Below are 121,896 nucleotides of genomic sequence, written 5' to 3'. Positions count from 1 at the left end.
GACCTCCATTGTAACACAAAGATGGATGGATTATTAGATGAAGAGTTTGCGTGCAGCAGGAAGAGGAAGGAGTAAAGGATAAGAGATTGAGAGGGAAGTAGATTGCAGATGAAGGGAGAGTAAAGAATATGTACCGTACTGTTTTGTATTTACCATATTTATGTCTATCCAGTAGCTGTAATGAAAAAAAAATACCTGAACATCAGCCTCCATTAGTATGAGCTCAATTTAAAGGGACAGTCCACCCAAAACTGTTCTGGTGTGAGTCGAGCAATGTCTATCTTCTCTCACACATAATAGAATTAAATGGTAATAATAACGATACCTTTTATTACATCTGATGTAATGATGGCTCAGATCCATGAAGTTTCCCCATAACAATGGCAGCAAACCAGCGCGCACAATACAACAGCTCCTGTGAGAGGAATGCAGCAGCCATTAATACACCTGTGAGTTTCTCACTACGACATGTCAAAATGTGTCCTGTGCAATCAGTCGAAAACAACCTCACCAAATTGGCAGGCATTGTTTGCATCATGGGGGGAGTCGTCCTCGCTCGGCAAGCTTATGAAAACCTGTCTGACATGACTCACAGAAACGTTCACAAGACGCGAGAGCTTCACGTTTTATCGACGTGAGGCTGAGATGCATTCACAGACTTCTGTGGGAAGTAAAAGGCAAAGAGAGGATGGGCGTTTGAGTACGGAACCAGGAGGGTACGACAGCTTTGCAGGACAGCTAATGTGGCTCATCTGCCCAAAGCTGGAATCTAGCAGCACCTCTACGGGGAACGTTACTGAGAGGGGGTCATGTGATCTCAGGCCGGTGAGGCATGAATAGAGAGCAGGAATGTGGGCCCATCTTTCACTCCATTGTTCTCCTCTGGTCTTTCCAATTCTGCAGCCCGACACGGATCTGTGAAGGAGGAGGACTATACAGGTGAAAGCTTTCCACCTGCACAACGAGCACAAGGCTGTCAGCAGTTGGAAGCTAGCGCCTGAATGTTATGTACACAACGCTGACATTTAGTATATGGCGGTATGGATGGCATCGCTGCGCTCTCTCGGTTCACCTCTTGGGTCCAAGTCCAGCTGCTGGCTAGTTTGCTAGTCGTGTGTAAATTTACATTCATGGTCCCCAGAGGATGAATCCTTCTGACTACCGACTAATGACAACCAGACTTCTCCTCGAGTGCTGCCGTCAAGCAAAACTCTTTGATCAGCATTAGCGGTACCTTATGCCTCATGCTATTTAGCAAATGTTAGCAGGTTAATATGGTTTAAAGCCCTTTTTACATCTAGATCTAGCAGCAGATTCTTCCTTAAGACGATCTTTGTCAAGTTTCACATTCTACATCGGCTTTGAACAGCGCAAGCTTAGCAACAAAAACAAACTAAAATGGACCAAACACGCATTTATCTTCCATGTCAGGGTTGATCTCATTCTTTGTTTTTACAGTAAGGAGTGCAAGGCGAGTATATATCGCTTCCCCAGTTTGAAGACATCATTGCTTGATTTTCTTCTTTCGCTGCCAACTGCTAGAAGCTGTTTTTACATATCTTCTAGTTGTCAGCCGCTGACTTGAGTGCAAAAAAAAAGGAAAAGAAAAATCTAAAGTAAAAAGTTTCACGTTTAAAAAGTTAACTTCAGGTCAAGAACGTTGCAAATACAGTTCAAACCGACCCTTTAGCATCCACAAGGAAAACAAAAGTGTAAATATAATCTGCTTGGAGAAAACAAATTCCATGAACCAAGCAGATGACTGGAAAGTCCAGATGCAGCGTTCCAGCTTCGTCGAGGTCCCGGGGGCAAATAAAACAAGGCGGCGATAGTTCACTTAACATCGACCTCTCTCCAAGGTCAGCGCGAGGCAGCACGAACAGCAGAGGTCAAGCGCCCGCCAGCCTCCCAACAAAAACAGCTCATGTTCCCAACAATCCGAGGCTTGTCAATGCCCTCATGACAGCGCGAGAAGAGGGTGAAATATTATCCTCCTCTCCGCCTCTCTCGCCCCGTATCGCTCCGTCTCAGGCATCAAAGGTTGTCAAGACCACGGCTGCTCCATCATCGCTTTTCTGCACGAGAGGAATGTGTAATCCTCGGCTTGGAGGAACAGGAAACAAACGTTCTGAGGCTAATTGTGCTGGTTTGATGATTTCTAAATGATTTCCCAACAGGTGTCTCCTATCTTAGTGATAAAATTAACAACTTCCCTGCTGCCGAATTGAAGCCAATGCAAAGACACAACTGAAGCTCAAACTGTGGAAGTTGTTTACAAGAACAAAACCTTTGATAATAACTGAATAATAAATGAAGACTTTGTTTCTTTCGGGGGGGAATCCCTGCGCTCTCCGTTGCTGCCACAGAAGGATTACAGACAATTCAACAGAAAATATCAGCCAAGTATAAATCATTGCCTCCTTCTTCCTTGACAAATTACTTAAATGGTTATTATCCAAGGATTTTGATGCTGCTGAATGAGTAATCAAAACATCGACAATAGTGGTTCATTCATGGATTATATCATTTAATCCCAAATCCTACAATTTGACAGAAATGATCTGCTGCCTGTTCTATCCTTCGATAATTCACACCCTCAAACAGACGACCTAACAGAGCACCGAAGCATCGCCCCAGTTTGCCTGACTTTACCGTTTATACCAGATAAAGATGATACGGTTCACCCTGATGCTTTAAAGGCAGGCATAATCCCCCTCAGCTATTCAAAGTGCTTTACCTGCATCCATCTCCTCCTCTCCTCCTCTCTTCAGCAGCTCATTACACCTTTAATTCAAAGGGCTTGACAGGACTCCTTTAGCAGAGCGCGCCCTCAGGGCTCTACCGTCACTGGAGGAGAGGGAGTGGTCGCCATCGGTAACACGTACAGGTCACAGGAAGTAACCCCTCTCTGAACCAGGGAGATTTAATCGTCAGCGCAGGACACACCCATCCCCACGACACCTATTCAGTTTATGTCATTAAGAAGAGGTAGAATCTACTCAACTATACTTCTGAGATTTAAATTGTGAATAGACATTTTACACCTTATAATTCTAGACTGTTTCAATACTTAATTAGAAAACACTCAAAGGTGCAATTCTACTTGAAATGCAATTGTATTCTAAACACAATGTAATGAAAATACTTCTGGAATATTAAAGAGTAAATCATGCATCCTCCTCCTACATTGCAATATTGAGGATTCAGCTGAGGAACAGTCTCAGCACTGCTGGCTCTTCTCTTTTTTTTTTTTTTTTACATACACAGATTCACATTTAAGAAGAGTGTCTCGGGGAAATGATGATGACCGTCACATAAAAACCCTTGAACAAACATTTATAGGTTTGGTTTATCTATGATGACTACAAACAAAAAAAATGAAAGTAATTTTCTTTTCTAAAAATACAACACCTCTGTCCTCGCTCACCTGAAATAGAATACAAAAAAAAAAACGACGAGGAGCCACAGAAACACAAAACTGCAAAGCTAGACGTAACGGAAACAAAATGTAAACAAAATAAGAAATTACTTATTTGTTAAATTACCTTAACGTGTTTGTACTTTTTTGCATATTTTGCACATACATACTCGTAGGCGTTCTGATTCATTTTAAGCTGTTCTGATTATTTTAATGTACAATAAGTACCATTGAATAGACACCTAAATGCGCATGGATAAACAAATAAGCACAGAAGATTCAATTTTCAAATTTTTGACATTGTTGTTGGACCAAGGTTCCTTCAAACAGCTCAAGTGCGCCGTCCAATGGTCGGTAGCGGTTAATACAGCAATAAGGACAAATACGACAGCCATTGTGATTTAGTGACGCCTAGTGGATTCCTTCTGACATTGCAATCCTGGTCACCATAATTTCGATAAAACCTATTATTAATATTTGATTATTAATTAAGATTATTAATGACTTTTGAGCCCATGGTTAACCAAGCAACATCATTTAATAAATGACTTTGCAAATACAAAACATCTGTGCAAAAAATGTTGAGACAAAATACAAAGACAAGGCCTCTCTCGGTCAAAAGGACAAACATGTAAACCTTCTGTAATGGGTACACTGTTACTGACATAGAAATTTGCTTGTCTTTAGATGGATCTTGAATACAACAAAAAAAGGCACATTAATTTTTGGGGGGCGAAATACAAAAATACCTAAACTTGATTAAGATTCACAGTCTAGTGTACAAGTGGTTTTTACACTACTATTATAATGCGCATAAATCCTGGAGGCCACATGAACGCAGTTGAATGCCAGAAGAACAAAACGAAGTACACAGACAAAAGGCAGCGGTGAAGTAAAAACTCAAATACTGGATGCGTTTTGACGTTTCCCTTCATTTCTCTCCGGCAGGCGATCCTGCCTCCGTTGACGATATTTGGTTAAAAAGCACAGTCTCAATTTATTCCTCAGCGATTTGGAGCGCTCGCCATGATCTGAAGGGTTTAAGGGCAAAATGAACAAAACATCTACATTCCACAAATATAAATTTTACAAATACTTTTTTTTTTTTTTAATAATGCACTTTGCTTTCTGCTCTGCACGCAGGGAAACTCTAATCAACATTTTTTTTTGCATCGCTCTGGTTGACGATTGTGTGTAAACAGAAGCAGAAGACGGTGCGCTACCGACACTTTTAATGGCCATTTAAAAGCGATGATTGTCATCATGTGTGTGACAGGACTGAGACCAAACACACAAACTTCTTCATATCACAAAAGGACACTTGAGAAAGTGCATCCTGCACGAACTGCTACATGACATGGGACATAGGAATTTAGAAGCGTCTGTGATTAACAGATACAGAACTGAAATAAGACAAATGTCCCTTAAAAAGGATCTGCAGAATCGAAAGCACATCAAACATATTGAGAGGAGTTTTTATGTACATTATGGAGGCCGTAGAAAACACACACCGAGGCAAATGTTTTGCAGTGTGACCATTATTTTACCATGAGCCTCGTGCACTTTAACTGTCTCTGACTTTATCCCTCCATGTCTTATTTTAGTACAAGACAGATACTGAAAAACAAGCAAAGGAAAGAACAAAGACACGACGAGAAAAAAAACCAAACCCTGTGAATGAAATCTTCCTTCAAAATTAAAATACTGAAAAACTCCCATAAAAAATAAAACACCATATCCAATTTACAATAAAAACATTCTTTCGTGAGGGCGAAGCTCGGCTTAGACGGCTGGCGGTAAACCGACCCGAGCCCTTCATGCGGTGTATGAAGTGTTTGCCCTGAGTCCGGTCCAGTTTCGGAGGATATGAGCACCATGCGATTTCATTTGTAGATCCATAGGGAGCGTTCTGGCAGCCAGTTTTCAAATTAAATGCCATGTCTTCTTGGAGGGCGGTGAGAAAGGAGTAAAAGGAAAAGAAGGGCCAAATGATAAAAAAAAAAAATTAACCTGGCTGGAAACCATCGAGCCGAGTTTACAGGAAGGCGAGGAGGTGCATGTCTGTGTTACAAAAGCGTTAAGAGTCTCACGTCGAGGCTGCACAAAACACATTCAGGTGTCATTTCCGAAAGCGATCTCGTGTCAAGGCGATACTGCTGGGCCTCATTTCCTGCTGGAAGAGGATCCGTAGGCGTCGTACCTGCAACCGCCCCTGCTTTGACTGGGAGCAAGTTAGCTGCCTGGCTACAATGTGTGAGGAAGCCACAAAACCTCCACCACGTAGGAGGTCGACGGCGGCTTTCTTCAACTTCCTGCTTGTTCACTCGGCCGTTTCTGTGCTGCGCGGCACGGTTCGGCCCGGAAGCAAGCGGGCCACGCCCCCTGCTGAAAGGCCTCTGGACAGTCACGAATGTCGAGCGTTTCCTTCACGTCTTTGACCGGGGTTGTCGACTCAGGAACCGGAACACAAACCATTTCCCGGGACATGGGTTGGACTCGCTACCTTTTTCGCCTTTAATTTCCCCACCCTCTTAATAAAAACGTTCTTCTGAATATATATCTTTGCATTTCATTCATCGATGCAGGACTTATGTACCGTATTTACACAGAGGTTAAAATAACAACACGACATTCTCAAACCGTGGCAGGAGAATGTGCGTGCGGGCCAGTTTGCTTTGGGTGTCCGTGTGACCCGGGTGGGCTGGTTGGACTGGGTCAGAGGTGAAACGTCTCAGATTAGGATCCCCAGCAGAAAGACTGTGAGCGTCCATCCGTCTCTACAGGTCAGCGGCGATGACCACGTCGTTATACATCAGTATGTTGGGATCGGCGGCGAGCAGCGCCGACGTTTGCGATGGGTGCTCCAGCTGACCCACCCCCTTCAGGGAAACTTGTCCGTACATCTGAGCTGGCCCTCCTCCGCTCCCCGGCATGATGCAGTGGGAGAGCAGCGGCGTGTTAGCATCATGGTTGGAGCCCGTGGTGGAGGGCACGCCGCTCACGTGACCTGTGCTGGTGGAGCCGCTGGCGCTACTGGGCGAGCGGCTTTTCGGAGGGGGCAGGTGGTGCTGAATGACCCTGGTCGGTGGGACCGGGGGAGGGAAGTGGGCCGGAAAAGCTGCGTATCCCGGCGGGATGGGGTATCCATTGACGGGGATGAAGCGCTGGTGGGTTTGGGGCACGGACATGGGTGTCCAGGCTGCAATCGGCGCCATCTGGCCCGCGGAGGGGATCGCCTGGGCTGGATAGAGGTACCCCGCGGCAGTGGCGTAGCGCGGGTTGCTGAGGTTGCTGATGGGGCTGGCGCTGAGCGAGGTGGTCTGGGTGGTGGCGTTGCCTCCGCCACCAGAGGGAGTGCTGGAGCTGGCGTGGGAAGACATGCCTTCCCAGGCTCGCAGGCGGGCATGGAGGTCTTTGAAGCGCGGCCGACGTGCCGCTCCTTCCTGCCAGCATTCAGTCATCAAGCCATAAAACCTGGGACACAGAGTTAGAAAGTAGTTTCCTGTTTCCTGTCCTCGCGGATGAGGATAAAGATAGCTCAGGCAGCACACAGATGACCGTTCATTCGTAACATTAGCCGTACCTGGGGGGGCAGTCCTCAGGGCAGGGCAGGAGCTGCCTTTTCCGCACCATCTCCATCACTTCCTGGTTGGAGAAACCATAATACGGCTGCAGACCGTAGCTGAAGATCTCCCACAGCACCACCCCAAACGACCAGATGTCGGAGTCTGTGGTGAACTTGCCGTAAACGATGGACTCGGGGGGCATCCAGCGGATGGGCAGCAGCGTTTTGGGCTGAAGGCAGTAGTAGTCGGACGAGTAGATCTCTCTGGAGAGGCCCAGGTCGGAGATCTTGACGTGGAGCTGTTCGCCCACGAGGACATTCCGAGCCGCGAGGTCTTTGTGGACGTAACAGTGGCTGGCCAGGTACTCCATTCCCGCAGTCACCTGGATTGAGCGGAAAGATAGCGATTGTGTGAGTAAGTAGCAGCAAGGTGGATGGAGAAACGGGCAAATGAAGGAAGGAGTTCTTCTTCCGGCGTTAGAGACAGGCTGAAATTCTCTCGGTCCACACCTGCATTGCCATATGAAGGAAGTCTCCATGATCCAGGCTGGACTTCACGGTGCCGTCCTCATCGCTGCTGCAGCCGACGTCAGAGTGTGGCGAGCGCATGATGAGGAACTCGTGGAGGTCGCCCTGGGGCAGGAACTCAAACAGCATGCAGACGGGCTGCTCCTGGGTCACCACGCCCAGCAGACACACCACATTGGTGTGCTGCAGCTCGGTCAACACGGCAGCCTCCTGCGACGGGAAACGAGAGCTTGAGGGCTTCGCATACAAGAAGACAGATGTTGCTTTGCGATGCGACTCTTTCCCGGCTGGAGGGTCAGGTCTTCCTCCGCACCCACAGGTGGAAAGGGAGGGATTCGTTTCAGACCAGTCGTCTATTTCAATCCTGTTTAACGTCTCAATGTATCCCGCCGGTAGCTGCAGTTTATTTTCGGAGCTATTTCAGTGCATTAATCTGCTGTTTGGTGCTTTTTAAGCGTGCACAGTCTGCCGTGGTTCCTTTCTGTGCAAATAAACCAAGCTCATGCTTCTTGTGGGAAAACAGTGAATTTAAAGACGTGGAAGCAGAGATCCCAAGTGCACCTGCTGGAATTCAGTCCACTGCTGGCCGTTGGAGACGTCCTTCACGGTCTTTATGGCCACCAGCTGGGCCTGGTCCATCCCCGGCAGGTACAGGTGACCCTTGTAGATCTTCCCCAGAGAGCATTCCCCGAGCTCCTCCATGAAACGGACAGCCGACAGGGGAAGCTCTTTGGCTTTGCTCTGCAGAAAGAATCCAAGATGGAAAAGTTCAGTTACATCATTATTTAGCCGTAATCTTTCCTGAACCTTCAGCCTTATATGGGAAAACCGAAACGCTGACGCAGAGCTCTGACGGAGGCGAGCCGGCCTGATATAACATTTAAGACGCGTTTGAATTGAACACAAAGATGAAAGCGCAGCCCGCAGAGTCGCTAATTGTCCTAATCACGCTGCGGTCCATTCCATCGACTCCTAACGACGGCGTTTGGAACGCGATGTGAGGGAACTGCCAAGTCAGGCAACGCAATCACGGCTTTAAACGTCTCTGAACTGGCGGCTAAACGGCTTTTAGAACAATAAAATTAATTCTCTTGCCAGAAAAAAATGATAGAATGGGCTGCAGAAATAACATAACAAGCATGACCGGTCTTTGTGAGGGGAGAAGCAGCCTTTTTTTTTAGCCCTTTATGGGGGGAGGCAAAGACTGAAGGCTTGTCTGTACTAAACCAGCTCTACTGTTGTGTGGTAAGTTTTTATAATCACTTTAATTCAAAGTCAACAAACAACGTCAGCCCCAGGAAGCTGATTAGTACTGAATTAATGCTGCATTTCTGTCTCTTATAATGGATGCTTTAAACTGGCAATTTAGTCTAATCCTTTTAAAAGAGTGGATTTAATTAAACTTAGTTACATTAAAATGCTAAATTATGAAAGGAAAATAGTGAAAAGATGTTTAACGCAATCACAGGAAAAAACATCCTCACTGTGATTAAAATGTAAATATAGTCCTTCGGTGGAAAAAAACTAACTTGAGAGCGATGCAAACCACAGAAAACATTCCAGTTATATTATTCTTTGAAAACACCAACAAGAGATTAGTGGCAAACTGTGTGTGTGTGTGTGTGTGTGTGTGTGTGTGTGTGCGTACGTGTGCGTGCGTGTGCGTGTGAAGCCAAGGTCGCAAAAAAAAAAGTGAGGAGAGGTTGGCAGAGATTAAGAGATTCCAGGAACTCAGAGATGAATAATGAAATTTCTCTGTGAACACGAGAGTCCGAAATGATCTCTGAGGGGGGTGGTGTGTGTGTGTGTGTGCGTGTGTGTGTGTGTGTGTGTGTGTGTGTAGCGAGTGTGTGGGAGCCGGCTGATGTTATGAGAGACACAGATGTTTTTAGTTATACGTCCTTCTTTTCTCCCCACATCCAAACCCTCAGATCCTCCTCTCACACACAGCAGGTTGAACGTGTGTGTTTGTGTGTGTGTCTAAATGGGTTGTCATAGGCAACCCACGGCCTCTGGGTGACCCCCTACAGCAAAGCCTGCTGGGTAAGGAGCCTGACGCACAGTTGAGGACAAGATGGGGCCGGGAAAGAATGTCACAAATGTACTTAAATGACTCTAATTTAAGGTTCCAATGCTCATCAAAGGGGTTTAAAAAGGTTCAAATGACGTGCAAATGTTCATTTAGGGTAACGGTCTTGGATGTAATTTAGCTACCAGGACAGATTAACAGATTACAGCTCTGCACGTCTCCGCTCCATCTTCAGGAATCTCAGAACGGATGCTTTTATGGTCTGGACCACATTTAACTTGTTGTGCCGTTTACAAGCATTCATCCTGCAGAGCTGCACGCTCGCCACTGGGAAACTTCCTTTGATCTCCTGGGACTTCTGTGGGACAGTCGTCCCGCGGCGAGGAGAGAAATGATTTCCAATCGCAAATAAAAAAAACCCGAACCACGGGTATAAATGACTTCTGACATGGAAGTGTTGTCAGTAATTATATACGGTACCTTAAAGCATCCGCTTTGTGAGCAGACACAGTGTTCTAGATAAGCCCCGCCCCCAACCATCCGCCCCATCAAAAAGATAAACAGACATGATATGACGGACTGAGAGGCCTTGAAAGAAACACGATACGGATCCTAACGCGAGCTATGCGTTGGCTGTCGGAGCGGGGGATTCGGTGATCTGTATTACAAAGAGGTCCTGTGAGGAGGGGGGGGGGGGGCGACGGATGAAAAAGAAATCCAGAGGTACGGGGATGGAGGGATAGACAGAATAAGAACAACAAAGGAAGAGATGGATGAAGTGAGAGCAGGAGGGCCGGGAGGAGTGTGAGAGGAGAAGAAGCAGAGGGGGGGGGTTCCAGCCGAACATTCCTGGAGCTGCTGAGCCCTGATGATAGAGATCTGAAGCTCCGTCTGAGACGGGTTGTTTCCACAAGCGCACAAACTCCAGCCAGGAAGCCCGGCATGCTCCGACGCATCCCGACCGACACCTCGTGTTTTCACTGATTCCTCTGCGCGCTGTTATGATTTAATAAACGGGACAGAGAGCACGGAGACCCGGTCCGGATGGGTGCAGCCATCATTCCGGTTTAACGCGAAGACGCGAGAAGCCTCCATCGTTTACGCCCCCCCGCCCGCTCCGCCCTCTACCTTCGGCTTGTACGCGGTCGCCAGCATGGACATCTCCACGTTTTGTCCTCGGACCGGTTTGGGCTGGCGGGGGGGCGGAGGGCTGGAGGACTTCTGGTTGTTTCGGCACACGCAAATGAAGAAGAAGAGCAAGGCGATGGCCAGCGGGATGGCCACGCTGGGAACCAGGATGTACAAGATCTCCATGTTGCCGCCGCCAGACTGGTCTTTATGGTCTGCAGGGACAGAGAGAGGGAAAACATTGGGACGTAGATCCCTAAGCTCCGCCCTTTCAGACAATGACTCTGCCACGGCGTGGAATTTTTAGAACACGGTTTGCAGGAGTTACAAATCAGCGTCGCTCGCCAAGAACCCCACGAGTGACTGAAAGTCCTCACCACAGACGGGGATGTCGCAGAGCTCCATGCGGACCCCCTCGTCCAGCGTGAAGCACCAGGGGGCCTCGTGCTTGTTGCCGGGGTTGCGGCAGTAGGAGTGGCCTCCGTTCAGCTCCAGGTAGCGCACGGCGAGGTAGCTGTGGCTGTGGGGGTACTGGGAGTTCCACGGCTGACACTGGCGCCCCGACTTGGTGACGCTGACCGTCCCCCTGTAGTCGGCCCCGCTGTTGTTGTAGCACTTGTGATCTGAAGGAGAGGAAGGTGGGGGTAATCCATTAAGGGGGGGGGGCTTATATTTGTCTTTTTTCTGCCATTGTCGGTCATAATTTCCAGCATTTTCTCATCACAACCACATCCCAACATCTCACAGAACGCCCTGCAGCTTAAACGACAATGACTAACTCCCATTTCTGCTGTTGAAGCGCATTTAAAAATGAAGATTTAAAGGTGGCCTCACTCTTGTTTATGGGCTCCGCCATGGGGATGCCGATCCTCAGGCAGTTGGCGGCCTCCGGGCTGTCGGAGGCGGCCAGGTCCTCGCAGTTCGGCAGCTTCAGTCTCTTCAGGATGATGGGGTTTGAGCGGGCGATGATGTACTCCGTCTTGCACAAGTCGTTCTCGAGGATCTCGCACTCGTCCTTGCACAAGTCCCGAGGTTTGTCGGTGCCGGAGCTGCGGTCGCACGTCGGAAACGCGAAGTGGCAGAGAGAGGGGATGGCGAACTGGGAGCAGCGATCGGACAGGTGGTTGGACGTCCCGATCATGGTGAACGCCGCTGGAAGGAGATGATTTCAATTCACAAATGTGGCACCTAACTCGAGACTTCTGACAACGTTTGATACGGCAGACCTTCATTCGGATGAGACACGAAGAAGACCAATAGAAAGGACGGAGGCACGACTCGATGTCGGACAGGCACAGCTCTGCGCTCGGGATCATTAGTTCAGCTGCTCGGTGGCGGGTGGGAAGACGAGCCATTATGAAGCCGATAACAGAGGCTGGCAGCGGCCCAAACACTTTTACAAGCACATACTGCTTGAATAAAGTCCCATTAAAGATCAGTGAGAGTAACATCACATTTAAGATGGTGAATAACTACCGTATGTGGAATATCTGGGTATGAAATCTATGATTTACAGTCCTGCTGCAGGACTATTACGACCCCGTGGCATCGTAAATCTAAATTATTACTTGTCCTTGATGTCTCACATTCGAGTTTGAAGTTCACGGGCCCGTCGTTCCTGAACTGTCCGGGGGAGGGGCTGTCAGCGGCGTGGACGTAATCGATAACATGCGTGCTAAAGTAGCCTCCGAGGACGCATGCACGCAAGAAAAAACAGAGCAGCAGACGCGCAGACCGGGATTAAATGTCAAACAGCCTGTGGGCCAATTGTGGTGAAGACCGGCGACCCCTCTGAACTTCCTTTAAACTCCACGAATGGCATCCTGTTTACTTCCTACTGCATATTAGTTCGGGTTTACGGAATAAACGGAGCTCGCTCGCAGCTGGCTTTCATTGATTTAGCGTATGCAGCTCCATCGGTCCCGGCGGCTGAAGACAAAAGCGCTCAACGAGAGAGCGGGAGCGTTAAATGGATTGCTGAACTGGTGTAAGCAGGCTGTCGGACGTGAAACCCCCAAAGAGGGAACAAGGAGTTTCTCCTTAAAAGCAATGTCTGGCTTTAAAGAGCCGGCGTCATTCTATACAGATGTGCAACCTGCCAACCGAATGCATGCATCCAACGTAAATATGGGGATGTTTAATCTGCGTATTTCTGAATGAAACAGAGACAATGAAGTACGGCAGTTACAAAAAAGAGCGGGTGAAAGGCATTCGCTCCTCACCTGTGATCTGGGTCTCGATCTCGCCCTGCATCTGCAACGAGTCGACGAAGATGCTGCGGTTGCCGATGAAACGGGCGCAAGCTATTCCTCTGTAAGGCTGGCAGAATCCCTCTTCATCGAAATCCTCCCTAAGACATGCAGGAAAAAAAAGAATTTCACCAGGGAGAAGTTGAAATTAGGCGTTAGGCGCTCGGGATTAATAACTGGAAGCCACAGATGCACAAACGCGGCGCAATGTATTACAAATCCACTAGAGGGCAGTCTATAATTAATAATGACGCGAATCTAACAAGCTGCTGGAGTTTAACGAACCAGTCGAAAGTTTACACTCTTTATTTTGCGGAGTAAAACAAAAACAGAAATGGATTATTCATTTTTCCTTATTATAAATCTTTCTTTGGGGGTTCTTTTTACATCCACTCTCACCCTTCCTCTCCTTCCATCCACCTCCCTCCCATCCTCTGCCTCTTTCTGCTCGTTCAAATTGCTCATCTATGCGCGCACACGCACACAAACCACACGCTAACCAGCTCAGTGTTAGATCACTCTGTCATGCGCTTTAAACCGTGCCATATGGGGACTTTAAAAACCAGGCGTAACCACAATTTATAGTGGGGAGCGCACGATGCCGCTGTGCGCGCGCGCGCACACACCCACACCCACACCCACACACACACACGAGCCACATTGCAGCGATTGGCTGATTGAAAGCACGTCCTCGTGCATTAGATGCTGCTCTGGAGTAATGGCAAACAGGATCTCTCCATTTGAAGCTGACCGTGCAGCGAAACCTTTGGAAGAAGCTTCTTTGGGTGAATGGATGCCCGGATGGAGTTAGTTGTGCAGCTCTGATTGGCTGAGCAAGGACGAGGTGGAGACGACATGCAAAACGCGCATACAGGTTCAGCGACGCAATGGGTGCGTCAGTCCAGTTTGAGTCTGGGGGCATGACCCCCCCCCCCCCCCCCCCCAATGGATGACTTTAAACTGACTTAAGGGTGAAGGTCAACTCCCTCTTCTTATCTCGCTGCACATCTAAATGGACTTTTCACACACACACGCACGCACACACACACACACACACAGCAGTGTTTGCGTAAAGTCCATTCCAATGAGGTACAGTACAACTAAATGAATATCCTAATACAAGTTTAAGCAGATTTTATCCTCAGACTATGTCATGTCCTAATACATGTGGACATTGTTAATAACGGATCCCTGTCGCGGTGCGTCTGCAGATGGCTTAGCGGCCCTTCATCAAGCCACAAACTCTCACATTACTTCATATTCCGATAAGTTTCCTTTGGTGAGGAGCTTCATCTGCCGTTGAAATGCTGCAGCCACTGTTAATGCTGATGGAATGCTTTGAGGGATCGTTGATGGGTTGAATATAACGAAAAATAGTGGCAGGAGTATAAAAAAAGGCACCCGAGGACTATGAAAACACACAAACTCACACACACACATGATTAGAGTGAGAGCTGGAACGTTCCCAGCGCGCACAGAGGTTAGTTTGGCTGTGCGTCACAGAGAATGATGGACACGCACTCCACACTAACATGGAGCCACACACAGACACGCAAATGACAAGGGAGAACCAGCGATCCGCCGCAAGGCAAATTACAACTCTGGCAGTCCGACCAGCCTCACCCGAACCGGCTCAGCCCAGATCACAAGTCGCCCCTCGGCGCTCTTTACTTTTTAATTTATTTCATTATTTTCCAGAGCGGATTTTAAATTGAAAGCTTGTCCGTGAGGCATAATAAAGCAAGGACTCTGCGTCCCGGCCAGCGCAGCGGAAAAGACTTCGGACATGCGCAAAGAGAGAGACGCGTCGGGGATCTCCTCATCCCTGCGCAACACCAGCGCGCTTCTGTTCCGTGCGCTTCTCCGCGCTATTCCAGGCCGACAGAGCCAAGCGTGGTCGCTGTTTGTGTAAACAGTGCACGGCTTTCCAGGCCTTGCGTTTTACGCACCAACGCCACGAAGCCTCTGCGTGATGTTCTACAAGGGTAAATTACAAGGAGAGGCTTTTCCCTCCGAGCCCCGATCCATAATTCAGATCCAAACAGAAAGGCGCGCCTCGCCGCAGAACCCAAACAAAAGCATTAAGAATACTGATTCATTGTCCAATTAAATGTTTTCCAACCTCTTTATTTATTCAGGGAAGCCCCCCCCCCCCCCCCCCCCCCAGCAGAGCACAGCCCTGATTCACATCCACGCAGTTCAGTTACATGATGCGTTACGCTCCCGCGCAATGACACCCAGACTCCTGGTTTTTGGGGTCTCATTCACGCCTCCTGATTGGTCCGCGACGAGTTTCATTTTCTAAAATGGTGCGCACACACATGCTGAGTTTGCGCAATCAAGCCAAGGGAGACGAAGCCGGCAGGAAAAGTAAAATTAAACTATTCCAAGAGAGGAAGTAGGAGGTAATTAAGTGGTGCTATTCATCCCACCGGTGAGACGCATGAGTAGAAGATCAAGGAAAGTTCCCTTCGACTAACGGCCGTGTTGACAGAGAACAGTCAAAAGTTTGGCGCAAACACTCTAAACCTGCACATGGGAGAGTCCTTAGCTGGAGGCAGTTGTCTGAACTCCATTTGTGTATTTTCTTATGTATATTGCTGTGCGCACACACACACACACATGTGCAATTAGAGGAGGCGGAGGTGGTAAACTGTTAACAACAAACTGATGACAAGGTGGATTCTTATTCCGAGTGAGACAAAGATGATGCGTGACGTTTTGTGCAGCGTTCCCTTCAAAGACATAAAAAAAAACAATCATTCCAAAAGTAAACAATGAGCTCTGAAAACGCACTTTCATTTTGATTTGATCTCGGAACAAATCTTTACACTTCCAGCACACGGACGTGGCTTTTTCTCACCGGGAACCTGCGGCCTAGACCGGGTTGTGACGGGGTTTTGTGGTTAAGGAGACGTGAAACTCGATGCCCTTTGTTGGAAAGGAGCTCGGAAAGATGGGATTTGAGGGTGAGGATGAGAGGGGGGGGGGGGGGGGGGCGGATCCCGACGACATTTTAGATTTCAGGGTTTCGTTTCCAGGAGTCGGCTGTGGGTGCCGAGTGAAGGGGAGATGAGCTGCCGGCCGCAGGAGGTCACAGCTGTTGCATCCCGAGACGTTCCTGCTCCCGACTTGGTTTTAAATGTTCTTTTAACACAGAATTCTAAACTGAGGTGAATTTTGAAGTGGCAATAAACCAGAGGAGAGACTTTGGGAGTGAGTGAAGTATTAAAGTGTTTCTCCTCCATCTCTTGAAACCCTTTATAAAAGGTGCTGCGTTGTCCATGAAGCACCGTGCAACACCGCAGTGTGCCGCTGGATTCGGTAAATAAATGAAAGGTCAGAAAAGCAGCGATCCTTCGGACCATAAAACACTTCATTTTTGGCCGGGGCGGCCCTTTTGCCGTCCAAGAGACGATCTCTCTTGACGCGGCCTATCGGACGGCGAGAGTGAAAATCTGTGTTTGCAAATGCGATTGGCAGCAGCGGCGTGGACGTTACGCTTCAGGTCAGGGACCACGAGAGAAAAAAGAAAACACATTCCAGGATGTCCAGCACGACCAAGACATGCATGACTTTTAAGACTTTGCTCTGATCGCAAATTAATAACCGACAACCGCACAAGAGAGAGTCTCGTGGCTCTGTGAAGCTTTCATCTTTACAAAGCGGCGCAGGATTGTGAGCCAACACCCCCCCCCCCCCCATGCATGACACATTTAAAGCATGACAACCCTGATTTTTTTCCCCACCCCACCCTCCTACGTTGGCACCCCGCTGTGAAGCTTGACTGGTTTCATTCAATCATCGGGCTGTGTTTTTACATGCAGGACTATAGAGCTGGCCTGAACATGGTTATCTGCTCACGCTAAATTACGCAGTCCGTGTATTTATCCCAAACAGGCGATAATTTCTGCCGCCTGAAATTTAAAATGCTTTTCTTTTCCAGAGAGTCTGAAGACGTCTCTGAGAACAGACGCAGCCGCCACCGGACTGCAGCTTAGAAACACTTCATTTGAGAACAAAACTAACCAAGTGTTGACATTTCAAACAAATGCAACCTGAGAGCTGATGTCATCTGAAACAGCCGACAGAGTGACTCCGAGCAGAATGCCACTTGTTTGATGTCGGCTGCTGAAGTATTTGCTGTGAGGCCAGCGTCGGCCCACACAGGCTGGAAGTCACGACTGCGGATGGAGCAATGGAGTCTTAATAACAGGGCTGACACGTACATTCAGGAAAGGACCTGAAACCCAGCCCCGTCACTCCTCACCACGCTCCTGATCCGGTGACATCACTTCCCCCTCGGGTCGGTAGGGGGGGAGGGCCTGGGAAGCGAGGGTGTCAATCAGCCTGTCAATTAGCAGGACAGGAGGGCAACGTGTCTCCTAAACCCTAACATAAACCCAGTGGTGTTTAGGCAGACACAGACACACACAAGCAAAGGGAACACAGTCGAATCCATTACTAGGACCCAGGAAAACGAGACGAGGGAGGGGGGGGGGAGGTTTGTTTGACTAATCACTGACCCGGCGGCTGTAGAGATCCCTGAAAACGACTAAGATGAATAGATAGGGAAGTCCAGAGGCAAGGGAAAGTTAAATTGTGGGACGGAAGAGAGGATGAGAAACACTCACTCACAGAGAAAAGAGATGGAAGAGAAGGAGGAGGAGAAGACGGAAGAGCTTGTGTCTGACCGGGACCGTTATTCCAAAAACACCTATTTATTTTACTTTAATGGAACCCAACAGTGACACGGATACCTCAGCAATAACTGGGATTACCCAATCAGAACGCTCCGACACCACAGCAGAAATGTAGAGTGTGTCCATACATCATCTGTTCTTCCTCCTGGATTCATATTCCAGTCTCCAGCCTTCCATTTTTGTTGCTGTAAAACGTCCTCCCTTTATTTTTCCTTGATAAGGGTAGGTAGGAAGAGTAAGAAAGGAAGAATAGCTGAGAGCAAACTACTTCAGTGATTTCAACAGCATGTAACCCCCACCCCCTCCCCGATGCATGCGTGCACGCACACACACACACACACACACACACACACAGACACACTTTTCTGCATGATTTACGACGGCTTACGGTCTACATCAGAGATCCTGATCTGAACACAAAAAGGCAGGCATTTAAATAAAGACAGGAGGACACATGTTTTGGTGGACGGAACAAGTATGAACACAAGCGTGGCCTTCGGCGGAAAGTGGAATAACCTTTGATGAGAGCGATTAAGAGCGTGTATCGTGGAGAAGGAAAACACTGTCGCTGCGTGGAGCCCATAAATAATCCCTCTTTACACACGTTGCTGTCAAAAGGTGTCTGCGGGACATAAAGCAAACAGAAAGCGGATTATTCCTGATTATAACACATTCAGTCACACGAAGTCGTCCGATGCAGCTGCACGACTAATGACGACCTAACCACTAGTTAGTCCAGCTCTAGATCGGAAAAGAGTTTCCCTTTCCACGTGGATCACTACAGTTATTGTATTCTCTGCTTACACGTGGAACCCACTTCCGACATGCAGAAACTCCAGGCGGGAGGTTTGTGGGTGTCGGGGAGAAACACAGTAAGGACATTGCTTGATGAAGGTGCAACAAGGGATACCTTCAGAGCTGTACCGTCGCCAAAAATCACAGGACAGACACACACCTTGACATTCATAAACAAATGGATAAAATAAGGTCCAGGCCACACACCCGCTGCAAAGACACACAATCTTACAGCAGAAGGTCCCGCTTGTTCCAATAGATGATAATTTACAGGCTCCTACGCTCGTAAAAACAAAGGGAACTAACCAGCACATTATTCAGGCACTTCAAGGGCCAGACTTACACATTCTCAGAGTTCTCAGCCATATTTACAACTCTGTCTGTGTGTGTGTGTGTGTGTGTGCGCGCGCACGCGTGCATGTGCGCTTTCTGCCTGGAGACATTTCAGAGCAGAAAATTCTGCCCATTGAGGGAAGAATAAAGAATCCAGATCAGGGAATCAGGGATGGTGATGCAAATTTCAAACAAAGTCTTATCATCCCATCAGCCAGACGTTGAACCGACAAAAACACTCCTGTGACCTTCATTTAGCAGATTTACAGATTGTTATCCCGTAAAAATGGAGGAAAAGTTCAACAAAATCAATAAAAAAATAAAGAAATCAGTCAGATACAACATAAATACAAATACAACCAACCCCTTTGTGTCAACACCTTTTGCCATCGACTGATCCGTCTGGTTTACTGGACACCCTCAAGGGACCATTCTGGTTAAAGCCGATCACGGACGACTGATCATTTGCATATGAAATGATTAGATCTATTTAAAAATTCACGTGGGAGGAGAAATATGGACTTTCCATTTGCTATCTTCGGCCTGAGCTCAAATCACCCGTCTATCACGATGCAACAAAATGGCCTGGTCTCCAGAAAGGGTTTACATACCAGAGCATGTCTCGGTGAAACAATAGCCAGCAGGTGTGGTTCCCATGGGGTACGAATTCTTTTGGGGATTAGTTCCCGTGGGAGTTGCCATGGTAGCGAATGCCAAGAGTTAAGTAATAAGAATCAAATCAAGGACAACCTCTGTCTTTATTTGGCTGAAACACAAAACCGAATGTCTTCCTTTTTCTATTAGCGAGAAGAGATCTGAGCTGACTTTATGCTTCATCACAAACCAAAAATGTTCCACGGCCATACGTGTGCGCCACTGAGCGGGCGACGGGCTCAGTAAATACCAAACCGGCAGATAACACGCCTCCAACTGAAAGGACACAGTTTATTAAAACTCTACACGGAGCTGCATTGATCCCGTTGAGCTCTATAAACGACTCGATATCCCCGGCTCATGCTCTCCGGTCGCCGCTCCAAACAAAAGCCTCTATTTATACCTAGAAATATTCAAGGTAAAACTGTGCCTCCCTCTGTCTGCCCCCGCTCTCTGCAACACCACCGGTAAGGGCAAAGAAAGAACACTTTCTCTGCTTACCAGCACGTGTGTGTGTTCATGGAAGGCTTAGGGCAAAGTTCAGGGAAGCCCCACATGCCCCATTCTCGTGCTTGTAACCCTCAGGGAGAAGCCGTGATTCAGACACACACACACAAACACACGCATGTTCCTTAAACCAAAGACTTCACCAGACCTGACCTTGACCAGACCTGCCAACAGGATTACCAACAGACAGACACGTGGGATACTGGGAAACAGGGAAGTGGGGCCTGTCCAAGCGGGTGTAGAAAGCTGTGTCACAGTGAAACTCGTGGTGTGTGGCGAAGCGTGCAAAGAGAGACTCGCATCCGTTCTAATTAAGAATAATTGTGAATTGCTTTAATGGCGGGGCCGGTTTTAATGCTTTAAAGCCGGCTGCACATTATGACAGTCCCCACGTGTGCGTTCACATTCGTCCGTCTGGATGCGAATGAAGTTCCCCTGACCTGGGCAGCGTTTAGCAGAGAGGCATCCAGGCTTGTGGGAAGGGGGGGGGGGGGGGGGGGGGCGAGCACGGCGAGCTCTGGTTTCAAACGGTGTCGGAGCCCTGGACTAGGGCCATGTCAAAGGGCCAGTCCCCAATGAGCCATATTAGGGCCCCGATCCCCAATCAATCAGCACTCTGCTAAAAAGAATCCACAACAAGATGGCGATTAAGCCCCGCTGAGGACTTGGCTAAACACGTGTTGAGATAGGGTTTGTTGGAGGAACGGTGTGTGCAGCTCTTCTGTTTTGTGGGACCGAGTGTGGGTAAAAAAAACTTTTGAGACAGAAGGAAAGAAAAAGACAAGTCTACTGTACAAAGAAATAGAGGACACGAGTTATGAAAGTCACCGTTGGATGTAGTGCATCCAGAGCATGAGAGCGCCTGTCATCCGTCAAATCCATGCCGCCCACACTATTCCACGGTCTGTTAAAAAACAGCCTGGATTGAGTCCCGAATCCTGCAGAGTGAGAGGAGAGGCTGGTTTCTCTTTCAGATGCTGCCCGTGCAGCGTGAGCGGCGCGTTATTTAAGCAGCAGCTGGTGTTCAGGAAAGAGCATCCCTCACAGCTTTCTGCTACCTGCAGCTGATTGGATTACGGACTCCCCAGTGGGACTAAATTTTGTGGAAAAATATGTATGTAGTTAGGAGACAATGACTGTTTTGATCCTATTTGAATTGTGCCATGAATTATACAGCTTAGGCCAGGCTAAGCTGAGCAAACTAGGCCTTGGCTTAGCATGCAGATATTGAAAGAGACATCTCATCTAACTCCTGGCCAGGAGTGAACAGGCACGCTTCCCAAAATGTGGAAGTATTTCTTTAAGCTAGAATCAATGGGGATATTAAATAACTTTACTAAGGCACCTTTTAGGTCCGAATGGCATAGCAGTAAAAAAACATGGGCATCCCAAACTCTCGTAGGGAGGTTAAAAATAAATAAATAAATAATCAATATAAAATAGTATAGGGGAGAACCCAGAGATCATGTCAAGGTGCCGTGATGAATTTCAAAGCATGAATCTTTTAGAATTACTCGACATGCATATCTTTGTTAGCACGAACTGAGCAAGTCTGAGCCGGCATCAACAGCACCCTCAAGCAATTAGACACTCTGGAAGTGACTTCCTTTAACTAATTTGTCAATCAACAGGGGCGGCGCCGTCAGGAGACACAAGCTGCCGTTGTGTCTATGCAGAGTCGAATCACTGCCTTGTTTTTAACTATTTAATGCTTCCACTGTATAACTGCATAGCCGCCGGGCAGATGTCAGCGGGGGCCTCGTTGCAGCAGCTCTACAGTAGGCAGCCGGTTTAATTTGGTGTGTGCACAGTTGGCTAATTATAGAGCCATACATCTTGTGTTGGTTGGACTCCTGACATACACACACACACACACACACACACACTCATAGAATATACAAACACAAGCAGGAAATGTCATACTGTATGTTTGCGTTACAGTGAAACACACCTGAATGGAGTCCTCACGTTCCACCCAAACATGATGAAATGAATTACAGGCTTACTGAAAGTCAAAGAAAAGAGCACGAGCGTAGTCGTGCTTCTGATTCAACTCTGCACATAGAGACATTTAAGAAATAAAAATGAAATCGTGGCCAAAGCAGACATGTGGAATTGTTGAATTTATTGCCAAAGGTGGTTCAGATTGATGCACGAGATTAAAAACGTCTTTCTGTATCTAAAGCAGAATGATTAAGAGCAGCGGGACACGTCTTCCACCAAATACTGCAAAACAACACACACACACACACACACACACACACACACACACACCAAAAAAGGCTGACTCAAGTTACAGGAAGAATAAAGGTCGGAGGAGAGACAAAAATAAAAAATAAAAACAAACCAGGCTTGAGAATCTGGTCTTTGTTAAATCCTGACTCTTTATTCTGCAGCGCAGACTGGATGGAGGAGAAAGTAGGGAGGCACAGGGAGGGAGGGAGGGAGGGAGGGAAAAGAAAAAAGAAGGAAAGAAAGCAGCTATTTTTGTAATTTCTCCTTCTTTTTTTGCCAGTGCCGGGAGAAAAAGTGGTGGGGAAAGTTTTGAGAACTTTAAACAGCCTTGACATCCAGGATGTAGTGGTATTAATCTTTTCAAACAGGCAGAAAACCCCTCCATTATAAACACAGACAGCGACTCTGAGATCAGCTGCCGTGTTGCATGAAGTCTGTTTATCCCTGCTGTCAGCTTCAAAAAGGAAAATTTAAATAGAAAGGTACTGCATCATTGCTTGCGTCTCTTTTTCTTTGCCTGCTTGCGTTACATTTAGCGCTGAGATAGCAACGCTGGCGTTCATTTGGCGCCGCCTATCATTCAATGCTCACTCGGCGCCACCAACTCCAATCTGCTAAATGCTCAACTGTGTCCACCAGATGGTTGCTAACGGACGCTGCCATTCGCTTCATGTGAGGGTATCCGGCGCTCCGAGTGTGGACAGAGAGGAGCTATTAGAGCCGCCGCCTGCATAATCACACCTTCACATCTGACATTGCAGATCCCGAGGAATCAAAGGACAACATGCAGCCCCCCCCCCCCCCCCGTGTTAATGGTACCATCCTCCCCCTACTCGGACACTGTTTTTCTTTCACTCCCATCAGTCTTCCGTCGCTCTCTTTTCCTGCAAAAAGTAGTGTAGAGGAAGAGAGTTGGGGGTCTAACTTTGGCAGGCAAAACTCTTCTTTGGCTCTATAAAAACAGAGTGGATGGAAGGGCATGGGGGGGGGCATGGAGCGAGTAGCACTGTGATAAACAGTGGCAAACGGATGAAGCCAGGATGTCTGAGCCGTAGATGTTCCGAGTCCTGGTCAGACTGGATATAAAGGAATAGCTATGCTGCTCCTGCTTTAGCGCTGAGAATGTAATAATACTCCCTTATCCTTTCACATCACTGTGAGACACTGTTCTTTTAAAATAACCCCCCCCCCCCCCCCCCCCCCCAATTTTTTATTTTTTGGGGGAGGGGGCATTTTAACTCTTTATTGGATCACACCCAAGATTGATGGTAGGATTTGAAGAGAAATGTCCAACTAAGGCTCCCAGACTCACGCGAAACAAGGATAGCATCGTTGGGTGGGAGGGCGGACAGTGGTGGGGCTTCTCGCCCTCGAGGTGCTGCTAGATGGATTTACCGTCGAGCTTCAGGCTACCCTTTTCCACCGTCTGCAGGTTTTATCCTTTTTATTCCGAGGTATCCCAGAGGAACACAGTCATTCACTCCAGATTTTTCCTGGAATGTTTTTGCTTTAAAAAGCCAGAATCCTGACCTTTGGATTTTGCACAAAATCGTGGAACAATAAATAAAGACATGGCCAAGCAACTTGCATATTAAGTTATTAAAGCCTCCATCTAATCAAGACATGGAGGCAAATTGCCGCTGTTATTTTATTTCTAAGGTGTAACTTAGGACACTTAAAAACTTGAAATAAGCTCATGAAAACGTTTGACTTGAGCCGATGCTCGCCTTCGTGACAAAGTTGAGAACCGTCGTATTAAAGAAAAAGTCTTGAATTAAGCCAAACTGAAAAACACTGGCTTGGAAAGGAATGATGGGAAACCTAAAGATGTCGGCGCTTAAGGAAAAGGTCGTGCGTCAATCTTTTCTTCCCTCCTCCTTCCTGCTCTTCTCCCTGAAAGCGAGTCATTTGAGTCACGCCTGAAACCGCCGTCCTGTCAGGTTTTAGTTTGCATGCGGCTACTCATGCAAACGACCCAACTATGAGGGCACACACACACACACACAGACACACACACACCACAAACTGTGTGCTGAGCATAGATGGGATGGAAATCAGAGCACAGGCCGATGCAAAGAAAACGCTGAGGACCTGCGTTCAAGTTCCACGGGGTGGGTGGTCAGAAATTTCCCCTCAAATTTGTTCGTAATACTAGAGGCTAAGAAAGCGGAAGTCACTCTGCACTCTCTGACGCGCTTTACTTAATACAACGATCACGGGACGCAGAAAAAAAAACATGCAAATAAACATTTGAATGAAACCGACAGGCGGTGGATCAGACGTCTCCCCAGCAGGTTTTGACACGTGAACAGCTGCGGTCTGAGGTAAGTGGTTGCACGTCATTTGAAGTCATCATTAGTTGACCCCGTCTTCTTGACGGCCTGCCAACCTTCTTTGCAGCTATTAAGCCGTGGCACTAATGATGAGCAGCAGTGACGAGCGGCTCGCCGCCGCCGCAGCCCCGCCGCTGTCAAAGGAAGGCCCTGTCCATTCAAATGAAGCCCGCAATGACCGTAATGTGCATTAACATCGCTCGCTACTCCTCAGTTGAGTGCAACGCTTTTCCTTCGCGAGTTGGCAAGGGGGGTGGGACGGGGGGGGGGGGGGGGGGGGGGCAGGCGATTTGAACTCGCATAATTTAAAATGTAATAGTGTCTGGTGTGTTCAGGCTTAGATGCTTGGTTTCAGCGAGATGAGCAATTCCTCATTTTCCAGCAGACGGTCTGCAGGCACATCGCCTAATGCTCTTTAATCTATTTAGTCAACTGCAGTTTTCAAGCGACACCATTCCTGACTGGTGCCACGTGTTGTATGCCGGGAAGCAACGATGCACACTGACAGAGGGGGGAAAAAATGCATGGAGGAAAAGCGACTTACGTTGGCCTTCCTGGCAGAGGTGTAGGGAGTGGATCTGGAAAAGAAGACAAGGGGATTTTCTTTACAACAGGATAGACAATATTACTCCCAGACTTTCTCTCCACTCTCCACAAACTGCTCGCTATAGGCAAAAAACCAACTTGAAGTGAGTGCTGCTAAAAGGAACCAGAGCGGGACATCTTTAGTTGGGTGCATGCCACCATCACCGCCGACGCGCCTTACCGAATTTGACGAACAGCACGCCAGTTGTGGACACGGTGCCCTGGGAGTTGGTAGCCACGCACTGGAAGTAGCCGGTGTCCGTGGTGTCCAGGTTGCGGATGCGGAGGCGCGAGCCGTAAGGCGTCGATCGGTACGAGATCCTTCGCGGCTCCTGCACCACCGGCGCGTCGTTCTTCAGCCAGCGTACGGTGGGCGTCGGGTCGCCGGACACGCGACAGAACAGCTCAGCTGTGTGGCCCAGAGAGGTGGTGATGTTGTTCATAGGGGCTTCGAGATGGATGAAGGGGGAATCTGGACGAGACAGAGGCATGTGGAGATTTAAAAAAATAAATAAAAAAGGAGAAAGTCCATATTAAGAAAGGAAGACATGAAACGTCCGGTTTCAGGTTATTTAGAGACAAAAAGACAAAAGGAGAGGGGAAAATGTTGGATTACGCAAAGCCAAGAAACAAGACATAAATCAAGCAACACTTACTGAACTACATCTCAGCCAGATAAATAAAAACAATATGCCGACGACTAAAAAATAGTCGGAAAGCAACATTTTTTATCACCGTTTTCCACAGCTTTTGTTTGAGCTTATGGGGCAACATCACCTGCGATCTGACTCAGGCTTTAAAGCCGAAAAGACAGCAGGCTGAAGGCGCGAGCCCGATCCCTCGTCATTACACCGATTATTTCAGGAGTTGGGAAAGACAAAGATACATTTTCTTTGCATGAACCACGTTTTCCTTCAGGTGGTCAGAAAAAAAACTATCTGAAGGGCCACCTAAGAGTTTAATGTGCAGGAAAAACATCGGTGTTAATGTCAAGGAAAACCTCTGGAAACTTTCCTCAACCCCAAAAACCCATCTTAGGTATGCAGAAATGCTCCTGGTTGCAGAAACCGCCCAAAACAAACAAAGGAGGAAAAACATGTACGGGGGAATCACAAATACCAGACGGACAAGCTTCAATTTGTCTGAACAGAGGTCTCGGAGTAAAAACACAGAAACGCATTATATATGCAAGGACACCGGCGCATTAAAATCTTGAACAGAGCTGGAAAATCCATTTGTCAGGGCATCTATGCATGAGACAACATAACTGCAAGTTAAAATACATAGATTTGTGATGTGGGAGCGGATTTATGTCACATGACCTTCCAGGGAAGATTGTAGCTGCCAGGTCATGCTTTCCTCACCAGGACGCTTTCTGAAACGGCTCTCCCTCTCCTGACATGTGTGTTCATAAAGAACGCAGCACACTTACATGATAATGTTATAGAAGAAAATACCCGAGTCAGCAGGAAAAACATGCCTCTGCAAGACAGTTCATTAGGTGATTAAATAATCTTTTCTTTCCATCTACCATGGAGAACATTTACCGAGCAGGGCTTTAACAAGCCTTGAAAATGGGTTACCAAGTCCAATCTGGTAATAGAATGCAATTTACGTCGCTGACGAGTTTGAGTGTGTCAGAGACTAAATAATGAAAATAGAGAGCAGCAGCTTCAGCAGCTCATTTATTACCCGAGATTCTTTTCAGAACTTGTTTACTCAGCCATTTGCTTTGTGTTTTGCTTTAGTTTTCTACTTAAAAGTGTTGCGCCTGATTGGATTACCGTCTCTGATCACTTTAAATGTCGCGAGACAAGACATTTTTGTCTGTTAACTTTTTGCTGGATCACATATTTAGTAGACGGTCTTGGGACATCTTTTGTGTCCTGTTCCTCTCCTCTATGAACAATACCGGTGACAAATAAGGTTCCGCCTCCAGGAAGGAAGAATCCTCCAGTAAAAGCAGACTTGGCAGTCAGGTGATGAGCACCTGCTGTCCAGATGTAAGCTCGAGTGTCGGACAAGCTCCGAAAACACTCCCCTTAGTCACGTGTCATCACCTCCACGCAAAATAAAGCACCACGCTAAATATGCAATGTTGAAGCCAAAACAGAGAATAGATCAGAATGGAGGTGTCACGAGGGACCCACTGGGAATCTATCCAAACACTTCCATGAGCGGCGAGAACTGGATCCGGCTCACGCGATGAGGAAACACGTCACCACCTCGACGCGTCTGCTAATTCTGACCGTGTTATCGAAACACAGAATGTACTTTATGTATAAAATGAGAATCAACTCTCTTTTAAAAAGATGTGTGTGCAAGTAGGTCAACATCTCACGAGCCGAATTGATGCGAGGGGGGGGCTTTAGTCTTTGACCAAATAAAGGAGGGGTAGGAGAAACAGATGATGAGGTGAAGAAGAGAGAAAGAAGAGAAGTATGTCCTGCCAAATGTCTGTAACAAAGCCACTCTCTATGTTATTGTCTTGTGGCGAGTGTTGCGGTGTTTTGCAGCAGGGGGGGGGCTGTGAAACTCAAACCATTGCTGCGGACTGTCCCTTTAATGTGGCGGTCGTAGTCTAAACGGTGCCCTGTCATCAGCCTGAATTGTCCCGCAGTGGTTTTGCACAATCAAACACACACATATGCACACACACACACACAAACTACGCATGTTCCAAACTAGACGGGTTACACTATACCTTTCCACTTCCTGAGCAACACCGTGTGGGAATACAAGTGTGAAAGCTGTGCTGGTCAGAATGCTCTTAGCAAGGCCTCGGATGCAGAAACCCGAGCAGCTACGCAGCTAACCAAACACACCGAGGAAGCGGGACCGCAGCACTGCCAGCTGAGGCTGAAGGTACATTTCATTAAAGCTTGGTCGCGGGGAAACTGGGAGAAGAAAGGAACTAAGGGAAGTGAAATGAATCAAAAACAACTAAAGAAAAGAGAGGAGGACGCCTCAGGGAGGCCGGGCTCAGTAAACTATCATCGCCCCTAATTTCAGCCCAATAATGGGTTTTTTTTTCAGCAGGATAACTTCCTGCTACTGATGCATGCTGATAGAGCCACGCTACCTGAATGCTGTCTGCTTGGGCAATCAAAACCAGTCCCTGCCTGCAGACAAAACAAGTGGTGCAATCACCATCAATGCATCAGATAAGGAACAGATGTTAGGCACGGGGCGGCGCTCAAAACGACACACGGATCCATTTCTCGGCCACGTTGGGGCGCGCACATCTTGAAAGTTGATCATATTCCACGTCACCGTGGGAAGAACACGACTTTCTGAACAGCGAGAGTCGACCAAACTGTTCCACGGCACCCAGAGACAACCGTCTTCCTTCTTGTGTGCGCTGAACGTGATGCGTTTTTGTGGGACAGATGTTGTGGGATACTCGGCTTTGCTACGAGATGAGTTAAACAAGCCAGACGAAAATGGGAGAGTGAAAAGATCAGGTTGAATTAAGGAGCCATCTTCCACATCAGCAGGTCAGGTCTGCAACGGCAGGGGAAACTAAGGAGAGGGGTCGAGATTTGACTGATAACTTGGAACAACAGTGTCATGATAACATCCAGAAAACTTTATGAATCCGGTTCAATTGTTGCTTCCTGTCAGCAGCAGGACGGCAGTTTTAAATTCCTCCTCCGGCGTGATCTGCTGATCTAAACCGGAGCGGCTCCTGGAGACTTGACCATCCTGACCACAAATGTTTGTTTTTTTAAATAACCGAGCAAGAATTCTTTCTGAGAAAGGAACAGAAGGACAAAGCGAGCAGCCTTTCGGGTGTCGTCGTCCCCTTATGGGGCCGAACGATGTTGGAAAAAAAACCTCACAAACTGTGAAGGACCTGCAGCGGATTCAAGAGCCAGAGAAACCGATTGGTTGTCCGGACCCTTGGTTGAAATCAAACCTTTCTTTCCAAGAGATACGCTACAAATCAAAACATAACTAGGGATTGGATACGAGATGATTTCACCGCCACAGAATAAAGTCACTTTCTACCTACAGTCAAAAAGCAAAAGCGCACACCTCGGATGAAACATCTGCCCGACGATCTGCTGCTGCAGCACATCTGCAAACAACTCTTGATTTCTATTTACCTCATCAAACTGTGTACTTCCCCTATACGTCCCAAATGGGATGGAGATAGCTGGCAGGGTTTGAAACAAGCTGAAAGCTTGTTGAAGAAAGATGAAATCATCGGGTCAGCATAGAGGTCGGAGCAGGAGATCCGCCAACAAATAGAGAGAGGAAGGCATAGGAGACGTAGCCACAGCATTTTGAAGCGCCACTGAAGAAAATAAAAGTAGGTCAATGGAAAATGAGGAAATGTGTAATTCATTCCATCAATTATCCTTTATAGAAATGATACTGCGACAACGTGTGCCGTCTGGTTGTCTGAAGGTGAAGGCTCGCTGACGCGGCTTGTTGAAGATGTCCTGAAAGTCTGCTTTTCATGTGTGTTTATGTGTGTGCGTTTACCATCGCTAGAGCCGTTCCATGCAGTGGCAGCTAGCACACTGGGGTCTCGGGGAAGCTCAGACCCTGCAAACAGAGGAAATGGGGAAGACTATTAGCATGCAGGAATTAGCATTGGGATTGGGATATAATAAGATTGAGTGGGAAAGAGGACTTGTCTTGAAAATAGACTCCATCGGTTTAAATGTGACAAAATATCGAAGTACTTGACAAGAACTCTACTGGCTTTCTGATCATCAAGCCGGTTTCCGTGTTCGACTTGCATTTACATGTGAAACTTAAACAGTTTTCTACCTTGAATGCAAAAATATAGATGAAAACAGTCTGAATTTGCTTGTGCAGATCAAAGGCTTTATTGAATGACAGGGAGCCGAACAGCGAGCCGTGCGGACCTCGTTCTGCATTATTACTAGCTGATGACAGAAGCCCTCTGCTTCTCATTACAGGGGAGAGGAGACAGAAAAATGGGCTTCAGTGTTCAGGTGAATCCTATAACCTAGCAAACCTAGCCCACTTTATCAGCAATATAAATATATATTACCATTTAAAAATCTATTATTCATCCGTATAAGAATAGGCAATGTCACACACTGCATGCGTGGCGTGCAGTGCTACAGTCTAGAAGAGAGAGGAGAGAACGTCTGCAGCCAAACGGGGCCAGGCGCCCGGCCGAGGGTCATGTTAATTGGGTGATAATGTGTTGTTTCACACACGCTGTGTCAGGATGGTAACAACTATGTGGCTGTGCTTGTGAAATAAAGCTGTTAATGAGCAGAGCTTTGGGCCCTTGCACCTGCTAGCGACGGGTCTAGAGGCTCGGCGAAAGGATCCCAACAGCCGGCTGGCAGCTTTATGAGCTGCGCCGAAGACCGCTACAGATCCGTAGACGGGCCGGTGTTGTTTTCTGAGAACTGAAATGCATTCATCCGGTACTTTCATGTGACTGAGTTGTGCTATGTTGGGTTGTTCCTGAAGGCTCCCAGCATGACAGTGTATGAGAGAGAGGTTTGGCCCCCAAGGTGAGACTAAATCCCCTCCATGTTCCGGGTGGATGGGCTTAAAGAAACACGGCGCTCTGTGGTTTACAAAGGACAGAGGAGAGGGGACGTCGCAGCTCACCAGCTTCACTAACAGAAAGCCGGCCAAGTGCAACCAGGTGAGAGTTCAATAGACGGGCTGCACATGGGAATAGGAGGACAGGAGGAGGAGGGGAGGGGGGAAAGGTGCACAATGAGGGTAATATGGGTTCAGCATAGCTGCAAGAAACACTTTTTATTCGAGTTTTAGCCCAGCCCACCCTAAGAAAACGAGATATTCAGAGTTTATTTTGTTAAATATGATGCATATTGAGCAGCTGCTGATCCTAAAGTAGGAGAACAGTTTAGAGGAGAAGAAGAATATGTTCTGTCAGATCTTGCTGTAATAATCCCTCAGCAGTCAATAGTTTCCACATGTCCTCTTCTAACCACGACCACAGCCATACCCAAACAGTTCCAAGAGTCTCAACTTGACCGAAACTTAAAATACAGAGGTGGCAGATCAGAAAATTGCCACATGAATTGTTTTTGTAAGAGTAATCTGGGCTGTTTATAATGACGAACCATTGACTTTGACTGCAGGGTATGAGCATTTTTTTGGAGAACGGGTGAGAAGGCACTCCCTCCATTTGGAAGGAAAAGACAATTTTGTAACACTTAAAATGCAAAATACCCAAATTGTGACATGAATCATTCAGATTGACTTTGGAACGTTCTGCAGATAGACCCATGCACGCATTTCAAGCTACTCATTCTTCCGATACATTCCTATGTCTCACCATTTTCCAGAGAAATTGGCTTCATACCGTCTCTTCAACCAGCTAATCTTTCATTTATCATTTATAGATCATTTTTCACTCCTTTCCTTTTTAGCTAACCACAACTTGGCTCAGAAGCATCGATGGAATCTCAGCCGACTGGCTTCTTATTAAAATGATAACCTTGGCCGCCCAAACCCCAACTTTACAGTAATTTCCATTAAAGTACTTTCAATCACATCCAACAGAAAGTGGACCACATATTTCTGGGAGCATGTCAGCAGTGACGCCTTCAGATATTTGGTATGAGACCAAACATCCATCCAAAAGTATCACCCTTTCCTCTGAACTGCAAAATGCATTATTATTGTAAAGGTTTAGGAAGGTCATTATTGTTGTTGTTGTTTTTAACTTGCAGAGCTCTGAGAATCATCATGGCAGGATATGAGAAGCGTCAAGGCCTGGGATGGGGGGGGGGGGGTGATGGGTAAAAGAAGGGTGATGGATAAAGTGAGAGAGACTGTCGGATAGTAAGGACAGAAATGATCAATTTGAGCGGATATGCTTTGCACATAATATGCTGTTTGTCTGGGTGGGTGGGTATGGGGGGGGGGGTTCTGCATTTGAAACCAGGCGGGTTGGTGCGGTGAGTAAAACTGATGTATGAGCTGTCCCACTCTGTTATTAGGTCCTTTCCCAAGGTCCTCTTCCTTCCCCATTAGCGGGAAATCTGCCCTAATTCTAGGGTTATCTGGAAGCAAAACCGCCGACTTCACAATAAAGCAATGTCATATTCCTGCCTTAAAGAGGTGATGGAGAGATTTGCATGGATGTGAATGGAACGGCGATTTCTCTTTGGATCTCTTTCCATCCAGCAACCTCTTCTCCTGTTGTGTCTTTATTTTTTATTCTTCTCTCTGCAAAGTATTTGTCTTACATACCAATCTGCAGCGTTACAGACGAAGATAAGGTGAAAAAAGCAGCTAATGGCAGAGGGTGGCACCATATGGGAGGGGGGGGGGGCTCAAGGTACCTTCATGACTTATTAGTGCAATTAGGCTTACAGTTGGAAAGCAAGCAGGAAGTTGCAGTCTTGGCAAACAGACAGGGGATTTCAAGAAAATAAAGATTTTCCATGCCAAGTTTGAAATAAAAAAAAAAAGGCGGCGGGAAGATAGTTGAAGATGAATGGAGGGAAGGAGGCTTCTGAGGGGAGGACTATGTGAGGGCTTTTAAGAAATGGGCCATCCCACCAGGCGGGGAGCCGGTTTGTGTTGCAATGGTCACACATGAACATCAGAGAGAGAAGGAAATAAGTCGTAGCCAATCAGAACCGAGCCTTCACTCACAGTGCGGCATAAATATCTTGTAAACACAGACAGAACCTGCAACTCTGTGTATGTGTGTGTGTGCTCTCTCAACTGGTGCATGAAGGGGAATAAAAGCAAGCCCAGTTCACATATTCACCTGAGGACATTATGGACCAAAGAACAAACACTCACTCTCACACACACACACACACACAAGTGGGGAGGCCATTTCATTCGACTTCTACTGCACGTTTTGAGAAGCCAGACTGTGTTGAAATTACAGATTGGCTTGACCGCAAACTCTCGATACATGTCGGAGGAAGTTTTGGGCTCTGGCTCAAACGCGGCTAAAGTACCTGCATTTTTGTTTTTTTATACTCCGAAACAAGATGGCGACGACTCCGTACGCGCTGACGCTGCAGAACTTTTATTCTGAATTTAAACAGACTCACTTGAAATGGATTTACACTCTGCATTCTGATTTGAATACGCAGCTGTAAATCCATCACACATTAAAGTCTGACCCCGCAACCGCTTCGGAGGTTTGAACACGGAGCGGAGCTGCTCGCCGGAAACCCGAGTCGGCCAAGAATAAGCTCGAAGCTGACACAGACCAACGGCTGCTCTAAACGGCAGCGTGTCAACTTTGCCGAAGACCATGTCAGTGTCAGGCTTGCACTGACAAACCGCCACGAGCCGCCGTTCATCGCTTCGCAGCCGAGTGCCGGCGAGGAGGTTAAGAAAGAGGCCGAATCCTGACAACTCCCGGAGACGCCGGTCGGCAGCGGACTCAAAATGTGATCTTCCATTAGGGAATTCATTTGGCTTTTCTTGTTGTAGTTCGCTCCACCTCTGCTCCATGTAACCACCATCCATCAAATGGAGGGGGGGGGGGGGGGGTACTGAAACTGTAGTAGCATTTCTCCCTCGTCCTCCCTAATAGTATAAACACCGGACACTGACCATATATTGACAGCCGCACTGCGAGGACGGCTGAGACACAACTTATCGTCATTTCTTTACTTTCCATCAACTCTCAGCAGAATTCTGGCACAAGAAAACAACTGGAGTCGCGTTTTCATGTCGACATTTGATACGGCATCAGTTTTCTACTTTCACGCGGAGCGCACGCATCTAACCGGTCAGATCCACCCACACATTTGTTTCCATGGGCAAATTAAAGTTTCACGTCCAGCAAACGACTTGCATGTCTTTAAAATATGTGCGGAAACCCGAGTAGCAAGGAGATCCACGCAAACACACATCATGTAAACCTGACACAGATGCTGCAGGGACAGGATGTCTGTGCAGCGAAGGCCGTTTCACTAATCTGCATTACAAGAGAGGGTGTATGTGGCTATGAATTTTCATGATGCTAACTTTGCACGCCCCACCCATCTCATGGAAACACAACTGATGTTTAAGGCCTGGTTAGCCCGTTTCGGGTGAGGCTCCCCTTGGCTCCGATTACCAACGGTGTAAGCAGACGATTGAGGAATGTGCGCAGGCATGTTACCACCTACTGCGGCGCGCATCTCTTTTCACCTGACAGCTCCAGCACAAGTGTGTGCGTGAAAATCCGATCGCTTCCCAGCCGATCGACTGAGCCCATGCAGTCCTGTGGAGAGTCATCGCTCCTGCATGTCTGCGTGACGCATCGATGCAGAGGACGCGCCACGCAGGCGCATTCTGCAGAACAAGCTGTAATGTATTTGACACACAAGCATCGCATTTACTGGCACAAACGTGCTGCACGTAGATGCCATGTCCGTGTCGAGTCATTTTTCAGGTGCGGAGAGCAAGATGTGAAATTTCTACCTAAAAGTTGTAAGTGACTTTCCTGCAAAATCGTGCATCATGTGTGCTCGTAGTGTGAATGAGACATACAACTTGTTGAATGCACGCCTGCGCTTGTGTGTTGGCGTGAGCTCAGGTGCAGCCGAGGACTCGCACGCGCTCCATAAGCTCACCGCCGGCATTCCAAGATTCCTCAAGGATGACAAATTCAAAAAGAAGAGCCCCCCCCCCAGCCAGGGGAATCTGGGAATGGCAGGATACATCTGCTGGTTTCCAAACGCTGCTCCGTTTTGGACATCATGAGACTAGTTGGGTGCCATGCCAAAAACCGTCTGCTGGCATTTCCTCGCTCACCCGGTTGAATTCTCACATCATCTGCAGGTTGTACATAACGAAGGAAAGGGCATCTCAAGTCAACGGGAGTATGTAGCCCGGACGCTGTTGATGAAGCCCAGAGCACAGCCGTGTGAAGGTTCGGATATTTCATCTTTATTTGAAATGACATCAGATGGTGTTGACATTAGCATTATTAGCCAGAATGCTGCCGGTCTGTCTTCCATCACGCCAACAGTTAGGGTTGGGAAATTAAAACACAAAAGTCATTGGGCATATTTCTTTGGAGCTCCAAATAAATTAAGGTGTGTATCATTAATCATAAAAATAATTTTTAGTGTTTTTAGGCTATGTAGATGTTTTCTGCCAGGAACTCAGTTTTGTGGTTCGTGCTTTTTCACGTTACGGCCTCTATTGAGCTGATTGGCCGCTGATTTCTGTCAGGATTCTGGGAAGTTGGGTGTGACATTTGGTCAGCTCAGTGCGATTGTCAGGATAGACTCGACCATGCACAAAAAAATCTGACTCCAGGCCAGAGAGAAAGTCAGACTTGGGAAAACGGAAGAAGTTGAAACGGACGCAAAAACACAGAACAAGCAGAGAAGGAGTTATACTAAGACAGAGAGATGAAAGCGAAAGCGAAACACCATGTGTGTAAAAAATAAAAAAATGCTTCCAGTAAAAACGTCCCGAGTTTTTCTTATTCTTCCTTGTCAACCACACCAACGCTCGACGGGAACCTCTCCTCATCCCAGGTTAGGAAAATAAGCACCAGCATTCCTCCAGCTGTGAGGAGGAAAATGGTGGCATGGAAGAGATGAGTAGAAAGGATGGGAGCGATGAGTAGCGGGAAGGAGGAGCCGAAGGAGGCTGAAACCAGAATATAACAGCAGTGCACATTTATCCTTGGTGATACTTCAATTTCAACGGATTCTTTTAACAGGAAGGTTTGATTTAAATTCTGTCTGTTCTAGTGAAATTAAATGTCTGCCTTTACAAGTGAGCAACTACGTGGCCCAACACACTAACGCTCTGATTCCCAGTTCCCCTTAAACCCATTGGTAATGTCAGAAAGAGGGAGGATAAAACATAAATAACAGAAAGACAATAAGGAAATAAACAAACAAAAAGAAAGAGACATAGTAGAAATAATCTTGTTTGTGGAAATAAAAAAAAAATTGTCTCCAAGGACAATTTAGCATGCTGATAATCAAAGATTCATGAGGCCTCACAGACGCTTCAAAACAGATAACCATGATCTCACTGTATTTGATGGATTAATGGGTTAAAACGACGGTGAAATCAATTGAATCCAGGTGATTGATGGGATTTTATGTGGAAACTTTGCGCTGCTGCTATCCTTGGCCAGACCTCCCTTATAAAAGATATTTGATCTCAATGGGACATACCTGGTTAAACAAAGGCTGAATGAAAGAGAAAGCTATTACATGTTATTATTATCTGCCCCCCCCCCCCCCCCCCCCCAAGTCATCATTGTGGACCGAAGTTGGAAAGCATTGAAGAAACAGAGGGGGTTGGAATTACAGGAGGATGTAGAACGTCTGGATTTTGTTTAAGGTGGGCAAAATACATAAAAGGAGGATGAACGCGATGTCGGCCGTGAGCAGAAACCACCGTCTCACCTCACCTCCCGTAAACCCCCGGCCCCTCAACCAGACCTTCATAGCTGATCCACCTCCACCTCAGATGATGGAAAGGAGGACAGGCAGATGAGACATGCTAAATGAGGAAGACAGTAACAAAGGCCCGTCTTGTATTACCTCATTCCCTTTTAAGAATTTCCAAGGTTGTACAGATGAAATCTGGAGGATCCCACATCCTGCTGTGCAGCTCCATATCATCTGACTCTTATCTGATGGCTGCAGCACACCTGGTTTGGCTTGTCCTTTTTACAGGCATGGAAACCTCGAGGTTTTGTGTTCCTTATTTCTATTTAATAAATTACAAGCGTGCAATGCGAACGGCGCGTGTCAGACAGCTTAATGGCATGAAAGATTTTAGGGGGTGCCTGCTTATTTATTTACTTTCAGATATTTATTGATTACTTATCGTCATCAGAGATCGGCAGACTGATTTTATAATCCAGCGTGTTTTCCTGCTGGTCATGGTGAATGATCATGACTAAAAAGATTACTGGCGTTACCGACATGTGGCCACGTCTATGCCATACGTGTGCATGTGTGTGTGTGAGAGAGAGAGAGTCATGCAAGCGCATTGTCTCTACGTGTCAGAATTGGCAGCAGGTTAGCGTACTCTGGCCTTGATTAGGCGACTCATTCCAGTCCACCGGAGTGGAGCAGTGAATTACACTCGGCGGTGTAATTGGGGACACATGCAGCCTTCAAACCCTCCTCCCTCAAGGCCTCCCTCCATCTTTAGGTCAAAGCAGTACTGAGATCAAATGCACTCCTCGGCGGAGCATTCCTTCATAAAACAACAAGCAGACAGCGCAGAAGGGGGAAGAGAGGCGAGGAGTGAGAAAAGGGAGAACCAGGGAGAATCAGATGTGATGGGGTAAGACAGGCAGAGGGAAGAAAAGAAGAGGACACGGGTGGAGACAGTGGGAGCATGTGGAAGACGTTTGCAGTCCATCGTTAGGGTCCAGATGTTATCGCATGGGTCCGAGCATCTTATCAAGTTACACGATCATCCGTCCTTTTTCTTTTTGCCTCGTCAGATTTTTTTTCTCTTCTGCAAAAGAGCAGCCAAACTCATGCACAGTTTTTTGCTTTATTACCTTTGCAAGAGCCGCCTTTTATGTGCAACCAGCAAACGCTGTGGCAGAATCGCTCCTCTGCAGACATTACGCAGCTTCATGAGGCCTTCTCACGGCAATGAAGCTACAACGGGCTGAAGCCCGCGTCACGCCAACATAAGCAATCCTCCCTCCTGCTCAAACGGCCAGACACAAGCCACCGGTTGAGGAACGGGAAGCCGGGACACTAAAAGTCCACTCGTTTGACGTCTTCAGTGACAAATGTGGATGGAGGAACAGTTCGGATCAAAGAGTCTGCCTCCTCCTTGAGAAAGCTAAGCCATTCGCCCTGAGCGTAGGCCGAAGATGAGGGAATAAACCCGGCCCCATCCAAGCCTTTGATGCTACAGTTAAGAGTGTAATGCCGCACACGGCCCGGCAACGTCAAAATGATTTCACAGATTTCATTGCCTTTTTTTTTTATATGAAAGGCATAAAACTGACGCCTACGTTGGAGGAAAGGGGATAAAATTAATCCTGGGGTTGGATATGAGGCCGATGGATTGACTGCAAGACGCAAAGATGCAAAAATAGACACATGGAAAGAGGAACTAATCTGAACTAATGACGCAGAGATTTCCTACCAGCCCTCCCGTGTGTGTGTGTGTGTGTGTGTGTGTGTACGAACGCTGCCTGCTAGTCAAGAGTGTGTATTGCATAGCTGCAGGCTGCAGACACTGGAGTGTGTCAAACTCTACATCTGGTGGATGGACTTTCTGTCTGCCTAATATTACACAGCATGGAGCCTTTGAACTGAGCCGTCACTGCTGACGATCGCCAGACTCCCTCCACACAGGGTCATTACCTGCTTTTAAAAAAGGAGATGGGTGCCGCTCTTCCTCTCTAAGTGTTTCTGGGCTGTAAAGAGGCAGCGCTGCGTGTTCGTTCTCCTTTAGTGCGCGGAAATGTGAAAGCAAGGCGGGCAGAGAGGGAAGAAACGGTTTTAAGAAACGGTAGCTTGGCTTCAAACTGCACTTTGGTGAACAAGACAGTGGAGGTGTTGGGTTGAGAACCAACGACCTGTAACACGGGTCTACGGGCTTCGACTACAATCGCGGCATCGCGCCGCAAACACCTGCAGACCAGCTGCACCGTCCTGCCATTCCTTAATGTAGACCTGTCATCACTTTGTATGGAATGGCCTTGATATATTGATGAAGTGCCTCGAGACATTCTTGATACACACAAGGCCTTCGCGAGCCTTTGACGAGGGAAAGCTAAATGCGGCATTTCGGTGCGTTTCTCTGGTTGCCGATGTGATGAATAATACAAAGACGTCGCGCTGCTCTGGACGTTTCTGCCTCGAGTCAGTTCAGCTTTTTTCAGCAATTACCGGTAGGCCTGTTATAAATTTAAGACCCACGAGGTATGATTTCAGAGAACTGCCTTTGGTATAGAAAGATAATTTGAGAGGGTGGATTTATTCCTTCTAAAACACAGTTAGAGCAGATTAAAAAAAAAAAAAGATTTTAAAGTATGCTTCCCTTGGAGCAACCAGTGGCTAAATGTGGTTCCATAATGTGGCCGTTCATATCTATGGCGTGAGATCTCCCTCTCGATCATCACGCATTGTAGCACACAAAGTAATGGTCCGCGGGCTGAGGGAGGACCATATAGGCTCAACAAATAAAATGCCTCGTTAGTTTTTCCTGTAATCCTGCCGACAGGCAAATTAACTAGACCAAGAACATATTCAAAATGGCAGAGAGAATTACAGATTAATTATAACATCTATGTTATACAGTTGAATGAATACTCCCCGGAACCGGCTCTAGAAGCGGCCGAGACGACGTCTTCTCCCTTGCCTGCCGCCTGGAATGCGTTACAGCAGACCTCAAAGCAGAAACCTGCAGCCGGGAAACCGATTTGGGCTGCTGGTCGGTTCTTTAACCGTAGAGCCCCCCCCCCCCCACACACAACCTGAAGCTCGCCAACTTCCCAAGTCAGGCATCAGGAAGGCGTCGCAACTTTTGCATTTTTTGCAGAAAGTCTTCAAATCACTCCTCGGAGATCAGTTTGGCCCTAGTAGGGGCAGTTGTCCTGGTCAACAGAGCCCCTAGGCATGCAAAAAAAAACACTGTTTATGCGTGCGTGTGTCTGTAATGCCCACATTGCACGTTTACGTTTAGCTGGAAAGACGATGTGAACTAGCAGGCGAAAGGCAAACCATTTAAATCCGGCAGCCGAGCAGACGGTGTTGCATCATAAATAAATCAAAGATAGATCAGCACGAAGCATATAATCTGTTTTAAGATATTTAAAGTAGGTGCGACTCGATCTGACATTAACCATTGACAGTTGACGCCCATTCAGTCAAGACGAGACACGAGTGCAGAAATTGAGCGCCAGGATTAACTCATTCAGCAGCAGCAGCAACGCAACCCGGTTAAATTAAAGCTCGACTGCAGCTTCTACATACAGCACACAAAAAAAGATTTTATTTCAGCAGTACGGTGGAATCATCCGTCAACACAGACACAAATATTTCAGCCTTCCAACAATTCGGTGCACGGATAGACGCGTCTGCTTTTTCTCTTTGCACGCTTAAAGCTTGATATTGGACCAAGCTCAAAATCAAATAAGCAGCTAACAAGATCTTAAGCTCATTTGCAAATGTGGCAAAATCACATTGCCTTTTCATCGCATAGCTAAACACAATTAAAATGAAATCGAATCCGTTTTTTTTTTTTTGGTCAGATTTTTGCAGACAAATTCTCAGACTGCTATTCATAACACTCAGAGTGCCATGCGAATTGATGTGATTGTTTTTCTTTGTGCGTTTTTGCAGAAACTACGCAACCAGATCGGAGAAAGCACATATTGTAATGAAATGCCTGTGAAACAATAAAAATGCAGACACGCACACACACGCAAGAGAGTCTTTATTTGTCAGCTTGCACAGCGATTGCCCTCGTGCATGCAGCGCGGTCAGCCCTCTGATTTAGATCACCCACAGCCACAGCGTTTCCCTGCTCTCAAAACGCCTTATTGCTCCTCCTCTGTTTGACTGGAGCGTGATTTGAGCTCAGGCCCTTTTTACACTCTTTCATGACTCTCCAGTCAACACAGGCTTGCCAGAGACACTCTGGAATCCACACTTGACTTGCTTTGATTGTTTTGGGGAGAACTCTCTATCCTGGCTGGCGTCCACCTCTCGGTGCGACATGGCTCGTGTCTGGGAGGCGGGACAAGCCGTCCTCGTGGTGGTCGACTTCGAGGTGTGCCCGTTTTTTGCCTGATGAGAACCTGCTCAGATTTTTGTGATGTTTGTATTTAAACTAAATTGAAGGGTTTCATGCCCCTCTAAAGGTTATACACTTCATAACCACTGGGCCTAATCGAATAAAAGACTGCTTGTTTTCAATGCCAGACATTCATGGTCTCCAGAGGGTACATCATGCTGACTTTAGCAGTCCCTTGACTCTTCTTCTAGCGCCAGCAGCAGGTTGGTTGTTTCACTTATCCTGAAGGGTATAAAATGTTGATTCAGAGGCGATGCATTCTCTGTGGCGACTGCCTCCTATTTTCTCCAGCTCCAACAAGAGATTCAAATTTGAGGTTTTGATTTGATCCATCCAAGTTCTCGTTGCATTAATACTGAGCAGTTTGACGAAAAGCATTCAACTCATCTTCCTTTACTCCTGGGTTAAGATAAGGCTTTTACAACAGGCTTGGAGCCCTCTGCCTTGACTTAGAATCCACTATTTTTCAAGGCCACTGCAAGGACACGCCATGACATATCAAGACCCTCTGTGTTCTGGTTTTGCTTCCAGCGCAGATGACAAAACAGCAGGAATAACAGTTGCCCCATGACGGAACAATAGCAGCGACTGTACCGTTTGGGATTGCCTGATCTTTCATTAGAGCCAGAGTGACAGTGAAGCAAGACAGCTGGGCAGAGAGGAGAAAATTAACAGTCAATCACGCTATGAAAAGACCTTTGTACGCGACTGTGGAGGAGAGGCAGGAGAGACGAGAATGAGGGATTCGATAAAAGTAAAAAACTGGAGGCAAGTAAGACAAAGAAAGAGGCGTGACAGCAGAACGGCTCCTCCGAATCTGACGGACCCGGCAAACTGGAAGCTTCGAGGCAGCCAACCCGCTGCCTAGAAAACAAAGCATGTGTTTTGTTTCGGCCGTGTCATTTAATTGCTTGCACATGAGGGCAGAAACAACAAAGTTGAAGCTGTGGAAACTAAAAGAACGAAGGGAAGCACGGGGATGTGGAGCGAGGCCACTCCGGGCCAACGTCTTTGATGCCCTCTGTGCGTTTGAAGATGTCCGACGGTCGGAGAGGATGGAGAATGCGCAGCTGCACGGCGACGCGACGAAAAGGACCAATAAGAAAAGGAATGTGTAGAGAGAAAATCGTAAAGATGGTAAAGTCCCACGGGACAGTGGGTCGTCTTTATTCACGAATCCATCTGTGATCTCTGCGCTCTTGGATCATAAAGTTTTTAAGACACTGTCACTGGTGAGATCATGACCTTGACCCCGAAGCGTCACAAGCCCAGTCCCACAATAACTCACTTCATTGTTAAAAAAGAAAAGAAAAAGAGGCCTCCTGCACCTCCGTGTAACCCCAGCCCTCGTTCTCCTGCCTATTAAACCTCCTAAGAAGCCCTTTCCAGCAGTTGGACACAGCAGAGCAGGGATCCAGCTCTCTTCCCTCTTTTCCTTCTCGACATAACGACTCCTGCTTCATGTTCTTGTTGGCTTTCCTCTCCTCGATCCGAAAGGACACCACGAGGGAAAATAAGAATAACAAACCAGGAAGACTGTCACGCTTATCATCAGGTCCATTTTTCCTTCTTCAAGTTTGTGTCATCGCGTATTTAAACTACGATTATCCTGGAGCGATTGCGGGCTGTTGCTTTTCACGGTGCTTTAAGACCTCTCTACATCTTAAACTCTGGGATTCCATAGGCAAGTTTCCACTTTTATTTTTAGATGTGTTCATTCATCGTGGTGAAAGACCCGCAGAGTCAATCCTGCATGCCCCCCCCCCCCCCCCCCAAACCTCAAACCCAAGGGGGACTGGGCCTTTTCTGTTTCACCCTTTGGTTGCAGAACGATCCTCCAGAGAAGATCAGGAAAGCTGACGTCATCTTTTAAGTCTTAAATTTTCACCATTTTCAACTGGATTTCTATTGATTTGATCAGTTTATTTAGTTTTACCGTTTGAATACTTTCATTTTATTACCCTAATGTGGACAAAAGGTGGTAAAAGTATTGCACATGCACTGTAAGCTTCTAAAAGAAAGGAACGGGTGAGAAATCGTCTACTGGAAAATGAGGCTGATACACAGCAGCAACTGGGAAAAATAACAAAACACGGCGGTTGCAACGAATCAGGATTTCCTCCAACAGCTTTCATATTTTTATATCGTCTCTACACTTCCTTCCCCCTCAGTAATCCACTTTCTTTGTTGTTATTCTTTCACTATATTGGACAATTCACTCCACATTTCAGCAAATCATCACCTTCCTTGAAATTACACAGAAGTAAAACACATTTTTCACGGTAGTCCAACATAAAGACAGGAGTCACTGCGCCGGATTCCGGGGAATGCAAAAGACTTACCACAACAGCTGAGGCTCAAGAACGAATATAATCTTCTCAGAAGCGTAAAATTCTCAAGCATTCAGCCCAAGCTTTCCACTGCGCACACACACACACACACACACATTATTAGATTTTATGAACATCGATGTCGATCAGTGCTGCCAAATCCAACTCTCTTGTTCTTCTTGGCTGTGCAGAGTGACGTGAATCCGGCCATCTCATAAGACAATCCTCCAGTGATTCCATTGATGCTTATAGCTTTCATTTTTATTTAAAAAAATTAATGTGCATGCCGAGAGCCGAAGATATTCGTAGAAAATAGAATTCTGCACAATTTTTGGCTTAAAGCGATTTACTTCCGTCCAGAGAACGCTAAATGAAAGCGACTGAAAACCCAAGTATACAATTCATCAGCAGATAAAGAGTAAAATACATTTTGACACATCACAAGACTGTCATTACATCATTTTGCAAGCACTTCTGATTGGATGGAATGACACATCAAAGACTTTCGTAATCAATCATGCAATAAAATCTTGCATCGCCCAATAAATGATTTTGATGAAAGACTGAGCGGGTTTTACGTCTCTTCTTGGTCGAATTGTTCCTAAGCCTGTGATTGCTCTCATCTTCGGTCCCGAATGATGGGAAACTCCCTTCTCTTGCAACGTTAGCCAACTCCAAACAGCCATCCAGAAGCCACACTAGGAAAGTGACCGAGGCTTTGATCAGCAGCCACAACACCAACCACTGCTGCAGATATTCATTTGGTGTCCTCGACTGCAAACCCTTATTGTTCCTATTACAGTGACCACCATTGTTCCATAAACTGCTGAAGCCAAACGCTCCAATCAGGAGGACACTGGCTTATTTGCTGCACAACAGAAGCATTGATCAAGAAGGACCGAAAGCAAAACAACGATGACGGAATTAGCTCAATCTGCTCATCCTGCACAAGGTTGCTTTTGTAGATACCCTGTGGTGCAAGGAGGGGTGTGTAGTTGGTTTTAACCTCATTACGAATCCTTCACTCTGCACCTTCATATAAGCCGTTCTGAGACGAGTTAAGAACGAGGAAGCCCTGCAAGACAAAAAAAAGAGCCCAGGACTTCTGGGAAAACACCCGGACAGCATTTAAATAATAGTGTGCTGGCTCCTCCTGTATGTACAGTATGAAAACACAATGATGGTGCTGCTGTAATCGACACCCGATCGTTAACCTGCCTGTAAGTCTTCATGCCGTAACAGTAGAAGACCTGCTCCGTTTAAAAGCGAAGCCCCAGTTTCATTATTTATGTATCTTTGTCACTGCCAGATGTTACGGGGTCCTAAAAATTGCTTGGGTTTCCTATATGCTGTTGGGTAATATGGATTTGTGGTGGCCAAACACATGCAGTTAGGCTATTAAAATACTCTAAACACCCGAGCCTGGGCCTGTGCAGCATATTGTGGGGCTGTTAATGTCGCTCCAAGGACCTTTCTATCCTTTTGCCCCCCCCCATTGATGACGCCCTGGGTATTTGCTCGCTCTCTTATTTGTATGCTTTGTTTTATCTGATGGCTACAGTGTATTCATTGCTATATGCATAAAACCCCTGAAGCCCCTCCAGGTTTGGTAACATCGGAACCTTTTGGTTTTCCTCGCGCAGAGGGATGTGACGGCCGCGTCCAACGAGGACAGTCCCGCTTCTCACCATGGCGTAATAAAGAAAGTCCTCTTAAACTTTTACAGGCTGACAACTGCCTGACTTCCACTAGCAGCCTAAACAGGAACAGGCTGCTGTAATTTCTACCAAACACAGCGACATAACAGTTTCCCACCATAACTTAAGCAGCCGTTTAGGACCAAATTGAATCTTAATAGCACGGAGAGCAGCAGAGCATGCCAACTGCTGCACAGTGCATTAGAGACGGGCGCAAGTGCTGCGCTCAGGGAAAAAAAAACGGATGTCGCTTTGGCAGAAAGCACCCAAAAATAACTTTTATAAAAATGGAGATGAAGGGTAAAAAAAAAAAAAAACTTGAAGTTCCAAACGCTGACTCATCCATTATTATATTTTGCAATGGTAAAAGCATTAGCAAACAGGATTGCGTCATATATTATATTCCGTAATGAGCATGAAAATCCATTAAATCTCCTTGCTAGTTTACTTAACTGTAACCGCGGTGACGACGTCTGCTCATCCATCAGTTGTTCTGTGGCTTTAAGTAGATTTCAGTGACAAATGTTATTTTAATCATGCTTTATTAATTGCGCTGCACCGACTGGAGCAACGCATCACACACATTTACTCGGACGCCGCCTCAGCTCCAGTCTCTCTTTCCACTTGAGCCCCTGCTGACTGGATCCAGTGATTGAAATGTTGCTTGGGAAGGAGCCGCTATAAAAAGCAGAGGCGCACTCGCCGGGTCTGAGCAGCTCTTGGAAAAGAACTTTGTTTCCCGTCTGATGGATTTGGCATTGCGCTCCATCCGTCTGCTCAGACGCAGCCTGGCGAATCCTGGGCAGCGAGGAGCCAGATCCGATTGCAGGGTTTATGCATGTTACTAACACTGTCATTATCCCCGGAGGCCTTCAGAAAATGCCCCGGCCTGGAATAACGGCAAACAATAAGCAGGAATAACTGAGAACCGCCGGCCATCCCTAAGGTGATTTATGAATGGTGGCTGACAGTCTGTGCCATCTGAGGGCGACTGTGCATCCATCTTCATGACGGTAGTTACCCGGCTGATCAGCGCAGTGGTAATCGAGGTCTTTCTCTATCTGGGGGGTAAAATCAACGTTTGAGGAGCTCTTTGATGGGAGCTTTTCGTGCTTGACAAAAGGTCCAGTTAAACTCCAAGTTGCACGCTGCAAAGTGAATCATCAGAGTTCAATGGCCTGTTGAAAGCGGGATCACAGAATGAAGCGGTTTCTGGAGCGGAGAGACGAGTGGAACACCGATGGAGGAGGCGGGGAGGAAAAGAAAGAAAAGGGATAGAACATATAAAAGATTGCTTGTGGAAAGCAAAGTCGGACAGAAGGGAAGGACACAAAGACCCGAGAGATGGAAACGGAAAAGAACGCTCGTAAAACCAGCAGACATCTCGAACTTTCACGGCCACGGTGACTTTTACAAGCTGGAAAGCGGATGAGTAAACGGGCCGGACCGAGGCCTCGGGCGCCCACATCACACTGCAGCATGTGACAGGGCGTGATGTCATCACCGGTAGGGCAGGCCCGTTCCTGCGCAGAAAGGTTCCAGAAGCAACACTGCAGGCCTGATGTCGAGTCTTTGTGTGCCAACGAGGTAAAGGAAATGAGAGCGAGGATGAAAGAGAGGTATTTGCAAATGGCTGTGTGCAGTTGTTGTTTTTCTAAGAAATAAAAATAAATTAAGGCCTGGCACTAAGAAACGTGCGTTTGTCTGCCGTGCTGCGGCGGCGTGCATGAATCTGGCGGCTGCTCTTTCTGGTGGGCATTGATGTCAAACACGATTCGGTAACAGCTGGAAAATTCACTTTTAACCACCCCCGTGCAACACTGCCTCGCTCTCTCACCCCATTCGCCCCCGGGGCAGTTTTTCTGGGCAATGTTCTGCCATCTGTCGGCTTTATACGATGTGCGTGCCGCACATCGTATTAGTATCTGGTTCTTAGCCGAACAGAACGTCTGGACCAGGCCAGATTACATTTCCCTTTAATAATCAGAATTAAATTAGTTTTAATGTACGTTCTTAACAGGCTGGTTGTATTTGCATTCAGGGAGGGCCACGATTAACAAAAGGCAACTTCTTACCCTGCCGACGGCATGAAACACCCTAAAAATGCAATGAACCCTTTAGTTTGTTTAAGCACACGATGAAACTAATTAACATCTATAATAATATGTCCATGGAGTAATTTTAAAATACCCCATCATCTTCAAACACAAGAGATTAAATCATCCTAATCCAAGATGCTCCTAATCGCTCGGCACGCAGCTGCCTTCAAATAAAGCTTCTGTCGTTCCCACCCCTCGCATGCACACACACACCTACACTGTGTGTGTATGTGCAGATGCAAGAGAAATGATTCATGCGTAAATTATCGACCCTCTTTACCCTCCTTGGCACAAATCATCCAATTATTGATCGTCAATCAGGGCTTTTCTTTTTGATTTTGCTGGAAAAAAGCATCAAAAAAACGAGATGATGCTTCCCATCTGGGAGGTCGAGGGTTATTCAGGAGGGGGGGGCACTGGTGGTGACAGCAGGTCTGGAGAGGATGTTGAGTTCTGTCCAAAAATCACAAATCCACTTTATGTGACGTCAAGTCAACCTGAATTAAGTTAAGCTCATGTCCAGCTAATGAATCACTGGATTCCGAGCAAATTGGCCTGTGGCGCCTCCCAACAATCAGTCCTTTAGTCCCTAAGCTACATTGTCTTTCTACAGATGTGTCCCCCGCCTGCATTAAATACCGATAGAGAGCATGCTCAGCTGTTTAAAGTCGGAGGAGGGATTCATCTAAGCTTTATTCCTGTTGTTGATTACGCCGCGTCGTTTTCTTACTTCCTGCCTTGGTCTACGAATCCAGAATACGACCCTAACATATTGACTGACACTCAACACTTTTTCTGGATATAATACTTGGCTCGGCTTTTCAACACGCCGTCCTTCCCAGTTCCACGCACAAACTCATCCAATCAAACTAAACGGGATATCTGCGGTCCACTTGCGTTTGCGAGGAGTCAGGAAAAGTCCGAATCCGATCCCGAGTTCTGTTTATTGAGCCTGCAAACTACATTTCCACTGTAAATAGTTGAAGCATCCAAAGAGGAGTCTACAGCCTATATTTCAGGGTCACAAGCTTCCTGCAGGGTACATGACAATGTTTAATTCTAGCGAACCCACCGATGCATGCACACTTGCACACACTAGACAAAAGGCCCATTGATCGCAGCACGGTAACGGCTCCTCATAATAAAGGCAAGCTGGGGCTGACTGAAAGAGAGAGCGCACAGCCGGGTCCAAAGTCCTCATGAAACCGGCCATCTGATAGCTCCTTTCGGGACGTTTGTGTGAGATTGTGACACCGATACCTTCGACTGCATCTTTGCGTCCTGCCAGTCGAAAAGGTCACACCCAATAGGTCAACGTCGGACAGGTAGGCATGGATGGAGACGGGCTATCAGTGTGCGTTTTGGAATTTGGACCCAGGAGACCGGGCTCCACCTCTCAACCCCACTAAAAGGCACAGATAGTAAAAGATCAAGTGAGAGAGGAGGATTCGTCCCCACCTCATCGAGGAGGCCATGCACGGCCGCTTTGATTGCTGTGGAAGAACATGGTAATGGAACCACAATGATGACAGGAGGAGCGGCGGCCTATCGGGCCGCAGACAGGCTTCATGTCAGGTTTCAGAGACAGCAATGGAACAGGTGGGACAGTCCAACACGTGATATGCTTTAGCTGGCTGCGTGGTGCCCTCCGCCTCGCTGCATCCTCCCCATTTAATCTCAGCGGAGCCCTTCAGGTTCGGGGGGGACGATTTGGTTTGGAGTGAAAAGAGCAAAATCACAAATCCAGAGAAATGGCACGTTTAAGGAGGGAAGGGGAGCGATAGAGGAAAGACAGACACGTGGGCATGGGAGTCCGGTTGAAGCAGAACCATTTGTCCCCGTCAGCTGCTCCCTTCTAGAAAGGACCCAATTAGACATGCATCAGTTCCGAAAGCAGCATATCATGCTTTATCTCCCATGTCATCCTGATCAAACGTATCTATGACAAACTGCTGACCCCAAAATACCGACCATGAAGACCTGGAGGGTTTTTAGGAGGACAGATAAGACCGAGCCTGCGCATATCAACAGACGCCAGGATCAGACGTGGAAGCGTTTGTATGTAATAAGCTGGACATGGTTGTGGAGAATCCAGGGGTCAGTGAGGTCTCCCCTCTCTGGTGGATTACGGTTAGGAAGCATCTGGTTGCAAGCAGCCGGAAAATCAAGCCCTCGGAGCATCGCGAATGCAGCAATGAAAGGTTAATCATCGCTGGATCCTTCTCTCCGTGGTGGGAGGGAGTCGGGTGAAAAGGAGCAAACAGCGTTAGGAGGGAGTAAAGACAAACGCGAAAGGACGGAGGAGCAATCCATCTCCACCTCCTCTTTTTTTCAGCATGTGTATAACTTTGAAGCGCGTAAAAAGTAATGACTCCATCATTCAGCGAGAGTCATGACATGTCTATCAAAGTCGTGACACAACAACTTTCATCACTCGGGCGGGAGCGGGAAGCGGGAACAAAGACGTGCAGACTCTGAACAAGCAGGAGAGATAAAGACGTTTGAAAGGCTTCATCCGTGCAGCGCCGTTATCTGTTCATCACGTCACGGCCCAGAGCCGCAGGACGGCTTCCATCACACACACTGGGCTCCTCTTCTCCGGCCTGCACGGACGCAGCATACCTGGGATTCCTGTGCACTCGCACATGTTGGACAGAGGAGATGAAAGGAAGCAAGAGATAGTGGGGAAGAATCAGAGAGGGAGGAGGTGAGAAGGATGGGTCCTCCTGCGGCTGCACAAATATCGGAGCTTTGGGCCCTAGAACGGTTTCATATCGTCCTGTTCACTGATTAGTTTGCACACTAATCTCCAATGTGTGTGTGTGTGTGCGTGTGGGGGGGGGGGGGGTCATGTGTGTTTGCCAGGAAGGGATATATGCAGAGACTTGTTTCACATCTCGGATGGCACCTCAGGGTCGGATAGATTTCTCACTACAAACACACACACACCTGCTCTCACAGTTTTCCCATATTATAAGGGAAGTATACATCCCCTCTAACCTCACCCCCCACCCCTGGGTCTTAAATAGGCAGGTAGCTCACGGCGTGATGGGGGGACACATAAGAGACATGTTTGGTAAGGGGCAAATATGACCTTGTTCTAGTTATTAGACCTTGCAGAGGTTCCTTATGTGGTTTAATGGAAAAAACATATCTGGTGTCCGTGGCAACGTATCAGAGTGTTCAGATCTGTGTGTGTGTGTGCGTGTGTGTCAGGAAATATTACAACAATAAAGATGGTTTTCAGCATGTTTTTTTCGGATAATTTTTGCTATTATTTTTGCAAAGAATAAAATTTTCAAAATAAAACCCATGTAAAAAAATGCATTTTATCCAGATGAACAAAGAAGCTGCAAACGTGTTTCACCCTCCTTCATTTCCAAACATAATTAGCACGCTGAAACCACATTAATCTATGTATCCATGTAACTGAATCGGTGAGCAAAATACAAACGGATTGTGTTTTCTGCTGCAGCGCTCCTGAGAAAGCGCGAGATGGAGAAATAAAGAGAAGGTAGAAAAGAGAGAGTGAGGGGGCAACGAGGGGGCACAGAGATGGAGGAGATTAATGAATGGCTGTTTTTTTGCTTGCAGTAAAGCCTTTCCAGGGTGCTTTTTTATTTTATATTTTTGCAGCAGCAGCAGCGGTGTAAGGTGTCCCGCTGTATAATCCGACAGCGGTGACGGACTGAGTGCAGCCGAATGTGCTTGATGCTCATTTGTCGCTGTGTTCCTACTTCCTACTGTATGTCTGATATGTTCCCATATGTATGCGTGATTTGACCGGCCATCATTACACTATAAAACTCCATCACACTGCAAAAACTTTTGCTTCAGATTTAATTTGTGCAGCTGATTTGTGACCATGTGGGGGGGAGGAGATGGCCAAAAGGAAAGACCTGAATCCTCCCGTCCCATCAAATATTCCAGTGCAGGTTCACCGGGGGAAGAAGAAAGAATTCAGCCGAGGGGACCTGAGGCATCTCCTCCACCCTCCGTCAGCTAAAGATGTTTGCAGGGTCGATCGGAAGCTGCCACAGAGAGTTTGTCCTGCCTTTACTTTGGCTCGAGGGGGGAACAGCACAGGTGTAAGCAGCCATTGTAAATCACTGATGTGTGTTTGTGTCAGACAAATAGAAAGACAGATAAAAAGAATCGGTCTTTGAACCCTGGATGGACGAGAGTCTTTGGTGCTACTGCAACATCCGAATAAGTTAAGTTTACTTCCGTATAAAATCTCATCTGTCATATCTCTGAGAGTTAGAAGAAGTGCATCATCAGGCTACGATCCTGGCTCAATTGAGTCATTTTTTGTGTGTGACTGGGATGAGGTGTTGTGCAGGAGGGGGGGGGGGGGGGGGCATCCATCACTGACATGAGCACAAAGGTCAGCAGCAGTTCACTGGTACAGGGGATTGAGCTGAAGGCAAGGAATTAAGAGAGGTGGAGAGGGAGCTCGAGGCAGAGCGATATGTGCAAAAAACCAACTTGGTAGGTGCAAAAATGAGCTGATTTTTGACTTCTAAAGACTCCAGTTACACAAAACCGATGAAACCCGGAGACCTTAAGCTTGAACGTTGCTTTCTCTTTAGAGTTCAGTGAAGCTCTGCTTCGACTAATGACTTATTTACTTGTTGACACCATCCAAAATGTACATTTAAATTAGTCACTTCTGTATGTGTGGAAAGTGGGACGTGACCTGCATTATAACACAATCTAAAAGGAGCAACGCCACAAAAACGAGCTGCTGGAGAGTTAATACCAGCCACGTGCATGAATTCTGGGTGCCTGCTAGGTCGGTTTGCTCTGAGTTATCTCCCCACTGAAGTTTATTTATTTGCTGGTTGGTTCCCAGAGTTCCTGTTTGCAGAGGTGAAGTTCTGCACGCAGCTCACAGAGCTGGACTGAGAATCTACTCACACACAGCCCGCTGTGATTTAAGGCAGGATAAGAGGATGGCGTCCCCTTGTTAGCGTAATTTACTACATGCACTCTCCTAATTTTCCAGAAACTAAATCGAGAGAGCAAAAAAAAAAAAAAGGTTTTTCCTCCTCACCACTTTTCACCTTGTTAAAATCTGAAAGCAAAGCCCCCCCTCTCTCTCTCCCTCTCTGCACAGTGAAGCTCGCTGGGGACAAGTTATGGACTTGAGAGGGGAAATTATACGCCGCATCAGCAGTCGTTTGCTGCCATTTTTCCTTTTACTGTACACTACACAAATAGTTCTTGGAGAAAAACCTCCTATATCAGGACCCCGGTTTTAAATTTTGCATCAGCTGGAAAGTTTCCGGCAACAGTCTGGCCACTGCGCTCGGGTAATCCTCCCCAGGGAGTATGTGACTGTTCTTGGATCAGCGGATGAAGTCGACTCCATGAGGCCAAATGAGTGGGCTACAAGTTAAGAGTGGCGCAGTGGGAATTCTCTGTACAGTCTGAAAAATGGCCGAGATAAATGAGTGGAGTCAGACACACACACTTAGGCCTGGACTATGCGCTGGTCTGTGTTGGATCAAATTAGTTTTATCAATATAAGAACCTTAGAATGTATGGCAGAAAACTCCGAGGTGCATTCATACATCATCCGTTCCAGATCGGAGGAGGTTTCCGCGTCGGAATGAGCCGATAAAGAGTTAAATGTTAGGGGAACTGCTTTATGCAAAACAAGGATTAGAGGGAAGATAATTTTAAGTGTTAAAGTGTTTACACTGATGCTTTGGTGCTTTTAGGTAAAGAAGAGACACGCAGTGGAATCCTTTGATTATAATTATTCATTTTTATATTTTCGTTATAAATAGGCGTTTTATCCGCATAAACACTTCAAAATAAAAGCACTTATCATGCACAATGACACGCGTTAGGCTACTTTATACTAAAACAGAGGTCCAGCACACAAGTTGCTCAAACTTGAAAACTCAAAGTGGTCAAATATAAACTGCAATTTAATTGCTGAGTCTCAACTGAATTCTTACTCTATACTCATTTCTAAAATATGAGAAACACCTGCTCTCTTTTCAGCGACATTTGCTGGCTGGAGCCTTGATGGATGGCCGCGTGAGAAAATGTGCGTCAAGCTGACACTCGCTTCAAACAATGGAGAAAAAGGGGAGCTCATATTTGATCTGGTGTGAATTAGGGAGGGGGTAAGGACAGTGGGTGTAGAGCGGGGGTGCTAAAAGCCAGCTGACCCCGCCTGAGGCTTTGGAGCCGGGATTGACGAGGGGAGCAGAGCGCCCCGGAGAACAGATTCTGGATGGCTACAGTGTGCCGGGGCTGTAAAAGAGCCATAAAGGAGGGTCAACCAGAGGGGACGCAAGAGAGGTCTGGGAAAACACACCCTGGCACACTCCGCATCCCTCTCTCCCTCCTCCGCTTCACTCATCACTGTCTGTCTCGCTCTTCTCCGTCCACTCCATCCATCATCTCACCAAACCCATTTGTTCTCCTTCCTTTTGTCCTGCGAGGGCCGAAGGCTGTGTAAGGTACTTGGATTGAAAGTTCAATGTCTCATCGGGTAAAATTAAATTCCAGCTTTTAAATTAAGAGCTGCTTTAACTACCTAATCCGGAATGAGCTAATAAGACAAACATTTCTTGTTCCAGCTTCTGAAATGTGAGGAGACTTCGAAGCTTTAGTCGGTTTTTACATAGATTTATTTATTTTTTTAACTTTTTGGTTTAATTAAAAAGAAAAAGCCGCTTTTCATGAGTCCCTTAATAGACCATTAAGAAAATGTAGGCTGACTGATAATGAAAGCTCCCACACATACATTACCTTAAATAAATCTCCTGAAGAAGAAACAAGGCAGCTTTGCTTTGGCTTGTTTAAGAGGAGAAAACCTCACTGGGAATGAACCCTGACCTCTGTGTTGCCTTGTTCACTCACCCATCCCATCAGACGGCCTCCCTCTCTCCGTAAATCCATCTCTCCATCCTTTCCTCCCTCCCTCCATCTCCCCTCTTCCCACGTGTAGATCCAGAGACTGATAAATGCCGCTACTCCATTATCCCCGACAGCCCTTTCTCCCCTCTTTTTTCCCCTTTTCATCCCTCCCTCCCTCCTGCATTCCTTTCCCACTCATCTTCAGTCTCTGTCTTGAGACCCGCTCTGATTACCCATAATCCACCGCATCCCATCGACTCTCCAGATGACATGTGCGCCGTCTTAGGTCCATTTTGACGGATGATGATTTGCCATCACATCATCATGACCGGGTACAAAGATGCCCAGGGAGGCGCCTGATTCAAACCCGATTTGTTGATAGTTCTTGGATGGCAATGATTTGCATGACAATTTCTCTCCATGTTCCAGACATATTTCTCTACAAATAAGCGATCTGGGCTTCTTTTCATTGCAGTTTTCTCTGCTGGCTCAACTTGACACTGAATCTTTGGTTTTACATTGCATTAAGGCAAGCTGCCAAAATCCTATGATCCCACATCTTTAATAAGCATTTACGATTGTATTCCCCTCTAGCAAACCGTGCTTCAAAGATATGGACTCAGAAGGACTTGCAGAACTGCATCTTTAATACAGACTTTGTTATTTTAATTCATTAATTTCATTCAATTCTGGCGCCTCTATGCTGTACCTTAGAATCTTAAAGTTCACACGTCGCTTTTGCTGCCAACGGTGAAATGAAAACCGTTATTTACTCTGCAGACTTAATTAATCCGCAAGTAATATGCACCAATTGAGGTATTTCACACGGTCGGATTTAAAACGGCCACTTGGAAGGCTTTGGCTTTGGCAAGACTTAATGGAGCCCCAACCCGGTCACCGAACCAGCGACTCCCAGCTGGCCTTGACAGAAACGAAGCATGCTTGGGAGAAGGCCTTCGTCTCACCACCTGCTCGAGGAATGTTCGATATGTGCAGCTGCGCAAGTATGGGCTTCTCTAATTGATCGGCATTAGCCCAGATTGGCTTGTTGGGAACTCAAGTGGAGCGGGCGACAGAGCTCCTTCGTCCCAAAGCTTTTCTGGCCCTGAACCCAGCAGGGCCAATTGATGGCAAATTATTACATTGCTCTAAGTAAAAGCAATGCAAATTCAAATTAGACTCACAATTGTTCAGAGCTGATGACCAAATTCACCCCAGTTAAATATATATAGTGAAACTCCCACCTCAAAAGTTGGCGCCCATTTAAAAAGGGGAAAAAATGACAAATGAAACATGAATTAAAATTGATCTATTTACTTAAGAATTGTAAGTCAAAGCTCATCGACGAGCGAGGTCGCGATGAGCCAACCAGCCACTTTACTCCATCTGTGAAATCACAGAGTAACATTCAGGCACACAAACGGATAACATCCCAGACGATGATTAAACTGCACAAAGCGCTTGACACAGCCTCTGACTTCATATCCGCATTCAGGGATTTCACAATATCCCACAGGATGCTTCCCATACGTTCGGCCGGCCCTTCAGCACAGGCGGCGCGACGGGAGAAGCAGATGCCAGATGCATTATAGCACGCTGCTATGTTAATGAACTCGAGGCTCGCTCGCGTGCATCATGAAGCGCTGCAGAGATGGCGATTTGTGCAAATGAGCCAACCAGCAAGGAATGCAAGTCACTCACACCGTTTCATCAACCCACTAAGAATCTCAGTCAACAACGTCTATTGGCTACTTAATGCGTGTGTGTGTGTGTGTAGTGGTAAGAAGTGGGCCAAGTTTCAAATGCATTATTTCTAAATGCCTCCATTTTGACTTAACTATATAGCCTAGCTTTCACTCGCCTCACCGACAGCCGGCTGCTCTGCGGCCCCCCGACGCTCCGCCGGATTTAGACACGTTAATGACAGGTGACGGGGGGCAGTAGAGAGAGGTGATAACAGGATGGATACGATGGAGGACCCGGTTTGAGTGACTTACAGACGCTCACCAAGTAAAATATCCATCCTGTCAAGAAGCCTGCCATCAATCCATTTTAAACAAAGCAGACAGACCATCCAATAATCTCATCGATTAACTTGTCTCCGGCGTTTTAAGTCGGGGAAGCTGGTACAATCGCGTCTGATGGAAAACGAGTGCTAATAGTCGACGAGCTAATTCCCACTGGGCCGGACGGGTTTCCTTTAGTTGGGGCTTGAGGGCAGGCAGCATACGGACGTTAAAGGTGCAGTGCAAAGAGGGACAGATGGCATGAATGGACACTTTGTGGAAGGTGAGCCCAGTAATGACGTGTAAACACAAGGTCCAGGCCACAAAATGAGAGGACAAATATCCTCCATTTGCTTTGCTCCCACGCCGAGTTGTCCGTCAATGCGAGTTTGTCCGGTTCCTTGGATCTGTTTGCACGCAGTGCCAGCCGGCAGGTAGAACGCCAGTCTTGGTCTGCGCAATCGCTGACGTGATCCTTTAATGGACACTCCTCGACTCCATTCTCCAACCATTCGCTGAATGATTTTCCAGGAATTGATCGAGACACAAGGAACTTTTCCAACAGTCTGTGTCAAACATATCTTGACACTACAGATATGTGCCGGCAGGCTTTTGAAGGGCAGGAGGGCCGATGATGCACCGGGTCAACGCTGCCGCCACAACCTCCATGAAAGCGTGCAGCTTATCCCCGCCCACCGACAAAGCTTCCTCCGTTCCACGGTGGACGTTTGTTGCTTTGCGTTGCCCGGAACCACTCCCATAAAAAGATAGAGGAATGGAACTTATTAAAATCACAGAGACTGTATTATTTTCCATTGCACAGACAAAACTGATCAGCGCGCTACATTTTACGATTTCATATTAACAGCGAGAGGAAACGGTTCCAGAAACTGTCGCCAAGGCATTTTTATATGCTATTTATTGGGAGGACTGGGACGGAGCAGACGGGGTGAACTCTGAGGACAACCAGCAAGCCTGTGTGGTTACATAAGAGATACAGGAGGACAGACGGACTCAGGTACAGGGGGGGGGGGTAAGATCCATCTGAATAGCAGAAGCTCACCAGAATTGGCAGTGGATACTAAGAAATATCCTCATAAGCGCTGAAAAACAAACTTTTACTGGTGCGGTGGTGAGATCACGCACATTCGGTGACTCATAACGTGGCAGTTCTTCAGAAACGGTTAACTGAAACGCAATCTGATTTTAACATGCCATGAAGTTCCACCTCCAGAAACAATGGCAATCCCTTCATTCCAACGAGATGCAGCCGCCACCGTCCCGTGTACCTTTAAATTACATTTCGGCGGGTTTGTGGCAGGGCTACAAATAAGAGAGCAAAAGGAGAATTGCGGTTGGTGCCGTTGAGTCCGAGCCAGGTTCTCGCCATGTTAAAATGCAGTTTTGATCCTTTAATGTGGGGGCTGTTAAATATTTTCTGCCTGAAACCAAGAGGAGACACTTAGTCTCTTGCCTTCAGTCCAGAACCATGAAAGCATATTTCTGGACTTGTCATGCTAAGAGAGGAACCAATAGCAGGTAGACCTCTGGCCAAGAATGGCTCGCCAGCCCCATCGCTTCAGCCGCAGCATCGAATACGAGTCCCCGACTGCACAATATCATTTAAAAGAGAGACGAGAGAGAGGGAGAGATGGTCTGCTGAAGTGCTGATGGCGCGATTCCACCGGTCGCATTCCAGCACGCTGATAATAGCCACTCGTCACGATGCGCTGCGTCGCTGAAACTCTGTTTCCATTTTAAATCATGTGTCTCGCCTATTTTTAGACTCCTGGGATTCATTGTTTACTCTCATTTTACGTGAAGAACCAATGTGCAGGTTATGATCGTCTTGAGAGAATGCAGCCATGTGGGCGAGCTGCCTGGACGCCACGTACAGTGCACTGCATCCGTGAAAAATGGCCTCTAACTTGTTTGGGCAGGGAAGCAATGTGTCCTGTAATATCTCTTGGCACTCCTCTGCATTATTGGACATTGTGCATCACACCAGCTCACCCTGATCAGACTGCAGAAGATCTCTCTCGCACCCCCTCGGTGTTTCTTAGTGAGGCAACCTGAGTTGAATTTTACCTGACCTGCGGTGGCAGTTTTGCAGCATCAGCAGCGATCGCTACGGTGATTCAGACTTCAGCAGATGCATGAACGTTTGATGACAACGAGCAAAACAAATGATTTACCTCAACCTCGATGACGGAGGACTTACAGACATAATTGTTTCTAATGTTTTAGGAGACATTTTGAGACAAAATTACAAATCCAAAAGACCATGAGACCTCAGTGTTGACAAAAAAAAAAAAGAATGTAACCAGATGAAACCACACAACGCCCCCCCCCCCAGTGTTTACTGTCGCCGACCGCTAGTTGGATGGATAAATGCAAAAAGCAAATCATCATCTGTACTTACAGTCCAGGATTAAGCACTGTTATTTGGGAGGCTGCTAGTTAGGAGTAGTTAAAGATTGCTTCTCCTCCAATTTAGGAGTATATGGCCTCATGCAGAGATGGACGTCCATTCCCCAACGACAGGCCACAAACATCCCATTGATCAACCGGTCTCCTGTAATCCTGCACTGCCGGCCTGTCACAGTCGAGCTGAAACACATCCTCACACTCATTTTCCATCACTTAAGCAACATCTTTAAAATAAAATAAAATAAAAGCATGTCTTTTTTTTTTTTTAACTTGGAACATTTCAGGAATCTGTTGAAGTGGATGTTTTTGTGTGCGGTTTGTAAAAATATGCTTTCAAACCGACGACACACGGCTACAACTCAACCTCTGCTGGGGAGCAGTCTTAAAAAACAACTGTTCGTAGAAAAATCAAATACAAACACCACGCCTGATTGGTGGAGAGCGCGAGCCGTTTTGAAGTGGCTTGTAAATGTGGTCGTGTGCGGTTTATGCGCGCGAGGCCGATTTCCCCTGTAAATGCTGAGGTTTGGTGAAGCTGAGCGGTGTGACGAGCTCCCCACGCGCTCCTGCTGCAGTGATTTCAAATCCAGATTCGCGACCTACATCACATTCCTTCCTCCAATCTCCGCCATGCGGTATGGAACGCAATAAAAACACACTCCTTGCTGACCAAAGTCCTGCTCCACGCACCGGTAGTCAGCGACTGCGTTTTAGTGTGTGTGTGTGTGTATTTTTGACACTGTTGAGTGACAAACAGAATAGTGTGATATTAAATCAACTCTTATCCTATTTTCTACAATTCTTGCCAAAGAGCAAGTTAAAGAATGATCGGTCACACTGCAGAACACACGCACACACCTACACTCACGCACACACACACACACACACACAGGTCTGACCTATCTCTTTCTCCCTCTCTCCCACACAAACATACAGGAACACAATGCATTCGGTCTCTCCCCACTGCAGAGGGAAAACACTTCAAGTCTTAGACTTCCAGGTGCAACAAAAATAGCATTGTGTGTGTGTGTGTGTGTGCGTGCGTGCGCAGCAGCACACTGTGCTGTTTAGGCCATGTGCAGCAATGTCAATAAACTTTGAGGATGCAAACAGAGAGCACTTAAATTGAATCTACTCCGCCACCATGTGACAAATCCCCGAGGTCCGATCTTCAGAGCGTCGAGGTTCGGGCGACCCATCGAAAATAAACTTTACTGGGCTTTCATGAGCAGAGACACAAGTAACACCTTTTAATGTTGAAGCTGATGCCCCCTACCTTCACCCCTCCCCCCTCCCCCCACTGCCCCCTTCATGGTTTCAGTTATCCAGGGATGCCTGCGTTTGATTAAGAATTCAATGTCAATGTTGTTTTTTGAACAACGCTCTCCAAAAAGGAGCTGGAAGGAGGACAAAGCAGAAGATGACAGAGGGAGATGAAGGAAAGAAAGAGTGAGATGTGAAAGGAAGAGGAATCTTAATAAGGCGTCGTCACTCTGCTGTCACGTGCGGTCCACATGTCCCTGCGTTGCTCTGCTCCTCGGCGTGATACGAGCGCTACTCTCGAAGCGGTGGCGGAGGGAAGGAGAAAATAAAGCAGAGCACTTCCAGGGCAAAAGGAGGCGTGGCACAGACAAACAAATGACAAACGTTGCATGATAGAATCGCTTTAGTAATTTGTTGAGTTAAAAACAACATTTATCATTATCGACGGGTGCGTTCAGGTTCTCCGATTATTAGATGTGAATTTCTGATGGCAGTTTTAAGTAAAACCACTTGCATACTTTTAATATTCATGATTAACCTTTTAAAGAAAGCTCGGGAGATTAATTGATCATTAAAAAACATGAAACAAAAACAGCTTTTTTGTCGTTTTCTTCATTTTTATTTTTTTTTACTTTACAGATTAAAAAAAATAAAAACACTGCAAACCAGATGTCAAACACCTCTAGGAGCCGCTGTGCGAGTGTTCATCAGTCAGCCGATTGACAAACATGGCTCACAATATTTACACGGGGTTGTGTGCTGGGGTGTAAATTCTTGTCTTCGGGTCTCATAAATACGGCACGTGTGAACGGACATAATGCACGCCCCTCAGCGTACGCACGGGACAGCGCTGCCCTTATCTACACCATGGTAGAGGTGTGTGTGTGTACATTGGTGCCACATGGGAGAATCCTTTGCATGGACTGGTTTGAGTGTGTTTATTAAAAGGTTATGGGTGGTCCTCTTTGTTTCAGTCGCTTTGGGGGGGAAAACAGCCTCACACGAGAGCGTTTGACTGGAGGAACGTCACACATGGAAGAATAACTGGAAATGAAATGCATCCTTTCTTTGAAAAAGAAAAACAACACGATGCTCCTTTGAGGTGTTTGAGAAAAATGTGTCTGTGGGACAGAACAAAAGGAAGAACTACAGCAACACTTTGAGTTAAACACACCGCGTGACAGGTGTTCATCCTCCGACTAAACATCGGAGCTCTTAACCGAATCCGTGAGATCCAAATACAAGTGCGACCGAGGCCCCGGAGCTTTCCATATCACGGCATCAAGATCAATCACAGTCGCCTTCGGTGGAACAGACGGTGCATCAGAAAATTATGCTGCATTGTGGGTACTCCAAAATGTAAGACATAATTTTTGTTTGATTTGTATTTTAGAAAGGAACATTACATTTATTTATTTTTTTATATCCATTCCTGCAAGAAAAAGAAAAGACCTGGAATACGGCTGGGAGAGCTCATGGCCTTCTACCGTCACACAAATTCAAAAGCAGGAGGGGTGGGGGTGTAACACCCCGTGTCTCCCCCAATAACATTCCAAATCCATCAAAGTACCCCGGCATCCAGCACTGAAGGCCGTCGCCGCTGGAGGCCCAACGGGTCCAGCAGACCGCGCCGGTTACGGTGTAGCGCGTCAGTCCGGCGCTTTGACTCATTGCTGTCGTAGAAAATCCAATTACTGTCAAACACTCATACAAACAGCACTATAATTACTATTTAGTGGGAAAACAGGATTTGTAATCATTTGAACACAGACCTGTGGTTTCAAACCTTTTTTTTTTTCTGGATTAATTCAGACGGTAAATTTTTCCATTTTTAAACACCAGAATCCAACATTAAACATTCCAGCGGCTGAGGAAATGTAACTTATGAGCGCTGTTTGCGAGAAAGTGTGTTTTAACATTTCCTACGCTCACCCCGATTGCATCACAGTTCTGATCGGCGCTCGTGACCCACACACACACACACACAGCCTGGAGTCCAACCAGTCCTGTCAGCAGACCAAAAGGTTCCTTTGTCCTTTGATAACCCTTGTCCAGCCTCCTCTACAGGAAGCTGTCTCCCTAACAAGTCTTGCCCATGGCAGGAGCTCTGAGCTGGGGGGGCAGAGACCTGAACAATGCCCTCCCCCTCAAGGCGACTGGTTCACACAGGCACCTTTTCTGTCTCACCAACTAGACCATCCTCTTCCTCTACTTTCTTGTCTTCATCCCGTCTCCTGATATGAGGCTGCGTTTCCTCCAGTTTTGAGTCACAGTTCAAGAAATCACTTGATTTGTGGAAGCACGTTATGCAGGGATGCTATTCTTAAACCCTAAAGGGACAGGCAAAGCAGACACGTCGCCAAAGACCAGCTAAGATCTATTCATAATGGATTTAAGACTTGCACTCCCTTTCTGTCTACATCTCTTAAACATCTCTCGCTCTAAAGCGAGGAGACGGCTTCAAATCCTCCGGCCGTTTGGCCTTGAGTAAGACAAATTTCGTGAGCCAAAAAGAAGAGAGAGAAACGGTGAGCCGGAGATCAAAAGAGACATGGAGGGAAAGCAGAGACAGCCTGGACAAAGAAAGGCTGACCTCTGTTTTTGTGCGAGACGGACAGAGAAGTGAAAAGTGGCGGGATCATAAAAATCCCGTCTTCCTGTTCCACTGGTGGTGGAAATCCGTCCAGTCCAATCACGACAGACACGCCTGTCCATGAAGCAGATTTTATTATCCTCCCCGTTTATCCTTCTAAACATCTTAGCAGTTTAATAAAAATACAAATAAATACTAAAGAGAAATCAGTACAAGTATAATCTTTATCCGGATTATCCTTCTATGGGAATACAACATCGGAAAGACATGCTTTAAGAATGACTCCAAATGACACGTTGACAGCTTATGCTAACAAACAGCTGTTCATTTGACAATGACGAGCCTGAAAGCAATTAGCATTATTATTTATTGCCATTTTTACCTTTAACAGATGGTAGAGCGATGCCTTTCCTGATCTCTCCATCGTCTCCCGTTTTAGGGAATCTATGAATTACTTTGGGCTCTCTCTCTCTCCTGCCTTTGTCTTTAGAGATAAAGGTCTTCATGTTTAACGGCCCTGTCAACATGAGGCGGCCGTGTTGTGAAAAATGATCCGCGGCATATTGAAGTGAGGAATGATTTCCCCTGAGCCACTTGTAATTGCTTCAAGCTTGGACCAGACAGAGCAAAAGACCAGGAGGCCTGGGCACAGGAAGCTGGACAGGAAATGGTTCGAATTCTACCAGCGAGGGGACGCACCGACGTCTCCGAGGGGCGGGCTGGGCAGATGCATTGTGGCTCCGCACTCGAGAATAATCGATTAATAGTTGAATTAATCAGTGCAAACATGAACAGATGTGTTGCAGATGCGTCTATTGAGACGCCATCGGAGTTCCGGTAGGCCCTTACGTTTTAAATATGTGCAGTTACTTTAAAATCCAACATGTTCCCTTACTCGCAAGAGGGTTCCAAATGTTATTTTTTGGTGGTGGTGGGGGGGGGGGCAGTCTTTGAAGATCTGAAGGGTCAGACTTGCTCGGTCACTCCCCAAACTCGGATTGAACATTTTGCCTACCCACACAAAAGAAAGCACGCAAGCAGCAGCCGACAATCAATCAACCATCGGAGAGAAAGAAATGTTGGCTCCGTTCAGGGGAGACGCTCAATCTGAGATCAGGACCCGCAAGATTCTCCACACAGTCTTTGGGATTGGTGGAAGGAATCGTGGATTTCATCTAAAGAAAAAGGGTCCAATAATCCAGTCATGAGCAAAACAGTGTAAAGTAGGTGTTTGTTTGGCCCTTGAGATTAAAAATGTCTCCGCTCCCGCTCTTCAGGACTGAAGTGAGTTGTGAGTGCTCGAACAAGCAGACTGAGAAAAGATGATCTAAAAAGGACTTCACAGACCAACAGCACAGCCGTCTCATTAACCCCAAAGGCTTCCATGAGTGAACAGGCCAGTTGGACCACCAGCGAAAGAGAGAACGCCCTGCAGGTGAACGTTAGAGGGGAATCTGTGAATGGAAGAGGACTTTTTTCTCAAGCAACCCTCTCCGTCTCTGCCCAAAGCCTGGGGACAGTCCCTCTGCCAACCAACCAGCTCCTCCCTCTTTCTCTCGCTTTGCACATTTTTCTCCTTTCTTGCAGCCAGGATTAGCCCAGCAGGACACCGGCATTCCTTCTCTACTGGTCGTCTTTATCTAGACATTCCCACTCCTCCCAGCGTCCTCTACGGCCCCGCATCCAACCGAGAAAGCCGACTGTTCCAGAAACCAGCAACAGTTTTTTCCACATCTTTTTTTTTTTTTTTTTTTAATCTGACAGAGCTTCAGGTTTGCTTGGTTCCAACTTCAGGTCTGGGGGGGGCGCCCTTGATCTGGAGTCAGTTTTACTCAACGACTACCTGTTGTGAGGTTTTGCTTTTTTTACAAAAGGGGCGAGATCACTGACACACAGCCATACGTGGAGGGGAGGGGAGCTACACTCTATACCGGCCGCCCCACCAGGGAAGGCCAGGATATTGTTGCAGCCATGTGCTAATCCTATTACTCCAATTCTGGTGCTTATGTTTGACTTAGAGTCAAAGTTTAGGCTACATGCTCCTTCCTTTGCCAATATCCCACTTACTATTGGCCCGAACAAATGTGGCATTTCAAATGCCGTCTCAATCCCAACCAGAGAGAAATTTAATCAAGTTTGTGGAAAGTTTAATCTGGTTTAGAGAACTAATTACGAAGGCAAAGGCAAATGAAGTACATTCCACTCCCCCTTGCCCTGACCTCAGAAATAACCACTGATAACATAAAAATTAAAGCATCCGTTCAAATGAGGGCAGAAAGATCCAAATATGAAATGAGATTTCATTGTTGGAAAGTTCCATCTTATATGTAGACCTCTACATTTCTGCTGCACGTCTAATTTGTCCAATGTTTTCCTTTTCCCTTGGCAAAACGTTTGTTTAATTCAGCCAAAGTATGCAATGTTTGAGGCCTTCTTAGGTCGAAGACAGATTTGTGAGTAAGAAAACTTTTTTTTATCAGGGGCATCTGCTCTTTCATATACATTATATGGTGATATTTTCCAGAGCTTATTTCCATAATGGGGCTACTGTAAATCATAACTTAACTTTTGTGCAACGTTCCAGTCTAGCAAACAGAGACTGCTTGGAAAACCATAAAGTCTCTCCAGAGTCTTTTCAAAATGATCAATTGTACCTTATAAATGCATAGGCTGTGAGTTAATTGTGTCCCACTAATCCCACTACAAATAGACATTAACCTCCATTGAGGTTCAGACGAGCCTGCAGCAAGAGTTCACATGTTTCAGAACCAGCTGCCCCCGAGGAGGAGGCTGCATTATAACAATATGACAGCAGTTGGGTTCTGCATGTGAATACACCCAAAACCTGAAAAGCTCATGTGGTACTGAAAAGCAGGGGAAGAAAGGCGCTTTTAGTATTATGTTTTAATTGAGACTGAAATCTGGGTATTCGCGCTACTTGACCTCGGAACATGAAACAAGAGGAAAGCAGGCTCTAAGAGAGAGAGAGAGAGAGAACAGACACGGATTGATTAACAAAAAATAAGAAAAATGGGAACGGCGGAGAATGGCGAAGACAAACGAGAGCCAGAGAACATGCAGGGGTGGCGGGCAGACATAAGATGGATGAGGTATCCAAAAATATGCGAGGCAGCCTTGTGCTTTGACCTGCTACTGCTTAATCCTTTCACCAGGCTTTAGCAACTGACACACACACACACACACACATACTCTGTGCATTCACACTAATGTGAGACAATTCAAACATCCATCACCTTAAAGAAAAACGTGAACCTGCCCTTTGCGTTTAATGCCAATAGCAGCAAATAGTCCTAATAATCCTTAAACTCTTAATCCCCCATTGGGGTTTGGCTTTTCAACAACAAAAACACACATTGCTCTCAGTGTGTGTTTGTGTGTGTTAATTGCAGATAGAGCTGTTGAAATATTGTCCAGGTCACGATAGGTCCTGTGTCTATGTATGTGCATGCTGCTCTCAACCCTCGGACTTGGTTTACACAAGAAGGTCATTTTAATCAGGTGAATACCAGACCGGCTAATCCGTGGGTTTCTGCCGGAGCATAAACAGAGGATATCCCAAAGCTCAGCCGAGATCACATACCTGGAGTCACGGAAAAGTCAAAGCTGACCGGAGCGATCCAATAACCTCCTGCCCCCTTTTCGCTTCCTCCGACTCAGATCGTGATCACCTTCGGCCGATAGCTCGTCCTTTCCCGTTCCATGTTTGACTTTCCTTTTCTGTCTCGTTTGATTTCTGTCTCAGACATAGTGTAATTGAGATTTTCACATAACGGTCAGGATGCAAGAGGGATCACGAAGTCCAATCGATAGGGAATACAGCGGGACCGTTTTAATTATCACTGACTATTTCATAATGCACACAAAGACTTGGAGCAAAGTCTCCTTCCTACTCTGCCGTCTGGCATGCCGCCTCACTTCCTGCGGCTGATAACGTATTGACAAAGTCCAGCTCTTTATCTCACCGCCACTCCAATTAAAAGGTGGCAGGGCGGCTGTGGAGTGACGCCCTCGTTATCGCCGTCTGACTTGGGGTAAAGTAGACGGACATCTTTATAAAAAATATTAAAAAAAGACTGCATCTCAAAAGCTCTACCGCTCTGATTAAAAAATAATAATAAATCAGAAGGAGTAAAATAAGATGATCATTATTACAGGCATCATCTTCCTCGCTTTGGTAATGATTTTAATCGGGTGAAGCGATTTCACTACTTTCTGGGGTCGTCCATCTGAAGAAGAAACTGAAACTTTCAGAAACTGGAGCTTCGCTTATGGAACAATTCCACACTGCTTGTTAGTCCTCGTAGGGCAAGTGCATCCCTGCAGCACAGGTAGGCTTGGACGCTGCAGCGCCCTGAATCTGCATCCTCACTTCTGCACAGAGTGCCGTTTGGCTGCTTATTCTAAATCTATTAATACGGAGAGTGTAAAAAGTTGGGAAGGCAGAGGCAGCGATGAATTAATTGAATTATAGTTTTGATGGCGGCAGGCAGGCTAGAGCAGGGGTGGGCAAACATTTTGACTCGCGGGCCACAATTGGTTTATATGTGTGAGCTCATATAAATGACATGTAAAAGCCATTACATGAAAGGAATTGGGCCGTAGTTTGCCCATGCTTGGGCTAGAGCAGGCATGGGCAAACCCAGGCCCGGGGGCCATATGCGGCCCGTTGGTCTTTTTAATCCGGCCCGCCAAACTTGTCTAAATTATATCATTAAATAAAATTGTATTATAATTAAACCTCATTCATTTGACCTTTTCCCTGTAATGCTACCTGTAAAAGGCCAAATCCTTTCATGCAATAGCTTTCCTGTGTCATTTATATTAGCTCACAGTCACACAAACTCCATCCATCCGTTCTTGGTCCGGCCCCTCTGTCAAATTTTAGAACCTATTGTGGCCCGCGAGTCAAAAAGTTTGCCCACCCCCGGGCTAGAGTCTTCTGCTATTCTTGATTCCTTTTCTTTTAGGAAACTCATTGAGAAGGTGGTTTGAAGAGGCAACAGCAGTAGCAAACTGTCCCAAGGGAAACTTTGCAAAAAAAGTAGTGAATTGTTGAGGTTGTTTCTATTCCGGGCCTCGTTCTTATCCACGTGCGTTTATCAGTGCTCTTTCCTGGAGAAGACTGGAGCCTTGGACAATCACTGACCAGACAAGCGCTTCACTCACTGTAATTGTGTTCGAGTGGCATGCAAGGAGACACTTCCAACCTTCAGAGCAGAGCAGAGCAAGGGAAGGGAAATGTTATTACGACATCCAGAGAAAGACAGAAACACAGACAGAAAGATTGATTCATCTTTGCAAAAAAAAAAAAGAAAAAAGGGTTTGTCAGTGAAAACAGACAGACGCACTCTTTGTTTCGTCGGATCATAAGATGCACAGTCGGTCATGGTCACTTCCAAGCATTCCAGTTATCCTGAATGAGCAACAACCGTCGCTGGCAGTGTGAACTTCACACGATAGTGCCTCTCCGAGTCACACTGAAGGAGAGGGGTCAAACGGAAGTTGTGCTTCCTGCCCCGCACAACACAATCCCCGTTCATCGTAAGAACGCCGCCGTTTTCTCAGAGGGCTGTCGATGATTCAGCCACGTCACAAATGTCTTCATCTCATTTCACGTCTTTTTTTATGCCACATGAGCTAGTTTCTCAAGCTTGGACGGATTTGGTAACATTTAGCTCAGTTATTTTTCCCTGAGGGGGGAAAATATAAGAAGAAAAGGGCAACCTAATCAAGAATCTATGCACATAGAATATTAGCCTATGAAAACGTCACAGAGACGAGCCAAAAAAATTAGTCCTTGAAAAAGACGCTAACTACGTTACATTTGACAGGGCAAAATGTAAAATCTCAGACTGATTGAACGTCACTTCGCTAAATTACATCAGTTAAGTGCTCCTGGTTTTTCCAGTAATCAGAACTGGATTTGCGTACCAGCTTGCTCTGGTCTTGACCCAGAGTTTAATAAACTCGATTTCTCATCAATCCTTCCAAAATGTATTTGCCAGCTGGGTCAGGCAGAGCGAAGCAGTGGGAAAGCCGTCCGTCCCATCTATTCCAAGCTGCAGGAGTTTTATACCGTTTTCAAACCACAGAGCCAGGTGGTCCTGCGGCGATGGGGAAAGCACACGGCGGAAAGAAACCTGGGATTAAAAAGGCAAAGGCCGTAATTTGGAAGTATAAATGAGATCAAAGGGATAAGGTGGTGGGATAAAGGCTGACAAAAGAAGGTAACAGAGAACGAGGGAACTGACTACCAAGTGTGTTGGCCTAGTTTTCCATCCTCTCAGTGGACCGGCCGGTGGAGGGAACAAGAGGAAAGAAGAGGTGGGGGGGTTGTAAGGTTTGTCATGGAACACCTGCCTCCACTTAACCCCTCTCCCTCTCTTTCTGCTTGAGCTGCCTCTTTCAGCCATATCTGCCCCCCCCCCCCCCCCCCCCCCCCACCTGCATCCAACGAACTTGCTGGGCCAAAGCTTCTTCTTTGCCCAAACATGGGTGGGTCACCAAGCCTCTTTAGAATCTGCAGCCTAGAGTTTTAAGCTTGTAGATCTGTGCGATCGACTCAATAGTGGGCAGCTGGGCTCGCGATCCGAACATGTGCGACTCGAGACCGTCAAAGAGCCAAAGAAGACGACCCGTTTTCGAAAGTTGGAAGACTTTACATTTACAGTGATGACGACATGTGCAGATTTTCTCGCTTTCAAGCAATGCGCCCGACAGAGCCTTCCATCCGGCGGCTGCTTCTACTGATTAAACGCCCGTGTTAGGTCAGGAGTTACTCATTTGGGCATTAAAGAGGACATGGGGTCTCCCTATTCAGACCCACCGCAGGCATCGACTCCCCCTCTCTCCTCCTTTCACCTCACTTTCCATGCCTCATAAAAGAGTCGCCCCACGCCTCCCCACTTGCTCGCCACATTTTCACTCCCTCGTATGTTCCCTCCTCCCCGTTTCATTCGCTCCTTTGCTTCACCTCTTCAACTATAGACCCTTACTGTCATCAGTGGCCCAAATTTTGCCCCTTCATGCCCTCGGCTACCCCTTCTTTGTCCAACAAGTAATCAAAGATAGACCTGCGGAACTCCACCAGTATTCCCATACCTTTAAGACCGGCCTGTGAGCCTTATGTCAGATCTTTGGATTTGAGACGCCACGCTGGGTTTTCCTGCACAGCGAATCATCGGCTGCCTGAGAGCTTCAATACAGACCAACAGACTAAATAAGATAACAAGATACTTTAATAAGCGACACAATAGATGTCTCTGTGTTTTTAGGGGGGGGGCTTATGACTCCTGACATTTCCTAAAATAGCTCTGGTTCCCTCTCAAACAAGACAAGTATTGTAAGCTGCAACGGGGCGACAGCTGGATTCCACAAACGGGTGAAACTTATAGGTCAGAGTTTTATTTAAACAAGGACCGAGTACAATAACTTACAGCTCCAGTCAGTTTGTGATCTTAACAATTAAGCGATGAGTTGATAGAGACGAGTCTGACAGACCCACTCGCCAAAGGAGGGGTCGGCTTGGCGGTCCAGTGGCACTGCGCTGAGCACCATTTGGAGGAAGTGTACAGATTTGCATGGGGTACTTTATGGATCCCAGTGGCAACATTTTCTTTTCATCCCTCCCCATCCTCCACAGGAACATCAGAGTGCAGGGTCAGTAAAGGAAGAGCTCTCTGTGGGCCGCTGCGCACGCTAATTGTCTGGTTCAGAGCGATTTGAAGGGGTTGGGTGTTCACCAACACAAGCTTTTTGAACTCCCTGTCGTATAAGTGGGGCTTTCCTCCTCACTACGATGCGCCGCCCTGATTCTTTATGATCTGCGTCAAGTTTAACTCCTTACAGGCGGGGCGCAGGGCAAAGAGGTCATTTAGAGCAAACTACAACAGCTTTGCAGCATTTTTGTTAAGGGCACAATAATACCAGCATTGAGGCTTTTGGATGAATGCAATATCTTTTTTTGAATAACAAATGCCAACCTGACCCATTGCCTGGAGGTTAGCGCAAAATGCATGGTCGTTAAAAAGTAAAGTTGATGCAGGAATCCTGGAGATATACAAGCATAATTACATATGATTTTACAAATATGCTGCAAATGAAAAATATACTGCAAGTTAAATATTGACGCGCACGTTGCCGTGACTCCCTCCCAACACTCGCTGATGTGTTTAAGCTGCAACACTGTTCCCTTGTTTATCCAGTAAAAGCCGGATCTCCTGAAATGACAGGTTTAGCGTACGGGACTCGAAGTCTCCTAAATCTCATTTATGAGCCTTGCTTTGATAGACGTGGTTCCTGAAATTACTCTCTGGTTAAGGTATCTTTCTTCCCATCTGGGGCAAGGAGGAGGACGAGAAAGGAAGTGACAGGAGCATCGTGCCAAACAGGTAATCCACGGAGGAGGAGGAAAAAGCTGTCAGGATGAATGGAGATGGATTGGAGCACTGTGACATGCACACGGGGGTAAAAGCTGGAGGTTGAACAGAAGGAGGTGAGCGATGAAGGCCGTGGTCGATAAAAAAAACGGTTAAAAGTAAACAGGCGGAGAAGTGAAGGGTGCAGATAGCTGCTGATGGAGGCTCCCGTTTCTGGGTGTACGTGCTAAACGGTACGATCAGGACCGACGACAGAGGAGTGATAACATATCACATCTGTTCTGTAAAAATAAAACCAGATACTTTGGCAAATTGACCCCAGCATGTCGAGTATTCACGACAGATCATCATGAAATGGTACTTAAAAACAAACCAGAAGCCCGCTCCGCTCCTCCATCTCGTTCTGTGCATCCGTCCGATTCTGCATCGTCTCCTTTGCATCCTGTCGGTTACCCCCACCCGTCCCTTTCGTGCCCCTCATCCTTCTTCCTCTCCTGTGAACTCCCGCGCTCCTGGTCGCGTCCTATAGTTTATGATTTGCTGATAGAGCGGGCAGACAGAGGACTCTGAGGGTCACTTGAGACAAAAGCTGCTTTTCAGTTCTGGGCGCTCGCTGCCTTCAGATAGCCGAAATATGCCGGCTGAGTGTTTGAGCCGAGGGGCAGGAGGGGCAGGAGGGGTGGGTGTTGCTCCCGGCCTCCTCTTCCCAGAGCAGCAGAGGTGAAAATGACTTTACCATGTGAAGAGGCTGCGGTTGCTCACGCCGTGAATGCAGCCCTGCTAAACTGTCATCTTGTCTTGTCTTAATTTGATTTCTTCTGAGGTCACGCCGGGACGCCAGGACTGAACATCTTACTTTATGGCATAGTCGTGTTCCGGGCACGGTCACATGAGCATGTTTTAATGCCTGTGTATCCTTAGCCAGGCTACAAAAGGCATGCGAAAGCTGACAGATTCATAGGGAGGCAGAGCAAAATGCGAAAATAACAAGCTGCTTAAAGACAACAGTGATTTGTGTGTGTGTGTGTGTGTGTGTGTGTGTGTTTAATGTGAAATAGGGAGAGTTTGTGCAAAGTCTTAGAGGGAAAACAAGGAAGTTCGATGGCTCTATATCAGGTGAGTTTTCCTGAGGGCAGCTCGGATTATTTTTCCCCTCATTTAGCAATCCATGAAAAAAAAAAACCACAAGTTGCCAGATGGGATAGCGGGGGAGCACCCTGCCCACACACTGGCAATGCACACACACGCACACGCACACACGCAAAATGCAATCTAACCCAGTTGGAATATTTGTGCGGCACCAATTTACTTTATTACAACATAAGTCGGAGGCAGATTTCTGTCTGAAGGAATGCCCGTCTCATTAAAATGAATATCAGATGAAGTCAACGGAGGGTGGAGACATCAAATGGATCTGAAGGGAGCTGTATAAATGTGGGTTTAAACCCACTAATACCAGATATGTTACTACCAACCGCGACGAGAACCCAAAAGCTAGCGGCTGCAGCGTTCTGATGTGGCATTTACTGCGTCCAATTAATGCTTTTACTGTTAATTGTTACGAGCCAATAAAAAAAAAACACCATAGCCTTCATACAAAGTCGGGAAATAGCTTCAAATATGAATCCAATGACTTCAATGTCAATATTGTTGGAAATAAGTACTGAAAGCTGCGACGGCCACGTCCCGTACCTTTGCTTCACTGCTGACCTACATTAGCCATTGTTATTCCACTCCTATCGGCACTGCGTAAAACCGCTGGCTGCTAATTGCTTTCACATTACAGAGCAGCCGGGTGATCTTGGTGGCTTTCCAGGACCACCAACACTGGGACGTGGGGCGTGCACATTTCCAAATCACATTCTGGCTGCGTTGTTCTGCATGTACAGACTGAAGACAAACACGTCGACGGATCCCGCTGCGTCACCGGCAGCAAAACGACGCCACGCCATTGTCTGGGACCGTCTCGACTACCGTTTTCACTCAGGTTTTATTGCTGCTGAACCAGGAGAGCCCATGTAATTGGGGTTTAAAAAAAAAAAAAAAAAAAGACTGTCACATTAAAAGTAAGGAGGCTTGACGAAGAATTTCTGGAGGCAACTCGTGTAAACCGCCGAGTGATGCAACTCATTCAGGGAGTAGCAGAGTGCATGTGTGACTGCCTAAAACACACTTAACAAGCTTACAGGACACGCATTCGATGATGCTTATTTGTTCCAGTTTGCAGTGGAAGACAGTGGGCAAGAAAACTCCTTCCTAACTTCATCTCAGGAGGCTAAAAGTATACATTCTCGTCCAGTTGTGCACACACTAGTCACAGAAAGAACAGAACCGCGATCCAACTGTAACTGGAATACAAATTAAAATCAGTGCGTATACAGGAAGAATAAACCACCGTGTTCCTAGAAAGGATGTTTTTGCTTGTTCCGCTACAACAGGAAGCTTCGGGGTGCATGCATCTACAGGGAGGGGGGGGCCTGTGTTGTCGTAAAACGTCATTACACAATGCATGCAATGGTCTAAACAGCTTTGTTCATCTCAATGAAAAGCTCAATAAATATTCCATTAATGTGCAGCGCCAACGGAACAGAAATGTCTGGAAAAGCGTTGCCATCTCTCCTTTGGGCCAATTAAGGCTGTAATGACAAGACCGATGTTACGTGCCATCAAAGCTCACAGACTAAAAGGCCGGGAAATAGAACGATCTGCTCGCGTCGACCAACGCTTCCAAAGGCATTCCAGAAAATGTGACTACTCCGCATGATTTTAACTTAATATTGTTGCTCTACGGTTCAACATCATATTTAAAGTACGAGAGGCTCAACAGTGGACATAATCAGGGGCTCTTAAACCCGATGTTCCATTCGCTACAAAAGGCTGGACGAACCAGCGCGGGAGACGGAGAGCTGAGAGGTAATGAGCTCTTGTGGGTAAAGCTTAGCACTGCTGAGCCAGCCATGCTGAGGTTAAGCAAACAGGCGGCGGGATCACGCGGGCCTAAGCCTCTTATATGGGCCCCTCTGAGGAGAAGATCATCGAGTCCTGATAGAGGGATGAAGGTCAGGAGCCGTCAAAGTTAGAGGGGACGCCACATTTCCACCGTTGCTCTCTGGTTGCTCTCTCCTTAGACAAATGTTGCAGCCTCTGGATGAATAGAACTTGCTGAGCGTTGGTTTGAGCCGGCCGTCAGTCAAACTCCTCAATGAAAAGAGTCTCTTGTCCCAATATTGTTCTTACCGCTCTCAGCTTTCTCTTGGCCGGGCAGAGCCCCATCCCGATCCTTCCTCGCATGGTCGGGCTATAAATCTCTTCATCCGCCCCACTAAGAAATCGTAATGGACTTCTCTTACTCAATGAACCTCTTCCTCTTAACGTCCCCGGGTCCCCCCCCCCCGCCCCCCTCTCCTGCTGGGAGTCGCAGGGCAATGCAGTTTCATTTCCTGCCCTGCTAAAATCTATGCTTTGACAGAAAGAGGGGGGGGAGGGGGGGTCAGGGGAAGACAGTCAGATATGTAGAGAGGCAGGAAAACAAGAGCGAGGTGTGAGAAGACTGTTGGCGTGCAGGACACAACCGCACTATTAAGTAAACTGTTCAACACTCCATCTGTTTGCCTCAGAGAAGGGGGGGGGGCAGTGGCATTTCCTATCCCACGGGATAAATGTAGGAATTCCTGATTGGGAGCTCCCCTAGTCGATCCGCCTACACGGGCTTAAATCCGGAGCGGACCTTTTCTAAATGCACGAGAGCCACTGATGAAGAAGCTTTGGTCTCGGTCGCAGAGAGACAGATGCCTATCCTGTGACTATTCCACACCCTGCCATTACCATCCCAGCCAATTCTGACCACGAACGGCCTCAGCCGCTCAGACATCAAACGGCGTGCTAACGAAAAAGCCTCTGGTTAACGCATCTGGGCAGTCGGCATGACGACACGTTGCGTCCTTCCATCCTGCCATTCTTTTCACTCGCTCCTTTCTGTTCTGCTCTGGCAGAGAAGTCATTAATTTTGGCCTTTGAAAGAAGATGCCGTATGGCGAGACCATCAGGCCTAACAGCGACTGGGTGGGCACGCCAACAGCGGTTCCCCCCACGACTGTAAAGAAAGCTTTGAGCGTTTGCCAATGCTCCGGGTGTCAAGCATACCATAATGTGCAGGCTCTCCTGCTCCCAGTTTTAGTTTATATTATCATATAATTATATAATGAGGTTATCCTTGACCCTTTCTATTTCCACACAAGGGCAAATATTAAGCAGCCTCCTGGAGAGGGGCCGTTTGCTAGATTGGCTTTTACTCACAGGATTACAGCCAGCGAGGATTTTAACTCTGGATTCCTCGGACAGTGTGGTCGAGGAACGATGAGAATGGATAGAAAGACTCATGTCTGATGGCCTTTCGGGCTTTTCTTTTCGCGCCGAGTCACTATTTTTATTCTGGCGTCAGATTCCTTCACAGTTTTGGACCCTAAAATATTATTGTTAACCAATGTCGCAGAACTACAGACGATGTGTCCGGCAATGTTGGACTTCATTTTCAGTCTCATCTCACGTCTGCACAATGCGAAAGCTTGAGATGCTCTGATCGTCAAGAGGGGGGGGGGGCATCAGTTCAAGGCGGCCCCCTCTTAAGTCTTTTGTGTGTGAATGAAGTGGCTGGGCAAACACGAGCTGCTGGTTAATGGGGGGGGGGGCTCGCTTTGAGAACAATGTGACAAAGCCTTTGGTCAAACAAACACAGCAAGGCCATGTCCACAACCACGCTGATAAATGTAAAGCACAAGAAGGCAGCGTCGCCCCAGAGCCAACGCCATCCCAAAATAAACGTCTTCAAACCCAAGAATTTGCTTTGAACGGACAGATTGCCCCAACTTTCGCTGGCTCTGAATCCCTGCGTAGGCATTCACACAGTTGTTATATTTATGGTAATGCTGTCACAGCTTAAATGACCGGGCAAGCAGTCATATTCAGATTTGCCTAAGAGGGCCCACCGCTATCTAATTCAATTAAACCCTAATTCCCAATCATTAACATAACCTAATAAAGCTGTCCACACCATAATTGACTGACTGCTGTCGATGTGTATTGGGTCTGTAACTCAAGGTAATGGATCGACTCCCTAATTTAGTGGTTTCTTCCAGTGGACATATACCCCACTCTTCTACCATCACATCAAGTTGTAAATACGTAAAAAAAAAAAGAGAGCCCCGTCTTCAATCAAAATCCATCAGGCAGTTTAATTCTGCTGGGAATGTGCTAGGAGAGACAGACAACGTTGGGTTAAAGAAGACTGGAGAGAAAGACGATGAGAAAAGACACAAGCGTGCCAAACTTGTGCAACGGAGCAATCGTTGCACAAGTTTGCAAGAATGCGCGTTGCGAGACACAACGTCATCGTCCACAACCGAAGAACTCATCTGAAGGGGGGGGGGGGGGGCGCTCTATAGCAACCAGAGTTCACGCATATGCTGAGACAGCAAATCGATCAATGGATAACACGAATATCTGCAACGCATTGATAAAGCCATCTGGAATGGGAGACGTAACCTTCCATTGAAAACCATGAAAGTAAAAGTGAGACGTTCATTAGCTTCATGTTCTTCCTCTATTAAACCCGTTTGAAGGCCAGAGTCGACGGGTCAACTCGCAAAAGCCACGCAGCCCACTATAGCAGGAGCTCATCTGGTTTTAAACTGTGACAGGATTGTAGTTCTCATAGCTGCTGACTATCACTGGAAAGAAATGAAAGAAATGAAAAGTGTGTGTGTGTGTGTGTGTGTGGAAATAAGACGTAGATAAATAAGGATCCGAATGATAGAGCTGACAAGGAACATGTGCGATTGTCGAGGAAATATGTGACGATGTTCTATTAATACCAGCAGAGTGATGCGTTTAAACAAACGTCTCCCTGGAACTGATGGTCCAGTGGTTTCACATCGTAACCGCCGCATCCCGTGGGTGACGGAGGCAGCCACGAAGAGATGGAGCCAAGAAGGCGCCATCAAGGCCGATATGGAGAGAGAGCCAAAGTTGGGCGAAACAGGTTCTATGGCGTGGGTCTGCGTTATCCGACGTTGCCTCTACTGTCCGACGCTTGAGAACCTTTATCAAATGTCTGAATGAGTCATTATGGGAAGAGAAAAAAAAAACGGGAAAAAAAAGCAGGAGCTGGTTTGGAGTCGCTCAGCTCTAACTTATTGTTGAGTAAACACACAAAGTGTAGCCAAGAGTACCACGTCAGTCAGGAAGGCCAAGTGGAGGAGTCATTCAATGAGAAGGAAGGACCGGTGTGTGTGTGTGAGAGAGAGAGAGAAAAAGAGAGTGGGAGAAAGAGCAAAAAAATGAAAACAAGGAGAGAGCGCCAGCATTCGTCTCCAGCCAGCCAGATAAGAGGAGTGCCAAGGAGTTTTGATGTCGGCGCGGATGGAGGTGGGGCTGAGCACAATTTAGCAAACTAGCTCGATGTCCACACATCAGACCAGGGTGAACGCGAGCTGTGGACCAAGACAAGACGCTTAACCGTGCCGAGTCCTTATGGAAATCGATATGCAGTGTGTGTGTGTGTGTGTCTTATTGCGTTCAACGCATTAAAGACCCACTTTGTCATCAATGCACTCTCACATGTACAGCTTGACTTACAACTGCAGCAAAGGCCTCATTGTGTCGTGCAGCAGAGAACATTTTTTATGCGGCAGGCATAATTTGTCTTCCAGACATCAACACAACGTATTGAATGAAAGGCAGAGAAAAAAAAAAGTCATTCAAATTTTAGTCAGAAATACAGGAAAGGCGGCCTGATGGAAAGGGAAAATAGGATTTTTCGCTTTTAATGCACCTTTTCCTTCGATTAAACGCTCCCCGTCGGAGGCGGATCAAACTCGATCCGTTCCCACAGAGTCCAATTGGTAGAAATAATCTTCCGGCATTACTCAAACGCAGGAAATGTGCACTTCTTAACATCCACCAAGGCTTTTGGGCGACTTGGCAGGAGGACGCCTACAAAGAGGGAAAACCGACATCGGGCTCTCCTCCCAAAACTCCGATGTTAATCGAAGACTGACAACATATTTTCAAGACATTCCAGGCCACGGGGAAATTGAAAACAACTGTACCATTTATTGGCACCGCGACACATCACAAGGGGAGCATCAGATCTTGTGAAATCTTTGGTAATCAATGAGGTAGTGCCACATGCGTCGGAAACAACCACAGCGAAAAGAAGGTGGTGAGAAAGTTCAGAGGGAGAGAAAAGGCGCGGGACAGCACCAGATTTGTATCATTTTCAAAGTAACCCCACCGGCTGCCTATCAATTAAACTATTATCGCACAATATTCTACAAACAGTTTAGTCTTTTGGCAAAGCTGAGCCTGAACACATGTGCTTAATAGCGACGGGGAAGTCGGTAATTGCCAGCGCACAATGTGGTTTACACACCGATGTTTTAAATAAGTGACATATAGCAGAGTCTGTGTGTATGATTTATGGCCACGTGTTGATCGAATTAATGTCCACGGCTTTTCACACGCTCAAAATGGAGTCAAAGTGACTTGTGTGTGTGTGTGTGAGGGGGGGGGGGGAGGATACAAAAATCAGCCTCCATCTAAAAAAACACCATACATCTGTTTCGCACATACAGTTCCTGCCACATTCTTCAATGTCGGCCAAAAGCTTTTAGGGATGCACAGCACTTTATGCCTGAGTTCGTGCGGCGTGCGCTACGCATAGTGGGAGTCGACTCTTAAACAGCAAAGTCATTTATCTGGGAGAAATGTAGCACTCAAAGCAGACAGCGCAGAACAAGGCCCGCAGCATCTGGATAAAATATAAGTCGAGTGTTCGAAAAAATAAAACAATAAAAAAGGGGGAAGAAATTAGAGAAATAGTGCAACGATTAAAACATCGAGCGGAATAAAACTCAGAGGAGGCGGTGGAAAAGGTTTGACTATAAACGCTGACGTTTCTTCTGCATTGCTCCCCTGATAGGAGTCTGAGGAAATCCTAAGGAGGACATATAACAGTACAGACAGCTCAGTAGCAAGGAGCGCGAGACGGGCTCCTGCACACTCAGCCTGCAGGACAGAGGACATTTTCCAGGGGTGAAGTGCCCTCAGTGTCAACAGTGTGTCCTGCTGAAAACTGCAGCGCGGCAGTTCCACCCAAAATGATTTATAGCCTCCCTGAGTGTTATTAAAAGGCTAAATGCAACTCTAAACAGATTTCCCATTGCGGCTGCCCTGCTGAGGACCTTTTATGCACAGATGTGAACGCCACGCGTTCAGGAACATTTACAGAGTTTATATAGTCGGAAAACACCGTCGTCAATTTGTTTTTACGAACATGGCTCAGATGATGAGGGGTTTTAGGAGTTAATGTGCAGGGGCAGGAAGGAAGGAACGATAGGCTGGCGTTGAAATGAGTCTTAAGGATAAATTAAAAATGGGCCTTTGCTTGCGAAGCAGGTAATCCGATTGTTTGCCGCCGTCGGAAGAAATTTCGTTCCCATTTCGCAAATCCTGGGTTCAATTTTAGGTTAACTGAGAATAAGCATGGTCAGCACAAATAGAATCCTGCTGGGAGGTAGGGGGGGGAGGGGGGGATTCCACACCACGTGGAGCAATCATATGAAAATGAATGCAAAAGACCTCTAGAGCGGAACAGCTGGACGTTGCAAGTGAAGAGATGTCTATAACATGGGGTCAGCAATTAGTGGCCCGTGGGACAAATCCAAACAGAGGCTTCTGCCCGGGCGGTGAAAAAAAAAAAACTGTTACATAGCCTATTTTTAACTTTTGTCATCATCCAGGGTTTTAAATAGGCATTACACAACCAACCGAGGAGTGCACCCTCAAACGAATGGGTTCCAATGCTGCTAAGCGGCTAACGCAGGCTCACATGCACGAGACAGAAGATGATGGTGAACAGTTTCAAAGCGGATCTCAAAGAGGACCGAACACATTTTCCAGTGATGAAACAAATTCAGGATGAGAGCGATGGAATCCGATTGTAAAAACCTGCGATCGTTCTCACAACTTCAGCCTCGGCCGGGGAGATCCTTCTTTTTTCATACAGAATCTTTCTGGAGAGAAAAGTCACTGCGTGTCACGATAGTGGATCTACACAGCTACACAGAAGTGTGTTATCCATTTTATTTCCCTTGTTCAGCACATGGAAAGCTGATCCTGATGCTGCAGAGGAGGCAAAGATGTGAGAAAAATATGTACAGAATCTCAGGTATTTGCAAACCACAGCAGAAACCCAGTGACCTCTGACCTCTCACAGGAAGCCTGACCAAGTAAAACGCAAGACGAGCAGCTGCGTCGACGCCACGTTACATCCGCCGGCGACCGATCACCAGGCGCTGCTCACAGCCGATTAGATTTGAACCACTATTACAGCAGAATTATAGGCCAATAAAAAATACTAATAAAAAAAACATTACAAATAAATCCAGGCGAGTCAGCGGAGGTGGAAAGGTCAAGTTTATGGATGAGACAGGAACTTAATGGGTGTCGTCTACTTTTCCATGACTGTTTAGGCCTCAGTGAAACCGCAGATGATTTGGATGAATAGAGAAAGTATGAGAATCGCCACGCAGAGCAGCTGCAGATCATCTCAGAGATATCGGCTGGAGCTCTCACGGGCGGGACGAAGGACCGAACCCGAGCAGTTTCGCTTCATGAATAACCTTCAGAGCAGATTTTCCCTTTAAAAACTAAAGATGTCATCTTCACTCGGACTCAGCTGAGGAGAGTCAGGGGCGTGGCTCTCCTCCACTCCCTAGCCAATCACAAAACTCCACTATAGAGAGTTAGTTATAGTTATCTCATCCATTTAAGTCATGTGGATTAAAATTCCTTCAGGCCACAGCGCAAGAAAAGAGACGCGCAAGGATAAAGTAGAGCCTGCGCCCCTCCCCTGTAAATAACTGGCAGGAGAATTAAAAGGGAGGACATAGATGAGGCCCCCCTCCCAAAAAAAGGAAAAACTTCCTACATATAATTCATCTCAACATATATAGTAAGGGAGGACGCTTTAACGCGTAAAACTCTGCCAAGTCATCAAACGCGGCGCTGCGCGTCGTAAACAACTCAAACGCAATTAAAACTAAATTCACTGCGTTTATATTGGTGAACCAAAAAGCCGGCTACGTCTACAATTAGCCCATCCTCGCTTGTTAGAAGTGAAAACCACGCGCGCGCACGCACACACACACACACACACACACACACGTTTCAGCTGAAACATCGTCACTGAAGTCGAAAACGCTTCATGACTGCGAACAGAAAATAGTCTGCGACGATTTACGCTCGTGTTTGCTTATGAAAAGGCAAGAGAGACAAACTGCAGGATTTGTCTCCGAGGGGACACAAGCTGTCCCCCCATCTCGCTGCCATCACTCAAATCCAAATTGTTTTCAGCTGTCAGTCTCTCGAGCGACTTTTACGCATCTCTTGCGCTTAAACTGACCCAAATGACTGAGGAATAGTGATGTGCGATTCCTGAACGAATCGTTCAAAACCCGTGATTCACTTTACTGAATCATGAGTCATGATTCTTCTTCCCCACTGAGTCGTTCAGTGACTCGTCCCTGCTACCGCTAGTTAGCTGCACAGCTAACTGAAGACACCAATCAGTATATTACTGCTGTTCTAACATACCTTGTAGAAACATGTCGAGTTAATCACTGTAATTGTGAGAAAAGCATCGATTCATGTTTTTTTAATGAACTACCAATTCCCCTGGTAAACCGTCCCACTCGCTACAAGCTAACGTCAGCTCAGCTGCGCTCACAACAAGAGAGCGGTTCAGTGAGTCGCTAACCCCCTCCCCGCAGCACAACGAGTCATGAACCGCTAACCCCCTCCCTGCAGCACAACGACTCATGAACCGCTAACCCCCTCCCCGCAGCACAACGAGTCATGAACCGCTAACCCCCTCCCTGCAGCACAACGACTCATGAACCGCTAACCCCCTCCCCGCAGCACAACGACTCATGAACCGCTAACCCCCTCCCCGCAGCACAACGAGTCACTGAACCGGAAACACTCACGTACGAAATGAATCGCTGAGCCAAAACGCGCATCCGAGTCACTGAGTCGCTCACCCCTCCCTCCCTGCAGCACATACGAGTCACTGAACCGGACTCACGTATGAGTCACTGAGTCCGGACTCACTAACCCGCTTTCAGCGGCAGCAGCCACTCGCCTCGAGCCTGGGGTGGCCCTTCCTCACCGGAGCCGAGGGGCTGCTGCCCCGCACGTTCTGTTTGTCTCACAAGGATTAATAAGAAACTAAATCGATATTCATTCAGTTAGTCCACTGATTATTCTGAAGATAAACTTTAGTGTCCGGACTTAACAGAAACTATTTAATGGCGCCTTTTTATTACAGTATATAATTAAAATTAAAATATATATTTTTGGAATATTGGCGGAAACATAATAAATAAAAATAAAGATGTACAACTTTTTTATATATTGCTTTTGCACAAGTGTATTGTATACTATTTTAGTCTAATGCTGCACTGTTTGAACACATTTTTTGCTGTTGTATTTATATTTAATTTATGCAGAGAACAAAAAAATATTTTTTCCCTTTCAGAACTCCTGATCTTTACCTCTTTTCCCTCAATGACATTTATTATTTCCCTGTTTCAATCAGCCATTTTAGCAGCATCAATTGTTAGCAGGTGAAACTTGTATTCACAGTATATTTCTATGTACCTTCTGGGTAACTGACTCAGTGACTCAAATGACTCAAATGAATCGATTCACTTTAGTGAGTGATTCATTCAAACCCGATTCAGTAAAAAGAATCATAGTTCCCATCACTACTGAGGAACAATAGTCATCCAGCTGACTCGCTGAGCCGCTCATTGTCTGCCCCAGCGGAGTTAAGTCCCCCCCCCCCTCCCGTGCAGGGGGGGGCTTCAGAATGACAATAGTGTGAAATGTAAATCCGGCGATCATTTACATGCGGGGGGGGGGGGGGGGGGGGTAAAGCCCTGCGTTATGTGGATGGAGCGTCAGCTGGTGGATTTGGACCCAATAAAGATCTCTGGAACTGTGATATACACCAAAAAAAATGCGCGCCGCGATGGATGAGGAGTCCAGAAAGTGCGCGGCGAGTCACTGTAAAGCCGCCACCTTGATCCGGACACACGCTGGAAGTTCCAACAAAGACGTTTGGTCAAGGCTGACTGACAGCTTACATCGGGGGGGGGGGGGTTAAATAGATACACACACATAGAGAGGGAGATTAAACAAAAAGCAAAGCCTCACCGGACGCGCTCAGGTCCAGGACGCTGTGGAGCAGCAGGGCGATCCAGAGGACGCAGGCTGGACATCTCCGGAGACGCGGACGCGCCGCTGCCCGACTTGGACACATTCCTCCGGCTCTGTGTTGCACCTTGGCCCGATTTTCACATCCACTACACTAAAAAAAATCGTATTTCGCGCAACTCCAGAAATCGATGAAGCCAAGAAAAAGACGCTTTTTCCGCTTCTCGTTCAAGACGCACCAAAAATGTCTAATAAAATAAAAATAAAATAAACCCTCTCCCGGTAAAGGCGTCTGGAAGAACGCTGTCTCCTGGTTCTCCCGGTTTGTGTCTCTTTCCAAACTGAGCGCAAGCCTTCCTCCAAACTTCTGAGAGTTCTGCGCCCACAGGAGCCACATGGCTCTGATTAGACGCGCATCGCCCCCCCGCGTTCACTGCGGGAACTCGGGACGGGGCCGGCAGGCAGATTCGGTCTGAGAGAAACCTTTTCATTTTGAGCGTGTTCATTTTTTAGAAATGTAGAATCCCAAGAAATGTACGTGAAGTTTTGAGAAGAACGCAGTTCCATCTGCGCCCGCTCCATTTGCGCGACGATGCAATAGAACCCCCAGAGCCGCTATAAATGTGCGTTATTGTGGGATATACTTTCATCAAGTAAAAAGAAAACAACAAAAAAGTCGACTTTTCAGGACTTTCTAGGGAAATTGAATGAATATATTCATCCTGAACAGATTTTTTTTTTGAGTTTTAAGACAAGGTTTTTTATTTATTTTTTATCATGCATGAACCCCCCCCCCCCCCCCCCCCATGCAACCCACAGAATGCTCCTCAGCCCCCCTCAGGCTGAGCGGCACCAAGCAGCCACTTTGTCCGGTCTGTCTCAGGTAAACATGATTTACAAGGTGCAGTTTAACAAGGAGGGAAAATATTCCCTCCTAAAATAAAAAGGCGATTTCAGGGAGTGTGAATAGTGAGTTCAGCATGGCCTGATCCACCTTTCCGTGGGCCAAGGGCTCCAGTTAAGGGTGAATGAAGGAGCGGAGTGATTTTGTGTGAACAGAAGAGTGAAACACATTTATTTGTATTGTGAATAATCACACATGCGCACGTGTTAAACCACAGCTACACACACACACACTCCATGCACAATTATGAACTCCAGAGCCTTGAAGCATTATTAACCCAGCTCACCTTCTTTTTTACTCCATAACTCCACACCTTGTTTCATTTTGCTCTCCTTCCCTATGGATTCAGACTTTGTGTGCAGAAACACACGCAGAGAACTTTGAAAAACTCGCGCCGGCGTTTTGAGGCCAGGGAGAGAATGGCAGCAATTTAGCATCTCCGGGTTTCCCATATTGTGACCTAACCCTGCTCATTAGAGGGAAATATCATCCCCTCTGAAACATGTTTTGTTTTAACTGTTACTGACCATGAAAATTGAATGCAGTAATGACACTTTAGCCTGGACTGGTTTTGATTGCGGAGGTGAGGTTGAAGTGTTCAGGATTCGGCTATGACATCCCTGCACCCTTGCAGGGCCCAAGTGTCCATGACACGGTCCACAGCTGCATCCCAAGGACCAGAACCTTCCCTCCCTCCCTCCCTCCTGTCTCCCACATGTTCATCCTCAACCAGAGTCTGCATGGAGACGACACCGTCCAAGCATCCTGCGGATCATTAGGTAGGAAAAGTGCGTATCTGAGAGCCGCATTTTCCAAGTTCAGGCCAGTAGGCTGCCGTGCAATTTCAAGAATCCCTGCATGGCTGCATACTGTATGTCAACACATCTATGCTCCACCATCATGTAATTGTTTCAGGTATTTAAGAATACGGTGATTATGAGGGTTGAGGGACGCAAAGCAGCAGTTTGTCAGAGCTCTGATCAGAACCAGCTCTGCAGGCATTTCCTGCAGCTCCACATGTAAACAGAGACCGGAGTTCATTTGCTCATGACGATTGAGCCTTTAGTCTTGCGTAAATAAGTTGGGTGCATTTCCTTACAAGCCAGAGGTGTGATTTCGGTGAAGCAGTGCAACTTCAAGGACATTTTAAACACGGTCTGAATCGGTGTTTCTGGCGAGGAGGAGGAAAAAAGATTGTGCGTGCAGACTGCAGACATGTGCAGGGCTTCCCATAACATTTCAATCAACACAACAAAGGCCTTTTGTGCGCCGGTGGTATCGCACAGAGAGCAGATTCAAACAGAGCAGCTCCAAATGAACGTCAAATCATCTGAAATTGGGCATGACTGATTGCGGTTTAAAGAAACATGTGAGGTGATGCGCATCACATGTCAGCTGCGTTCCTTAAGCAGCTGATGAACTGAACCTATAAGCTGTGGGTTTCTGTGTCATGAGGACTGGGAGGGTTTTCGGGGGGGTGGGGGGGGGGGGGGGGGGACTCTCCAAACGGGTACATCAAGTCGTGAGATTACTTTTGACACTGGCCTATTTCTTTTTCTCCTTGATCAGTCTCAATCAGTCTCGTTCTTGCCTAAAGTCGGATATGATTCTTAAAATTGCAACCATGCATGGAGAGAGAGGCGTCTAACGTTCACGCTGGGGTGGATGAGGGTTCTGAAGGTCCCTTTGAAGACCTGATCCCTGAGGCTTTTTCCAGCGGCCACGGCGCTGGGACAGGGAGGCCCTTTGTCGAAGAGCTGGCAACGACGTCCGAGTCAATAAAAGAGAGCGAAGCCAACGAGGGCGACGACGGCCTCTGAGAAGAATCCGTCACATCCGCTCAGCGCTCTTTAAACTTTATCTTGTCTTGACATTTTCAGGTGACTCAAAAGGTTTTTTTTTGTGTGTGATTAGCATTGGGGAAGAAGGGAATCAACAAATACAACAGTAAACAGAAATACAAGTACACAAATTAATACGAGACATACAAGAAACAAAACAATAAAAGGGGACGGGGTCGGAGGCTGTTACCAGTTACACAGTTTAAACAAAAAATATATCGTAATAAAATATATGCCGTCATCATCATCATATTTGTATATTCATATTTTAAAAGAAACAACATAAAACATTAAAGCCGCAAGCGGCGTTGTAGGCCCTCGCCGGCCGACAGGCCGTTGAGCTGACCCGCCGACGCACGCCGCTTTTGTCCTGAGTGCTTCGCAAGTGTTTAGATTTGAGCTGCATGAGTAGCTCACAGTTTAGTCAAATCGTTATTTGGATTATATGGCCATCTGCCGTCAGGAGTTTCAATCCAATATGGCCGCCTTCCTGTGTGTCTGGGGGCGTGGCCACAATACATTTTTTTTTCCCCCTGACATGACGCATGTCTGTACCGAATTTCGTGGCTGTCCGACAAAGTTGGCGTCGGACCTCTCCCCATAGGAGGGGTTGCCATCGCCATGGCAACAGCGTAAAAACAACATGGTTACGATTGTGTTTTTTGATCGGGACCACATGGGGGACTTTTCTGGTAAGTTTCAATCATTTCTGGCAAAGTATTTTTTTAATTCCCATTCAATTTTTGTTATCGTTCTCTAGGGGGCGCTGTAAGGCTGATTGTCAAAGTTTCCCTTTTAAAGTGCCCAGGTAGGAAGGGTCAATTAGTGTTTAAAATCTGGTTTGGATTGGAGTGTGTGTGTGTGCAAACGCTGACTCTGCAGTTTTTAAAATTATATCCAATATGGCCGCCTTCCTGTGTGTTTGGGGGCGTGGCCATAATACTTTTTTTTTTTTGCCCTGACTTGACGCATGTGTGTACCGAATTTCGTGGCTGTCCGACAAAGTTGGCGTCGGACCCCCCATAGGCACAATGCATTGTGATTTTTGTAGGTGGCGCTAGCGCGCCACTTTTTCATGCCCAATTTTAAAACACATAAAATAATTAATTTTTCGCCGGTTCTGACCTTGGTTCAAAGTTTGGTGAGTTTTCGAGCATGTTCAGGGGGTCAAATTGCCGTTTAAACAGCAGAACAAAGAAGAATAAAGAATAAAGAAGAATAAAGAAGAATTAAAGCCGCAAGCGGCGTTGTAGGCCCTCGCCGGCCGACAGGCCGTTGAGCTGACCCGCCGACGCACGCCGCTTTTGTCCTGAGTGCTTCGCAAGTGTTTAGATTTGAGCTGCATGAGTAGCTCACAGTTTAGTCAAATCGTTATTTGGATTATATGGCCATCTGCCATCAGGAGTTTCAATCCAATATGGCCGCCTTCCTGTGTGTCTGGGGGCGTGGCCACAATACATTTTTTTTTTGCCCTGACATGACGCACGTCTGTACCGAATTTCGTGGCTGTCCGACAAAGTTGGCGTCGGACCCTTCCCCATAGGAGGGGTTTCCATCGCCATGGCAACAGCGTAAAAACAACAACGTGGTTACGATTGTGTTTTTTGATCGGGACCACATGAGGGACTTTTCTGGTAAGTTTCAATCATTTCTGGCAAAGTGTTTTTTTAATTCCCATTCAATTTTTGTTATCGTTCTCTAGGGGGCGCTGTAAGGCTGATTGTCAAAGTTTCCCTTTTAAAGTGTCCAGGTAGGAAGGGTCAATAAGTGTTTAAAATTTGGTTTGGATTGGAGTGTGTGTGTGTGCAAACGCTGACTCAGCAGTTTTTAAAATTATATCCAATATGGCCGCCTTCCTGTGTGTCTGGGGGCGTGGCCATAATACTTTTTTTTTTTTGCCCTGACTTGACGCATGTGTGTACCGAATTTCGTGGCTGTCCGACAAAGTTGGCGTCGGACCCCCCATAGGCACAATGCATTGTGATTTTTGTAGGTGGCGCTAGCGCGCCACTTTTTCATGCCCAATTTCAAAACACATAAAATAATTAATTTTTCGCCGGTTCTGAGCTTGGTTCAAAGTTTGGTGAGTTTTCGAGCATGTTCAGGGGGTCAAATTGCCGTTTAAACAGCAGAACAAAGAAAAAGAAAAAGAAAAAGAAAAAGAAAAAGAAAAAGAATTAAAGCCGCAAGCGGCGTTGTAGGCCCTCGCCGGCCGACAGGCCGTTGAGCTGACCCGCCGACGCACGCCGCTTTTGTCCTGAGTGCTTCGCAAGTGTTTAGATTTTAGCTGCATTAGTAGCTCACAGTTTAGTCAAATCGTTATTTGGATTATATGGCCATCTGCCATCAGGAGTTTCAATCCAATATGGCCGCCTTCCTGTGTGTCTGGGGGCGTGGCCACAATACATTTTTTTTTGCCCTGACATGACGCATGTCTGTACCGAATTTCGTGGCTGTCCGACAAAGTTGACGTCGGACCCTTCCCCGTAGGAGGGGTTGCCATCGCCATGGCAACACCGTAAAACCAACAACATGGTTACGATTGTGTTTTTTGATCGGGACCACATGAGGGACTTTTCTGGTAAGTTTCAATCATTTCTGGCAAAGTATTTTTTAAATTCCCATTCAATTTTTGTTATTGTTCTCTAGGGGGCGCTGTAAGGCTGATTGTCAAAGTTTCCCTTTTAAAGTGTCCAGGTAGGAAGGGTCAATAAGTGTTTAAAATTTGGTTTGGATTGGAGTGTGTGTGTGTGCAAACGCTGACTCTGCAGTTTTTAAAATTATATCCAATATGGCCGCCTTCCTGTGTGTTTGGGGGCGTGGCCATAATTTTTTTTTTTTTTTGCCCTGACTTGACGCATGTGTGTACCGAATTTCGTGGCTGTCCGACAAAGTTGGCGTCGGACCCCCCATAGGCACAATGCATTGTGATTTTTGTAGGTGGCGCTAGCGCGCCACTTTTTCATTCCCAATTTTGAAACACATAAAATAATTAATTTTTCGCCGGTTCTGAGCTTGGTTCAAAGTTTGGTGAGTTTTCGAGCATGTTCAGGGGGTCAACTTGCCGTTTAAACAGCAGAACAAAGAAGAAAAAGAAAAAGAATAAAGAATTTTTGCAAAAACAATATAACTTTTTTTCTGAGTGTGCGATTTCTACACAAAATACATTTTCGGAATGGTCTCGACGAGGGCTACGCGTCTGTGGGGGCACACAAACACGAGTTGACGAGCTTCGCTCGTCAACTCGTGTTTGTGTGTGTGTGTGTGTGTCTGTGTGTCTGTGTTGTTTAGTGTCGGGGTGTGTGTGTGTGTGCTGTTGAGTGTCGTGGGTGTGGGCGTGGGTGTGTTGGTCGCCCGATGGTTGACTCGCTGCGCTCGTCAACCATCGGAAGACAGTTACAAACACGAGTTGACTCGCTGCGCTCGTCAACTCGTGTTTGTGGATCTCTGTGTGTGTGCATTTGTGTTGTTTAGTGTCGGTGTGTGTGTGTGTGCTGTTGAGTGTCGGTGTGTGTGTGCGTGAGTGTGTTGGATGCCGAGGGTTGACGAGCTGCGCTCGTCAACTTTGTCGAGGGTTGACGAGCTGCGCTCGTCAACTTTGTCGAGAGTTGACGAGCTGCGCTCGTCAACTTGTCGTCTTCTGCGTTGCAAAAGCAATAGCCCCTTACGCCTAGAATAGGCGCTCGGGCCTAATTAAAGCCGCAAGCGGCGTTGTAGGCCCTCGCCGGCCGACAGGCCGTTGAGCTGACCCGCCGACGCACGCCGCTTTTGTCCTGAGTGCTTCGCAAGTGTTTAGATTTGAGCTGCATGAGTAGCTCACAGTTTAGTCAAATCGTTATTTGGATTATATGGCCATCTGCCATCAGGAGATTCAATCCAATATGGCCGCCTTCCTGTGTGTCTGGGGGCGTGGCCACAAGACATTTTTTTTTGCCCTGACATGACGCATGTCTGTACCGAATTTCGTGGCTGTCCGACAAAGTTGGCGTCGGATCCCTCCCCATAGGAGGGGTTGCCATCGCCACGGCAACACCGTAAAAACAACAACGTGGTTACGATTGTGTTTTTTGATCGGGACCACATGAGGGACTTTTCTGGTAAGTTTCAATCATTTCTGGCAAAGTATTTTTTTAATTCCCATTCAATTTTTGTTATTGTTCTCTAGGGGGCGCTGTAAGGCTGATTGCCAAAGTTTCACTTTTAAAATGTCCAGGTAGGAAGGGTCAATAAGTGTTTAAAATCTGGTTTGGATTGGATTGTGTGTGTGTGCAAACGCTGACTCTGCAGTTTTTAAAATTATATCCAATATGGCCGCCTTCCTGTGTGTCTGGGGGCGTGGCCATAATACTTTTTTTTTTTTGCCTTGACTTGACGCATGTGTGTACCGAATTTCGTGGCTGTCCGACAAAGTTGGCGTCGGACCCCCCATAGGCACTATGCATTGTGATTTTTGTAGGTGGCGCTAGCGCGCCACTTTTTCATACCCAATTTTGAAACACATAAAATAATTAATTTTTCGCCGGTTCTGAGCTTGGTTCAAAGTTTGGTGAGTTTTCGAGCATGTTCAGGGGGTCAAATTGCCGTTTAAACAGCAGAACAAAGAAGAAAAAGAAAAAGAAAAAGAATTAAAGCCGCAAGCGGCGTTGTAGGCCCTCGCCGGCCGACAGGCCGTTGAGCTGACCCGCCGACGCACGCCGCTTTTGTCCTGAGTGCTTCGCAAGTGTTTCGATTTTAGCTGCATTGGTAGCTCACAGTTTAGTCAAATCGTTATTTGGATTATATGGCCATCTGCCATCAGGAGTTTCAATCCAATATGGCCGCCTTCCTGTGTGTCTGGGGGCGTGGCCATAATACTTTTTTTTTTTGCCCTGACTTGACGCATGTCTGTACCGAATTTCGTGGCTTTCCGACAAAGTTGGCATCGGACCCCTCACCATAGGCGGGGTTGCCATCGCCACGGCAACACCGTAAAAACAACAACATGGTTACGGCTGTGTTTTTTGATCGGGACCACATGAGGGACTTTTCTTGTAAGTTTCAATCATTTCTGGCAAAGTATTTTTTTAATTCCCATTCAATTTTTGTTATCGTTCTCTAGGGGGCGCTGTAAGGCTGATTGTCAAAGTTTCACTTTTAAAATGTCCAGGTAGGAAGGGTCAATAAGTGTTTAAAATTTGGTTTGGATTGGAGTGTGTCTGTGCGCAAACGCTGACTCAGCAGTTTTTAAAATTCAATCCAATATGGCCGCCTTCCTGTGTGTTTGGGGGCGTGGCCATAATATTTTTTTTTTTTTGCCCTGACTTGACGCATGTGTGTACCAAATTTCGTGGCTGTCTGACAAAGTTGGCGCCGGACCCCCCATAGGCACAATGCATTGTGATTTTTGTAGGTGGCGCTAGCGCGCCACTTTTTCATTCCCAATTTTGAAACACATAAAATAATTAATTTTTCGCCGGTTCTGAGCTTGGTTCAAAGTTTGGTGAGTTTTCGAGCATGTTCAGGGGGTCAAATTGCCGTTTAAACAGCAGAACAAAGAAAAAGAAAAAGAAAAAGAAGAATAAAGAATTTTTGCAAAAACAATATAACTTTTTTTCTGAGTGTGCGATTTCTACACAAAATACATTTTCGGAATGGTCTCGACGAGGGCTACGCGTCTGTGGGGGCACACAAACACGAGTTGACGAGCTTCGCTCGTCAACTCGTGTTTGTGTGTGTGTGTGTGTGTCTGTGTGTCTGTGTTGTTTAGTGTCGATGTGTGTGTGTGTGTGCTGTTGAGTGTCGTGGGTGTGGGCGTGGGTGTGTTGGTCGCCCGATGGTTGACTCGCTGCGCTCGTCAACCATCGGAAGACAGTTACAAACACGAGTTGACTCGCTGCGCTCGTCAACTCGTGTTTGTGGATCTCTGTGTGTGTGCATTTGTGTTGTTTAGTGTCGGTGTGTGTGTGTGTGCTGTTGAGTGTCGTGGGTGTGGGCGTGGGTGTGTTGGTCGCCCGATGGTTGACTCGCTGCGCTCGTCAACCATCGGAAGACAGTTACAAACACAGTTGACTCGCTGCGCTCGTCAACTGTGTTTGTCGATGTCTGTGTGTGTGCGTGTGTGTTGTTGAGAGTCGGTGTGTGTGTGTGTGTGCTGTTGAGTGTCGGTGTGTGTGTGCGTGAGTGTGTTGGATGCCGAGGGTTGACGAGCTGCGCTCGTCAACTTTGTCGAGGGTTGACGAGCTGCGCTCGTCAACTTTGTCGAGAGTTGACGAGCTGCGCTCGTCAACTTGTCGTCTTCTGCGTTGCAAAAGCAATAGCCCCTTACGCCTAGAATAGGCGCTCGGGCCTAATAAAGAATTTTTGCAAAAACAATATAACTTTTTTTCTGAGTGTGCGATTTCTACACAAAATACATTTTCGGAATGGTCTCGACGAGGGCTACGCGTCTGTGGGGGCACACAAACACGAGTTGACGAGCTTCGCTCGTCAACTCGTGTTTGTGTGTGTGTGTGTGTGTCTGTGTGTCTGTGTTGTTTAGTGTCGGGGTGTGTGTGTGTGTGCTGTTGAGTGTCGTGGGTGTGGGCGTGGGTGTGTTGGTCGCCCGATGGTTGACTCGCTGCGCTCGTCAACCATCGGAAGACAGTTACAAACACAGTTGACTCGCTGCGCTCGTCAACTGTGTTTGTCGATGTCTGTGTGTGTGCGTGTGTGTTGTTGAGTGTCGGTGTGTGTGTGTGTGCTGTTGAGTGTCGGTGTGTGTGTGCGTGAGTGTGTTGGATGCCGAGGGTTGACGAGCTGCGCTCGTCAACTTTGTCGAGGGTTGACGAGCTGCGCTCGTCAACTTTGTCGAGAGTTGACGAGCTGCGCTCGTCAACTTGTCGTCTTCTGCGTTGCAAAAGCAATAGCCCCTTACGCCTAGAATAGGCGCTCGGGCCTAAAAATTAAAGCCGCAAGCGGCGTTGTAGGCCCTCGCCGGCCGACAGGCCGTTGAGCTGACCCGCCGACGCACGCCGCTTTTGTCCTGAGTGCTTCGCAAGTGTTTAGATTTGAGCTGCATGAGTAGCTCACAGTTTAGTCAAATCGTTATTTGGATTATATGGCCACATGCCATCAGGAGTTTCAATTCAATATGGCCGCCTTCCTGTGTGTCTGGGGGCGTGGCCACAATACATTTTTTTTTTGCCCTGACATGACGCATGTCTGTACCGAATTTCGTGGCTGTCCGACAAAGTTGGCGTCGGACCCTTCCCCATAGGAGGGGTTTCCATCGCCATGGCAACAGCGTAAAAACAACAACGTGGTTACGATTGTGTTTTTTGATCGGGACCACATGAGGGACATTTCTGGTAAGTTTCAATCATTTCTGGCAAAGTGTTTTTTTAATTCCCATTCAATTTTTGTTATCGTTCTCTAGGGGGCGCTGTAAGGCTGATTGTCAAAGTTTCCCTTTTAAAGTGTCCAGGTAGGAAGGGTCAATAAGTGTTTAAAATTTGGTTTGGATTGGAGTGTGTTTTTAAAATTATATCCAATATGGCCGCCTTCCTGTGTGTCTGGGGGCGTGGCCATAATACTTTTTTTTTTTTGCCCTGACTTGACGCATGTGTGTACCGAATTTCGTGGCTGTCCGACAAAGTTGGCGTCGGACCCCCCATAGGCACAATGCATTGTGATTTTTGTAGGTGGCGCTAGCGCGCCACTTTTTCATGCCCAATTTTAAAACACATAAAATAATTAATTTTTCGCCGGTTCTGAGCTTGGTTCAAAGTTTGGTGAGTTTTCGAGCATGTTCAGGGGGTCAAATTGCCGTTTAAACAGCAGAACAAAGAAGAAGAATAAAGAAGAATTAAAGCCGCAAGCGGCGTTGTAGGCCCTCGCCGGCCGACAGGCCGTTGAGCTGACCCGCCGACGCACGCCGCTTTTGTCCTGAGTGCTTCGCAAGTGTTTAGATTTTAGCTGCATTAGTAGCTCACAGTTTAGTCAAATCGTTATTTGGATTATATGGCCATCTGCCATCAGGAGTTTCAATCCAATATGGCCGCCTTCCTGTGTGTCTGGGGGCGTGGCCACAATACATTTTTTTTTGCCCTGACATGACGCATGTCTGTACCGAATTTCGTGGCTGTCCGACAAAGTTGACGTCGGACCCTTCCCCGTAGGAGGGGTTGCCATCGCCACGGCAACACCGTAAAACCAACAACATGGTTACGATTGTGTTTTTTGATCGGGACCACATGAGGGACTTTTCTGGTAAGTTTCAATCATTTCTGGCAAAGTGTTTTTTTAATTCCCATTCAATTTTTGTTATCGTTCTCTAGGGGGCGCTGTAAGGCTGATTGTCAAAGTTTCCCTTTTAAAGTGTCCAGGTAGGAAGGGTCAATAAGTGTTTAAAATTTGGTTTGGATTGGAGTGTGTGTGTGTGCAAACGCTGACTCAGCAGTTTTTAAAATTATATCCAATATGGCCGCCTTCCTGTGTGTCTGGGGGCGTGGCCATAATACTTTTTTTTTTTTGCCCTGACTTGACGCATGTGTGTACCGAATTTCGTGGCTGTCCGACAAAGTTGGCGTCGGACCCCCCATAGGCACAATGCATTGTGATTTTTGTAGGTGGCGCTAGCGCGCCACTTTTTCATGCCCAATTTTGAAACACATAAAATAATTAATTTTTCGCCGGTTCTGAGCTTGGTTCAAAGTTTGGTGAGTTTTCGAGCATGTTCAGGGGGTCAAATTGCCGTTTAAACAGCAGAATAAAGAATAAAGAATAAAGAATAAAGAATAAAGAATAAAGAATAAAGAAGAATAAAGAATTTTTGCAAAAACAATATAACTTTTTTTCTGAGTGTGCGATTTCTACACAAAATACATTTTCGGAATGGTCTCGACGAGGGCTACGCGTCTGTGGGGGCACACAAACACGAGTTGACGAGCTTCGCTCGTCAACTCGTGTTTGTGTGTGTGTGTGTGTCTGTGTGTCTGTGTTGTTTAGTGTCGGGGTGTGTGTGTGTGTGCTGTTGAGTGTCGTGGGTGTGGGCGTGGGTGTGTTGGTCGCCCGATGGTTGACTCGCTGCGCTCGTCAACCATCGGAAGACAGTTACAAACACAGTTGACTCGCTGCGCTCGTCAACTGTGTTTGTCGATGTCTGTGTGTGTGCGTGTGTGTTGTTTAGTGTCGGGGTGTGTGTGTGTGCTGTTGAGTGTCGTGTGTGTGGGCGTGGGTGTGTTGGTCGCCCGATGGTTGACTCGCTGCGCTCGTCAACCATCGGAAGACAGTTCCAAACACAGTTGACTCGCTGCGCTCGTCAACTGTGTTTGTCGATGTCTATGTGTGCGTGTGTGTTGTTTAGTGTCGGGTTGTGTGTGTGTGTGCTGTTGAGTGTCGGTGTGTGTGTGCGTGAGTGTGTTGGATGCTGAGGGTTGACGAGCTGCGCTCGTCAACTTTGCCGAGGGTTGACTCGCTACGCTCGTCAACTTGTCTTCTGCGTTGCAAAAGCAATAGCCCCTTACGCCTAGAATAGGCGCTCGGGCCTAATAAAGAATTTTTGCAAAAACAATATAACTTTTTTTCTGAGTGTGCGATTTCTACACAAAATACGTTTTTGGAATGGTCTCGACGAGGGCTACGCGCCTGTGGGGGCACACAAACACGAGTTGACGAGCTTCGCTCGTCAACTCGTGTTTGTGTGTGTCTGTGTGTGTCTGTGTGTCTGTGTTGTTTAGTGTCGGGGTGTGTGTGTGTGTGCTGTTGAGTGTCGTGGGTGTGGGCGTGGGTGTGTTGGTCGCCCGATGGTTGACTCGCTGCGCTCGTCAACCATCGGAAGACAGTTACAAACACGAGTTGACTCGCTGCGCTCGTCAACTCGTGTTTGTGGATCTCTGTGTGTGTGCATTTGTGTTGTTTAGTGTCGGTGTGTGTGTGTGCTATTGAGTGTTGGTGTGTGTGTGCGTGAGTGTGTTGGATGCCGAGGGTTGACGAGCTGCGCTCGTCAACTTTGTCGAGGGTTGACGAGCTGCGCTCGTCAACTTTTTCGAGAGTTGACGAGCTGCGCTCGTCAACTTGTCATCTTCTGCGTTGCAAAAGCAATAGCCCCTTACGCCTAGAATAGGCGCTCGGGCCTAAAAAGAATAAAGAATTTTTGCAAAAACAATATAACTTTTTTTCTGAGTGTGCGATTTCTACACAAAATACATTTTCGGAATGGTCTCGACGAGGGCTACGCGTCTGTGGGGGCACACAAACACGAGTTGACGAGCTTCGCTCGTCAACTCGTGTTTGTGTGTGTGTGTGTGTGTCTGTGTGTCTGTGTTGTTTAGTGTCGGGGTGTGTGTGTGTGTGCTGTTGAGTGTCGTGGGTGTGGGCGTGGGTGTGTTGGTCGCCCGATGGTTGACTCGCTGCGCTCGTCAACCATCGGAAGACAGTTACAAACACAGTTGACTCGCTGCGCTCGTCAACTGTGTTTGTCGATGTCTGTGTGTGTGCGTGTGTGTTGTTGAGTGTCGGTGTGTGTGTGTGTGTGCTGTTGAGTGTCGGTGTGTGTGTGCGTGAGTGTGTTGGATGCCGAGGGTTGACGAGCTGCGCTCGTCAACTTTGTCGAGGGTTGACGAGCTGCGCTCGTCAACTTTGTCGAGAGTTGACGAGCTGCGCTCGTCAACTTGTCGTCTTCTGCGTTGCAAAAGCAATAGCCCCTTACGCCTAGAATAGGCGCTCGGGCCTAATAAAGAATTTTTTGCAAAAACAATATAACTTTTTTTCTGAGTGTGCGATTTCTACACAAAATACGTTTTTGGAATGGTCTCGACGAGGGCTACGCGCCTGTGGGGGCACACAAACACGAGTTGACGAGCTTCGCTCGTCAACTCGTGTTTGTGTGTGTCTGTGTGTGTCTGTGTGTCTGTGTTGTTTAGTGTCGGGGTGTGTGTGTGTGTGCTGTTGAGTGTCGTGGGTGTGGGCGTGGGTGTGTTGGTCGCCCGATGGTTGACTCGCTGCGCTCGTCAACCATCGGAAGACAGTTACAAACACGAGTTGACTCGCTGCGCTCGTCAACTCGTGTTTGTGGATCTCTGTGTGTGTGCGTTTGTGTTGTTTAGTGTCGGTGTGTGTGTGTGCTGTTGAGTGTCGGTGTGTGTGTGCGTGAGTGTGTTGGATGCCGAGGGTTGACGAGCTGCGCTCGTCAACTTTGTCGAGAGTTGACGAGCTGCGCTCGTCAACTTGTCATCTTCTGCGTTGCAAAAGCAATAGCCCCTTACGCCTAGAATAGGCGCTCGGGCCTAATAAAGAAGAATAAAGAATTTTTGCAAAAACAATATAACTTTTTTTCTGAGTATGCGATTTCTACACAAAATACATTTTCGGAATGGTCTCGACGAGGGCTACGCGTCTGTGGGAGCGAAGCTCGTCAACTCGTGTTTGTGTGTGTGTCTGTCTGTCTGTGTTGTTTAGTGTCGGGGTGTGTGTGTGTGTGCTGTTGAGTGTCGTGGGTGTGGGCGTGGGTGTGTTGGTCGCCCGATGGTTGACTCGCTGCGCTCGTCAACCATCGGAAGACAGTTACAAACACGAGTTGACTCGCTGCGCTCGTCAACTCGTGTTTGTGGATCTCTGTGTGTGTGCATTTGTGTTGTTTAGTGTCGGGGTGTGTGTGTGTGCTGTTGAGTGTCGGTGTGTGTGTGCGTGAGTGTGTTGGATGCTGAGGGTTGACGAGCTGCGCTCGTCAACTTTGCCGAGGGTTGACGAGCTGCGCTCGTCAACTTTGTCGAGGGTTGACTCGCTACGCTCGTCAACTTGTCTTCTGCGTTGCAAAAGCAATAGCCCCTTACGCCTAGAATAGGCGCTCGGGCCTAATAAAGAATTTTTGCAAAAACAATATAACTTTTTTTCTGAGTGTGTGATTTCTACACAAAATACATTTTCGGAATGGTCTCGACGAGGGCTACGCGTCTGTGGGGGCACACAAACACGAGTTGACGAGCTTCGCTCGTCAACTCGTGTTTGTGTGTGTGTGTGTGTGTCTGTGTGTCTGTGTTGTTTAGTGTCGGGGTGTGTGTGTGTGTGCTGTTGAGTGTCGTGGGTGTGGGCGTGGGTGTGTTGGTCGCCCGATGGTTGACTCGCTGCGCTCGTCAACCATCGGAAGACAGTTACAAACACGAGTTGACTCGCTGCGCTCGTCAACTCGTGTTTGTGGATCTCTGTGTGTGTGCATTTGTGTTGTTTAGTGTCGGGGTGTGTGTGTGTGCTGTTGAGTGTCGGTGTGTGTGTGCATGGGTGTGTTGGTCGTCCTCAACAGCATGGCAAAGTTGGATGCCGAGGGTTGACGAGCTGCGCTCGTCAACTTTGTCGAGGGTTGACTCGCTACGCTCGTCAACTTGTCTTCTGCGTTGCAAAAGCAATAGCCCCTTACGCCTAGGATAGGCGCTCGGGCCTAATAAAGAATTTTTGCAAAAACAATATAACTTTTTTTCTGAGTGTGCGATTTCTACACAAAATACGTTTTTGGAATGGTCTCGACGAGGGCTACGCGCCTGTGGGGGCACACAAACACGAGTTGACGAGCTTCGCTCGTCAACTCGTGTTTGTGTGTGTGTCTGTGTGTCTGTGTGTCTGTGTTGTTTAGTGTCGGGGTGTGTGTGTGTGTGCTGTTGAGTGTCGTGGGTGTGGGCGTGGGTGTGTTGGTCGCCCGATGGTTGACTCGCTGCGCTCGTCAACCATCGGAAGACAGTTACAAACACGAGTTGACTCGCTGCGCTCGTCAACTCGTGTTTGTGGATCTCTGTGTGTGTGCATTTGTGTTGTTTAGTGTCGGTGTGTGTGTGTGTGCTGTTGAGTGTCGGTGTGTGTGTGCACGGGTGTGTTGGTCATCCTCAACAGCATGGCAAAGTTGGATGCCGAGGGTTGACGAGCTGCGCTCGTCAACTTTGTCGAGGGTTGACTCGCTACGCTCGTCAACTTGTCTTCTGCGTTGCAAAAGCAATAGCCCCTTACGCCTAGAATAGGCGCTCGGGCCTAATAAAGAAGAATAAAGAATTTTTGCAAAAACAATATAACTTTTTTTCTGAGTATGCGATTTTTACACAAAATACATTTTCGGAATGGTCTCGACGAAGGCCACGCGTCTGTGGGGGCACACAGACACACACAAACACGAGTTGACTCGCTGCGCTCGTCAACTCGTGTTTGTGTGTGTCTGTATGTGTGTGTTGTTTAGTGTCGGGGTGTGTGTGTGTGCTGTTAAGTGTCGTGGGTGTGGGCGTGGGTGTGTTGGTCGCCCGATGGTTGACTCGCTGCGCTCGTCAACCATCGGAAGACAGTTACAAACACAGTTGACTCGCTGCGCTCGTCAACTGTGTTTGTCGATGTCTGTGTATGTGCGTGTGTGTTGAGTGTCGGTGTGTGCGTGTGTGTTGTTGAGTGTCGGTGTGTGTGTGCGTGAGTGTGTTGGATGCCGAGGGTTGACGAGCTGTGCTCGTCAACTTTGTCGAGGGTTGACGAGCTGCGCTCGTCAACTTTGTCAAGAGTTGACGAGCTGCGCTCGTCAACTTGTCGTCTTCTGCGTTGCAAAAGCAATAGCCCCTTACGCCTAGAATAGGCGCTCGGGCCTAATGAATTTCATTCTGTTTGGTCTAAAAAGGTCATAAATAAATTAGGTCTGATGATAATAGAGTATCAGGACATAATAGTGTATTCATCGCTGGCTGTTTGTGCTCTGTGTGTCTGATGTGGAAACATTCATAACATGGATATTTTTTATTTACCCTTTTTAATGTAGCTTCTTCAGCTTTGGATCCAGCCCATTTCACTTCCTGGGAGTTCCAGCCCATCCTTGCTGCTTCCACTTTAAGTTGCGGCGCTAGCATTTTGAAGCATATCCCAGACAAACTTGACAGAATAAGTGCCATTATTAAACAGCCCCCCCCCCCACCCTCAGGATATGTTGAAGGCCGGATGTGAGGACAAACACGCTTAGTATCATTTGCTTATTTACAGCAACATGATGTGTTCATTATGGCTCAAGCGTTTGCTGGAACACCAGCATGAATGTGCTGTTGAGTGATGCCTTGATGCCTTGATGCCTTGTTGCGTGGTTACATGTGGTATTAACCTGAACCAGAAGCACCAGTCTAAAGATTGGAGGATGCAACCTGTGGAAAGTCATGCTCCGCCTGGGCTGCAGCGCTCTTAATGTGGAGGGAAGTGTTGTTTCTTTATTGTCATTGTGGGTGAAACCTGGTCCAAGGGCTGCAGGGCCATCCTATTTGGTAGGTCCCATGTTTTGCACCCATTATTTCAGGCGCTCACATGATCCCGAATGGATGCAGGCGCAATGAGGAACACGAACACGGAGCCCTTTAATATCCCAGCCCAGACGGACTGCAGGCAAAGCTCCTTTTCGCACCGACATTAACGCACAGCCGTCATAACATTCTGGAGAGTGATGTTTTACTTCTGCTGAATTTTCATTGGCAGCCTTATTAAAAAAAAAAAAAGACTTTAATTTGAGTTCTTGAGTAATTACATTAAACGGGAACTGAGATATTGGTTTTGGAAGAGACGGGCATAAAAGGAAATGAGCAGTCGAGTAGAATGGAAGCCAAGCTTTTCCTAACGTTAAGGCAGTTATCACTTAACGCAGCACAGGAAGAGACGAAGAAGGGTTGAACCTTCATCCTCACCTGAGGCCTGTGAGAATGAGGCCTTTGTCCGGTCCGCTGCCCTCCTCCTCCTCGCAGGAGAACGGTGAACAAGGGCCACGCTAAGAACACGAGGCTCCCTGCCAGCCCAAGAGAAAGCCATTCCGACATCTAATAGCGGCGGAGCAGGCCAACTTAATGCAAGACTTATTGTGATTACCTGATGTAATGACAGCCAGTCCAAATACAGCCTGCAAGCCATTACCAGCCCGCAAGAGGAACACATTATGTATTGCGCTGTCAGCTTGACAGAGTCTGAACAATACAGCATGCAGGAAAAAAAAAAAGTTTCCACCCGGTTATTGTGACTCCTGAGGGGAAGGAGAGGAACTGTTTGAATGCCCCCAGGCCAGGGGCAGCTTGGCAGGCTGCCAGTGGGCCTTAAAAGCCCCCCCCCCCCCCCATGCAAACGTAGACACAGGCCAGCCATTGGAAGCATGTATTTCTAATCGGCGACAATGACATTTGAAAAGTGTCTCAAAGATCGTGGAGGAATTGTGAAGGGCTTTTTTTTTTTTATGCGACTCATCATGTACAGACCAATCCATTATAAATAAGTGTTTGCAGCCCCCAAGCTGCAGGAAAGGTGAAGCTTGTCACGCATCAAAGTTTGAGCATATCTGGGAGAAAATGCAACTTGAACGGTCAATTAGTTCCAGCTCAAGAGGTTTTTACAATTTGCCGTGTTTTCCTTTTGCATTTGGGGGGGGGGGGGGGGTCGAGGGGATTGTGCTGCTCAGCATGAATAACGCCGACACACACGACAGAAATTGGTGGAAAATGTTCCATTTGTGATTGAAGCCAATTTCTTGTGCACCTGATTTTCCACCTTTGCTCCTATTACCTAAATTGCAACCAATTGAACATCCAGATTACGGCAGCCGAGCATGGAAAGGTTTGAACCCAAACCAACACCTGTGGAATTTCAGATTGTCAAAGCCGCCTCGAGCATCATTTATCCACGAGAAATAGATTTCAACCCGTGGGATCCCCGGACCGCCTGACATTTTACAAGTCTGATCATTAATCAGGATTACAGGCTCTACCTCATTACTTGGGAGGGAGGAGGAAGATTCGGCAGCTTCTGCTTTGTCCCTGGCCTCAGGAATGTCTCTGGAAAGGCATTTCCCAAAGCGCTGAATTCTCTCGGAGATTCTTCCGAGGATTTGGCTCACCGGAGGCATGATGGGAACTTTGCATCTTCCCATCTGAAGAGAAGTCGTCATCAACACCGCCCGACTTGCTTTCGTTCTGGTCTCGTTTTCAGCATCAGCATCGATAAATAATTGTGTACCCATCTGTCATGGGTACACAATTATTTTTGTTATAACTGGAAATTACCAAATAGACACACAACATGACTTTGTAAAATCCTTTTATTAATGGTTAGTCGTCAAAGCTCCAGCTGTGGTTTATGGTTGAGAGGTGAGGAGTGGAAGGCACCAGGTCACCCTAAAATTGCTGATCCATGGTCAGTTTGCTAGTTTCTCTCTTTAGTAAGACAGCCCGAAGAACAGATCTGGATTATAGCATAGTCTAAAATGTTTTCAGCCCATAATATTAATGAAACGTGTCACAGTTGTTACAAATGTTCAGGTTTATAATACCTTTCTGTTCAAATGTATTAAAGTATTTGTGTCTGATCGGTCGCTTGAAGCAGAAGGACAAAGAGAAACGTCTAGAGAAACACCGGCGGCAGCAGAAGATCACTTCAAGTTAAAGGAAGGAGATTCTCGAGTGTTAAGTTTCAGTCTGTCGTCCAGCTCCGTTTCTAAGAGGGTCAGGAACTGAAGCCAAGACAGCAACCGAGGGCGGCTTCACCCCCCCCCCCCCCCCCCCCCAAGAGAGAGCGGAGGTATCCAGTGTGGAAGAGGGATCATGTGATCACCGTGGGTCCGGTACGTCCAATCCTCTCGTGGAGCTGCGAGACCTTCAAGGCGATGTCCACCAGCGGGGACAGCATCTCCTGCACGGAGACACGAAGCGCAGAAGATCGACTTTGTGGGAATTATAATAATAAAGTGTCAAAGGACGCCTTTACGAATGCTCTAGATAAAGAGGTTCAATGAGATGCTTTAAGAAGTAAAGGGATGAGATCATTATTCTGTGACGCTGCAGGACTTCAGGCTCTGATGACCGTCTGGATTCGCAACTTCTGTTGACAGAAGTGTCAAACTTTTGTGATTCGACGCGCCGCCAGGAGAGGTTTTTATCTCCAGTTTGCACTCTTGGCTCGTCGTAAATCAATCCGAGTCGGAGCGAGCCAACTGGACGGTGAACCTGCCGGCCGTTTATCTGTCGAGTTACGGTCCTGAAGCGATGTGGTTCTGCTTATCGGCTCGTTCAGAGCGTGTCAGCGCTGAAGAAAATAAAAAGGGCTTCACTTTTGTCTCGTCTCACTTTCTTGTTCTACATCATCTCCTGTCTACACCAGTCAAAAATGACTTTATGGAGTGTCTAGTTGGAGCTCGCACTCTATTTCCCCCCCCCCCCCCCCCCCACCTTTCATGCTGAAAAAATTCATGAATAACCGTGTCCTGTCTTTTCCTTCTCTTTGACGTTTCACGGACATAAATATTCAAAAGCAAAGAGAATCCAGTGGAATTCACCGACTCGTCCTTCTCTCTATGTATCTGACTGGATGAATCGCTCCTTGCGGTCCTGACCTGGGGGTCCTGGTAAATCTTCTGGGGGTCCTTCTCGTAGCTGTCTATGTAGAGCCTGACGGTGGCCCCCGCGCTGCCTGTCCCACTGAGACGGAAGATAATCCTCGACCCATCAGAGAAGATGATTCTGAGCCCCTGAGAAAAGTGGCAGAAAATATTAATGAAAAAATATTTTTAAAAAGTTTAGTAATAAAGAACGTGCTTTTCGTCTTGCAGACTCACCTGGTTTTTGGACACACTTCCATCCACAGGGTCTGTGTAGGCAAAGTTGTCAGCAATCGCCACCTCGTAAGTCTTATCACCCGAGGAGAACTTCTTCCCAATGAAGGATGGGTCAAACATGGCCGTCTCGAGATCCTTCATCATCTTGTTGGCAGCGTCTGAATCGGCCTCCTCGTAGTCGTACCTGAGGGGGACGTTGGACTTGGTTTTATTGCAGAAGTATAGTTTAGTGTCTAAGTGGCATTTTGAGAATTGGTTAATTGATCTGGTCACAAAAACTGGAACATAAGACTTTAGAACTAATGGCCAAATTTCACGTGCTGTAGTTCTTTTATTGACCGCTAGAGGACGCTACAGTACCAAATTGAGCAATAAGGAATCATTCAGGGATGCCCTGAATGATTCCTTTGTTCCACTGGTAACTTGAAATGCACCTTTTTGTGGACTCAAGCTCACATTACTTTTACCGTTCGACATGTATCATTCCTGACCTGGTGAAGAAGTTCCTGCCAAATTTCTGCCAGTGATCCTTCAGGATCTCTTCCACGCTCTGTTTCCTGGTGGCTAAGATTGATAACCACGAAAGTACCGCCCACAAGCCGTCCTTCTCACGGATGTGATCCGAGCCTGGCGTGTTAGCAGAGGGATTCAAGAGGCCATTGAGCAAATAAGCAGCGCTGTGGCATCGTCAATAGGACGAGTCCTACTCACCTGTACCGAAGCTCTCTTCTCCGCAAAGTGAAAGTTTTCCGGCATCCATCAGATTCCCAAAGAACTTCCAGCCAGTCGGAGTCTCATACAGCTGCATCTGGAGAGCTTTCGCCACGCTGGAACGAAATGGCACGCACAATAATCTATATAAGAAACCCATCTGAAACCGATAGAGGTCGGATTCTATCTCAATCTATCCAAGATGGAATAGCTGGGATGCGAGGTTCTTTACTTGTCCAGGGCTCCACTGGTGGGCATACTACGGGCCAGGCCTTTGACTCCCGTCTTCTGGAAGTAAGGGATGCTGGTAATGTTGGCAGCAATGACGGCCACAGAATCTGAGGGATTCACGAAAAAGCCGTGCTTACCCAGCACCATGTTCCGATCCTGGAGACAGGAAGAAGAACCAACAGCGGTTAACGTTCATCTGGTGAACCTAATAGATCAGGATTTACTGAATTCACTTAATATGAGGCGACAGAACAGATTCAAAACCAGCTTCAAGACTCTAATCAATAAACCGCCAGATAAAAAACGGCTGGAAGGTCATCAATTCGGAGATATAACCCCGACTTACACCGTCGCCATCAAAGGCGGCACCAAAGTCATATTCTCCCCCCTTCATGGTGTCGACCAGGTCAGCAGCGTAGGTCAAGTTGGGATCAGGGTGGTGGCCCCCAAAGTCCTCCAGGGGGATGCAGTTGACCGCGGAGTCGGCAGGAGAACCCAACTCTCCACAGACTATTTTCTTCACGTACGGGCCGACCACTAGAAGGACAGACAGGAGCTTTAAACTCTACGGGGAGTGGATACGTCAGTAAATACTCGTTACTAAAGAAAGACCTTAAGCCCTGCTCTAAAACCTAACTAAAATCTAAAATCCCAAACCTCGTCTCGCGTCGTGTGACGCCGCTTCCTACCTCCATGCATGGCATCCAAGCGGACGTTAATGTGATTGGCACCAGAAAGCAGTTCCTTCAGCGCAGCGAAGTCAAAGATCCCCCTGAGCATCTCGGCGTAAGCGTCCACAGAGTCCACGATCTCCACTGAGGACAATGAACGGGGGGAAACGGCACGATTGAGACGCGGAGCAGGCGCCGCCGTTCGCTAACTGCATTAACGCCTCATCCCAGCCACTACACCTGTGAACGGCTTGAAAGTGTCCACCTCAAAGGTCTGCTTGCCGATGTTGGACAGATCCACGTTCAGCTCCGGGCAGATGCGATATTCCTCCAGGCTTTTGCTGATCTCAAATATTTTGTTTGTGAGTCCCTCCGCAGCCGGTCCTGGGGGTCAAAGTCGAGGGTCTAAGCACCGACAGACACGGCGTCTGCTTTTCACCGACACCGTAACATAGCAGGAACAAGTCCCTGGAGTCTATTAGATCACGGGACAACGAAGCCTCCCACTCACCTCCACTGGAGATGTTGTACTTAATACCAAAGTCTCCATTCGGACCTCCGGGATTGTGACTGGCAGTGAGGATAAGGCCACCCACCGCCTTCATCTTGCGGATCACACAGGAGACCGCCGGCGTGGACATAATCCCGTCTTGACCAATCACCAGGTGACCAATCTACAGGAGGGAAACATGATCACAGTGAAAATGCTGCTTATAAACACAGGCAGGAGGAACTATAAAGAGGTTCTGCAGATTCTGCTTTGTCACAGATCCTCTCTCTTGTCCAAGTTGCTTGGTTTGCATGCGTTTATCATTTATAATTGGGTGCGGTTCGACGCTGACGACACAGAATCCTAAACGTCAAAAGGTCAAGAAGGGTTGCACAATAATGAAAACACAATGGCCGTGTGTGTCGTAGATGCCTCGATGCGATTGTAAACATGTGAACTGAAGCGTTCTGTCCTCTGCAACGACAGTTCCTCCACGGCTTCGTTTCCACACATCAAACCTCTTTGTGCAACATTTAGCAGAAGCTGCTTTGCACATAGCTGCAGAAGAGTTAACATCTATTCTAGAGCATCCTGCTGCGGCTGGGATGAGGACATTAATGAAAACGTGCAGATTTTGCTCTTGATGGTGCAGCTCCCGTCTACGCTACCGACATAAAGACGGCTCCGTGACCGGGTGCACGTTGCCTGTCACGTCACCCCCACCCCCCCCCCCCCCCCCCGGTGCAGCATTCCGCTGCAGCACGTCATTTTTTAAATCGCTGTCTGACAACGTCACAACCTGCACCCCCTCAGGCTAACTTTATGCTAATCACAGTGTTCATAACAGTTTTACACAGTGTTATTTGTACGAGACATTTTGATTAAATAGCCATAAATCGCCCGGACAGGGAGAATAACTTTAATTAATTTAATTAAAATAAAAGCTGCGTAAATCAGCGTCTAATTACACGTCACAGGGCGATAAAGCGTTCAAGCTAGCTTCATGTTATTTGTGCTAGCTGGCATGCTAAAAACAATGACAAGTTGTCGTTCTCCCGAGCTAATAGCTTCTCTAGCTAGCTGACGTTAGCCACAGAGACTGACCCCGTTCGCAGCCGCGATCTGGACGATCAACCGGATCGCGTCCTTCATGAAGAACCTCCCGTCCCCCCCCACCACCAGACACGCAGCCTGGCGCTCGGGGGGGTCGATCACGGCGATAATGCTCTGAATGAAGTTTTCCGCATAGTGCTGGTTCTGCTGGAACACCGTCACCCGCTTCCTCAGGCCGCTCGTCCCCGGCTTCTGGTCCGCGTACGGCTTGGTCTTCACCGTCGTTATCTGCACCATGTTTGACACCGACTGGGCGCCTGTGGTCGTCCCGTGTGATCCGCAGTGTGGCCCGGTCCGGTCCGGTGAGGCGACTGCAGTGCAGTGACCGAGCCGCCTCACGTATACACCGGGTACCGCCCCCCTCCCTCACAGACCCGCCCACTCGGTTTAAGGGACATGCGGTGACCGTGCGGGATTCCGTCACGCAGAACAGCGTGAAGGTTTTTTTTTTTTTTTCTTTTTTTGTAATTATCCACACGTAAAGAAAGAGATAAATAATTCTAATAAGGGGAACCGGGATGACACACTGAGGTGGCGGCCACTTTTACAGGAGTATAAAACACTCACGCAGTAGTAATCCTCCTCCTGATGGACCTGCAGGACCCGCAGGTGACGCCACCCTCCTATCCTGCTGTCTCAATCGCTCACTCCACCAATCCCATATGTTTTTAATGGAGTTTAGGTCCGGGCTCATCACTCACCAGTCCAGAAGTGTGATGCAAGGCCAAGGACACACATACATGATCCAGTTGATGGAATCCGATCAGTACACTAATTGATCGGGTACAGCAAGATGAAACGTCCCATTCTGATGCCGAGTTGTTGCACCGAGTGCAGATCACCGGTGGTCCGTGATCGTTCGTCTGGCTCGTAAATGCAATCATCATTTTCATCGTTACCTGCGTTTCTGCAGGTAACGCAGAAATGCAGGTAAAGCTAACAGTTATTTCTGATTGAGTCCCAGCGTGGTCAAAGAATGTTTTTTTTTCATGTTTCCCCAGCTTGATGGATGATGAGCATATAAAAATAACTCAGCACATCATCAATTCAATTGATGAAGTGCAATTGAGCTATCCTTCTCAGGCAGGATTATGTTGAAATTCATTTCTAAATAGACTGTTTGAGCGAAAGGATGGATTTTTTCAGGGTAAATATTGAAAGATAGGACATTGTCCCTGTAGCTGTTTGCCTGCTGCATCGATGTTTGGACATGCAAAGAGGAGTTGAACTCCACTTAATTATATCATTATAAAACTTTAGATGACGATAAATCTTATCGATCATTTGTTTCCTTTTCCAAATATTCAATTTCTTTGCACAATCATTTAAACTTTTCAAATTTTGAGTCGTAACTAAAGTCACCCCAGATCACACAGCATCGATTGCCTCTTAAACCCTGACAGCCTTGTAGAAGTGTTCTAACTGCACTCAGAAAGGAAAAGCAGACAGGGGCTCAGGACATTAAATACCGCACACACGTCATGTGACATTTAGTTTGCTGCCTCTACTGTTTCACCGGTGAAAGTCAAAGGGCAAATGATGGCCTGAGGGATATAAATAGGAGGTCACGGCAGTTCTCCACCGGAAAGGCCAAGGGCAAATAAAGTTTAGCCTGGAGAGCAATGCAAAGGAAGGCTTGTGACCGCCGCCCGGCCCCCACAGCAACACACTGCGTTAAAAATATCAAAGAATATCAAAAGTGCGAGAATACTTAGATGTAAGATGAGAATTCATCAAGAAATAAGAGTCTAATTTGAATATTATTTTTTACGACTACCAGTTTTATTAGTGGCACATGCAGTAAGGTTGTGTGAGACACAGGTAGAACTCCTTATGGATTTCTGCCTAACTTCCAAAATACACAGGGAGGGTTTGAACAAGGATAAATGTTGAGGATGTAGACGTTTATGACAAAATCACAAATAACTCTTTGGTTTAAGGAGGAACAAAATGCTTCTTATTGCCGGTGGATATAGAGTAATATATAAATCTATACGTTATGTTTCCTACGTGAAACCGCTGAGTTATAATCATGTATGGGGTAGCACGGTCTCCACGCAGCTGTAGGTCCAATCCTGTTTCTCATTTATTGGCAGGACATGCTGACACACCTAGAGGATGGAACAGATCCGATTACTACTATAAAACAAAGGTTTCAACACGCCACAATATCAATTACAGGATCAATATTTCATATAATTAAAGGTTTACCATCTTGGTCCGGGCCGGCACCTCGACAGCAAACGCGCTCAGGCCTCTGCTGCTGCAGCAGTTCCTGCTTTGCTCATTGTTGACGTGGACAGTCGCTTTCTGATTGGTCTGCGATGCAGAAGAAGACACCGGTCACTTAAAATGAGGACAGGCAGAAAATGGCAGCAGCTGCACAAAAAAAGACAAATGTTTGATCTCTTTACTCGCATAATAAAATCATGTTCTTGCTCAGAATAAATTCTTATTATAAAAAAATATTCAAATGTGAGGGAAAAAATAGGTTTGGACATATTTGTAGGATGTGTGCATGCTGGATGTGTTTGCAAGACAAATATAGACGCGGCAGAGATAAACGGCACCCATGAACCATCAGTTGGACTCATGGGTAAATATATGGTGATTCATTTTGAGTACATCCTGTTGCTCTTAAAATTGGCACAATGGCTTGCATTTCAATTAGAAACAATGTAAAAAGTCTTTACAAATACAGAGAAAGTCTAACAGACACCCTAGAAAGTATTATAAATGTAATGCAAAGCTACTAAATGAAGACTTCACAGACAAAAAGTCAGAGACCAAAGTGCCTTGGATGGTTTGGCTTGATGTCTAATGAACGTTTAAAACGAGTCCCGTCACTCTTTACGTTTAGAATCACGCACTTGTGAAAATGGCCGATTATTCTACTTATTTTAGTCAAAGCTGGACTAGCACCCCCTAGTGGCCGTCAGCACACATGACAGTATGACAATCATCAGTGTTCACTTGATTCTTTGCTGCTAAACTCTGCAGGAAGTTTCACACTTATGATAATATTTATTTTACAGTTGGGCTCTCAGGTTTTCAAAATCTTCTTAAATATCAAATTCAAGGACACGTGGACCAACGATGCCACACGGAGAGACACACACACACAGAAAAGCAAAAGCACTTCAGTTCCCCTTTTTTTGAAAATATGAATTCAATCACTTTCTATTTCCAATTCACAAAATGTCATGCATATTTAGAACTTGTGGGCTTGAACTTCCAGCACAGTTTTAAAGAATACACACAGTTTGCCATTCACCTTGTTGACTATGAGGGAGGAGATCCTGTGCTCTCCTCTGTAGGTGTAACTTAAGATATTCTCATGTCCCCTCAGTGCTTTGGGCCCTGTCCTCGTAGTGATGGACTTCTGGAGGGCCTGGCTCAGGAGCTTGGGCCCTGAGTCCATGCTGAGTGGCTGGATGGACAGCTGGGTGTCTTCACAACAGACATCGATCTGGAAAGGGCAAGCCTGGCAGGGTGGGAGGCAGAGGAGATCTTTCAAATAATCAAATGAAATTTTGCATTAAGCATCAACGGATGAAGGAACTCATCTGAGGACGGTAACAATCAGTCAGCTGCAGGTTTGCTCCCGACGTGTGAGAGAGAGCAGATGTGTGAGGACATACATCGACTAGCTCCAGCATGCGGTTGTAGCCCATGGCTTCCAGGGCGACCCACAGGTCAGCAGTGTCTCCATCTTTTTCCGTGGCCTCCATCAGGTTCAGCTCCGTGAATCCCTGCCGTGTCAGCTGGTCCTTGCTCATATCAAAGTTCTCTACACTCCCGGAAAAAACAAATGTTAAGATTTTATTACATTTATGAGACAGCGTAGCGGTTTAGCCGTCCTGTGCGTGAAGGCTGCAGTGAGAAGAGTTACCTTTGCATACAGCCCAGGCCTCCTGGTCACATTTCTCTCCACTGGTCCTCAGCTCAAAGAAGTTATACTCCTCCAGACTGAGCAAACCGTTTCCATCAATGTCGATCACCTCGAAGACGTCCGACAGCGTTTCCCTGCCGAACAAAGGGAGAGAGACAAAGACATATCAGGACAGGGCTGTATCCAAATCGGTCCAAAATGTCCACTCATGCATCCAAACGTTTGTGCAACTACAAAAGAGGAAGCAACCCAGAATAAACTGTCGTCAGAGCTGAAACCCAGAAGGAATCAAAATGAATACAGCTAATAGAGACTCGCCTGAGCTCTCTGGTGAAGTCCAGATCTCCAGTGTCCGTCTTGTAGACAAGCTCCACAGATTTATTAGAAAGGCTCTTTTTGTTTCTCTTGAGTTTGCAGCCGCTAGTGAAGGGAAGCAGGTAGTACGTCCCAGCATGCAATTCTCCTCTCCAAACATACTTCTGCAGGTGTTGAAAGTCGAGTATCCAGATGTCTTTTTCTCAACAGAAAAGCAATACTTCAAACATTTGATGATATTTCAGAGCATGAAACCCAGCAATAAATGAAACTTTACAATGCTGCTTCAAATGAGCTCAGAATTCAACATTTGCCGCAATAAAACGCAACAAACACACACAAAAAAAGCATCATTTGAAAGAATTACAGCTCAATGTGGACAGGTTATAGAGACGCGTGTCCCTCCAAACATACTTCTTTGTCTTTAGACTCGGTGAAACACACAAAAGATGAGTCCTCTTTGCTTTCACCAACAGACGTGACGAAGAGCGCCGTGTCCACCGCCGTCCACGAAGAAGGCTTGTCTGAAAAACAAGATGCGACGCTTGTGTGTATAATTTCAGGTAACACTAACCACACATTCAAGACAAAACGACCCAAAACACAAATAAAGAATCAAACGTCTAGAATAACTCTCCTTATCAAACGACCCCCCCCAACCACGTCAGGGTTTTAGTTCCCGTCTAATACCGACGGCGTGCGTACCAGGCCTGCCGCTGAGGCTGAGCGGTTGGATGGTGAGGTAGACGTTGGTCGTCTGGGGGATGTGGAGCTGGTACTGTAGCGAGCCGAAACTCCCGTCGTCCTCCAAGAAGAAGCAGCCCCTCACGAAAGTACGAAGCCACGCCTGGAGAGACAGATTCCATCACGTGGACGCAAACAGAAGACCAAAGCAGGAACCCGACAACAACAAAGTGTTTTCCTGCTTGATGACGCAATGCATTTATTCCTTTATTATTGCTGCTGTGGCTCTCTGTGGTTCTCCAACTTTCATATTCATGATTACACGCTTCATGTCAGCTCAGCAACACGTAAACACTTGTTATACCCGCATCTGCCCACCGAGGGGCAGAAGCGCCACACTGAAGACCTCCGTCGCTCTCCCTGATATCCCAATTTTCGCTTTGACAAATGCAGACATTTCCAATCTTGGCCAAAGCTATCAAGAGGCTCCTTGGGTGATATTTATGAATCCAAATATTTCTCTCATTTTCAAACCCCGATGTTGCTTCTCCGGAAACAAAGCAATCATTTGAAATTGAGCAGGACCGGCCAAACGTGGGAGCTTTTCCCCCCGTTCACTGGGGACACATTAAAGGAAGAATCGGTCGGTGTGGACACACACAGCGGAAGGACAGCGAGGGGCCCAGACAGGCAGTGTGTTCCGTTGGTTGATAAATAAATCACCAAGTTAAACAAAGAAAGAACCATTCAGTCACTGCTGTGGAGAAAAGCCATTTCCTCTTATATATAAATGTCGAGCGGTGGGAGCCATAAAAGATCAAACCACAACACTTCAGTGGTTTGTTCACTCACCCCCCCTGAATGAATGCCACGGTGGAGAGAGGGGTCAGTCCTCAGACTAATACAGGCGCTGTCACCCTCTCGGGCCACGGGTCAGATTTACCGCTGCATGGGAGGGGGGGGGGGGGGGGGGGGCGACGCAACCTCCCAAAAGCCTCCTAATCATCAGCCCGTGGAATATTCCTCAGAGGAAACCTCTGGTCACCCTTTCTTTAACACATTGCTCGGACTTGAGAGATGGATTGGGGGCTTGGGGGGGGGGGGGTCGGTGTTGTTATTTTTATTTATATATTTTTCTTTCTGTAGAACAAACCAGTTGAAAGAGTGACAACAAAGGCTGCAGCTGCAGCTGCAGAATGAGAACAGTTTGTATCCATCCACCGGACATGGGTCGAAGCCGCACATCAAAAACACCATCGTGTAATAGATGAATTATTACAGTCGGGGGGGGGGGGGGGGGGTTACCTGCAAGCCTGGAGGCTCTTGTACTTTCCCGGCCTTTGTGCTGCTGGATGTCACGGTTGTGGGGTTGGACAGGGATGAGCGCCGGCTGCGAGCGGAAGAAGGACGCGAGGATGATCGGCTGTCTGACAAAGCAACAGAGACAAAACACAAAAAGCATAGACGGGAGCATAAAGAAACACGCGGGCTAAAAGCCACTGACAAACAACAGCTTGGGTAAATCAAACGATAGCATTTCTGCAGAAATTCAGAAACGCTACACTGACTGACTGACGGATTGAGCCCAGTCCTCCCCTCTCCTAACAGTAAACACACTTTAAAAAAAGAGCGATGAGGTGCACAAGATAATTGACACTGAAATCCGTCTCCTCAGTGAGTCCAGTCCAGAGTCAAGTCCAGCTATCTTGTATTTGGGTTCTGAAAACTCGAGTTTCCAAGTTCAACTGGAGTTGAATTAATTACGGAGGCGTCTTAAATCACAAATGGCATAACAGTACCCTCTCACATCCATTACCCCCCCCCCCCACCCGAACACTAATTGAAAGCAGAAAATATCAATTCACTAATGAGGGGTCTGATTGTTTCCAAGCACAAGCTATCAAGATGCAAAGTTATGTGATACGGTTACAAGCAAATGACCCTAACACAGAAATACAGAAATAAATAGAGCCGCTGTCACGGATCTATCCTTGAACTGATGACGATATTTTCATCTGGAGGAATTCTCAGTGTTGCATAAATGTGGAGAAAGATGCACCGAAACACTGGATGAAAAGGAATAGACTAATTATCACCGCGACAGGCCAGAACACTCCAGTATTTTATAAAGTAATCTGCCCATATCTTCATTGTCCCATAGAGTTCTAACATATCTCTGTGTAGCATATGCTTATACCGACAAATGTGAGCAGTCAAAGCTGTTCTTGAGCTCTGAGAAAAACCAATTCTCCTCACGCGATCACGAAGCGTCTCGCACCAGGGTCTTGTTCAAATGTAGCTGGTAAAAATCAATGTGTGGGAGCGGCACAATAATGTGATAATCCAGACAACTATGTGGGAGCTCATTTGTTTTTGCAGTGGTGCTCGACTGGGCCCTCCCCTTGACCACCGTCTAATCCCTCATCATCTCCCCAGTGAGAAGCGGTGGAATCCTCCGGATCAATAACGCGAACATGGACTGACCACTTAAATCAACGCCATCTATCTTCCCACCGGCGGCCTGTCTCGGACTCACCCGTCCACATTCTCTGTTCTTCTCTTTCCTTGAAAAGCTGGTTTTAAAGTGCAAAAAGTCGATTTATCAAATCCACCTTTTGGGCCGAGGCTGCTGTATTATCGCGTATTCCTCCGAGAATGAAGCTTCTCTTGACGCTTGCATTTCTATGAGATTTGAAAACAGGTGTTTTTGGAAGAAAAAAAAAAAGCCATGCCTCCACGGGCAATGCTGGAAGGTGGCGTCTTTCACGAGTCCAGATGAAGGTGTCAAAGGTCAACGTTTTACTGGCAGCGATGATTACCTAAATAAACGCTTTACAGGCTCCTCCCTTCACACAAGCTGCCCTAATGGTGCGGCTAATATGATCTATGTCTGGACTTCATGAGGCAAAAAAATCAATAAATAAGACATCTGTTATTTATTCATCAGCTCTACCATAATCACCGTGTGTGTCGGCCGTGCAGCTGTGAATCTGAAATGCGTTTGCTGTTCCAGGATTATGGGATTTCTGCTGCAACCATTTTTACATTCAGATTATCCCGGGGGGGGGGGGGGGGGTCAGGGTGCCGTACCTTTCTTGAGTGCCGTGTCTGAGTCTTCGCGGGGAGTTTCTGGAGGCTGCGGGGGAGCCGGCGATGCAGATGACGCAGAGCTCTTCAGCGGGCTGTACGACTGACTGCCAAAGTTCTGTCTTCTCAGCTTGGCATCACCCTCAAGCCTGTCCAGAGCTGCCGCCTGACATTTCTCCACCGCAGACACGAACGATCTGCAGAACTGACAACGGGGAGAAAGCGCGAGGAAAGGGAGAGAGGGTGAGAAGGAAGCAACAGTTGGAGTATTTACACAGCGGAAACAGGCTTGTTGTACACACGAGGTGCTGTTTATAATGCAGAGGGGTAAGAGCGGTACATTTACCTCCACATAGTCGAGTTTCCCATCTTTGTTGATGTCAAGCAACGCGAAAATAGCATTCACCTCCTCGGCGGTCATTTTCTCTCCCCTCTGGAAGATTCAACAGACTTTCTGTAGCAGGAAAAACATTCAGGCGGCGGCTGAATGCGCCGATGAAAATGTTTTCGGGTTCTCACCGTGGCGAGGGCTTTCTCCAGTTCGCCGTGCGAGATGTAGCCGTCGCCGTTCACGTCCATCTTTTTGAAAGCTCTCAGCAGCTCAGATTCTTCAGTTTTCTTCTCGCACCTGAGAATCTCACAGAAGTCATCAAAGTGCAGCTTGGATGTCGTCGGGGTCCAGTATTTTCTGAGAGTCGCGTGGGATGGATTTCTACCAGCTTGTTGGAGAACTTATTGGGATAAAGTGTGGGGGGGTGGAATCAACAAGTCTGGAGACCACCGCACATTGTTCGTTTTTCTCATATGATCATTCAATCTTATTAATCACTATTTTATATTACCCCAATGCTACTGTGCTAACACTACACATGATGATTCATTCTACTGAGAACACCTTTCCTTTAAAGTGGAAGACATATGGGACAAAACGTATAATGCTTAACTACTTATTAATAGTCAGATTATAAAAATAAATTCGATTACCGTGACACAACTGCTGTTTCGAAGTGATATTTGCCAAACTAGACCTGAACACAGCGAGGTAAGCAGCTCTGCACTGTTTGTAGAAAGCTTCTTCTTCGTCGGAAGGACGGGTTGGCTCTTGAAAAGACATATTCAGGAAGACCTCGTCGCCTTGTTTTCCGTTAGATAGCACTCTACGACTTTGAAACAACTTTCAGGTGAAGTGAATTCTATTGTTTTTTACTTCTTCATGCCTTGTGGTGCATTTTGCTGCGTGAAATCCGCCCTTAGTCATGCCATTCGGGACATCAACCCAGCTTTCCGGTGTGTTACTAGGTAAACAAAAAACCCTCGGTGTTCACCAAAAAGTGACACTCTAGAAACAGATATTACAATTAAAAGTTCCTGTTAAAATAATGCAACCCTGGGTGATTATAATAAACTTTTTGCGTGTTATATAAAGACAAGTGTACCTCATTATTATTCTGTTCCGACTTTATTGGTGTCCAAAGAGTTTTTGAAATATGTCGATATCCGGAACTATGCGTAGAACACGGTTCATTTTACTCGGACCATTTCAGTGTAGCACAGGCGGAACATTCGTGCTGTATTTGTGCAAAGCAAACTTCTTCGCGAACGTCCTTGCAATGTCGTGAGTTATTCTTTTATTTGCCTGTCGAACATAATCGTATTTATTATAAAATCGCAGCGAATGACAACAGTTACTTATCTGAACTTTATTTACTTGAGAAATAGCAAATGTAACGTGTTTCCCCCCCCTGCAGTATCGTGACATTGTATTAACCAGCTGAAATGATCGTATTTTACTGGCGAAAATAAAGTCCAACAACGCTGGAATACAACTACCCTAAAATAACCAAAATGTAACTTAATCCTTTAATTTGACAGTGTGAGAAAAGCTGCACGTGCTCATCGCGTGAGTAAATAAACGTCCTTAATACCATATGCATTACAAATGTGATTTCTGTGTAAAAATGGATTGAAGCCCAAGTGTTACTTGCAATTACAATTAATTTGATGTTTGATGTTTAGGACCGAGCTTCCAAAACACCAGTGCCTTTAGGAAACCCCGCAGCCCTTGATGGGAACGCAAGCCCTTCAGGTCGGGTGTCAAATGTCTCTGCAGATCCCTGAAGACGTGACAGTGGACGATGTTCTAAAATATGTTCCACGTTTATTCAGTCAGGCTTGATTGATTAAAATGAACGCTCGTTTCTCGTTCTCGTTTGTTCCCGTGTTTCTTGGCTCTTTTAATTTAAGTTGTGCTGTGTGCATTTTGATCCTTGTATGGTCATTAATGCTGATCACTTGCCAGTCCGCATCAGTAGTTTGCACATATTCCAGATTGTTTCATTAAGGCTGTGGGGGTTTAATCAACAGGCAAGACCAAAGTCACGAGACACGAACGAGAGATCCCACAGACCGAGTTGGAAAAGTGAGTGTATTTTCACTGTTTTTGTATTTCCTATATTTTAAACAATTACTTTTATTAATCAATTCTGTTGTAGACTTCAAATTTAGTTTGGAGAGCGAAAGTAGAGCGCAGAGCTGAAGGGTTATATTTCAATCGCCACACATTCCCGAGTGACATCATGACATATCAGATTTTTATGACGGAGATCCATCCTGTAGCCAAATTTCCACTGATTTCCACAGCACTAAAAATAGTTGTATTAGTCACTAAACTCAGCAGACATTGGGTGTTTGAGGCCATCTATCAAGATAAGCATTAGATTTTAATTTTATAGTGCTGCCCAGTAATGCGTTTCATCCGATTGGTTTACAGCACATTCACGACCTGTACTGTTTGAAGTTATTGTAAAATGAATGTGACGCATTTGGTAGGGAAAAAAGAACTTCAAAAAGCCAGACTCGTAGTATCTTAAGCGCAACAATTAAGAATTATCCTTGGTGGTTTTAAATATTTTTAAGTCAGGCTCATTCAGACTCAAGCAGTTAAGTACTCGGAACTCACTACTGATCACTATATAATCCACACTTTGGAATTATTCATTATTTATAAGTCCTTCAAGATATCGTTTTATATTGTCAGTATTGCAGAATGCTATTCAATGACACTGTTCAAATTAAAAGAAGTCATCATGTGAACGTGTCATCCCACAGATTGGGCTGTTTGCGATCTAAACTGGAAGAGTCAGCGGACGCGTTCATCAATGCCAGGGAAGAGCTGGCGGGAATATTAGTGAGGACGACTTTTGTCTTTGGTCTTAAATCTTTGTAATAATCTTGAGATTATAGTTTTTAATTCCACATTGAATATTCAAACTTGACATGGCTTTGACAACCCCCCTTCCTTCTTTTCCCTTTCCTAGTATTTCCTGCTCATTGTTCAGATTTTGTGGTCTCCTCTTGTCCCCTGATCTTTTATTTTGATTAGTCAGCAGATGGTAGCAGAGAACAAGGGCATGTCCTCACCGGATCTTCTACTGAGCTGAGGGCTGAGCTTCAGAGACACCGGGAGCTGAGTCAGTATGCAAATCAACAAAAGGCTGATAAATATGATTTAGAAAGACTGAGGCTGTGTTTCTGTTGCATTTTTGACTGACCAAAGAGGCTTTAAATCACACAAAGCGATATGTCTCCTCAGTTTACGACCTTTATTTCTAGTCTTTCTGTTCACCCGTTTAGATGAATGTGATTAATGATGCCGTTTGTGTCTTTGCAGCATCAAGAGTAGAATCATCTTTGAAAGAACACAAAGACCCCAGACGTTCTGTTCAAGGTACTGTATCTGCTGACAGATATAATGAACAAAAAACAAACAAATTCTTAAACTTCAAACTGTCTCAAAGCACACAAAAGAGGGCCAAACCCTTTGCGAGGATCTGGGGCAGATACAGATGCGGCATCTCTAGGGCGTAGTCGGAATCTCGTGGGGCGACCATTCGCCTGTTGACATGCAACGCCTTTCCTCCACATGGTGTCGATCGAGGCCTGCGAGTCAGGACATGCTAATCCAGAGCATCCCAAACATGCATGAGGTGGTGGTGGATAAACCTCAGGATCATGTCATGCTACCTGTGCAGCTACGTTAGCATTAGGACCCCTCCTGATCTGTGACTTTGTGTTGATCAAAGCACACATTTTAGAGTGAACTTTCACTGTGACCATCTCAGGGCAGTTATGATTACGCTTCAGTCAGCTTCTGGGTTTTCCACAGGCATCATTAGATGTGTTGGGATCAGACGCTCCCTAAAACAGATTCAAGCAAGTCTGTGCACAGGCCTTTCTCTTCCACTAAACGTGGGCAGTCACAAGGCTGTTTTTATTCCTGTGAGCGTCTCAATCTTCTGCTAAACCACCATTTAATGCCCCCCCCCCCCCTTATCTGCTTTGCTATTTAACATGAACAACATCAACGGATGCCTGTTTAGACAACCGTGTGCCCTGCAACCTTTAGAGGAAAACATTTTGTTATGGATACCCAAACAGGCCAGTTGATTTACTAGCGATAAAATCAATGTGATTATGCTAGGCACATTTTCTGCCTGCAGCAGAGCGATTCTTGTGATCCAATCACACAATGACAGCTTTTGTACTGTTTATTATGGGTTATTGTCAGGAGGCAAGGTTGTTTTCTGATAAGGTTGTTAAAAATTATTTCAATTAGTTCCAGTAAGGGAGCTGAAAATACTCGATGTATTGTGAAGCCGCACCGCAGGAATGTCACATTTTTTGTCACATGGCGGCTGCTGTAAAATGTATCAATTTTGCATAAGCGTCCTTACAAAAACAGACTTCACAACGTTAAGGCGGATCAAGGTGGGAGACAACGGGCCGTCTTTGTGCAGCGAGACGCACATTTTAAGGAAAACAAACTGTTATTTAAAGCCGCTGAAGATTTCTGGCCTATATCTGCCGGGAGTGTGAAATCCAGGCAGATGGTGATGGCATCTTGAAGCATGACTCTCCTCTGGTGTCAAATGTTCGTTTAGATTAACTGCTATGTGCCTCGGGCGCCGGGCCCACTCGCCGAACGATTGGGAGGAACTCTTTGGAGAAGACTGGTGCAGGGAGATGGCATTGTACGTGTGAAAGTTATGATCGGGAAAAAAGCCTTCAAAACGAACGTTAAAAAGTATGTTTCATCGTGTTGATATAATACAAAGAAGGCCTGTTCTATAAGTATAGAGTGAATATGGATGCTTTCTTCATTTGCATAGAAGTGATTGATTTATAGATCATTGTAATCGGCTTTTTCAGCTGAGCCAGGGTCAGATTTTAAATTATAATATCCTGCCAACACAGGAGAAACGTCTGTGATGAGGACATTCAACTCGGAAGTGAACTTGCTTAGCTTAGCAACACGGCGAGGCAGCTCAGGGCACTTCAGCGCCGTCTGTCATCTTCAGATCTTTGCCCGAGCTGCACCGATGCCTCTCGAGATAGTCCAGGGCAGGGGTCGGGAACCTTTTTGACTAAGAGAGCCATGAAAGCAAAATATTTGGAAATTTATTTCAGTGAGAGCCATATCATATATTTTAAACGCGGATTCAACTAGATGTCAGTATAAGTGGTAAGCAGGTAATGAAACTAGTATAATAAGCCTCTGAACGTTACGGTGCCGTGACAGCGTGCTTCCGCTCTTTGATTTTTCACAGCAAAATGCCAGCCGTGCAAAATGCCCCTGCAACACAAGCTCTACTAACAGACGGCGACTGTCTGGTGCCGCAAAGAAAACGGAACATAAGATCCAGACACGTGAACAAGTTACTTACAACAAAAAACACGACACACAACCTGGGCGCGCAAACCAGCTGCGGTCAGCATGCATGCCGTATGCACTAAAATAAAAACAATGCATCTACCTGTTCCCTTTCAACTGGGGCATCTAAAATGTGCGCAGACAATAGAAGCGCATGAACCTCGCAGATATGCAGACTGTTCATATGATGGTAAACGTCGTGGTAACCGCGTCACTAAGGATCAAAGTCAACAAACGGCGTCAGATGCAGAAATATCTGCTAGCATTAGCTCCTGTTCAAGTCACTTGTGTTCTCGTTCCCGCCTTTTCATTTCCTCCCGAGGCCTTGGCTGTTAAAACCGCGGGAGCGCCGCGTTGAGAAGCGCTTACGACTGTCCTTTAAGGTTAGCAAAAGTTTGAGCGAGCATTCTTAAAGAAGTTGCTCTTGGTAAGCAATCAGGCTTCAGGGCGAGCATAAATTCTCCCGGCGTAGTCGCGGCATTGCAAATACCCGAAGCGTCTGTATGTGCTGATGACTTTGAAATTGAAAAAGAAAGGTGCTAATAATTCTGGGCCAAGTTTCCCTCGGCGGTAGCTATCGATTATTTGTGTCTGGTGAGAGATTTGGAAAATTCAATTAAAGGAGTTGTGCAAAGGATTCATAAATTCAGCTCGTCCGACCTGCAGCGAGACGCGGTTATGCTCTGAATCAATGCTGCACTTCACAATATATTTTCTTAGGGACATAAAAATAAATAACATTTAAACAGTTCTGCTTACTAGTGAGGCAAATTTGATTTTGTCAAATACCGACAGCCAAAGCACCGACTTGCGCGCGTTTCGGGCGGTAACGCATTCCCCTCATGAGGAAATCCTATATAATATGAATTTTAAGATGACAAAATGAGGAGAAAGCAGAAGGCTCAGCAGTGTAAAAATTGATCAGGCCATAGACCGGACTGCGTTGGGGAAGATTTGTATGTCGGCAGTAATGGGCTGCATGAAAAAGATTCCTTAAGATGTCATAAATGTGGTGCGGTTGTGTCGTGGGACCCCGGCCCCCGGCCCCCGGCCCAGGGCTCTGGGTCATTAATCCTAGCGGATCACTGACGGATGCCACCTTCTCTGTGGATGTTTTATGCTTTCTGATTGAACACACCGTTGCAATTAAAGCGGGGGGGGGGGGGGGGTTGTATATTAGGCTGTTTTGGTCCACGTGAGGGCGGCGGCCTTCGATCGACGTGTGGTTTGCAGAGAATGCACTCTGTTCAGGCGCGATTTCTGATTTAGTGAATGTTGAGTTTCATCTTAGGGTAAATAATTATATGTTTTCTCTTTAATATTATGTTTTTTAAAATAAGAAATTAGAGGTGGGATCTTGAATAAAACCGCTAATTAGCAGGATGAAAGAATGACGTCTTAAGGACGGAACTGATTTTACATTTAGTTCCACATTCATTCTATTAGTCTCTGGTTTTGAGATCGGCTTTGAACGTCACCTCGACTGTGACACAAATAAACTCGTACTTGCCTATAAATGTTTTAACCCTCGCTTTCCTCGTCTCCCTTTCTTTGCAGGAACTGTGAAGATCAGTAGCTCTTATGAGTTTCTGAAATCCATTATGGGCTAAGGTACGACACGACAATCCCGCTCTATTTATTTTAAGTGACATTATTTACAAACTGACAGAAATCTATTTATGATAGTTCTGGAAAACCGTCCTCCTGTGAACCCCCGTCTTTGTGAACACCCATCTCGACAGTGATTCTGCTGTGTGTGACATCACAAGGTGCCAGTGGGGTTACAATCATGTTTTCCTCTCCCATATTCCCCAGGTTTTTGCTCGCGAGGCATCTCGGCCGTTGACAGCTAACGGAATTGCTCTTCACCTCCTGTGCGTATGATCCCGCGGAGACGAGGCACGAGGTGAACGTGGAATCTGTGCTG

The 121,896-nt window shown here is 46.8% G+C and overlaps 3 protein-coding genes across 3 annotated transcripts; all 3 read right to left on the bottom strand.

The window, feature by feature from the left end:
• Positions 1 to 6,195: 6,195 nt before the first annotated feature.
• Positions 6,196 to 82,881, bottom strand: ror1 (receptor tyrosine kinase-like orphan receptor 1). Its single transcript, XM_068743404.1, has 12 exons — positions 82,776 to 82,881; positions 29,554 to 29,616; positions 25,244 to 25,534; positions 25,022 to 25,055; positions 12,891 to 13,018; positions 11,503 to 11,820; positions 11,046 to 11,291; positions 10,669 to 10,883; positions 8,073 to 8,252; positions 7,494 to 7,721; positions 7,002 to 7,366; positions 6,196 to 6,892 (listed from the first exon to the last, which is right to left on the bottom strand). The coding sequence occupies exons 1-12, from the start codon at positions 82,879 to 82,881 to the stop codon at positions 6,196 to 6,198; spliced, it is 2,871 nt and encodes a 956-aa protein (XP_068599505.1).
• Positions 82,882 to 101,535: 18,654 nt separating this feature from the next.
• pgm1 (phosphoglucomutase 1) lies at positions 101,536 to 106,584 on the bottom strand. The gene is made up of 11 exons (XM_068743067.1): positions 106,273 to 106,584; positions 105,190 to 105,352; positions 104,919 to 105,062; positions 104,697 to 104,822; positions 104,354 to 104,544; positions 104,009 to 104,163; positions 103,777 to 103,892; positions 103,557 to 103,692; positions 103,066 to 103,249; positions 102,844 to 102,978; positions 101,536 to 102,143 (listed from the first exon to the last, which is right to left on the bottom strand). Exons 1-11 carry the CDS (start codon positions 106,516 to 106,518, stop codon positions 102,054 to 102,056), a joined length of 1,686 nt encoding a protein of 561 aa, XP_068599168.1. The 5' UTR covers positions 106,519 to 106,584; the 3' UTR covers positions 101,536 to 102,053.
• Positions 106,585 to 108,074: 1,490 nt separating this feature from the next.
• efcab7 (EF-hand calcium binding domain 7) lies at positions 108,075 to 115,373 on the bottom strand. The gene is made up of 13 exons (XM_068743066.1): positions 115,244 to 115,373; positions 114,779 to 114,990; positions 114,606 to 114,692; positions 114,263 to 114,464; positions 112,478 to 112,599; positions 111,194 to 111,335; positions 110,903 to 111,012; positions 110,492 to 110,652; positions 110,174 to 110,307; positions 109,923 to 110,071; positions 109,556 to 109,765; positions 108,493 to 108,600; positions 108,075 to 108,392 (listed from the first exon to the last, which is right to left on the bottom strand). The coding sequence occupies exons 1-13, from the start codon at positions 115,371 to 115,373 to the stop codon at positions 108,312 to 108,314; spliced, it is 1,848 nt and encodes a 615-aa protein (XP_068599167.1). The 3' UTR covers positions 108,075 to 108,311.
• Between the last annotated feature and the right edge of the window lie 6,523 nt (positions 115,374 to 121,896).

This window comes from Brachionichthys hirsutus, chromosome 9 (genome assembly GCF_040956055.1).
Source record: "Brachionichthys hirsutus isolate HB-005 chromosome 9, CSIRO-AGI_Bhir_v1, whole genome shotgun sequence".
In the NCBI taxonomy this organism is placed as follows: Eukaryota; Metazoa; Chordata; class Actinopteri; order Lophiiformes; family Brachionichthyidae; genus Brachionichthys; species Brachionichthys hirsutus.
This window is presented reverse-complemented; position numbering and strand designations above follow the sequence as displayed.

What these genes read in the sequence shown, in the direction of transcription:
- pgm1 (XM_068743067.1), bottom strand. Translation starts at nt 106,518, where the DNA reads ATGGTGCAGATAACGACGGTGAAGACCAAGCCGTACGCGGACCAGAAG. An exon ending in AGATCGCGGCTGCGAACGGG is followed by an intron (nt 105,353 to 106,272) that starts GTCAGTCTCTGT and finishes TCCCTCCTGTAG; the next exon opens with ATTGGTCACCTGGTGATTGG. An exon ending in CACTTTCAAGCCGTTCACAG is followed by an intron (nt 104,823 to 104,918) that starts GTGTAGTGGCTG and finishes CATTGTCCTCAG; the next exon opens with TGGAGATCGTGGACTCTGTG.
- ror1 (XM_068743404.1), bottom strand. Translation starts at nt 82,881, where the DNA reads ATGTGTCCAAGTCGGGCAGCGGCGCGTCCGCGTCTCCGGAGATGTCCA. An exon ending in GGCGGAGCCCATAAACAAGA is followed by an intron (nt 11,292 to 11,502) that starts GTGAGGCCACCT and finishes CCTCTCCTTCAG; the next exon opens with ATCACAAGTGCTACAACAAC. An exon ending in TCCTTCATATGGCAATGCAG is followed by an intron (nt 7,367 to 7,493) that starts GTGTGGACCGAG and finishes CGCTCAATCCAG; the next exon opens with GTGACTGCGGGAATGGAGTA.
- efcab7 (XM_068743066.1), bottom strand. Translation starts at nt 115,373, where the DNA reads ATGTCTTTTCAAGAGCCAACCCGTCCTTCCGACGAAGAAGAAGCTTTC. An exon ending in CCGAGTCTAAAGACAAAGAA is followed by an intron (nt 110,653 to 110,902) that starts GTATGTTTGGAG and finishes CAACACCTGCAG; the next exon opens with AAGTATGTTTGGAGAGGAGA. An exon ending in GCATGCTGGAGCTAGTCGAT is followed by an intron (nt 109,766 to 109,922) that starts GTATGTCCTCAC and finishes CCACCCTGCCAG; the next exon opens with GCTTGCCCTTTCCAGATCGA.